The sequence below is a fragment of the Tachyglossus aculeatus genome, chromosome 11 (genome assembly GCF_015852505.1).
Source record: "Tachyglossus aculeatus isolate mTacAcu1 chromosome 11, mTacAcu1.pri, whole genome shotgun sequence".
NCBI classification, from domain to species: domain Eukaryota; kingdom Metazoa; phylum Chordata; class Mammalia; order Monotremata; family Tachyglossidae; genus Tachyglossus; species Tachyglossus aculeatus.
In genome coordinates this window covers 10,470,361-10,614,539 of record NC_052076.1, presented here as the reverse complement: position 1 = coordinate 10,614,539, position 144,179 = coordinate 10,470,361, and the positions used below count along the sequence as shown (strand labels likewise).

Sequence of the window (144,179 nt, the reverse complement as noted above, 5' to 3'; positions counted from 1 at the left end):
AGATCTCGCACCTGTTTATTCATAGACACTGGATCCCTGGGCATGGTCTATTGGGAGGGCAGCTCTCTGTGGGCAGGGAATGTATCTGTTATATTGTTGCATTGCACTCTCCCAAGTGCTTAGCTCAGTGCTCTGTTCACAGTAAGCATCTCAATAAATACAACTGTTTGAAGCCAGAGAGCTGAACAAAAAGGCTTTGTTCAAAAATGGGTTTGGATTCCACAGCTATTCACCAACCCAGCCCAATTCCTGCAAGAGTCACCATATGACAGAGGAACAGGGTTAGCAAATTGATATTCCCCTCTACCCAAACACATTTTTTAATAATATTTGCCATGGGCTTACCATGTGCCAGGCACTGTACTAGGCACCAGGGTAGATACAAGCTAATCAGCTTGGACACAGTGTAATTAGGAGGAAGTAGGATTTAATCTCCATTTTACAGTTGAGGGACCTGAGGCACAGAGAAGTGAAGCAACCTGTCCAATGAAACACAGCAAACAAGTGGCAGAGCCAGGATTAGAACTCAGGTCCTTCTGCCTCCTTCCTTGCTCCATCTACTAGGCCACACTAAATTGCTTCTATTCCAGCACCTCTGGTCCTGGACGGGGATGCTGGCTCCCACAATCCCTCAAGATTTTGGAACCTTCCAGAAGGAGGTGGGTTTGGGATAATGGTGTTCTGGAATTTGGCAAATCAGTATTCCTTCAGAGTGGGAGAAAGTATGAAGAGAACTAGTAAAGCACCAGATCCTCTGTCTGATTCTTTCCTCCCTGAGTGTATAAGTACACACAACCTGGTTTGCCCATGTTCTGTGACTCTTCTGACTTTTTTTATTGGCATTTGTTAAGTGCTTACTATGTGCCAGGCTCAGTTCTAAGTGATGGGGTAGATGCAAGCTAATTAGGTAGAACACAGTCCACGTTCCACATGAGTCTCACAGTCTTCATCTCCATTTTACAGATGTGGAAACTGAGGCACAGAGAAGTGAAGTAACCTGCCCAAGTTCCCACAGCAGGCAAATGGTGGAGCTGGGAGTAAACCCCAGATCCTCTCTATCCACTAGGCCATGTTGCTTTGGGGTTAATGATTGTTCTGGGTAAATGAGAAAGTACCCTAGCAATGTTTACATGTGATTCCCTGAAGCTGAAAGACTGTTAATGTTGAGTTAAAGACAAGAGCCTGGGGAATCATTTCCACTTTTCTATCTGTGGGATGTAAGTATAGTCCCAGTTTTCTTAATGAGGTGGATTTAGTTTCTAGTATTAAACTAAACTTTTTTTATGGGGTGACATGTGCTATTAGATTGACTAGCGAGATACTGAATTTTTCCTTGGCCTTTTTCTCATTTAATTATAGTAGTGGTAATAATAGTAATAGTAGTAGTGATAGTAGTAATAGTAGTAGTAGTAGTAGTGGCAGTAATAAGGATAAGGAAGAGCGAACACTCAAGAAGCAGCATGGCTTAGTAGAGAGAGCCCAGGCTTGGGAGTCAGAGGACATGGGTTCTAATCCCAGATCTGCCACTTGTCAGCTGTGTGACTTTGGGCAAATCACTTAACTTCTCTGTGCCTCAATTACTTCATCTGTAAAATGGGGATTAAGACTGTGAGCCCCACGTAGGACAACCTGATCACCTTGTATCTATCCCAGCACTTAAAGCAGTGCTTGGCACATAGTATACACTTAACAAATGCTATTATTATTATTATTATTATTATTATTATTATTATTATTATTATTATTTTGGTGGTAGTAGCAGTAGCCTCTCCTAAGAATCGACACCTTATTGTGGAAGGAGAGTTTGCATATGCTAATGAAGCTTAGAGCTATGTCATATAGGACTACCCATAATGGAAAGATCTAAGCCGAAGCATTAGACCAATTTGATTCACCTCTGCTGGGCAATGACAACATGGGAAAGAGTCAAAGGTGGATGATCAAGTGATCAAAACATTGACCAAAGATAGCAGCAGAGACTCAAGTTTTTTACTGTGTGAAGAAGGCAATGGTAAACCACTTTCATATCTTTACCAAGAAAATTCTATGGACAAACATGCCAGGATGACCTTATGACAGAAGATGGGACGTTCTGAAGAGGGTGTGCCCAAGGAGTCGCTATGGGTCGGAAGAAGAAGAAGTAGTAGTAGTAGTAGTAGTAGTGTTGGTATTTATTGAGTGCCTACTAAGTGTGATGCACTCTACTAAAGCTTGGAAAAGTAAAAAAGAAGCAAAACAAGCCAATTTCTGCCCATGGTCAATCAATCCATCAATCAGTGGTATTTATTGAGTGTTTACTGTGTGCAGAGCACTGTACTAAACACTTGAGAGAGTACAATAAAATAGAGTTGGTAGACACATTCCCTACCCATAGTGAGCACAAGGACCTTGCTATCTGATGGAGTCACCTTGCATTTCCAAAATGAAAAATAAATCTTAGCAATTGCACTGTGGCTTGGAGATTTGACAAAGCATCATCATCATCATCAATCATATTTATTGAGTGCTTACTATGTGCAGAGCACTGTACTAAGCGCTTGGGAAGTACAAATTGGCAACATATAGAGACAGTCCCTACCCAACAGTGGGCTCACAGTCTAAAAGGGGGAGACAGAGAACAAAACCAAACATACTAACAAAATAAAATAAATAGAATAGATATGGACAAGTAAAATAAATAGAGTAATAAATATGTACAAACATATATACATATATACAGGTTCTGTGGGGAAGGGAAGGAGGTAAGATGGGGGGATGGAGAGGGGGACAAGGGGGAGAGGAAGGAAGGGGCTCAGTCTGGGAAGGCCTCCTGGAGGAAAGCACACAGTCTACTGACCAGGGATAAATTACTGAGGGACCCATCATCAATCCATCATATTTATTGAGCACTTACTAAACTGTACTGTATTGTTCTGCTTATTGAGCACTGTATTAAGCACATCAGCAGTGGCCACATTAACTGAGCACCTTTTGTGTGTAGAGCACTGGACTAGATGTTTGGCGAGCAGAACTGAAAGCTTCTGGGGAAGACAAACATACATTGATGAATATGGGGTGGCTCGAAAAGCATGAAAATAAACCTAAATACACTCAGTTTTCCTTTAATGTGGGAGTGGCAGTTTCCCAATGAACTCCAAGTTAAGAAAAACCTGCATTAGAATATGTATTCCTTAACCAACAACAGCGTGCCCTATTGGATAGAGCAAGGACCTGGGAGTCAGAAGGTCATTCATTCATTCATTCAATCATATTTATTGAGCGCTTACTGTGTGCAGAATTAGGTCATGGTCCTAATTCCAGCTCTGCCACTTATCTGCTATGAGATGTTGGGCAAGCCACTTCACTTCTCTGTGCCTCAGTTCCCTCATCTGTAAAATGGGGGTTAAGACTGTGTGCCCTATGTGGGTCAGGGAACTGTGTCCAACCCGATTATCTTATATCTACCCCAGCACTTAGAACAGTGCCTGACACCTATTATTATTATTATTATTATTATTAACCACTCTTTCTCCCAACATTGCATCGCAATCGCTCCAAATAGGTGTGTACTGTCAGAAGAATGATACATAATTCCCTACCAGTGTTCTATCCAAAACGCAGAGTGAGAATCAATCAATCAATCAGTCATATTTATTGATCGCTTACTAAGTGGAGAGCACTGTACTAAAAGTGCTTGGGAGAGAACAACAGAATTAACAGACACGTTCCCCGCCCATGGTGTAACGACAATACGTAATAAGCACAGGTGGCTAATAAATCCTGGTGAAATGCAAAAAAAGTGTCGAAGTGAGAAAATAACAACACAAAGATTAGGACAGTGTAAGACATTGAAGAACCTAGAACCGTGTAGTTCAGGCAGCAGCAATTGTGCTTAATTAATGCTACTACTCCAAACCCTTTATTCACAGTCCACTAGACTTTTGGTGCATTATGGACAGGGAATGTGTCTGCTAATTTGGTTGTATTGGCACTCAATAAATACTACCGACTGATCATTTAGCTGAGCCAGTGCAGGAGGGAGAGGGATCCTTCCTGGATGCAAGGATCTGGATAAAACTCTCTTGCAAATCTACAATTCTAAGATCTCTCTATTAAGTGCTCTAAAGGAGGCATTATCTGAGAATGAGAAATTGAATAATTCTACTTCAGTCAGTCAATCAATCAGTGGTATCTATTGAGTGCTTACTATGTTCAGAGCACTGTGCTAAGCTCTTTCCAACCAGCCACTTTGCTTCCCTAAAGTGTCTTTTGGTGCCTCTCTAAAGTGGGGAGACAGATTCTAAAGTAAATTACAATCAACCTAGAATAATAATAACAATAATGATGGTATTTGTCAAGTGCTTACTATGTGCCAGGCACTGTACTAAATGCTAGGGTGGATGAAAGCAGATTGGGTTGGACATGGTCCCTGTCCCATGTGGGGCTCACAGTCTTAATCGCCATTTTACAGATGAGGGAACTGAGACCCAGAGCAGTGAAATGTCTTGCTCCAAGTCACACAGCAGACAAGTGGCAGAGCCCAGCTTAGAACCCATGTCCTTCTGAGTCCCAGGCCCTGGGGGTTGTGAATGACTATAGAAATGACCCCCTAGCAAAGTGGGGGGTGAGAGAGGGGGTCATGTGGTCTTAGACTTTGATTTGGGGGGCCGGCCTGCACAGACAGTCCCAGCCCTGGAATTTCTCCCCAGAGTCCCCAAGAGCTGCCAACCCACATTTGTGGGGAAAAAGTCAGTCAGTCTGTCAGTCAATCATATTTATTGAGTGCTTACTGTGTGCAAAGCACTGTACTAAGCGCTTGGGAGAGTAAAATATAACAATAGAACAGATGTATTCCCTGCCCACAGTGAGCTTACAGGCTAGAGGGGGGGATACAATATAACTCCAGTTATATTATACTCTCCAAAGTGCATAGTACAGTGAGTGCTCTGCACATGGTAAGTGCTCAATGAATACCGTTAACTAATTCTTCAGGATGCAAGCTATTGGGAGGCAGGGGAGGGCTATATTTCTGTGTAATGTCTGGACACACTTCCACTTACTGACGGATCAAGAATATAATGTTTTAATGGAAGGTAAAGAAAGGCTAAAGCACTGCCAGAAACTAATCCTAAAAGGTGCCCTCCATTTTTCACATTTTTTCATACCCAATGTCTTATTTTAGTATTTTGCAACTATTTAAGCACTCGTGTTTTATTTATGAACTGGGGATTATGAACTGTTAAGTCCTTCCCTGGGGATATTCTCCGCTGAGGTCCTTTAAACGATCGCTCCCCAAATATCTGTCTAATTTAGATTTAATAGGACCGTTTATTGTATGTTGATCAAATAATAATGAATTAATAAAGCATTTGCTGAGGTTTAGGTAACAGACACATAATCTATCGTGGTTAAAGCTCCATGCAAGTGCTTTTTAATAATCAGCATTTAATATGCAGTAACTCAAATGTAAATCCAGCTTAAAGGCACATTTGGAAACTGAGTTAAGTAGCTTTCTGACTGCACCCTTTGTCCTGGACAAATCTTCGAGGTGATTTTACCCCCTGGCTTTTGGTGTCAGTGAGTCTAAGGTGGAGAGCATCCTGGAATGTGGTGGGCAATTTGGGACCTCATCCCAGACTGAGCTGTTAGAGAGATTATACATTTAAAGAGAGGGGAGATTGGGTGTAGATAGTACAAGATAACAATCAATCAATTGCATTTATTGAACACTTACTGTGTGCAGAGCTTTGTACTAAGCACTTGGGAAAATACAATATAACAATATAGCAGACTGTTCCCTACCCACAGTGAATTTACATGTTAGAGGGGGAAACAGATATTAATGTTAATAAATAAATTACAGATATGTACATAAGTGCTGTGGGGCTGAGGGGTGGGGGGGTGAATAAAGGGAGCAAATCAGGCAATGCAGAAGGGAGTGGGAGAGAGGGAAATGAGGGCTTGGTCAGGGAAGGCCTCTTTGAGGAGATATGTCTTCATTAAGGCTTTGAAGGTGGGTAGGATAATTGTCTGTTGGAGATGAAGAGGGAGGGCATTCCAGGCCAGAAGCAGGACTTGGGGTGAGGTCAGGGACGAGGTAGTCGAGATCGAGGTACAATAACTAGGTATAAAACAAAGGAGGGAAGATAGGAGGACCATGGAGAGAGGTGGCTCAAAGTCAAAATCACCCAGAGGGATCATGGCATGGGAAACAGGCACAAAGACAGACCCACAGGGGATGACAACCTAATCCTCTGCTGCTGGTAATTCTGAAAGTGGACAATCCTCTTATGGATAATGGAGAGTTCACTCTAGCCAAGGAGCAGAGGCCCATTGAGAACTCCTCCTTCTACTCCTTGTTGATTGACAGTAGTAAGTCTGGGGTATGCTCTAGCTGGTATTATAGTGATGATAAGCAAATAATTATGGTATTTGTTAAATGCTTACTATATGCCAGGTACTGTACTAAGCACTAGGGTGGTTACAAGCAAATTGGGTTGAATACAGTCCCTGTCCCAGGTAGAGCTCAGTCTCAAATCCTATTTTACAAATGAGATAAGTGAGGCACAGAGAAGTGAAATGACTTGCCCAAGGTCGCACAGCAGACAGGTGGCAGAGTCAGGATTAGAACCCATGGCATTCTGGCTTCCAGACCTGTGCTCTATCCACTCTGTCATACAGCCCTGAAGAATTTTCCCCATTAGAGGGTCAGAGGGGAATGGCATACAGCCCTGCCTAATAATGTCTCCCACCCCAGGTCCAGGCCTACTCTTGCTAGGGGCTACCCACACTAGAAGGGGTCCTCTTAGCTGATCAGAGGAGCTAGAAACATGAATCAATCAATCAGTGGCATTTATTGAGCTCTTACTATGTGCCAAGCTCTGTATTACGCTATTGGAGAGAAGCAATGTGACGTTGTGGAAAGACCATGTGCTTGAGAGTCAGAGGACATGAGTTTTAATCCCAGTTCCACCACTTGTCTGCTTTGTGACCTTGGGCAAGCCACTTAACTTCTCCACACCTCAGTTACCTCATGCTTAAAATGGGGATTAAGACTGTGAGTTCCATGAGGGACAACCTGGTTACCTTGTATCTACCCCAGCACTCAGAACAGTGCTTGGCACATAGTAAGCACTTATCATATACCATAATAATAATAATAATTATTACAATTCAACAGAATTAGCAGACTCATTCCCTGCCCATAATGATCTTACTGTCTAGAGGAGAGGCTAATCTCACCTCACCCCCCCACACCTCCAACCATGGTCATGGCAATGTTGCTGGTCCTCCCAGTTTGAGGGATTGGTAATGCATACACTTCAGTCTCACCAAAGAGGAAGCAGGGCACCTCTTGGGCCCACAAGACAGAGGATCCAGCTGCATCTCGCAGGGGCTGCTGAGAGAGCCCCATCTCCTTCCTCTTTCTTTTGAGCTGAGGCAAGTGAGTGCAGATTCTGGCAGGCTGTAGCAACCACAACCAGAAGTCATCCGCGTTGCTAGAGAGCTCAGGACCCTCTCGGGATCAGCATCCCCCAGTATGCTTTGCGGCTTCCGGGAGCTTGGACAACTGGGCGGCAGGTGCCTAGGGGTTGTTGTTGGGGGAGGGTGGTTTGTCACGATCCAGCCTGGGCCGGTTCCTCATATTGGCCTGAGCTCCACCCCCGTAAGTGTGCCCCCTCCTCCCCTGCATTTTCCAGCTGGCCGGAGAGGCACCCATTCTCACATCCTGTCATCCTCCTTCTTCAGATCCTACAGACCACTGCTCTTCCCATCTTCAAAGCCCTTCTGAACTCCCATCTCCAGAAGACCTTCCCTGATGAAATTCTAATCTCCCCAGGTCATGTCCTTCCAAATGCCGCTTCAGCACTTCTGCACCACCTGAGCACTTGTTACAACCTACCGTAACCCTTATGCCAGTTTCTAATATAGCCTATTCCTATTCCTTAAGCACTAGCTTGTGTTTGTATCTGCTCATTGTGGGAAGTGAATGTATCTACTTATTATTGTATTGTACTCTCCCAAGCTCTTAGTACAGTGCTCTGCACACAGTAAGCTCTCAATAAATACAGTTGAAGGAATGAATGAATTTTCTCTCCTTCTCCTACCTTTACCTTAGTGTCCTGTTTCTACTGTTAGATTGTAAACCCCTTAAAGGCCTACCAATGATTGTACTTCCCACAAGCATTTAATACAGTGGGGCTCTCCATCCAGTAAGTGCTTAATAAATACCATGCCTTAAAATTCTGTTTCCCTAAGCATTAAGCAAATATTTCTCACAGTAGATTTTGAGTGTCTCCAATCAATCAATCAATCAATCGTATTTATTGAGCGCTTACTATGTGCAGAGCAGTGTACTAAGCGCTTGGGAAGTACAAATTGGCAACACATAGCGACAGTCCCTACCCAACAGTGGGCTCACAGTCTAAAAGGGGGAGACAGAGAACAGAACCAAACATACCAACAAAATAAAATAAATAGGATAGAAATGTACAAGTAAAATAAATAAATAAATAAATAAATAGAGTAATAAATATGTACAACCATATATACATATATACAGGTGCTGTGGGGAAGGGAAGGAGGTAAGACGGGGGGATGGAGAGGGGGACGAGGGGGAGAGGAAAGAAGGGGCTCAGTCTGGGAAGGCCTCCTGGAGGAGGTGAGCTCTCAGCAGGGCCTTGAAGGGAGGAAGAGAGCTAGCTTGGCGGAGGGGCAGAGGGAGGGCATTCCAGGCCCGGGGGATGACGTGGGCCGGGGGTCGATGGCGGGACAGATGAGAACGAGGTACAGTGAGGAGATTAGCTGTGGAGGAGCGGAGGTTGCGGGCTGGGCAGTAGAAGGAGAGAAGGGAGGTGAGGTAGGAGGGGGCGAGGTGATGGAGAGCCTTGAAGCCCAGGGTGAGGAGTTTCTGCCTGATGCGCAGATTGATTGGTAGCCATTGGAGGTTTTTGAGGAGGGGAGTAATATGCCCAGAGCGTTTCTGGACAAAGATAATCCGGGCAGCAGCATGAAGTATGGATTGAAGTGGAGAGAGACACGAGGATGGGAGATCAGAGAGAAGGCTGGTGCAGTAGTCCAGATGGGATAGGATGAGGGCTTGAATGAGCAGGGTAGCGGTTTGGATGGAGAGGAAAGGGCGGATCTTGGCAATGTTGCGGAGCTGAGACCGGCAGGTTTTGGTGACGGCTTGGATGTGAGGGGTGAATGAGAGAGCGGAGTCGAGGATGATACCAAGGTTGCGGGCTTGTGAGACGGGAAGGATAGTAGTGCCGTCAACAGAGATGGGAAAGTCAGGGAGAGGACAAGGTTTGGGAGGGAAGACAAGGAGCTCAGTCTTCGACATGTTGAGCTTTAGGTGGCGGGCGGACATCCAGATGGAGATGTCCTGAAGGCAGGAGGAGATGCGAGCCTGGAGGGAGGGGGAGAGAGCAGGGGCAGAGATGTAGATCTGGGTGTCATCAGCGTAGAGATGATAGTTGAAGCTGTGGGAGCGAATGAGGTCACCAAGGGAGTGAGTGTAGATTGAGAACAGAAGGGGACCAAGCACTGAACCTTGGGGAACCCCCACAGTAAGAGGATGGGAGGGGGAGGAGGAGCCTGCAAAAGAGACTGAGAAAGAATGACCGGAGAGATAAGAGGTGAACCAGGAGAGGACGGAGTCTGTGAAGCCAAGGTCAGATAGCGTGTTGAGGAGAAGGGGGTGGTCCACAGTGTCAAAGGCAGCTGAGAGGTCGAGGAGGATTAGAACAGAGTATGAGCTGTTGGATTTGGCAAGCAGGAGGTCATTGGTGACCTTTGAGAGCGCAGTTTCCGTGGAATGAAGGGGACGGAAGCCAGACTGGAGGGGGTCGAGGAGAGAGTTGTTGTCTCCACCAACTTTCCCCATCTTACATATCTGCTCTCTTCACCTGTTACTCTCCACCTTCCTCTTACCATTCCTCCCAGACTCTCCTTCTAACTTTATCTCACTGTTACCTCTCCCACCTGCATCTCCTAACTTATGCTGTCCTCCTGGCTTGGAACATCCACCTTTCCTGAATTGTGGAGGCCACAATTCTTCTCATATTCAATAAAATCCCACCATCTCCAACAAACCTTCTCCAGTGAATACCTACATAAATCCACTAGCAACTCCTAGCATGTATATATTTATCCCTACCTATCCTCAGCACTTTGGCATATATATTTATTCAACTGTACATTTAATTATTTCTGCTGATTATTCTATTTGCCTATATGTATATATTTGTCTCCCACAGTAGAATGTAAGCTCCTTAAGGACTTCTTTTGGTTATGCTTTTCCCCTCTTGACTCTAAGCTCATTGTGGGCAGGGAATGCGACTATCAACTCTGTTATATTGTTCTCTCCCAGAGACTTAGTACAGTGCTGTGCACACAGTCAATGCTCAGTAAATATGATTGATTGATGCTTACCGAGATGCTTGATACAGTACATTCCACTCAGTAAATACTATTACTACTCCATTGGGTGTTCAATAAAAATCGTTAAGGATAATGATGACTAAGAATCGGGGAAGACTTGAAATCAGATAGAGCCATGACTGATAGGAAATTAAGGGGGATTTTGAAGTACTGTAATTTTTTATTTTAATGTCTTCCCCTGTAGCCTGTAAGTTTGTTGTGGGCAGGGAATGTGTCTGTTTATCGTTATTGTATGCTCTGCACACAGTAAGAGTTCAGTAAATACAGCTGACTGATTGACTACTGTATGTTTGAGATGGAGATGCAAAGATCATAATAATAATTATAATGGCATTTATTAAGCGCTTACTTTGTGCAAAGCACTGTTCTAAGCACTGGGGAGGTTACAAGGTGATCAGGTTGTCCCACAGGGGGCTCACAGTCTTCATCCCCATTTTACAAATGAGGGAACTCAGGCCCAGAGAAGTTAAGTGACTTGCCCAAAGTCACACAGCTGACAATTAGCAGAGCCGGGATTCAAACCTATGGCCTCTGACTCCAAAGCCCGTGCTCTTTCCACTGAGCCACGCTGCTTCAATACGCACAGTACGGTAAGGCAAGCCTTTGACTTTATAAAACTACTGCTAAAGGACTTCAGGAGGGATTTGTTAGGATAATTGCAGTCAATCCAGATCCACATAGGAGAATAGGTCATAGAGAGATAGGTATAAAGGAGGAATAATTCCATAGCAGCAATGCTCTGACTCGAACCTTCTGCTTTCACACTGTGCCTGACATCAGCTGCAGCTTTTCTGGACCCAAGGCTGAGGCTCAACTTTGTAGATATTTCTGTGGTGGTCAGTCTTATATTATTATTATTATGGTATTTGTTAAGCGCTTACTATGTGCAAAGGACTGTTCTAAGAGCTGGATATCATTTGACTGTCCAGCATACATGAGCAGCTGGGCCACCAAGGTTTATCAATTGATAAACATCTCTTCCTGCCCTGGGCTCATTGACAGTCTGCAGGACTAAGTGCTTTTGTGTAAGGCCAGGAATCAAGGTGTTATGGAAACTGTATGACATCTTGGGGTCAGCACTAAGCACAACCCCCCACACTCCTCTGGTGAAGTCTCTACTTTTCTCCTCCAGTACAATGTTCCTGCATGAGGATGACATCATACACAGGGTAAACGAAGGCTTAGTCGGCAGTTATCAATGACTCTTCCCCTACACGAGACTTCCGCAGCAAGAGGTGAAAGGAGAAATTCTTCTCCGCAGAACAGCCCCATTCCCTCCCACATGGCTCCCCCCAACACCTTCAGAGAAGCAGCGTGGCTCAGTGGAAAGAGCATGGACTTTGGAGTCAGAAGTTATGGGTTCAAATCCCAGCTCCACCAATTGTCAGCTGTGTGACTCTGGGCAACTCACTTAACTTCTCTGTGCTTCAGTTACCTCACCTGTAAAAATGGGGATTAAGACTGTGAGGCCCCTGTGGGACAACCTGATCACCTTGTAACCTCCCCAGCGCTTAGAACAGTGCTTTGCACATAGTAAGCACTTAATAAATGCCTATTATTATTATTATTCTAGGAAAAGGTGTATCTCCCCTCTGCCCCCCATCCCCCCATTCCCCTCCTGCTATCCAAAGGCCCCTTCTGGGAGTGATTTGAGAAACCGAGCTCAGAACGACAGAATGGATGGAAGAGTGTCATTTCAGTGCGGCTGGTCCCTTGGGATTTGGGGATTTGGGGCCTCCATTTCTGAAGTGGGAGGGAAGGACAGTCTGGAGAGAGAAATTCTCCCATTCACTACAGTGACCAAAACGAAGACCAACCTCGGAGAAAGCCTTTCCCCAGGCACCATCCAAACTGATTTGAAATATCTTCGGGTCTAGGGAGCGAAAGACCCGCATATGTTCCGGGTGACATCTCTGTGGAGAAGGTTCCAAAAGGAAAGTCGGAATGCCAAGGAGCCATTCCGGATGCCCTTTAGGTCATTTAAAATTCCTCTCTTAGGGCATAAAAACTCCTATTTAAGCTTAATGCATTTCGTCTGTACCTTATTTACAATTGTCTAGTTAATCAACTCCATCTGTTATATAAATGTGATCATCATTATGCTAATGTCTGCCCTAGACATGCAAATCTGTAAACATTTGCATGCCTAATATAACAGTTCTTGTCCATAGCGCTATGTTCCTATTTACTATCTATATTTTATGACTTATGGATTTCTAAACCTTTAAATTTATATCAGCGCTATGACATATCTGCAGGCAGAGACAGTTTTATGAGCACTAAAAAAGCTGCAGCACACAACTACTAAATACTAATGACATAAATGGTATCCACTAATGGTCTCTATTTTTATTACAATACAAAACTACAATCCATTGTAATTACCCCCACACTCCATGAGAACCAATCCTTACTGTACGATGCCTGTTTGCATCAGGGTGGTTCATGACGGCGTTATCTGCTGAGTGTAGTAGCTCCCTAGGTTGCTAAAGTGGCTTAGATGCTGAAATCAGCAGCCAGAGCTAAAAATGCTCTTTTATTTCCCATTGGGTCCAGCGGCTAAGAACATCCTCGATAGGTAATGTTCTGGTCACTTTCCAAACCCCACCCATTGCTGAGTGAGTGGAAGTTGTGCCAACTGAGATCCCTCTCACATTCATTCATTCATTCTCACATCTTTGGCAGCGTCTTAAATATCCATAAGAAGGAATGGGAAAATTCAAACATGGAACATCTTCAAACATTTCTCCCCCCCAACTATCAATCAATGGTGTTTACTGAGCACTTACTGGGTGCAGAGCACTGTCCTAAGTGCTTGGGAGAGCACAGTATCACAAAGGTGGTAATAATAATTGCAGTATTTGTTAAGTGCTTACTACGTGCCAAGCACTGTACTAAGTGCTGGAGTGGATACAAGCAGATCAGTTAGGACAGAGTCCCTGTTCCACTTGGGGCTCACAGTCTTAATCCCCATTTTACAGATGAGAGAACTGAGGCACAGAGAAGTGAAGTGACTTGCCCAAGGTCACATGACAGACAAGTGGCAGAGCTGGATTTAGAATTCAGGTCCTTCTAACTCCCAGGCCCATGCTCTATCCACTTGGTCGCACTGCTTGTAGACACACCGTTGCCTACCCACAAGGATCTTACAATCAAGAGCCTTTGTTTGTGGACCTTTTCCTCACTCTTTGGTCCCCCACTCCCCAATCTGGTGGTTTAATGCCTTTGATTTAACAACCTTTTACTTGCCATCCAGTCCACAAAACTTCCTTCTCAACTACATCCTTCTTCTCAGGTGGTGAGACCGATCGGGAATTATTGTGCCCATTTCACAGATGGAGAAGCTGCAGCACTCCCAGTGTCCATGGTTGATAAATCCCTGAGGGGCCAGCAGATGAAAAACTTGGGGATGTCAAAAGACCTACCCCCAACGATGAGGATCAATGTATAGGAGAGCAACTATTTCACCCAGCATCCTTTGGGGCCACTGACTGATACAAAATATGGGGCTGAGTAGTCCATCGGCCTGATTAGAATATGGGTTGCTTATAATAATTACAGTATTGGTTAAACACTGCCTCCTTTTTCCCAGGATAGAGGATTCTGCCCCCTCTCATAAAGCAGCCATCTACTAACTCTTATATAGTGTACCCTCCCAAGTGCTTAGCACAGTGCTTGGCACACAGTGAGTGCTCAGTAAATATCATTGAATGATTGATTGATCCTTGCAGTGGCAGTGAATCTGTCTCTACCTAGCATGTGAGATGCCAAACCATTCATTGATCAGTACAATACAAGCAGCATAATGGATTTCAGTTCCAGCATCACTGGAGAACTCTCAAACACATGCTGGAGCTTGGACTCCATTGGGGAAAGAAGAAAATTTCACCTCCATCAGTGTGACATGACAGATCTGGAAGTCTGCAATCCTGTTGACTCTTAAGGTGGCTATCACTTGCCTCACCTTACCCTCACTGCTGGAATCCTTTGTAAGGACAAGTAACTGTCCACCCAACTTGCAGATTATACAACTGGTGAGAGAGAAGCAGGCATCAGGCCCATCCCAATCAATCAATAAATAAATCAATCATATTTATTGAGTGCTTACTGTGTGAGAGCACTGTACTGAGTGCTTGGTAGAGTGACATATAACAATATAATAGGGTTGGTAGACACATTTCGTGTCCACGGCGAGTTTACAGTCTAGAGCATTATAGGTGATAGGTGATAATCAGTGAGCTCAAGAAAAGATGTTTTCTCCTTTTTCTCATCAGCTGCACCTTCTTTGGATAATCCTGCCCAAGGCTAAAGCAAGAATTTCACAGATTCCACCCATGTTTTACTGATCCTGATATTATCTGAGTGATTAGTTAGCTTGAATTTTTCTATTACAACCTTGCATGAAAGAGCCAGAAAATGTTCTGTGGCGGTCATACAGATGGGGTATTTTTAATGAGAGACTGTGGGCTTATGCCTGACTCCTGGATGGCCCTTGACTTTCCCCAATTGATAAGCTACTTTTTTATGGTGTTTGTTAAGCGCTTACTATGTGCCAGACACTGAACTAAGCTATGGGGTAGATATGCTTATTAGATAGTACACAGTCCCTGTCTCACAAGAGGTTCACAGTCTTAATCCCCATTTTTCAGATGAGATATAACTAAGGCACAGAGAAGTGAAGTGACGTGCCTAAAGTCACACAGCACAGAAGTGGCAGAGCTGGGATTAGAACCCAAGACCTCTGACACCCAGGCCCTGGCTCTATCCTCTATGCCACATGTTACTTTCCTAGACTGTTCTCTACTTCCTGCCTTCATACTTGACATCTCTCTAAGAAGCCCCTGGGGCTGCAGGAAAGTGGATGGGAGTGACTGGGAAGGGTGTGGAGAGGGAAAGTCTGAAATGCAGGCTGTCAATCAGGTGGATGGGCTGACACCGGGACGAACAGGCTGCTCAGTGATGGGATTGGTCATGTGTGACTCCAATATTTCAACTCTAACTGTACTGCACAAGTCTCACAAATAACACCAGATTGATGCATGGTATTTGGTTTGTCCCGGGATGATTCAGGCCAAAAAATCACTTTCCTACAGGAAAATTCTCTTCAAAATCTGTGCTTGCCTTCAACAGATATAGCCACAGATTCGTTCCTAAGGAAGGACAAATTGTGTTGGTCCCTAAGCTCTCTCCAGTTGATAGCTACTTTTTATGGTATTTGTTAAGCACTTACTATGTGCCAGGCACTGTACTAAGTGTTCTTGCAAGGTAGAATGCCCAAGTCTGAAAAGACCTGGGGAGAGAAAGAGCCTGGGTGGGAATATTTCACAAATCAGAAAGCATCTCGATTTCAAGAATCCAGAACACCAATGAGAGTGAAACAAGGTAGCTTTTGTAGCATTCAGATGCTATTTGTAGCATCTGAATCATCCTGAAAATTTATAACTTACCTCTGCTTGCATTGGCAAAATGGAGTGAATATGAGGGTGATTCGCACCAAATATAATAAATGCCTGTTGAGGAGAGAAGCTTTTTGATCCTGAATTATTCATATTGCCCTCCCAGCTGAAATTCCCAGGGTAACTACCACCATCCCCATTTCATCTGGCCTGCAGATACCCAGTCTCAGCATCCTCATCAGAAACCAGAACCCAGGGAAGAGAGGCATTGAAAGAGGGAGGTAAATAGAGAGGTGTTCATCCAGTTTTGTATTGGACAGTCTTGTTTGCAGTCCAATATTAATACACCACTGAATGGCCTTATTGCCTGGGATTTTTATCTTGGATGTCCAGCCTCCTTCTGTCTCCAGTCTCTGAATCCTGTGGCTCAGAGCAGTTTACCAAGAGAAGTAGCATGGCCTACTTCCCCTCTACCTCTTGCCTGCTGTGTGACCTTGGGCAAGTCACTTCACTTCTTTAGACCTCAGTTACTTCATCTATGAAGTGGGGGTTAAGTCTGTGAGCCGCATGTGGAACATGGACTGTGTCCAACCTGATTATCTTGTATCTACCCTGCGCTTAGTACAGGGCCAGACACATAGTAAGTGTTTAACAATGTCATTAAAAATAATCCATTTACCAATGATATTTATTGAGCACTTACAGAGCAGTGTACTAAGTGCTTGGGAAAGTTCAATATAATAAAGTTAATAGACACAGTCCCTGCTGACAAAGATCCTAGTGGATCAAGCACAAACCTGGGAGTCAGAAGTACCTGGGTTCTAATTGCAGCCCTGCCACTTGTCTACTGTGTGACCTTGGGCAAGTCACTTAACATTTCTGTGCCTTAGTTCCCTCATTTGTAAAATAGGATTAAGACAGTGAGCCCTATATGGGACAGGGACTGTGTCCAACCTATTTAACTTGTATCTACCCCAGTGCTTTGAACAGTGCCTGGCACATAGTAAGCACTTAACAAATCCCACAACCTTTATTACTATTACAGTCTGCAGAAGGAAGCAGCTGTTTATGTCATATAAATGACATATTTTATATTCATATATGTTGTCCATGAATATATATGGTGGATAGAGAATAATACTAGGCCAACCATGCAGTCTTACTTTATTCCAGTGGGGATCAAGAAAGAGTCACCATCAATTCTGACTGACCAACTATATTTTGTGAACTTCCCAAAGACTCTTAGCAAACTTCTCAGGGCAGGCAACTTGCTTAGTAGTTGGATGAGCCCTCTCTAGTCCACTGAACTCTAGACAGGACACAGACTAGTAAAGCAACATTATCTTTCATGGACTAAAGAAAATCCTCCAGATTTATTAGGAAAATAATCAGTTGAGCACAGGAGATTAGCAGAAAGGGCAAAGAGAAAACATGGAGGAAAGAAGAAAAGATCTGAGGCTTGAAATTAATTAAATTCACAAGAGGAGCTGAGGGAAACTCAACTGAAGAAGGGCAGATGGGTCACCTAGGGTAGGGGTGACCTAAATTGTTAGCCTTCAGAAAGTGAGGGGGTGGACACTCTAGTACATAAATAAGATGCACAGCAGAAAAAACACCTAGGAACAGGGAGTAGTTTGACCTCAAAGGTGGAGTTGAAGATGGTTGTCCTGACTGCTGCTGGTCACAGAGATTCCTTCTCTTCAAAAAATGGCTCACCTTCATCCACATCCACATCATCTGGTGCAGCAGTTTCCAAAGATCCAAACAACAACCTGAACAAGGAAGAAAACAACCTCCCCTGGGAAGGGGAGAGGAAAATTGGAGGGTGAATCGTAAAGTTTCAAGTCAGAAGAGAACAGAAAAGAACAACAACAATGACAACAAAATCAGACGGATATCTGAAAAGAAACCAGGGGTAGACTGGAAAGTTTAAAGGGCCAAATTAAAATGATAAGAGCCAGGCAGGAACTCAGCCGAGTATGATCTGTACAAGAGTTCTGGTGCACTGCATTCATTATAGAGCAGGAACCGTGTGACAGAAACACACTGGGATGACATAGGCTTTCACTATTAAGGTAGGATCTGAAGGATGGATTCTGAAAATATATTCACCCAAGTCCTTTTAAAGGAAGGCATGTTAGCCAACATGCACTGAAGCTCTCCTTCCTCCCTCAAAGCATACTGACGTTAATTGCACTTCTCAGCTGAGATTCCAGAAATTAATTTAGAAACAATATCCCTTGTAAAATCCTATTTCATTATGGAGTAGAATGAGGAACCCTGTTCAGTGCCCACGGTCCCCTTCACTCCAGAGAAAACAGACCCCCCACGTGGCTGACCATCCCCTTTCTGTGCTCTACAGTCAACAATCTTCTGATATGCGGGCGCACTGTGGTAATTTGGAAATTGAAACTGGTTTCCCCCACACTCTCTACCCTTCGGCAAGGAAGGGATGGTCTAGGGAGGTGGCTTGATTGAACCCCAGAGGTCAGCGGCTAAGGGGAATTGGAATTATCAAAGTCATTTGTTCTACTGCTTATTTTCTTCCCTTCTGTAAAACAAGGTCAACCCCCACCTCACACCTTCCCCTAAGGGGGCTGTGCTGAAGTGAACTTACTTAGCTCTTAACCACTCCTGGTGGAGAGCTTGGATATTAGGAGTAAGTGCCTGAATTGGAAGACGTATTATTTAGGGTAGAAACCCTCTACTGCCCAGTTCGCACCCTCCTCTTTGCCCCCAACCTCTGCCTTATGTTAGAAGAATGTTCAGCCTACAGTGGTGCTCTTCAAATCCTGTGGAGAAAGTAGCATGTTCATGTTAAGAGAAGCAGCATGGCCTAGTGGCAAGAGCACGGGCTTGGGAGTGAGAGGACGTGGGTTCTAATCCCTACTCCTCCACTTGTCTGCTGTGTGACCTTGGGCAAGTCACTTTACTTTTCTGGGCCTCAGTTACCTCATCTGTAAAATGGGGATTAAGACTGTGGGACAAAGACTATGTCCAACCTGATTGTCTTTTATCTACCCCAGTGTTAAGAAGAGTACTTGGCACCTAATAAGTACCTAACAAAAATACCATTAAAAACAACAGTGCTTGGCACAAAGTAAGTCCTTCATAAATATTATTGTTATTATTAGAATGATGATGATGATGACAATGATGATGATAATAATGATCATTATGAAGACCAATCATCCTTTGGTTCTATAATGGTCTAAATAGAACCTGGTGAATCCTGCCTAGGGAATTTGATAAGTCATACTGGGACTACTCCAGTAGTTATGAAGGTAGGGAGTAGGCTGAGCGGGTGGCATGAGCCACTCTCTCCTCCAGCCCACCAAGGCACTCTGAAGCAAGCAGCAGAGAGGAAGGAAGGCTGGCAGAGAATTGCTATGCTTCAGGGTCCACCTTCCCTTTAGGCCCCCAATTCCCGATTTGTAATTTATTTTAATATCTGCCTCTCCCTCTCAGACTGCTCCTTTTATGGCATTTGTTAAGCACTTTCTATGTGCCAAGCACTATTCTAAGCACTGGGGTAGATACAAGGTAATAAAGTTGTTCCACGTGGGGTTCACAGTCTTCATCCCCATTTTCCAGATGAAGTAACCGAGGTACAGAGAAGTTAAGTGACTTGTCCAAAGTCACACAGCAGACAAGTGGCAGAGCCAGGTTTAAAACCCAGGTTCTCCAACTCCTTAGCCCGGGCTCTTTCCACTAAGCCACGCTGCTCCTCTTTGCAGGCAGGGATTGTGTCTCCCAACTCTATTGTACTGTCCTCTCCCAAGCGTGGGGTATATTGCTCTGCACACAATAAGCATTTAATAAATGCCACTGATTGCTTGATTGATTGATCAGTAGCTCTCTGCTGGGAGAGCACCATGCTCATTAAAACCTGGGCACGCAGCTCTTTTAAGAACAAAATACAGCAATCTGATTGGCCGGAATCATGATGCAAGATCTAACTTTCAATGGGGAGTAAGACTCTAAATATCAGAGGTTCATCCAATCCATTGTTCTTTCCCATGGTGGCAACCAATGGAGCTTGGAATAAAAGCATGACTACCATCCTTGACATCGAACCATCATTAGGAATAGGCCTTTTAGCATCACTTATCATTCACATAAATAACCATGATGAACTTCTAGTCCATTGATCTATCCAGATTCCTTTGGAATCTAAGGATATTTTCTGCCTATTCCATTTCCCGTGGTTTTGAGTTCAATATGTTCATTGGACCCAAAAGTGTTTCTTTGTTTTATTTGAACCTATCACCTTCAAATTTGAATCAATTAACCAATCAATCAATCAATGACATGTATTGAGTGCTTACTGTGTATGGATTATTGCATGTATACTCTTTTGCCCAGGTGTTGCGGGAGTTGGTGAGTGACAATTTTGCTCTCTTTTCCCTGACCTTCATTACTGTGAAAAATTCCATCCTGTTCCTTTTGTCTTTCCAGTATGAAGGCTTAATCTTTACAGCCTGTTCTAGTAAAGAAGCCATTCCACCCTAGATGTGATCATCTTGCTTGCCCTTCCCTGAACCCTCTCCAACTCTTCATTCATTCATTCAATCATATTTATTGAAAGCTTACTGTGCATAGAGCACTGTACTAAGCACTTGACGTAGTTCACTACAACAATTAACAGACACATTCCCTGCCCACAATGAACTTATTTCATCCTTCAATCAGTAGTATGCATGGAGTGCTTATTCTGTGCTATGCACTGAACTAAGCCCTTGAGAGCGTGCAATAACTATAAAAGAGATGACTGCTACCCTCAAGGATCTTACTAACATAGTAGGGGAAACAGACATGAAAACAAATTACAGGGAGGGGAAACAAGAGTTTTAAAGCTATGCCCAAAAGTGCTATTTGAAGGGGGTCGTAGTGAGTATCTAAGTTCTTAAGTGATGCCAAAGTGTTGAAATGGAAGTAGGGGAGGTGAATAGGCCAGAGAGATATAAGAGTAATCAGTGAAGTCTTCCTGGAGGAGATGAGGATTTCAGAAGGGCCTTGAAGATGGAGAGAACAGTGGATGGTTGTATGTGAAAAGGGAGGGAGTGCCAGGCAGAAGAGAGGGCATGAAAGATAGGTTGCTAATGAGAGAGATGAGAGCAAGGCACTTGAAGTAGGTTGCCTTGCTTGGAGTAAAGCAAGTGAGCCAAGGTGTAGTGGAAGAGGAGTGATGATAAGGAGGAGGAAGAGAGCTGACTAAGCACCTTAAAGCTGATGGTCAGGAGTTTCTGCTTGATACAGAGAGAAATGGGTAACTATGGGAGGTTATGAGGACTGAGGAGGTGTACGCAAAGTATTTTTTTAGAAAAATGATTCAGGAAACAGAGACATATGGACTAGAGAGGGGAGAGGCTGGAGTCAGGGAGGTCTGCAGGGAGGTTGATACAGTAGTTGAGTCAATCTGATTATCCAGATTGGACCAGGGTCCTGGCAGTTTGGATGGAAGCTGAATGCAACATTCCGCAGACAAATGGGCCCTAATTTTCCATAATGATAGAACGATTCTTTTTGATTTGTTTTCTCATTTACACATATGATAAATTCATTTCATCTCCTTCTATCTCCTGTTTCAGTCCTCCAGAGATTCTTCAAATCCAAGGTGAAGCCTGACCTAGAGGAGAGAGCATGGCCCTGGGAGTTAGAAGGACCTGGATTCTAATCCGAGCTCTGCCACTTGTCTGCCGTGTGACCTGGGGCAAACCACTTCACTTCTCTGTACCCCAGCTACCTTATCTGTAAAATGGAGATTAAAGACTGTGAACCCCATATAGGATATAGATTGTGTCCAATCTGATACCTCAGCACTTAGAACAGTGCCTGGTACATAGTAAGCACTTAACAAATACTATTAAAAGACAAAAAGGTGGTGCCCTATAACAGAGGAAAATATTCATTCATTCATTCAATCAATAATATTTATTGAGCGCTTACTGGGTGCAGAGCGTAATACTAAGCACTTGGGAAGTACAGTGCCTTGTTTATAGTGTCTTGTTTATGATTAATGATATTAACTATAAATTATTCATGCTGATAATGTGGTTATTTCTCATCTTCTGGACACTCACTTCCAAGCACAGAGCTTTTTTTAAATGGTTCTTGTTAAGCATTTACAATGTGCCACTCACTATTTTAAACTATCCTCTCCATCCAAACCACTACCTGACTGGTTCAATCTCTCATCCTATCCCGACTGGATTAGGGCATCAGCCTCCTCTCTGATCTCCCATCCTCCTGTCTCTCCCCACTTCAGTCTATACTTCACGCTGCTGCCCGAATCATCTTTGTGCAGAAACACTCTGGGCATATTACTCCCCTCCTCAAAAATCTCCAGTGGCTGCCAGTCAACCTACGCATCAAGCAAAAACTCCTCACTCTCAGCTTCAAGGCTCTCCATCACCTCGCCCCCTCCTACCTCACCTCCCTTCTTTCCTTCTACAGCCCAACCCGCACCCTCCGCTCCTCTGCCACTAACCTCCTCACTGTACCTCGTTCTCACCTGTCCTTCCATCGACCCCCAGCCCACGTCCTCCCCCTGGCCTGGAATGCCCTCCCTCTGCACATCAGCGCCAAGCTAGCTCTCTTCCTCCCTTCAAAGCCCTACTGAGAGCTCACCTCCTCCAGGAGGCCTTCCCAGACTGAGCCCCCTTTTTTCTCTCCTATTCCCCATCCCCCCCACCCTATCTCCTTCCCCTCCCCACAGCACCTGTATATATGTTTGTACAGATTTATTACTCTATTTATTTTACTTGTACATATTTACTATTCTATTTATTTTGTTAATGGTGCGCATCTAGCTTTATTTCTATTTATTTTGATGACTTGACACCTGTCCACATGTTTTGTTTTGTTGTCTGTCTCCCCCTTCTAGACTGTGAGCCCATTGTTGGGTAGGGACCGTCTCTGAATGTTGCCAACTTGTACTTCCCAAGCACTTATTACAGTGCTCTGCACACTGTAAGCACTCAATAAGTACAATTGAATGAATGAATGAATGAATGAATAAACACTGGAGTAGATAAAAGTTAATCAGGATAGACACGGTCCCTGTCTCACTATGGGTTCCCAGTCTAAGAGGGAGTATAATTTAATCCCTATTTTACAGAGGAGGTACTTGAGGCAACAGAGAAGTGAAGTGACTTGCCCAAAGTCACATGGCAGACAAGTGGCAGAGCCAGGATTAAAAGCCAGGTCCTCTGACTCCCACATCGGTGCTCTTTCCCTTAGGTAATGCTGCCTTTATAGAATGGATGGGCGGCCTAAGTGCTTTGAAACAAAACAGGTAGATGAGCCCTTGATGAACTGGACTTTTATAACCCTACCGCTGGATCAGCCTAAATCACGTGAGTGGTAGTGACAATCCTCACTACACCTCATAGACTCTCCCCATCTTCAGAGCCAGCGAATCATCCAGCCACCCCAAATGTATTTAAATAATAATAATAATAATAAACTAAACAGTCAGAGCATTACTGAAACCTAAATTGGCCGGATTCTATAAAGATAAATTGCTAATCTGGTAGGCTTCTCATCCGCTGCATTTTTAATACTATATATGGAGTACTTTAGCAATTATAAAATCATCCGACTGCTCAGCAAAAGGGCAGGCTGCAGCGTTTATTTTAGAGCTTCGCAGAACACAAAGAGCAGTGGGTTGTTTTTTTTTTGGATATAGAATTGAAGCTCTCAGGGCCTTTTAAATGGGAGAAAATAGACACCCGGTTCCCTGGCCTTTGTTAACAGACTGCATGAGAAATTCCCCTGTCCCTCTTTGAAACTTTATCTAGAAAAGTCTGCAATAAATTCTGATGACTTAAGAAAAAACACTGGTATATCACTGAGTAAGCATGCTAGTTCAGGTGAGCAGGGCTGATGTAGATAGCGCCTCTTAGCAGGATTTCTGAATGCTGGGGCCCGTAGAAAATTTTCCTTGGAAACGAGGGACTCTCCCCTCATGCTAGGAACCCCCTCCGCAGAAGAATACTAAAACCACCCTCCCTGCTCCGCCCCCACAACCTCAGCCCACTTAGGACAGGAAAGAGGGAAGGCTAGATCAAAGTTTTTCCACTGTGTATCCTGAGAACTCCTAGCAAATCAATCAATCAATGGTATTTGTTGAGTGCTTAATAAGTGCACAGCACTTAACTAAGTACTTGGAAGAGCATAGTACAACAGAGTTGGCAGACATATTCCCTGCCCACAACGAGTTTATTAGTCCAACAAAGGCAAGGAGTGAGTGAGAAGGTTCGTAGGCTGAACAGGGAGGGAATGGTTCAGTGCTTAGAACAGTGCTTGGCACATAGTAAGCACTAAACAAATGCCATTATTTTTTTTTTTTGAGGGAGGAAAAGAAAGTCCTGGAAAAGTTTCTCCCTTTTCAGCACTGGCTTCAAAATGCCAACAGTGGGCCCCGCAACATCCCCTCTGAACCCAGAAAAATCCTGGCAGTGCCAACATAGCCATGGTGGATTTGATATTTGTACTGAGACCACCTTCACCTCCACCTATGATCTAGGCAGAGCTCAGGAGTCAGGCGTTCTAGAGGGGAGGAACAGTTAGATATTTCAAACCTGGCCAGGGACTTGGGGACCATGCATTTTTGTTTTAGCTCCCACACAGACTACAGTTTCATCTCACCCACAATCTCTCACCCACACCCTTCCCAGCTCTGTGAGCAGCACTCTGATCTCTTCCCCACCCCTCACTGTGGGCAGGGAACGGGTCTACCAATTGTTATACTATACGATCCCAAATGCTTAGTACAGTGCTCTGCACCATTTAGCACTCATTAAATACCACTGATGGATTGACTGATTGCCTTTCACTGATGAAAGTCCTGCTATACCTGAGCAATCAAGAAGTCAGTGGTAGAATAATAATAATAGCATTTGTTAAGCACTTACTACATGCCAAGCACTGATCTAAGCCCTGGGATAGATACAAGGTTATCAGGTTGACCCACGTGAGGCTCTCAGCCTTGATCCTCATTTAACAGATGAGGTAACTGAGGCACAGAGAAGTTAAGTGACTTGCCCAAAGTCACAGAGCTGGCAAGTGGCGAAGCTAGGATTAGAACCCACAACCTCTGACTCCCAAGCCCAGCTCTTCCCACTAAGCCATGCTCCTTCTGCTTCTTAGCTGCTATTCACTGAACACTTATTTTGTGCACAGCCTAAACATTTGGGAGAGTACAATAGAATTAATAGACATGATATGTACCCTGAAGGTCTAGTGGGAGAGACAGACACTAAATTTAATTACAAGTAAAGGAAGGAACACACATACACAGGTATTACGGTCATAAGTGTACAGGTGACTCAGGAGGGAGGCAAACCAGGATGATGACAAATAAATCAGGGAAGACTTCCTGAAGGACATGTATTGTTCATAGGAATTGTGCAGAAAATGTGGCTCATTGCACTCCATACCCAAAGGGGCACAAGGCTGGCAGAGACCTGCAAGTATGAGTGGCACTGCACAAACCACCAGTGCTAGAATCAGTTTCTCTGCTTGGGTTCTGGACCCTGAGATTGTCTTCTCCTCCATCCTCCAATGTGATATCCACCTGCACACAGAAGATAGCGGTCTCCCGGAAGATGGTCCTGCTACCTGTGCCCCTCCAGGAGGGTTAATTAATGATGGCATTTATTAAGCGCTTACTATGTGCAGAGCACTGTTCTAAGCGCTGGGGAGGTTACAAGGTGATCAGGTTGTCCCACAGGGGGCTCACAATCTTTATCCCCATTTTACAGATGAGGTAACTGAGGCCCAGAGAAGTGAAGTGACTTGCTCAAAGTCACACAGCTGACAAGTGGCGGAGCCGGGATTCGAACCCATGAACTCCGACTCCAAAACCCGGGCTCTTTCCACTGAGCCACGCTGCTTCCCCGGGTTCTGGAATGGCTGGCAATGATCAGCCATGTTCCCAGTCTAGGGACACGGGTGCCCCACCTACATGGACGGGTGCCCTGGGTTGCCCTCTAGACTGTAAGCTCATTATGGGCAGGGAACGTGACTATCAATTCTGATGTATTGTACTCTCTCAAGAGCTTAGCACAGTGCTCTGCATGCGCAGTAAGGACTCAATAAATACGATTGATTGGTGGATCGATTGACTGAGGTAGGGGGTCTCCGGTTTGGAGACAGGACTCCCGTCTCCTCATCCTGACTCTCCTTCTTCTGATGGTGATACCCGGATTGGCCACTGTCATCCTAGTCCCAGAGAGAATCCCAATCATGCAACAAGAGCAATTCTAAACATGCCCAGTTTTTTCTTTTCTTTTTTTTTCCACGGTATTTGTTAAGCCCTTACTCTGTAGCAGGCACTATGCACTGGCGTAGATGCAAGTTAATCAGGTAGGACACGGCTTCTGTCCCACATGGGGCTCACAGTCTTAATTCCCATTTTACAGACGTGGTAACTGAAGCACAGAGGAAGGGAAGTGACTTGCCCAAGGTCAGCCAGCAGACAAGTGGAGGAGCTGGAATTAGAACCGAAGCCCAGGCTCTATCCACTAGGCCATGCTGCTTCTCAGTTTATCACAGTTGGCAGAGTTTAACGTGACCTCCGCCCTGCCATAGCCCGAGGCCAGACGGCAGGTAGCAGAGGCGGGTTACAGAGGTGTGGTAGGGCCTGGCTGCTCTCTGTTCCTGGAAACTGGGGTGGATCCCCAGTGGGGACATAGGAGGGGAGAACACCACCTCCCCCGACTCTGCCCCCGTCCTGGATCCCGGCGAACGGAGCTAAACACCCCATGTTTGGGTGGCCCACCCAAACTGATGATTATGATATAGGCATCGGTTAAGCGCTTACTGTGTGTCAAGTACTGTACTGAGCACTGGGGTGGATACAAGCTAATCAGGTTGGACACAGTCCCCGTCCCATATAGGGCTCACAGTCTTAACACCCATTTTACAGTTGAGGTAACTGAGGTACTGAGAAGTTAAGGGACTTGCCCAAGGTCCCAAAGCAGACATCTGGTGGAATCGGGATTAGAACGCATGTCCTTCTGATTCCCAGGTCCGTGTTCTATCCAATAGGCCATGCTGCTGGGGAAGAAAATAATAATAATGATGATAGTATTGGTTAAGTGCTTACTATGTGCCGAGCACTGTTCTAAACGCTGGGATAGATAGAAGGTAATCAGATTGTACCACGTGGGGCTCACAGTCTTAATCCCCATTTTACAGATGAGGTAACTGAGGCACAGAGAAGTCAAGTGACTTGCCCAAAGTCACACAGCTGACAGGGACAGAGGAGAGCAAGGCAGGAGAGGGAGATGTCGTGTTTTCTGTTAGATTGAAAACTCCGCTAGATTGGAAGTTCCTTGTGGGCAGGGAACGCGTCTACCGACTGTGTTGTCTTGTACTCTTCCCGAGGGCTTAATACAGTGCTCTGCACATGGGTAGCGCTCGATAAATACCATCGATTGAAAGCTTGAAAGCCCCTGGGGTCGCAGGGGCTGAGGCTGGACAAGAACTAAGGAATGGCTCATGTTATTCCAATCCAACCCCTTTCCAAGACCGTACCACCTCACTCTTCCCCTTCCATCCTTCCCAGCCCCCTCCCCTCCTTCCCAGCCCCCTCCCCTTCCCCTTCCCAGCCCTCCCCCAACTCCCCAGCCCCCTTTCAGTCTCTGGTCAGCTCCTTTCCAGGCTCCCATCTTGTGCGGGTGTTGCCAGACCCCGGTGGACTGGATATCGTTGTGTGCTCCCCCCACTTCACCCCGCCCCCAAAGTAAAGCGACACTTAACGGCTGGGAAATGTTTGAATTCCCCTCCATCTGCGTAATTATATTCGCATTAGGAATCCATCAGCCCTGGCCGTTACCATTAGCGCTATGGCTCATAAAGCGGCCGGGGCGGCTAATGATCCCAGAGCGGACTGGACGGCCAACGGACTCGCTTCTCGCCCACGGAGACCAGGGGCTGACCCCGGACCACCCAGCCCACCCCGGGCCGAGCCTGGGAATGGCAGCAGGACGGCTCCAGCAGGGACGGGCCCCCGGGGCTGGGCTGGACCTCCAGACCGGGAGCTCGTTGTGGGAAGGGAATGCGTCTGTTTATTGCGGTAGTGTGCTTTCCCAAGCGCTTAGAACAGTGCTCTGCCTACAGAAAGCGCTCCATAAATACGATGAAATGAATGAATGCCCAGTCCCGGGCTGGGGCAGGGCCGGGTGGGACTCGCCAGTTTTCCGGGGGACGAGCCCCGAGCCCCTGTCCCGTCCCCGTTGACCCTCCAGGAGTCCGGCTGAGCCCCCGGACCACTTCTGCACCCCGGCTTCAGAGAGGGCCCGTCCCTGGTGTGAGCAGGGAGAGATTGCGAGGGAACATGCTAGCTACCCAGGAGAGTTCCCCGGAGAATCTCCCAGCTGGAATTATGGGGATTGGATCAAACGGCCTGGTGAATAATAATAACAATGATAATACTAATAATACATTTTGATATTTTTATTATTAATTATTATTATTATTATTATAATGGTATTTGTTTAGCGCTTACTATGTGCCAAGCGCTGTACTAAACGCTGCGGTGGATACAATCAAATCAGCTTACACACAGTCCCTGTCCAACATGGGACTCCCAGTCTCACTCCGCATTTTACAGATGAGGTAACCGAGGCCCAGAGAAGTGAAGTGACTTGCCCAAGGTCACAGCAGACAAGTGACGGAGCCGGGATTAGAACCCATGACCTTCTGACTCCCAGGCCGTAGCTCTATCTACTGCGCCATACTGCTTTGCAAGAGCTTACTATGTGAGGCTACAGGAGGGTGAGTACCCGCCCTCCCCAACTTGCCCCCCGCCTCCCCCCCCCCCGACATTCACTGCTGTGTGACCTTGGGCAAGTCACTTAACTTCTCTGTGCCTCAGTTCCCTCATCTGTAAAACGGGGATTAAAAGTGTGAGCCCCACGTGGGGCAACCTGATCATCCTGTATCTACCCCGGTGTTTAGAACGGTGCTTGGCACATAGTAAGCGCTTAACAGCCGCCCTTAGCGGCTCAAAACCGGGGCTCTGGACACCTCGCCCTCCCGAAGGCGGAGGAGGGTCGGGGGTCTGGGAAGGCCATCTCGGCCGACAGGCTGAGGAAGGGCCAGGGAAGTCGAGACGAGAGGCTCCCAATACCCCAGACACCGGAACTCTACAGGGAAAATTAAAAGAAGTTTATTTTCCTTGGCCCTCTCCCTCCCTCTTCTTTCGTAGCTAGGTGATGTCCTTTGTTTCTCCCCGCCGGGCTTTCCCCCTGCTCCGTACGCTACCAAGGCACGGTGTCTTTTGGAAAGGGAAAAAAAAAAACATTCCCTGACCCCACACGGCAGACCCCAAGTTCCAATCCTTTCTGACTCCCCGAGGCGCACGCCCGCCCCCCCTGCCTCAAGGGTTTCCCCTACGAGGTTTCGGGAGGGAGCTTGGTGCGGCGGGGTGGGGGGGGGGTGGGGGGGCTTCTCTTGTGAAAAGAGAAATTCCAAGGAGACCCTGGCAGCACGGCCGGTGGGGAGGGAAAAAGAACACGGCTATCACCGCTCCCCCCCCGCCCCCCCGCAAAAAAGAGCGGTGGGTAAATAAGGAAGGGTTGCTTATTATGCTAGTATTAAACGCCCCCCGAGGAGCTAATTAAATTCCTCCCTGAAACCCGGGGGCTGGAAAAAAACCACAAGACTTTTAACCGTGTGCGCTCCGAGCCGAGTTTGGCGACCGGGAATTTTCGAGGACCGCTGCCTTCGAAGCAAGTATTTCCTCACCCCACCCCCGGCCCAGCCCCCGCGCCCTGCAACTCCAAGTTTGGGAATTGACTCCGGCTGTCTTCCAGTCTTAAAATGAACTTGTTTATTACACTTTTGCTTTCACATATTTGGATACAATCGAAATCCTTTGCGGACCTTTTAATAAAAGTAGTAATCTCCGAGTACTGCAAAAATTATAGAATTTACATCTCTTAAAGACCGTAAACAAAATAATGCCTAGCTAAACCAATAAGTGTACAGGATAAGGATTTCAGAGACGCTTGTATAAAATGTCATCGGATTCGAATTCTATAATACAGACAATGGTAAAAACAAGCTGGGATTAAGTGAAGGCGATTCCGTACTGAACCGGGCAGATTTCCCCTTCTGTAAATTTTAAATTTAGCATAATTTAGAGTATTTAGGACGATTTGTCCTAGCGCGGGAAGATCCCCTTTTGGACCGCGCTCCGGTTGGCTGCGAACGGGAATGCTTTTCTCTCCCGATGAAAAGAAAGAATTGCAGAAAAGCGACGAGAAGGCGGGCTCCGACCTGGAGGATAGTGATGCTGAGACCCATCGACCTCTAAAATTGCGCGACCGTGCGAGAGATTGGACACTCACAGGCCCGGATGCGGCCTCCCCGTCGGCCGCCTCGTCTTCGACCCGGCAGGGCGACTCTTACCACCGAAATCCCCTTCCTTTTGGGGCCAAGACCCTAAAGATTACGGCATCAAAACCTCTTTCACCACTTCACATCCGTTCTTTCCTCCCACCTTGGACCCGTGGAGGGTGCAAGGGCGGCATTCAGAAACCTTATTTCTGTTTAAGGAAAATAAAAGTCCCCTTGAAACTTTATTGAATCGAAGCCAAATTAAATTTCCGATATTCACACATATATTACAGAGTAAGAGAGTAAAAGTTCGATATACTTCTTGGCGTTTAGTCGGGCCACATTTTACGAGAGCAAAACAAGCATCAAAACATTTAGCAGCCTTATAGTTCACAATCACTTTGAATATTACATAGAAATACTGAAATATTCTATTCCATCAGTTGCCACCGGGAATAGATCTTCGTGTATAAATTTTCTTTTTGGAACTGTCAGCCAGTCAACGGCGAAGCGAGTCTTTTTTTTTTTCCTTCGCCATGGCATCCGTGTATTCAAAAATACCTTCTGAAAGTTAACTCTTATCCAAGTTTAAGAGCAACGCTTTCGAAACGCAGAAGACCCCCCGGAAGGGGCTACGGAGAAGAACACTGTAAAGTATCAGCAGAACGACGGAGTCAGTGGAAAGTCAACCAAGGGAGAAATATTTGAAGACTTACACCATCGAAATACAAAGGCTTTGGGGTTGTTGTCTGTTTGATTTTTAAGCTACTTTGGGATGGGGGGGAGCATTTGGTTATTGGAGGTCAAAGCCAATTACAATGCGGCCTCTCTTGGCTACAAGAACCGAAGAAGGGGGAAAGGAAATCATATTATTCGAAACGTGTACACAGACCTACGCGGAATTGAGCTTCTTTTACTAAATTAACAGAAAGAGTATGCTGTCCAGAGCTCATTATACCCAGGTACGATTTGGGAATTTGTAAGAAATTCTCAAGACTTGCTGCTTTCTCTCTCTCTCTCTCTCTCTCTCTCTCTCTCTCTCTCTCTCTCTCACTCACTCACTCACTCTCTCTCTCTGTCTCCCTCCGTTCTAGCGAGGAGTCCTTTAGAGAGGGAACACGAGAAATCCAGAGAACGTAGAATATTTCCAGCCTCCCATCAAGTTTCCCCGCTCCAGTTTGAGGTACGCCCGGTCTCCCTTCTCCATCTGGATCAGGACGCCGTTGCTGGCCGCTTCCCGGGTCACATCCTGGTCCCCGGCAAAGGCCGAGATCACCGGCCAGCCGTTGAGCATCAAGCTTACCTGGAGGGCGCCGGAACACAGAAAACGGCGTCACAGGAGCCCAACCAAGCCCGAATCCCAAAACGTCGCGGGAAGCCTCCAAAAATTCCGCCTGAAGGGAAGGACGGTCGAAAAGAGGGGAGAGTGTGTGTGTGTGTGTGTGTGTGTGTGTGTGTGTGTGTGTGTGTTTGGGGGGTCCTGGGACAAGGAGGAGGAAACGGATTTCCTTAGCAATTGGTCAAATGAAGTTTTCGGTGGGCGGAAAGAAATGGGGAGGGAGCGAGCTGCATGCAACTTGGAGAAGCAGCATCTGTGCCCGGTGCTTTGCCCAGAGAGAAGTAAAGGACAGATCCCGAAACCTCTCCCGTTTCTTACGGCGTTTCCCAGCTGGCTCGCTATGGGCAGGGAAGGTGTCTGCTCATTCTGTCGTACCACACTCTCCCAAGCGCTTAGTACAGCGCTCTGCACCTAGTAAGCGTTCAAGCGATACCGCCGATGGATGGATGGGTGGTCGGGGCGTCCAGCGCACCTCTACCCAATGATCTGGGCGGGGGGCATTCAGCAAGAAGAATGGGAGGCTGGGAAAGAGCGGTGGGACGGGGAACGGGTGTCTGGTGGGGGGGGGGGGGTCTCGAGGAGCGCGGCGGGGGCAGTAGGACCAAGCAGAAGGGGAATCCCGGCCGGAGCGATCCACCTTCAATCCCCCCTCCTCAGTCCGTGCTGCTGGGCAAATCTCCTTCTCTCCCCTCCTTGTACGCCCTGCCCGATCGCGGGCGGCGAAGACAACGGACAGAGACTTCCTAGAGCCGCCTGCCCACCTCACGACCCTCCCCGGAGGCCCCCCTACCCCCTCCCTGCCTCTCTTTCCCACCCTCGCCGCCCGCCCGCCCCGGCCAGGTTTGGGCAGAGCCGAGCTCAGAAGGTTTCTCCGCCCCGGGAGCTGTCCAGGCTGAAATGCCGTCCAGGGTGCTGAACGCGCTCTTCGCCTCCAACTTTCCCCCTCGGGGTGTCGGGGGCGGAGGGCAGGGCGCCTGGCATCCCTCCTTCCCTCCGCTCGCAGAAAGAGGGGGAGGGGGAGGGTAATATATGTCTCCCCCTTCTAGACTGTGAGCCCGTTGTTCGGTAGGGACCGTCCCTATCTGTTGCCGATTTGTCCTTCCCAAGCGCTCAGTACGGTGCTTAAGCGCTCACTAAATACGATTGAAGGAATGAATATTTGGAAGGAGAGCCCTGGGGACCCCTCGCAGACCACCAGATCCCGCTCTCAGCCGGCAACCCCCTCCCCCTCCCCCAGCCCCGTCCTCCGCGCCCCGCGAGCGCACTCTCGCCATCACCGATTGATGGATCGCTGGATTGATCCCCGTCCCGCGTCCTCCCAGCCCTTCCCGGTCCATCCCTGGCCCGTTCCCGGGGCGCACTGAGGCTGACCTGGATGGTCTGTCTGTTGTAGACTTTCACCACGTGGAAGTTGAAGCTGTAAATCCCTTTCCGTGGGGAGATGAAAGTGCTGCGCTCCGAGTCGAAGTTGCTTCCGATGTTCACTAGTACCTGCAAGGAGCCGGAGCGGGCGTGGGGCTGAGCGGCGTTAGCATGGGGCGCGGGATGCTGGGGGGCGGCGGGGGCGCGGGGCTCACGTCCCCCTCCCCTCTTTCCTTCCTCCTCCCTTCGGGGGCTCCCCCTCGGGCTCCCTCTGCCCTGCTCGCTCCCCGGGGGGGAGGAACCACGGCTTTTTAGCCGGCCTCCCTCCGCCCCGGACCCCTCCGGACGGGGGTTTGGGGGCCGTCCAGGCCCCCCACCGGCTTGGCCTCTCACCTGGTCGAAGTAGATGATCATAGTGCGGTTGCTCATCTCGCTGGGTTCGTGGTTGGTGCTCCGGATGGCGGAGAAAGCCACCTTGGCGCTCCCCGAGCGCACGGAGATGCCCAGTGCCGTGCCCGTGGGGTCGGACGTGGGGTTGGAGTCGCAGACCACCAGGCACTTCCCCTCCAGGACGATGGGCTCCGTCTCGTTCTGCCCGCGGGCCGGACCGGCCAGCCAGGCCGCCCCCAGCAGCAGCAGCTCCAGGGCGCCCAGCATCGCGGCCGGACCCCGGCAGGCTCGGCTGTCCCGCCCCCCGCCCCCGGCGGGGCTCGGTTCCTCCTCCGCCCGCCCGCCCGCCCGTCCGCCGCGCCGCTGCGGCTCCGCTCCGCCGCGCCGGTGCTCGCGAGTCCGCCGCTGGCTCCTCCTCGGCGCCGGCCGCCCCGGTGCCCCCCGCGGGTGGCCGCCGGCCCTTCCCCGCGCCCCCCCAGCCTCAGGGGCGCCCCGCCAGCGAACGCCGCTGCCCGGGGCCTCCGGGACGCATAGCCGCCGCCGCTCCTCCTTCCAGCCCGCCGCCGCCGCCGCTCTGAATTATTGATGCGGCCGCCGCGGCAGCCGGAGCCCGGGCGGACACAGCGCGCGTCGAACGAGCACAAAGGCGCCGACCGCCCGCCTGCCCGCCCGCTCGCCGCCCCGCCTCCTCCCGGGGCCCGCCGGCCGCGCCCCTCGGCCAATCGGATCGCGCGGCGCTCCCCGCTCCACCAATGGCGGCGCCGTCCGCGCCCCTCGGCCAATCGGAACGCGCGGCGCTCCCCGCCCCACCAATGGCAGCGCCGTCCGCGCGCGGCCACCTGACACGGGGCCCGTTATTATTAGATGCGGGCTGGCAGGTGGCGGGCGGCCCCGGAGCCGGCCGAGGGGGGAACGGAGGGACAAAGCGCCCGGCCCGGGGTCCCGCCGCCGCCGCCGCCGCCATCGGTCGGTCGGTCTGAGCGATTTCTCCCCCACCCTCCGCCCGCCTTCTCCGCGACGGCGGCCACCACCCCCCTCGCCCCCCGCACAGGTAGGGGGGCGGCGCCAACCCCCCTTCCCGGGGACGGCTTCGCGGGGTGGCGGGGGAGGACGGAAATATGTTTTGTTTTGTTGTCTGTCTCCCCCTTCAAGACTGTGAGCCCGCTGTTGGGTAGGGACCGTCTCTAGATGTTGCCGACTTGGACTTCCCAAGCGCTTAGTACAGTGCTCTGCACACAGTAAGCGCTCAAATAAATATGATTGAATGAATGAATGAATGAATGAATGAATAAGGGACGCGGAAAACGGGAGCTGGGACGGGAAGAGAAGGGATCCGCCCGGGCGTTCGGGAAGCCGGGGGACAGGAGGATGCTCAGCGCGCTCCAAGGGGCGGAGAGTACTGCGTCTGCGTAGCGGGCTGCGCGGGCCGGTTGGTCGGAGGGGCGGGGCTTCGTCCGGGAGAGGCGGGGCTTCGGCGGAGGCCTTCCCGAGGGAGGGCGCTGGGCGGAACATGGGTTCTAAACCCGCCTTGGCCGCTTGCCTGCTGTGTGACCCTGGCCAAGTCACTTCACTTCTCTGGGCCTCAGTGACCTCGTCTGGAAAATGACGATTGAGACTGTGAGCCCCACATGGGACAGGGACTGTGTCCAATCCGATTTGCTTGTGACAACCCAGCGCTTAGTACAGTGTCTGGCACATAGGCGCTTAAAGAGCTCGGGCTTTGGAGTCAGAGGTCACGGGTTCAAATCCCCGCTCTGCCAATTGTCGACTGTGTGACTTTAGGTAAGTCACTTCACTTCTCTGTGCCTCAGTTCCCTCATCTGTAAAATGGGGATGAAGACTGTGAGCCCCCTGTGGGACAACCTGATCACCTTGCCTCCCCAGCGCTTAGAACAGTGCTTTGCACATAGTAAGCGCTTAATAAATGCCATTATAATTATTAAATACCATCATTATTATTATTATCGTCTCCCTCGGGGAGGGGGCGGGGCGAGGAGGCTCAGCCCTCTTTCCCAGAACGGGGCGGGACCGCACCCTCTCCATCCTTCGGAGTGGTCCATGATCTCCCGGCGTCTCCCTGGAGACGTGCTGCTAGGAGACGTGCGGAGATGCCTAGGGCAGCCGGGAGTTGGGACCCCCTGGGTTCCGTGGCGAAGCCCTTTGCCCCGTACTTCGGATCCCGGGCTCCACAAGACCCCTCCCACAAACCTCCAACCCCTCGGCTCACCGAGACCCTCCGGAGACCGGCGCCCACCACCCTGCAGCGAGCCGCTTATTTTATTTTTAGAAAGCCTGAAGTTTTTGGTACCGGTACCAGCAGCCGTCTGTTTTCTCCCACCACCCTGTTTCCGTCACTTGAAGGCAACTTTCAATAGACCCTGCGCCGAACTCGGTCATCACACTTAATATGAAGCCTTGCTCCCGGTGTGTGTTTGCTGTGCGCGTTTATTCTTGGGGCTACTAGGGCTTTATTATAAAGAGAAAGACATCAGCAAGCGTAGTAAAGGTAAAACGAGCAGCTCGCCCAGTGAATTCTGTCAACCTTATATATATATATATATATATATTTAGCTATATATATATATGTGTGTGTGTGTATATATATATATATATATATATATATATATATATATATATATATATATATATCGTTTGGAAGGTTAATTCAGGAATCCGCTGAAGCCAATTCGGGTGTCACAGGCAGAAGGGAATTGTATCGTGGGAGTAAGTGCCCCTGAGCCTTGTTTATGCTTTTCAAGAAGGCTGAAACCGGATCTAGCTTGTGAGATGTATTCCCACTAGGCAGGGCCAGAAATTTAAGGTGGGGAGCGAGAGGAGGAGTAAGTGACCAGACTGTTAATACTGAGCTGATGGTGTGTGGGAGAGAGCAATTTGGCTAAACTTACTTGTGAAATTCAAGAACCATTGTTTAAAACACCATTCTTTCATTCAATCGTATTTATTGAGCACTTACTGTGTGCAGAGCACTGTACTAAGCGCTTGGAAACCAGGAATAAATACTCATCGTCAGAAATGCCTCTAAGATATCCCCAGAAAGAGACCTTCTCACTTCCTAAAGAAGAGTTGTTGAAAACAAATCATTTTCTCATTTACTAATTTTGGAGTCCCAGACTTTGCTTAACCATGATTTGACACCATGATTTGGCTCTACAGTAAGTACAGCCAGGGTGACTCCTTCTCTAGAGTGTTACAATCTGGCGGGCAGGGATTGTGTCTATTAGATCTACTGTATTATACTCCCCCAAGCACTCGGTGCAGTGCTCTGTACCCAGTAAGTGCTCAGTAAATACCACTGATTGAGTGACTTATTGACTGATTGATTCTGCCACCACAGTGGATGGAATAAAATCGCGGCCTTCTGGCACGGCAACTGGGAGGAGGGATTCCCTTTCCATAGTCTGTTCCATTTGGGGACGGCTCTTCGAGCTAGCTGACGAGGCAGCTATTTGGTTGGGGTGGGTGTGTCAGTGCTAGACAAGAACACAATTATCTCCTATGCTTGAAAAATTTACCAATACTTTAGTTGTCAAATGGTCGTTTGAAAACATCCCATTTTACTTTCTTCAAACTGAGGATTGTAATAAAGGAGGGAAATGTGCATAAAATGCAGTTTATTGCTTCGTTAAACTGCCAAAGTGCTTCCTTTGTGGATACTTATAACCTATCATTATACATGAGTTAAGAAAAATAATTTCACATATAAGGAACTTCTAAGACTTTTCCTAAGTGTGGAGATATTGGAAACCGAGGGCAAAAGTATTATAAGAACATCTGGCTGAAACTTTCAGAATAGCGTTTTACAGAAATGTAGCTATCCTGGGAAACACTTTTAGATTGTAAATGAAGGAATCTACTCGGTTGTTTTTGTGTCCTTTCCCAGTTAATTGGCCCCGGAAGAAATTAACGTCTTTAAACATAGCTTTTGTTCTCGGTGGAGTCAAAGCTTTGTTTCCAACCAAAAAGATCCCTCCCTTTGTGAGGAAATAATGCAGCAGCTATTCTGTTGTAATGATGAGGAAGACGATGAAGTGCATTTATTCCGTGGATATTTCCAGACATTTTTTTCACTCCCACCCATCCTCTCATGAAACTTGTTAAGATCTCTAATATTCAAAAGCCCTCACGGTCCAATTCCTCAGCATTCAATTCTTCTCCCTCAGAGAGTCGCACATTAGCGAGACTATTCTATTCTGTCAGGTGTAGAATTTAGGATTTCATGGAATCAAGTTACAGCATCATATTTTAAGTATGCTAGAAAACGTGGGATAATGGTTTTGCAAACTGCTGAAATTTCAACCTAATCCTGGTTCCTTTGAAGAGAGTATGCAATAATAGTTTTTGTTTTGTGTCTACACTACAGGCATTCCAATAGACCACGCTGCAGCTATCTTTAAAAGTGTCATGTTTTTCACGATTTTGTTTAGCTGTAAATTCAAATTCTTATCCATATGGATAGTTTGAAAGTGTGCCATTTTGGTCTGTAATTCTAATGCCGGTGTGGTTGCCTCTTTTTTTAAAATGTCCCAAAACAAAGTCTGTGATAATAATAATAATAGTAATGGCATTTATTAAACACTTACTATGTGCAAAGCACTGTTCTAAGTGCTGGGGAGGTTACAAGGTGATCAGGTTGTCCCGGGGGGGGGGGGCTCACAATCTTAATCCCCATTTTACACATAAGGTAACTGAGGCCCAGAGAAGTGAAGTGACTTGCCCAAAGTCACACAGCTGACGATTGGTGGAGTCGGGATTTGAACCCTTGACCTCTGACTCTAAAGCCCGTGCTCTTTCCACGGAGCCATGCGGCAAATTCTGATACTTTGAAACTTTTTTTTTTAATCTATATTGAATGGTGACCCAAATCTAAGGTCTTTGGACTTAGGCCTCCATTTCTGAATGGCAAATCAGTCCAGGTTTAGGGTCGATGTGTAAAATAGGATCTAGTGGTGATATGCATGTTTACAATGCCTTTTCTCAGTGCAAGTCTATAGAGCTGAATTTGCCTCTCTCATTTTTTGAAATAATATATCACAATGATTATTTTTAAGGTGCTCCAGCTCTTATGGAAATAACAAAATATGCAGTTTCTTCTTTAAGTTTGTAAGGAGACTCTATCAGTCTAAACTAGGCAATTCCATCTTGATTTGGAAAAGAATGATTAACTCTCCTGAAACATGTTAGAATTTAGGATAAAGCTCCATCATTATTTAAATAGGTGTTCTTAAGAGGGGAAAAAAAACCACAGGTAATATGAAACTCTAGGAATTTTCCAAGGTGCAATTTTCCTGTTATTTCAAATTGTTTATTTGGGGAGATACAGAAGAGTTATTTACTATATTTTTTATTAGACTTGTTCTTGTTTGGCTAGGCTTGTCCTCTATCAGAAGATGTAGGTTTATTAATGGACTTCTTTTATTCATATTGATATTGGATTGCTCACTGGAATCAAGGATTTCAGAAAAATTCACAGTTTTCTGAATTAGTGGCAAGAGAACTTAGTAAAATGGCAAGTGAAATGGAAGTGATTCCTGGCTAGAGGAACATGGGGGAAAAGGGATCATTAGAATCAGGACTTCTACCCCTCTTCCTTCCTGGGGAAGCTAGCATTATTGTCGTTATTTGGTTCATGCTGTAAATAATGGGCCATGGTGTCTCAAGCAGCTTTATCAATGAATCCTATGATAACTCTTAAAGTCAAATTACAGTACAAAATGCCCAAATTTAAAATATTCCTCCAGGGAGACTCTATCATAGTGTTGTGACTACAAAAATAGAAATTTATTGTACCTTATTTAAAATTAGAATATTTATGGGACAAGACCCACTTTAAAAATCACACACCCCAAACCTTAGTCTTTCATGTTATAACAGAGCATAACAGAAAATCCTAAAAAGGAACAAAATTTACATTTCAATCAGGTTAACCCAAGCAGGTGGATCTCAAGAAGATATTGTGACTTGTAATCATCTTCGTTTTGCATTCTAAAATGAGACTTTCAAGTGATGAAAATCAGAAATATTTTTACTCTGGTCTGTTGGCAAGTTTTTCTTTAGCTGGTATTTTCTATTTTAGCAAGATCTCAACAAATGATGTAGAACCATTTACAAGCTTTTATTCTGTTCAAAGTAGTTCATATGCCAAAGTTAAAAATAAACTTAGGATATGCAATTTAAAGTGTAGCTGTTTTTAGTGTGGGGAAGCAGGATATTTGTGCACGAAGCAGATTGTTTTAAGACAAACCATTTACCAGAAGACCCTTATAGTAGTGTCCCAGAAATGACACTCAATCATCTTGCCCCCTCCTACCTCATCTCACTGCTCTTACTACAACCTGGCCCACACACTTCGCTCCTCTGTTGACTGTCTACTCTGTACCCAAATCTCGTCTATCTCGCCACTGACCTCTTGCCCTCATCCTACCTCTGGCCCGGAATGCCCTTCCTCTTCATATCCGACAGACAGTAGCCAATGCCCAAATGAAGGCACCTCTCCTCCAAGAGGCCTTTTCTGACAAAGCCCTCATTTCCTCTTTCCTGCTCCCTTCTGTGCCACCCTGATTTGCTCCCTTTATTCTCCAACCCCTTTCTGCCCCACAGCACTTATGTACATATCTGTAAATTATTTATTTATATTAATTGCTGTCTCCCTTTCTAAACTATAAACTTGCTGCGGGCAAGGAACATATCTACCTACTCCATTACATTGTAGTCTACCAATCGCTTAGTATGGTGCTCTGCACACAGTAAGCACTTAAAAATATGATTACTTGATTAATTGACATTAGGAATTTGAACTGTTGTGCTCAGCTTTGGGATAAAAACTGTGGTCAGATCCCTAAGGCAACCAAAAATTATCCTGTTGTAAATTTCTGGTGTGGGACAAGCATATTTTTTGAGGAGAAAAATCTGAATGATGTACTGACTGCCTACCTACAATTAACAAGAAACATTCTGGAGGGAAGGGCAATGTTTTGGAAGCCATATTTCTGTAGATATCTCAACCATACTCATTTTCTAGCACTTAGCGCAGTGCTTTATCCATTGTAAGCACTTAATAAATAATATAGTAATACCACTACTACTACTGCTGCTACAACTTTCCACCTCCTGATTGGCCTAAACCACATCAGTCCTTTTGTCTCCACTGACACCCTGTGAGGCCTCAGGTAAGGCAAGGCAAACCAGAAGCAAGGTTGAGGGGGGCGGGGAGTGAGGTTGGGGACTACAGGCTTTCCAGCCTCTAATCCTACAACTTTCAATCAGGTAGACTCCCTGACCAGGGAGGAAAGCATATAAAGTCCTTGAACCCAAAGATATACATCCAGGAGGACAGAAGGATTTGCTAACAAGCCTAATGCTTGTTAACAATCAATCGACCAGTTGAACGTACTGAATGTTCAATGTTGCTAAAAAAAAACCTGGTGTATTTGGTGATACTTTTTAACCTGGCATTGGAGTGCCACTTACAGACAAATCTTATGTGAACACGGAATTTGACCACCTTCATGGGATTGTGGCTTGTGGTAAATACCTTTCAGCATGCAGGAGATAGACAAATTTGTAGTTGGCAATATGTTGGGCATGCTTCACATTTCTTGACCTTGTTTCTTTTCTCCTCAATGTAAATAGATGTAGTCAAGAATGCTGAGATGTCAAATGTATTGAATCCCAGCTAGAGAAGTTTGGGTTACCCCAGCTCTATACAGAGCTGATTGACTGTGCCAGTTTTAGCATTTTTCGTTAACCATGATTAACATATATATTTTTGTTGGAATACTTTCCTTAAGTAGATCCTAAAGTTGTATCAACTGTCACTCATCTAAATCTGTTTGCATAGCTTAAAAATAATATGTGTATGTCTGGCATAACTTTTCACAAATATGGAATTCATTGCTATTCTGTAGTCAAATCTTATTGAAAGATTTGGCTCACATAGAGATTGCCCTGAGTGCCCTGATTTACTGACGGGGTCTAGGAAAAGCCTCATGGCTTAGTGGTTGGGGAGAATGGGTCTGGGAGTCAGAAGGACCTGGGTTCTAATCCCAGCTCTGCCACTTGTCTGCTGTGTGACCTTGGGCATCAGTTACCTCATCTGTAAAATGGAGATTAAGATAGTGAGACCTTTGTGGGACAGGGATTTTTAACCTGATTAACTTGTATCTACCTTAGAACAGTGCTTGAAACCTAGTGAACACTTAACAAATACCATTGTTATTATTATTATTGTTCTCTGACCTTGTCTGGCAATTGAGTTCCCAGATGGAGCTGGAGATGGGAGCCAGGTAGTTTCAGTATTGTTAGAGTCAGAGTTAGGGTCATAGTCTTGTCCTTTGAGGCAGTAGAATTAGTCATATACATAACAGTGTCATCTCTCAGGATACTCTCTCAAGACTTGTGACTTTGCTGGATTTCGTTTGGGTCTTGTGATTGCTCAAGGCATAGATTTTTAAATTATTATTATTATTATTCTTGTTTTGGGCTTTTAGTCAGACCTGATTGAGTTTTTTGGTAAATTGCATTTCTACATTGAAGTAACTTTACCCTTTGGGCAGTTGTTATATTTTACTCTCTCAAGTGCTTGGTACAGTGCTCTGCACACAGTGAGCACTCAATAAATATGATTGAATGAATGCAGGAATGAATTTGGTATTCAACCCACCCTCAGCCCTTTTGTACATATCTGTAAATTATTTATATTAATGGCTGTCTCTCTCTCTAGACTGTAAGCTTGTTGTAGGCAGGGAATGGGTCTACCGACTCTATTGTGTTGTATTCTCCCAAGCTCTTATTACAGTGCTCTGCACATGGAAAGTGCCATTAATTGATTGATTCAAGACTCTTAGACCCAGGTAATTTAAAAACCAAAGGTGGAGATCATTGTTAATGCAATGCATTACTATGCTATCCCTGACCAGGAACATATTATTTATGTGAGAGTAAGCTTAAGGATTTTAGTAATTGTCTCTTGCTCAATTATTCTTTTTAGTTGCAATTTTAAAAGCATAATGTGTGGCACACAATTGGATGAACATGTTTGAAAGTCAAAATTTGGGAATTCAAAGCAAATTTCTTCATTTTGTAGGTTTCCTCCTTTTGTTTAGACCTATTCATGGAGAAGTGGCATGGCCTAGCAATAATAATAATAATTATAATAATTATGGAATTTGTTAAGCACTAACTATGTGCAAAGCACTGTTCTAAGCACTGGGGTTGATACAAGGTAATCTGGTTGTCCTACATGGGGCTCACAGTTTTAATCCCCATTTTACAGATGAGGTAACTGAGGCACAGAGAAGTTAAGTGACTTGCCCAAAGTCACACAGCTGATATGTGGCGGAGTCAGGATTAGAACCCATGACTTCTGACTCCCAAGCCTGTGCTCTTTCCACTAAGCTGTGCTGCTTCTCTGTAGTGTGTGGCCTTGGAGTCAGAAGGACCTGGGTTCTAATCCTAGCTCTGCCACTTGTCTGCTTTATGACCTTGGGCAAGTCACTTCACTTCTCTGTGCCTCAGTCACCTCATCTATAAAATGAGTCTATAAAATAAGACTCCGAGCCCTGTGTGAGACAGGGACTATGTTCAACCCAGTTAGTTTATATCTACCCCAGTGCTTAGTACAGTGCCTGGCACATAGTAAGTGCTTAACGAATACCACAATTATCATTATAAGTAGTAGTAGTAGTGCTTTAAACAGTGTCTGGCACATAGTAAATGCTTAAGAAATACCATAAAAAAATAGATGGCTCAATTGTGGGGGTTTTTCCTAGCATATTCCTGAAGTCCTCTTCTTTAAGTAGAGAACTAATATTTTTCCATACTTTTGTTTTTCTTTGTTGTCTTTGACATTGGTTTGTGTAACAATAACTGGGCGAGTTCCATTTCTCATGATTCCTAGTAAGTGTCATTTTATATTAAGCTGGGACTGAGTTTCCTTAAATAGAAATCTCACACAATGCTGAAAGCACACCTTGGTGAGTTTGGTATAAGAGGTGCCTTCTCAGCAATGTATAGTAACTGAAAGAGAGCCCTTTGGACTATCTAAACAGATTTATGGAGACTCATTATACAAAACTACAAGCCAAGCTTCCCCCTTATCACATGGAGTTAACAAAGAAATGAAGTACAAACTGAGATAGTAGATGGTGAAGAACATTTAGGAGGGCTGCCATTTATCTACAGAAATCAACTTTTTGACCCCATTCCCTGGTAGCATGCCTCTCTACACAGTGAAACAAAGGGAATGTGTGAATCTGCTTCCCTTGGCAAGTTCAGGGATAATGTTGGCTTGTAGAAGATGCGTTTTGGGGGCCAAATGAGATCAATGCTTTGCAGCATCCCTGGAGATGGTATACTAATGCCTTTTTGTTGCCAGAAGGAACGATCCAGGCACACAAGTATAAAAGAGAAAGAATCATCTGCCTCATTGAATAGGGTTATTGGGTGGAATTTAATTTGTCTTTAACTGAAAACAAATGTAGGGGTACAGGCTGGATGGCAATTTCCATTTATACTCCACTCATAGACTTGGCATATTAAACATTCGTATCAGTTATCATCAAGATGCACTTCTTTATGACTCTTAATTATGATCAAGTGCCATCTAATGTTGGCTTAGTGTGTCTGTACTCAAGCAGATTTTATTATTAAGCATTTGAGATAATGACCAAATAAATATATTTCAAAAAATGGACTTAACTCCAGTTTACTTGGATACCTGCAGAAAGGTTACCCTTTTATAGGAAGATATCAACATCTGATTTTAGTTTAAAAGTTGAGTCTTTGTAGATTAAACATACTTAAGTGGCATGTCTTTCTAGAATGGCAGGCATTTTTTTTTCTTTTTTGGTATTTATTGAGTGCTTACTATGTGCAGGGCACTGTAAGCTTTGGGGAAAATACAAGCTAATCAGGTTGGAGCTCACAGTGTTAATCACCATTTTACAGATGAGGTAACTGAAGGACAGAGAAGGGAAGCCACTTGTCTGCTGTGTGACCTTGGGCAAATCACTTCACTTCTCTGGGCCTCAAGTTACATCATCTATAAAATGGAGATTAAGACTGTGAGCCCCACTTGGGACAACCTGACTACCTTGTATCTATCCCATAGCTTAGAACAGTACCTGACACATAGCAAGCGCTTAACAAATACCAAAATAATAATAATAACAATAATGATAATAAGTGACTCGCTTAAGGTTACACAGTGGAGAAGTGACGGAGCCAGGACTAGATTCCAGGACTTCTGATTCCCAGTCCCATACTGTATCCACTAGGCTATGCCACTTCTTTATTTCCAAGTAAGCAATGAATAACTATAACTAAAAGTGGGTTTTTTTAAATTTAACAAATTCCCTTTTCCTTCCCAAATTTGCTTTCTTTGGGAAGACTGTGTGAATCATTTTTCCACCTAGCTTTGGGCTTCTGCAAAACTGGCATAGCTTTTTTGTGGGTTGTCTTTCACTGGAAGTAGTGTTGCTATTTAGCCACATGAGGAAATCCAACTAGGCCTTAAAATATTTAGATATTGATAGTCCCCTACTGTGAGTAGGTGCTTTTAAAAAAAATGGTATTTGTTAAGTACTTACTTTATCAGGCACTGTACTAAGTACTGGGGTAGATATAAGGTAATCAGGTTGGATACAGTCCATGCCCCACCTGTGTCTCACAGTCTTAATCTCCATTTTACAGATGAGGTAATTGAGGCACAAATAAATTAAATGACTCAGACAAGTGGTGGAATCAAGATTAGAACTCAGGTCCTCTGACTTGCTCATTTATTATGACAATTTTGGTAGCCTCCAAAGCAGTCTTCCAGAGAGCTAAGAGCGACACTCCATTTTATTGGCAAATTTTTCACAAGCACAGGATTAGAGAAAGTTAATTCTGTAGTAAGTTCTAAATTAGCCCTACAGCCTCAGAAGCTGCCTCTCAGGCTTCAGGGGTGAAATGCAAAACAGACAAATTCCTCTCCTTTCATCCTCTTTTCCTTTTAAGCACTCATCTTTTTAGTTTGATTGACCTATATTTTCTTCAAATTTCATGAACTATGAGCATGCATTAGGTAGGATGGCATCACAGCTGATAGAAAATATACTAGTTTCAAATTCAAACTACTCAGTTATCCTGAAACAAAGTTACAGATTGAAACAGGAGAAGTAGCATGGCCTAAGTGGAAAGTGGAAAGAGCACGGGCCTTGGAATCAGAGGACCTGGGTTCTTATCAGAGAAGCAGCGTGGCTCAGTGGAAAGAGCATGGGCTTTGGAGTCAGAGGTCGTGGGTTCGAATCCCAGCTCCGCCACATGTCTGCTGTGTGACCTTGGGCAAGTCACTTTGCTTCTCTGAGCCTCAGTTACCTCATCTGTAAAATGGGGATTAAGACTGTGAGCCCCATGTGGGACAACCTGATCACTTTGTATCCCCCCAAGCGCTTAGAACAGTGCTTTGCACATAGTAAGCGCTTAACAAATGCTAACATTATTGTTATTATTATTATCTCCGCTCTGTCGAGTCCTTGCTGTGTGACCTTAGGCAAGTCACTTAGCTTCTCCGTGCCTCAGTTTCATCAACTGTAAACTGGGGATTCAATGCCTGTTCTCCCTCCTACTTAGTCTATGATCTTCATGTGGGCAAGGACTGTGTCTGACCTAAGTGACCTGTGCCTGCCCAGTGTTTAGAACAGTGTTTAACACATAGTAATTGCTCAACAAATACCATATAGAAAGCCTTTTGTAATCTTATAGCAAACATGTGGCTCCGTTGTAACATGTTCCCCCTCTTGTCATATGGTTTTTCTTTTATAATCAATGAGACAGTCACAGAGGCAAGGCAAGAGATATTATGTAGGAGAAGTCCTAAATCTACTGTCATATATTGCATATCATTAGCAGGTTGTGTCATTTGGAATTTTTATCCAGTGGGTTCTTTTGGTGGGTAATTTTGAGCAGACGTCACAGGTATAATTTAGAGACACCAATCAAGGCTTTGAAGCTTTTTCAAATTGATGCAAACCATGGAGGGAGAAAGTAAAGAATTAATAATATCATCATCTTTCTGTTCAAGCAGTTTCACAAGTGATGATTTCATGATCTTGGATGCTTTGGGAGCAAGGGTTGGGTGCTACTGCACAAACAATTTTTTTCTTCAACTCCAGTGGGAATCTTCCACTGCATGAAGATGAAGCTCACATGTGTGCTTAAACTAAATGCAAAGTAATGGTCGGGAATGGAATTCTCTAGTTCATGTACTTTCTTTGGACGGTACCATTTCAGCCTCCAAAAAGAGTACTGTCCACCAGTGAACCCACTGTACATGTTCTTTTTACTAAGAAATAGCAGTGTAAATTTTGTTAATATTATTGTGACGGAGTAAGTAAACTGAAGTTTGCCTACACTGCTAAATAGGTGCCCTGAGTGAAACTAGTGGATTATACTAATTTAGCTTTTAATGATTAGAGATTTAAGCATAATTGGTTAAGGAGTTTATCTACACAATGTGAGTCACTCCCATAATGTGCCATTTTAAAGCCTGTAATTTTCAGGTGTTAAATACATTTTCCAAGTTATCAGGAGAAGTGCTGTAAAAATGATCTCTCATTTTAAGCATACAAATGTGTTATGCTTTATTTGTTTCCTCTACACCTACTCACTATTATTATGACTTTCTGTTATGACATTCCTAGCTCCAGGACATATTTATATGTCCCTAAGATATCAGTGCTATCATTGCTTCATGAAGGCTGATCTTGTCTCAAGAGAAGTAATCACTTTTTTTGTGTTTTGGATGGTATTTGTTAAGGGCTTACTATGTGCTAGGCACTGTATTAACCACTGGGGTAGATACAGGATTATCAGGTTGGACATAGTCCCTGTCCCACACGGGGCTCTCAGTCTTAACCCCCATTTTAGAGATTGAGGGAACCGAGGCACGGAGAAGTGAAGCAACTTGCCCAAGGTCACACAGCATTCAAGCAGCCGACTGGGATTAAAACCCAGGTCCTTCTGACTCCCCGGCTGCTTCTCATTTCTTTCTAGCTGGTGATGGCCAGTTGAATGAGGGGCAGCAAACTAAGCGTACGTAAGCACTGAGACTGAAAGTGCAGCCCAATTACAAGGAGAAGGCAAGTCAGAGGTGGGACAAGATAGTGCAGTGGGACACTGGATCAGGAAGGCTTGGATTTTGTACAGTGTAACTCCTTGTGTAGAAGTATTGTAGCTGAGAATATAATCCATGTCTTTATTTAGGCAATTCACTGTTATGGTGCTTTGTCAATACATCCCCAAAGTCTTTCTGTAATGGTCATTTTGCTCAATGTCTCCTATGGGGACAACTCACTCTGCTTTCTCCAGCCCAGCAAAGAAGATCAATAGATTGAAAATTCCTATCCTCACTTTTCTTTATAATGTGACATTTTCCCCCTGTATGAGGTTTAAAAGGTGAGATATTACATTCTAGCTGAAATCTCTGAAGAATTTGTGGGGGATCCTAAGATCTACTGTTCCTTTTCTCCTGCCCTTTGGGGTTTACATCTTGCCTTCCATAGTATTTCCTGGTGTATCAGGATCTGTTAGACTCTCCCTCTCTTTGACTCCCTCTTTCTTCTCTCTCCTCCTTTCTTCCTCCTTCTCTTCCAATCTCTCTCCCACTCTTTCTCTCTCCCTCTCCCCCCTGGTCTCTCCCCCTTGCTCTCTCTTCCTCTCTCTCTCCCCTTTTAACTCTCCCTCTCTCCCCCTTTACCTCTCCATCTCTGTTTTTCTCTCTCTCCCTCTGTCCCCCCTCTGCCTTTAATAATAATAATAATAATGGTATTTGTTAAGCGCTTACTGTGTGCAAAGCACTGTTCTAAGCACTGGGGAGGTTACAAGGTGACCAGGTTGTCCCGTGGGGGCTCACAGTTTTAATCCCCATTTTACAGAAGAGGTAACTGAGGCACAGAGAAGTTAAGTGACTTGCCCAAAGTCACACAGCTGACAGTTGGTGGAGCCAGGATTTGAACCCATGACCTCTGACTCCAAAGCCTGTGCTCTTTCCACTGAGCCACACTGCTTCTCCTGTCTCTTCCATTTGTCCCTCTCTCTTTCTTTGTCCCTCTCACTTTCCAGCTTACTTTTATCATATCCTTCTCTTACTGGGTTTTTGAATCTGCCTCTGAACCCACAGGGTGCTGAGGGATAGATGTCAAAGATTTTCTTTTCTTATGATGCTCCATCATCTCAAGTCATTCAAGAGGAGTGAAAAGCACACCATTCATCCCACCTATCTGGGAAAAACAATGATGCAACACCTTTCTCACTTTCTTTTCCTAATCTTCTATTCCTAAAATGTTAGATGAGTCCTGAAGGATGAGGTCAGAGCAAACACTAAAAGGTTCTTCACCAACTAGGACTCACACTGAACCCCATCCTCTCCATCCTGTAACCTTGGCATTATCTTTGAGCCAGGTCGCTCATTCAACCCACATATTCAATCTGTCACTAAATCCTGTTGGTTCAACCTTCACAATATTGCTAAAATCCACACTTTCCTTTTCCCCAAAAACTACTACCAGTGAAGATTAGTGGAAAGAACATGGGTTTGGGAGTCAGAGGTCATGGGTTCTACTCCTGGCTCTGTCCCTTATCAGCTGTGTGACTTGGGGCAAGTAACTTAACTTCTCTGTGCCTCAATTACCTCTTCTGTAAAATGGAGATTAAGACAGTGAGCCCCACGTAGGACAAACTGATTACCTTGTATCTACTACGGTGTTTGGCACATAGTAAACACTTAACAGTGTGGCTCAGTGGAAAAGAGAACAGGCTTTGGAGTCAGAGGTCATGGGTTCAAATCCCAGCTCTGCCAATTGTCAGCTGTGTGACTTTGGGCAAGTCACTTAACTTTTCTGTGCCTCAGTTACCTCATCTGTAAAATGGGGATTAAGACTGTGAGCCCCCCGTGGGACAACCTGATCACCTTGTAATCTCTCCAGTGCTTAGAACAGTGCTTTGCACATAGAAAACATGTAATAAATGTCATTATTATTATTATTATTATTATTATTATTATTATTAACAAATACCATCTTGAAGATTATTATTATTACCACGTGAATCTAAGCACTTATCCTAGCCCTCCTTGATTACTGTATTAGCCTCCCAGACAATCACTCTCCCCATCTTTAAAGTCTTATTGACGGCACATCTCTTCCAAGAAATCTTCCCTGACTGAGCCCTCATTTCCTCTTCTCCTACTCCCTTCTGCGCTCTCCTGATTTGCCCCTTTTATTCACTTCTCCCTCAGCCGCTCTGCACTTATGCACATACCTGTAATTTGTTTATTTACATTAATCAATCAATCATATGCATTAATGTCTGTCTTCCTCTCTAAATTGTAAGCTCATTGTGGACAGGGAATATGTATACTAACTCTGTTATAATGTATTCTCCCAAGCACTTAGTACAGTGCAATGCACACAATAAGTACTCAATTAATAAAATTGATTGAATGAGCAAATCCCCTTACTACTGTAGGGCAGGGGCACAAAGCTGGCCACAAATACAGTAGGTCACCCCCTTTGCCCCTGGACTTGGGGTTTCAGCGGACCTGGGGGTTATGGACCGAAGCGACTGGATCAGACCTGGCCCCTATTCTGGCCTTTGGACCCATCTGGCCCCTCCCGGCCTTGAGAATTTCTTGGAACCCATTCTAGACCAAGCAGTATCTGATGCACCAATGCCAGAACAGTTCATCCAGCCAAAGACCAATCACAGAGCTTCAAACCTGGAGATTTGCTGAAGTTAATGAAATACTGCCTTGTTCTTCATAAAAAGCAGTGATTGTGCATTCAGCATCTTTCTCCCAAGAATCTCCTGGGATGATTAACAAATGTTAACAATTGTGGGAACGATGATCTGTTGCCAATAAACATTCAAAACAGCAAATGTTCTTCTACATAGATCTTCTACATAGACTTTAAAATTCTTTCCCACATGTAATGGAAAAGATTTGTTCCCCTAATTGTGAGAGCAAAACCTCCCACTCCCCCTACCCCCACCTCCGCCCCGCTACATTTTTTGAAAGGAAAACAGATTGGTTTGGATTTTACCCCTGTTGCCAAAAGTTCTGAAGGCCCCAAGAGTTTCTTCCTGAGATAGATTCTATAATGCAGTTAAGCGCTCCAGAGGAATACTTTTAGCTAAGAGTTTCAAGAATCAAGGAAAACAAAAATGTCCAATATCTTCTACATGTGAAGAGGAAGTAGGCAGTGGAAGATGCCTACATGGCCCCATCTCAGATATCTTCCCAAAGTCCAGTCATCTATATAGATGAATATTCATCTTTGAGTCAGACGTTTTGAAAAACCCGGTTCTAAATATTTTCAAGGGACACCCACCCCCCTGCCCCCAACTTCAGTCGTTTTCCTTAGGGGAATCCCAAACAGCAGTGAGTGGCTGAAGATCAAGGGACAACTTGAGCCAGGGATGTACTCCCAAAGCATTTCCTCCAAGAGGCCTTCCCTGACTAAGCCTTACCTCCTCTTCTCCCACTCCCTTCTGCATTGTCCTTGCACTTGACATTGCTCCCTTTTTCCACCCCTCCCTCAGCCCCACAGCATTTATGTACATAACCATAATTTAGTTACTTATATTAATATCCATTTCCCTCACTAGACCATAATCCCATTGTGGACAGGGAACGTGTCTACTGACTCTCGTATGTTGTACTATCCCAAGTGCTTAGTACAGTGCTCTGCACACTGTGAGTGCTCAATAAATACGATTGATGATTGATTGGCACAAAACCTCCCCTAGTTTGAGAGCAGAGCAAAAACTCTGCTTCCCCCTCCTCTACCATCAGGCCTTGGAACTCCCCTGGAGCACCAATCCAGTTCAACGAAACCATCAGAACCATTTTTTGATGATCCTGTCTGACCATTACAGTGTGTGTCCGGGGGAGGGGGTGGTTGCATCTTTTCTATTTATATAAATGTTTCAGACTGGCTGTGTGGCATTTCTTCTTTCTCAGAGTATGTCAGCTGCTTCATCAAAGCAAGAGCAAATCAATAAATACTTATTCGAAAGTCCTAATTCCCAAGAGCTATTTGGAAAGGTTTAATAGTGTGAAAGGATGTTTTGAGATCTCATGATTATAAGTCCCCTGGTTCTACTCATCTGGTAGCAGCTCATCACAATGTGTTAAGCAGTGAGTCATGAAAAAGACCATCCAAACCCTGAATTAGTTAGCAGCTCAGTGAATCTTTCCTTTATGAATTTCTAACTAGGGCAACATTTTTTTGGCATGTCCACTGACTTACATTGGTATGAAACAACTGGAATTTTAGGATTCCTTTTGCATAGATAGTAAGATTATAATTATATAATTATAATCATTATTATCATTATAATCATTATTATCATTATAATCATTATTATAATTATTTTATTTTTTAAACACTTACTATGTACCAAACACGGTTCTACACATTGGGTCAGATACAGTTCTTATCTGACACGGGGTTCTCAGATTATGGTTTGTCATCAGCACAGTAGAAGCAGTGTGGCTCAGTGCATAGCTTGGGAGTCAGAAGGACCTGAGTTCTAATCCTGACTCCACCTCCTGTCAGCTATGTGATCTTGGGCAAATTACTTAATTTCTCTGTGCCTGTTACCTCATCTGTAAAATGGGGATTAACACTGTGAACCACATGTGGGACAAAGATTGTGTCCAACCTGATTGTCTTGAATCTACCCCATTGCTTAGTACAGTACCTGGCACAAAGTGATTGCTTAACTAATACCATGAATAAGAATACCAATAATCGTTTTATTTGTTAAGTACTTACTCTGTCCCAAACATGGTGCTAAACATGGGGGCAGTTACAAAATAATCAGGTCAGACACAGTCCCTATCCAACACGGGGCTTTCAGACAAAGATCTCTCACCATTTGGAGCTTACTGATGGTGTAGAATCTCCATTTGGTTTCAGTCCTGTTGTCTCTGGTCCTCTATGGAACTGAGCAATAGGTGTTCTAGTAATCCAGGAGATCCTCTTAGAGGCACTCTTCAATAAATAATAGAGTGAAAGAGGAACAGACTTATCCTGGCTGGGTCTCCCACACTGCTAGTGACATGAGATGATGGAGTGGAAACGGAGAATGAAATGATTCCTACAGAAGGGATGGGGGCAGGGGCAGAATTGAGAACAAATTGGAAGAGCAAAAACAAAATAAAACGAGAAGCAGCATGGTCTAAAGGAAAGAGCATGGACTTAGGATTCAGAGAAACCTGGGTTCTCATCCTCGCTCTACCATTTGTCTGCTATGTGACCTGGGCTGAGCCGTTTCACTTCTCTGTGCCTCAGTTACCTCATCTGTAAAATGACTGGGAGCCCCATGCAGGACTGGGACTGTGTCCAACCTGATTATCTTGTATCTACCCTGGTGCTTAGTACAGTGCCTAGCATTTAGTAAGTGCTTAACAAGTACCATTTAAAAAAAAAAGAGAGAGAGAAGGAAGCAGTAGCAGGCTAATCTTTAAAATGTCTAATGGCCAAAGTCCTTCTTGTTTGCAAATGGGTATGGGTGTCTCTGGCTCTGGAGGGGTTAAAGAATTGACTTGACAGGTACATAATAAGAATTTCTAATACTGCATCTAGGCTTCTACAACATCTTTGACCCTATCTATCTTTCAGTAGCTCCAGCTTTTTGTTGGCATGCGTGAATGTCCTGGACAAAAATGACACTTGGACGCTGGCGGAAGGAGTTGCATTTTCAGTTGAAAGCATAACTCCCACTTTTTTCTTCATTTAATCCTCAGTAGTGTTTAAACTTCAACATCTTTAAAATAACTAGAAACGTGACACTCCAGTCACTCTTTTGACAAACTGAGAACAACAAATTGTTATCTGCTAGTCAGAAAATGTAGAATTTCATCCAGATGACAACGAGCAGAAATGTTGAGGAGGAAGCACAAAATACAATCTTTAAGGGCTGCAGAATTTTTTTAAAAATCCATACTTATTTTAGAATCTACCCCAAGGATTCCACCTCTACTTGACAACATTTTATTATCAAATATCCAAAAATCATTACTACAATATCACAAATACACAACAACATTAAAAAAATGGACGTTGTTCTCCCAGGAAAAGGATATAAATATCCACAAGAAGGGCTCTTTTTTTTTCCTGAGGAAATGATTATTAGTCAATTAAAACACTCAGTGACAATCCATGTAAAGTAGTTTTCACTTTTTAGTTTCAGAGCTTGAAACATAAAGATTTGAGAAGAGTTCACTAGGGATAGGAGGGAAGGCAGTCTGATGCCAATGAGATTCAAAAACATGCAATCCACGTTTGCTAGCTGAATATTCACTGTCTCACAAAGCTGGTTTTTTTTTTATCAACTCTCCTGTCATTATGCCTAAGGACTCATGCAAAAAATATTTTCCAAATAAGTAATATTGGAATGAAAACTATTTTTTGATCCCGCACAACAAAGCAATTTGGGTCATTTGATGGAATATTGGCTTAGGTGTTCAATAAGAACATTTTGATAAGAGAGCTGGAGAATTGATCAAAGGATGAAACCCTTATATGCCCTCTAACCATGGTTATAATAGCCATTTCATGGAAATCCAAACAGATTCTAAATATTTAAGGTTTAGAATTTTGTTGATTTGCTTCTTAGTTTCTGGAAAGCAGTCAAAGAGAAGGTGATTAGTTCAGTGGTTTTTAGTTTGGAGCCATTCATGAGCAGCATGACCTAATGGAAAGAGTACGGGAAAGAGTACAAGTAAAGAGTCAGGGGACCTGAGTTCTGATCCCGGCACCACCACTTGCCTGCTGTATGAATTTGGGCAAGTCACTTAACTTCTCTGTCCCTCAGTATACTCAACTGTACAATGGGGATGCAGTACCTGCTCTCCCTCCTTCTTAGACTGCGAGCACCGCATAGAAAAACAACCTTGTTTGACCTGACTGATGTGTATATATGCCGGTGTTACAGTGCTCGACAAATAGTAAACACTTAACAAATATCATTTAAAAGAAAAAAAAAGCAACCAGCCTATGAATTTGTTGTGACCACCAACAAAAGAGTCAAACCGATATGTGTTCTAGAAAATTTCATTTTTTCGAGGATTTTCTTCAATGTTTCTTTTCCGAGATAATCGTTGTGTTAAAACTATGGGCACAAAAGTGTTGTATTATCTGTCGCAATGACTACAATATGGATAAGAATTATTTCTTCACCCATCATTGTGCATCCTACAAGTAATTCTTCCTCATTATTAGCCTCTTTAATAATAATGATAATAATGATGATGGTATTTGTTAAGCACTTTCTATGTGCTGAGCACTGTTCTAAGCACTGGGTTAGATACTAGGTAATTAGGTTATCCCTCACAGGGCTCACAGTTGTAATCCCCATCTTACAGATGAGGTAACAGACAGAGAGAAGTTAAGTTACTTGCCCAAAGTCACACAGCTGACAAGTGGCAGAGCCGGGATTAGAACCCATGACTTCTGACTCCCAAGCCCCGGGTCTTTCTGCTAAGCCATGCTGTTTCTCTTTAGAACACGGTCTCTAAAATTTTTTACCCCTTCCCTGAGCTGGTCATTTTGAAGCAAGTTTTTCCTGTCTTAAACCCCCACTATCCAAGTTCCATGTTTACAATAGTCTTTCCAAAGTGAATTTTCAGGCATGCTTCATAAAGAATTATTCACATTATGAATAAGTGCATTGGTTTGGTTCCTGTAATTGTGGAATAGCCAGTGGGCTTGGCTTGATGTCAGCCCACTGTAAGACTGCCTGGTTGTTTTTAGTGACTATTTCTTTTATTAACACTAGGCTTCTTGTTAAATGGAGTGCACTGTCCTGCATTCAGCTCAGGAATTCCAAATAAATAAGGTAAGAATAGTATTTTCCCAAAGCCATAAATGTAATAGAAGGAAGCCGTGCTTGGGCCTTAGAAAGATCTCTCCTGCTGAGAATCTCACATCTATATTGGAGTTTGCTTTGTTAATCAGGTGCAAAATAAGGCAGCTTTTTGTTGTGCAGAAGACTATTATTAATTTTTCATAAGAGCAGCAAAGTTCTGAATAGTCCAGAGCATTTGGAATCAAGCTCTTAGAGATTCCAAAGAGGGAAGAATAAGAAAGCCAAAAGAAGGGTGTGTATTCTTTCACTGGATATTTATTTCCCTCATTTAAGATGGGAAAAAGAATGTGAACTAACAGTTCTTCAATCTGAACCTTGATTTTTTTAAAAAAAATCCCTATTAATGTTTTTTATGAATTATGCCCCGACCTTCAGCTTTGCCCTACATTGTGTGAAGATGATTCCTAAACACTACTTTAGTTTCGTCAATTAAGGCAGAAGGTATATGTATTCTACTTGATTCTAGCATTAGTATTATCCCAAGTGTGGCATTTATGTCCATTTGGTTCTTGGGTATAAATAAATACCTAAGTAGAAAGACCAATGTGTACCCTACCAGGACTAATAAACTAAAATAATATGGCATTGATTTTGTTCAGGGTGTCTAAATGTGTTTTTATAACTACATGTTTTTATAGCTTCTTCACAAAACTGACATGAATTTCAGGCAATTAAGAAGACATGAATTTCAACGCATTTAGGAGAAGGTTTTGTCTTCCCAATGTGTCTGTAGTCTTACAAAATTGCAATACCTTTAGATTGGCAAAGTGACCACAAATTCCTAGACTTGAACTTCATCAAAACGATATAATAGATTGCCATAATGTATCACTCAGTCAATCAGTGGTATTTGTTGAGTGCTTGCTGTGTGTAGGGTACTGTACTAAGCACTAACACAATGCAACAGAGTTCGTAGACATGATCCCTACCTACAAGGAGCTTTCAATCTAGGAGGGGAAACTGACATTAAAATACATTATGGATAGGGGAAATAATGTGTTTTAAGATGAGCTCATATTAGAGGTGAGTGTGCTAAATCTGTTGAAGTGTTTTTTATAGTTTTCATCAATCAATATAGATAGTAAGGAAAGAATCCTTCAGATTGCATTTGTGTATTGTGTTTGAAATTCCTCCCAATTAGAAGGGAGGAATTAGAGAATTAATGACCCAAAACTGTAAGTTGCCTGTGTTTGACTCTCTGAAATCCTGGCAGACTTGAGCCCATTCATTCATTCAATTGTATTTATTGAGCGCTTATTTTGTGCAAAACACTGTACTAAGTGCTTGGAAAGTACAATTCGGCAACAAATAGAGACAGTCCTTACCCAGTGGGTTCACAGTCTCGAAGAGGGGAGACAGACAACAAAACAAAACAAAGCAAGTGGACAGGCATCAATTGCATCATTGTAGATAAGTAGAATTATAGATATATTCACATCATTAATAAAATAAATAGAATAATAAACATGTACATATATAGACCAGTGCTGTGGGGAGGGAGAGGGGTAGAGCAGAGGGAGGGAGTAGGGGTGATGGGGAGGGGAGGAGGAGCAGCAGAGGAAAAGGGGGGCTCAGTCTGGGAAAGCCTCCTGGAGAAGGTGAGCTTTCAGTAGGACTTTGAAGGAGGGAAGTGTGCTAGTTTGGCGGAAGTGAGGAGGGAAGGCATTCCAGGCCAGAGGTAGGATGTGGGACAGGGATTGACGGCGGGACAGGTGAGAACAGAGGCACAGTGAGGAGCTTATCAGCTGAGAAACGGAGTGTGTGGGCTGGGCTGTAGAAGGAGAAAAGGGAGGTGAGGTAGGAGGGGGCGAGGTGATGGAGAGCTTTGAAGCCAATAATGAGGAGTTTTTGCTTTATATGGAGGTTGATAGGCAACCACCGGAGATGTTTTAGGTTGGGGGTGATGTGCCCAGAGCATTTCTGTAGAAAGATAATCCAGGCAGCAGAGTGAAATATAGACTGAAGTGGATGTTGACTTCAACTCTTTTCTTTTCTGGTAGAGCAAATTTCCCATAGTCTGTTGACCTCAGTTAAACCAGGATCAGGTTTCCTCTGCAAAGGCCAGGTTTTCTCTGGAGAGAGTTTAAACTTTTGCTGGTGACTGTAGGGTAGGATATGCTTTTGTTCCATCCAGAGCAGTAGCCTTTTTAGCATGCTCTAAACCTATGTCTATCCCAATTCCCAGAATTGCTCCGTTCTAGGTTCCATCTGTGGGCCTAATGTCTGTTGTCCTAAACAGAAGTAGTCCATCTCTCTCCAGACCCTTTACAAAGGAGAGGCAGCGAGGTCTAGTGGATAGAGTACAGACCTGAGAATAGAAAGGACTTGGGTTCTAAACCTGACTCTGCCACTTGTCTGCTGCATGACCTTGGGCAAGTCACTTAACTTCTTTGGGCCTCAATTACCTCATCTGTAAAATGGGGATTAAGACTATGCCCCTATGTGGGCTAGAGACTGTGTCCCATCTGATTAACTTGTATCTACCCCAGCACTTAGTACGATGTCTAGCTCATAGTAAGTGCTTAACAAATACTATTGAAACAAAAAGGAGATGATTTGCCCAATTATCTACGTCCCACTCTTTTGATTGACAGCCGACTTTCAAATACATTTAAAATGAAATAGCAGCACCTTCAGAGTAGAAGTGATGATGATGATGATGGCATTTGTTAAGCACTTACTATGTGCCAAGCACTGTTCTAAGCGCTAGATACCAGGTAATCAGGTTATACCACATGAGGCTCACAGTCTTAATCTCCATTTTACAGATAAGGTAACTGAGGCACAGAGAAGTTAAGTGACTTGCCCAAAGTCACACAACTGACAAGTGGCGGAGCCGGGATTAGAACCCACGACCTCTGACCCCCAAGCCCCTGCTCTTTCCACTAAGCCACGCTGTGCACTCTACCAAGTGCTTTGAGAAGTAGTGTGGCCTAGAGGAAAGAGCATGGCCCTCAGAGTCAGAAGCCCTGGGTTCTAATTCCAGCTCCACCACGTATCCACTGTGAGACCTTGGAGAACTCACTTCACTTCTCTGTGTCTCAGTTCCCTCATCTGCAAAATGGGCACTCAATACCTACCTGTTCTCCTGCCTACTTAGACTGCCAGCCCCATGTGGGATCTGATTATCTTGTATCTACCCCAGCACTTAGTACAGTTCTTGACACATAGTAAGTGCTTAACCAATAGTAATATTGTTATTATTGTTATTATCATTAACAATAACAGAACCAAGAAGTGATACATTCCTTTGCCACAAGGAGCTAACACTCTAACCAGGGAGACAGACATACAAATAATTGAATGCACATTGAAATAAACATACACAAGCAGAGGATTCATTCATTCATTCAATCGTATTTATTGATGGGCCTGAATGAGTTAAAAATGCCGGATAGAAATGGCTAATGGATTTGTGTGGCTTAGAGTGTTGGGAACTAATCAGGGAAGGCTTGTTGGTAGATTTCGAATTTTGTTGGAGCAAGTGGAGGACTTTAAATGTGGGAGAGTTGTGTTCTGTCATATTTGGGGAGGGAGGCAGCATGATTGAGGGGTCTTAGGTACAAGAATTGAGAGCCAGACGTGGTAAGAAGGTTAACTTGAGAGGGATAAAGAAGGTGAGTTGGATAATGAGTGAAGAGGGCAGATAGGTAAGGAGAAGTGAGGGTGGAGAGAGCAGGTAATTAAGGAGGAGCGAGTTGATGGAGATCCTTAAAGGGCATCGTGAGGAGTTTTGGTGTTATGAGGAGAGGAGAGATATGTGCTGAGGGAAGGTTCAAGAAGCAGCTTGGCCTAGCAGAAAGAGCATGGGACTGGGAGACAGAGGACTTGAGTTCTAATGCCGACTCTGCCAGCTGCTTGCTGTGTGACCATCTTCTCTGCGCCTCAGTTCCCTAAATTGTAAAATGGCATTTCAATGCTTTTTCTCTCTCCTACTTAGACCGGGAGCCCCATGTGGGACAGGGACTGTGTCTGATGTGATTAACTTGACTCTACCCCAGCACTTAGAATAGTGCATGACACATAATAAGCACTTAAGAAATACTTAAAAAAATATTCCTGGAGCCACTCAGCCCACTGAGGCATCCCTTACATTTTCAGAGGCAGATTCCCTTTATTATAAAACTGAAGTAGCAATATTTTTAAAAAGTTGACTGTTCTGTCTCCCATCCAGGTTTACTTGAGGTTGCGACAGAAGCTCTTGTTCCGACAAGGAGTTGTCACCACCAGAACTGATTTCCATGAAGGTGGAATGAGGGTGCGAAATGCAACTGGGTCAGCTGGGTAAGGATGAGTTGCTTTTGGTGTGTTTGAGGACATGGGAGGAGAAGGGATTTTAAATTCAGTGAAAATATTCAAAAATACCCATTTGCTATTTCCTTGTCAGGATATTAAGACCCTGGCACCTGCTTCATTCATGAAATTCCCAGAATTGAATTGATAATCCAGAATTTGTAAATGTGGGATATCCCCTATTGCTTGGGAAATGCTGCTGGTACTTTGTGGGGGAGAGGGTCAGCTGACCCCTTCTCTTACCAAGTATTGCTGTTAGCAAGTTGATGGGGGCCTGGGTAGCTTCTAGTTAGGGAAGCGTCCTTCCCTTCTACACCCAACTGATCTTGGTAAGACAATTCCTCTCTCCATTTTTCCTCACCAACACTATTTTTTTCAATGAAAAAAAATACTTAACAATGCTTACTATGTGGCAGGCACTGTACCAGGCTCTGGAGTAGATATAAGCTCATCAAGTTGGACACAGTCCAAGTCCCACATAGGGCTCACTATCTTAACCCCCAGGAAACCAGGCCCAGAAAAGTTAAATGACTTGCCCAAGGTCACACACAAGCCTCTGACTCACAGCTGATTTAATGTCGACATCTGTAATGCTATCTGAGCACCAACATGCCTCTGTAGACTTGTCCTAACTGCTATTGTCCTAGAGTTTTTTTACTGTTGTTAGGTAGCCAGTGAAGCCTTACTGGAAAGGAGTGGGAAAGCAGGAAAAAATAGAATTGGGGGTGCAGAATTCTGGATGCAGGGATGAGGATCTCAACCTAATGGACTTCACCATTGCTGTTTGATGTCTTCGGCTGGGGATTTGTCGGGAGCTACACACTTTAGCACCTTTCTACACTCCTTCTGCTGAAAGGGACCATTTCTCCTTGAGAACCTGTCTTCTCCCATATTGTCCCGGGGATACTCTTACTTCATTCTGTCCTTGGCCATTTCCACCTTTCATCTAATCTGACCATTGTGTGAAAAAGATTAGTATTGAAGGAAATCAAAATCCATCTGGTACACACAGTTTGGGGGAAGAAAAATAGAAAAATGCTATTTTTCAATTTGCCTGCTCTTAACTTATTTTATTTCAATAAGACTGGTGGGATCTATTTGAGGTCCTCTTAGAAATACTCAAGGTATAATTACAGTACACAGATTAAAGGCCAAGTTCCTTCAAAGCTGTCCCACTCCCAAAGATGTAACACTACATCACATCTTCACTTATTCCTTTAAAGCTTCAGAATCAGAGAAATTGGTTTTGACTCTTCTTTTAAGCCATTTGTCCATTCCCTTGGCTGATCAAGAGTTGCTCTCTTTGTAGTACTTCCATTGTTTTCTTCAGGTTACCTTTATCTGTCCCGAGAGAGGGACCTTTTTTATCATTTTCTTAGTGAAACTACTTTCCAAACTGCATCTCAATTTCTGCTTCGACTTTTATGTTTAACTTTAGCCTAATCAATTATTCTCCTCTCTTCAAATATTTCCTAGTCTACAGATTATCTTCTTTCTTTTTGTCAAAAACTGCATTTCTGCTAATGTGTGTGTGTGTGTGTGTACACATAAACTCCTCTCTCTAACATTCCAATTTGACTACATCTTATGATGAAAGTTGTTAACCCCAGTTCTCCAATGGCAATAATAATAAAAATAATAATTGTGCTATTTGTTAAGCACTTACTATGTGCCAGGCACTACAGTGCTGGGGTGGAAACAGGCAAATCGGGTTGGACACAATCCCTGTCCCACATAGGACTCATGTCTTAATCCCCATTATACAGATGAGGGAACTGAGGCACAGAGAAATGAAATGACTTGCTCAAGGTCATACAGCAGACAAGGAGTGGAGCTGGGATTAGATCCCAAATCGTTCCGACTCCTAGGCCCATGCTCTATCCACTAGACCGCCACAGTGCTTAATTTCATGATAATAATAATAATGGCATTTATTAAGTGCTTACTGTGTGCCAAGCACTGTTCTAAGCATTGGGATAGATCAAAAAGATTATCATGTTGTCCCACGTGGGGCTCACAGTCTTAATCCCCATTTTACAAATGAGGTAACTGAGGCACAGAGAAGTGAAATGACTTGCCCAAAGTCACACAGCTGACAAGTGGCAGAGCTGGGATTAGAACCCATGACCTCTGACTCCCAAGCCCGGGCTCTTCCCACTAAGCCATGCTGCTTCTCACTGCTTCATCAATGTGGTCTAGCTGTTTTGATGACATTTTTCTTCAGAAGCAGCAGTGCCCGGGACTCAGAGGACTTGGGTTCTAACACCAGCTCAGCTGCTTGCCTCCTGGGTGACCTTGGGCAAGTCACTTAACTTTTCTGACCTGGGTTTCCTCACCTGTAAAAAGGGGATTAAATGCCTGTTTTCCCTGTGAGCCCCATTTACGTCATGGCCTGTGTCTGACTTGATTATCTTGTATCTATCCCACTGCTTATAAGAGTGCTTGGCACATAGTAAGTGCTTAACAAATGCTACGTTATTATAATTCTTACCTATTTCTGTCCTTTGGCTATTGGATTGAGTAGAGAGGGTGCTTCCACCCTCAGTCAGCTCCTAACAATTCAGTTTTTCAGAATTTTCTCATGCCATGGATATCTGTATTTGCACTCTATAGTCCTAGTGTTCAGGTTGCATTTTTTGGTTTGCAATTTCTGTTTCAACTAATACAATTTCTGACAAATGTGAATTTGTCACATTCCCAATGTAGTATGTTCCACCCCTTTTATTACTGGGTTAATTACTCATCTTCTAAATTATCAGTGAAGCTGTTAGGAAAGATAAACCCTGCAATGCCTACTCACCAGGACTTTCCAAATGGAGGAGGGGGGTGGAGGTGGTGTATGTGTATGTGTGCATGTGTGTGTGTGTGTGTGTGTGCATATTCACATACAGTCACTCACCAGGCTTCTTCTTTGAAAGGATTGTGCAATAGGTGAAAATCATTTTATGAAATTGTTGAAATTGGTTCTTGTAAATATAGAAGGTCCCTGGAGTCACTGGCAGCTCATTGTGGGCAGGGAATGTGTCTGTTTATTGTCACAGTGTACTCTTCCAAGTGCCTAGTACACTGCTGTGCACAGTGTAAGTGCTCAATAAATAATAATAATAACAATAATAATAATAATCATAATAATAAAATAATACTTGTTAAGAGCTTACTGTGTGCCAGGAACTGTATTGAGCACTGGGGTGGACACAAGCAAATCAGGTTGGACACAGTCCTGTCCCATGTGGGGCTCACAGATTCAAACGCCGTTTTACAGATGAGGTAATGGAGGCACAGAGAAGTAAAGTGACTTGCCCAAGGTCACACAGAAGACAAGTGGAAGAGCTGGGATTAGAACCCATGACCTGTGACTGCCAGGCCAGAGCTCTATCCACTATGTCAAGCTGCCTCTCTAATGAATGCTGACATATGTCTGGACAGAACCAGGCCCTCAATCAGAACCGCAGGTGGAACCCAGGAGCACCCCAACCCTGTAAGGGGAACCATCACAACCTGAACTCTCCAAGTGTGCCCGTCCTCATGCCCAGCTCGACCCATCCTCCTTTTTCAGTGGGAAAGCAGGGCTCTCCAGCTGACGTAAGCTGCACAAGCATTAATATCTCTGGGGGTTGCTGGGATGTGCATTCACTGCAAATTCAGAGGGTCTTGGGGCAGGTGTAATTCTTTCACAGGTCTTCCAGATCTGAAGAGGCTGTAAATAGGAGCGGAGGTATGGCCTCTCAGCCCCCAACATGGCCCCTGCCTAGCTCACTGCTCTGCATTCTGGCCTTGGGCCACTACTGGACCCATGCAAATTTCTACACAGTGGTTCTGAGGTACCTTCCAGCTACCATAGGGCTGGAGAGTCCACTATTTCCAGCTGAAAAGCAGTGTGGCCTAGGGGATAGAGCAAAGGCCTGGGAGTCAGAAAGACCTGGGTTCTAATTCCGGCTCTGCCACTTGTCTGCTATGTGACCTTGGGCAAGTCACTCCACTTACCTGGGACTCAATTACCGCATCTATAAAATGGGGATGAATACTGTGAGACTCATGTGGGACAGAGACTGTATCCAACCTGATTAACTTATACCTATCCCAGCGTTTAGTACAGAGCTTGGCACATAGTAAGTGCTTAACTGCTACTTAGATGCCATCGAGTCATTTCTGATTCATAACCACTCTAGGGTTCTTTTTCCATAGAGCTTTCTTAGAAAAAAAATAAAGTGGTTTATTGTTGCCTTCTTCTGCACAGTAAAAACTTAAGTCTCTGCTGTTGTCTTTGATCAGCATTTTGATCCCTTGATCATCTGCGTTTGATTTTTTTCCTGTGCCACTGCTGCCCAGCACAAGTGAATCAACTTTATCTGTTGCTTTGGCTTAGACCTTTCCATTATGGGTAACCATGATGAGAGAGTTTCTCTCAGTGGTATAGCTCTAAGCTTTATTAGCATACACAAACTCTCCTGCCACAGTCAGGCGTTGCTTCATAGGAGAGCACTTAACAAGTACCATTAAAAAAATACATCTCTGAAGATTTATTATTTATTTAGTGGGTCTGTGACTCATGACACTGTGACCTCTGACCCCCGGGACCTCCTGCCTGCCATTACTATTTCTATATAAGCCAACCCAGCCCATCATACTGCTGGCCGACTCCATGGAATCCTTGCCATCGATGTGCCCGTAGCCTTGTTATAGGGGAAGTAGGGGATGCCAGGAAAGGGGGTGGTGGTATATAGTTCACAGATTACAGAGCAAATGTTTCATCAACCTATCCTACGTCATGCATCGCTGCCCACTCAAAGTATTATTCACCTTTACAGATGAAAGAAACTGTAGATCAAATACAGACACCTCCTGCTGAATAAAGAAGCCTTGGATCCAATAAAGGCATCGCCTGCTCAGTTCAATTTTCTAAACAGCATTATATGTGATTTGAGCAAGGTTCTTCTACAGTTCCCATTCTGAGTACCCCAAAAGACATCAACAGCGGCAATGATTTCTCATGACAGATACTTTTTCTTAGAGCACTCTTTTCAAAGAAATTATCCCCCAAATCGTGGTCTTTTCTCTGCTGAAATGTCTTCATTTATCCATGGGTCCCCAGCTCCCACATCCCCAAATGTGTGCACAAAGGAGGGGAGGTTTTGCGTGGGCACAGTAGGGTCTGTTGGCGATGCAACCTTTAGGGCCACACCCACCCACCTGAGTAAAATCTATCTTCAGTGGCATCCTTTTCGACTATGAAGGGCAAATACACGCACGCATGCGCACACACACACACGGCCTCTATAAAACATAACCACTAACCTCCCCAGCGCTTAGAGCAGTGCTTTGCACATAGTAAGTGCTTAACAAATACCATTATTATTATTATAAAGGTAATTTGCTAAATTTAAATTTGTGAATTCCTTGTGTGTTCAATGTGAGAAAAATCATCTTTCTTTTAAATTTAGCTAACTACATTTATATGTGAGTGCGTTCTACCAGGTATGTGTGTGTGTTTTCTTCTTAATCAAAAAGGATGGCACTGGTAACAAATTTTCCCTGGGTGGATGAGCCTGCCCTTACAAGCTGCATAGCCAACTGCCCCTATTGTGCCCACACAAAAAGTTGAGAAGCAGCATGGCCTATTTGATAGGAAAGACCTGGGTCCTAATCCTGCCTCTGCCACTTGTCTGCTGTGTGACCTTGGGCAAGTCACTTCACTTCTCTGGACCTTGGTTACCCCATCTGGAAAATAGGGATTAAGATTGTAAACCCCCTATGGGACATGGACTGTCAAACCTGATTAGCTTGTATTTATCCTAGGGCTTAGTACAGTGCCTGGCACAGAGTAAGCACTTAACAAATGCCATTAAAAAAAATTGAACAATGGCAACAGAGAGGGAAATCTCCCCTGTAATCTTTGGGCTTTCCCCTTCCAGCTTCTTGAAAGATTCCCCTGGAATCTAGGATGGAGAGGCATACCTCAACCCCGTGGACATCCAGACTCCTATAGAGGGTACACTCTGCCCCCAACAGCATACTGCTTCATCTCCCTTGTCCAAGTGGCCAGCCCTAAAGGACGGCTGATCCACTCTCAGGTGGACCAACTAATAGTAACAATAATAATGGTATCTGTTAAGTGCTTTCTATGTGCTAAGCACTATTCTAAATGCTGGAGTAGATACAAGGTAATCAGGTTGGACACAGTCCCTGTCCTACCTGGGGCTCACAGAATCTTAATCCCCATTTTACAGATGAGGTAACGGAGGCCAAAAGAAGTGAAGTGTCATGCCCAAGGTCACATACAGACATGTGGCAGAGCCGGGATTAGAACCCACATCATTTTGACTCTCAGGGCCATTCGCTTTCCACTAGGCCATGCTGCTGCCAAGTGAGTGGTTGCCAAAGGGCCTCTGAGAAAGGAAAACTGCCCCATCAGTAGAGGATCTGAAGGGAAAGGTAGCCTCACACTTCTTAGCCCTGCAGTGGAGAAACAATAAACCAAGTCCTAGCCCCAGTAAGACAAATTTGTAAGACCGATTTGTACTTCCCAAGTGCTTAGTACAGTGCTCTGCACACCTTAAGTGCTCAATATGATTGAATGAATGACCAATAATCTGGTCAGGGTCTCCCTGCCCACCAAAGTAGCATCTCCAAATTCCTGTCTCAGGCTAAAGGGAAAACAGGTTCTTTCCCAGCTTGATCTTGTTTGCTGTTCCCCTTTAGCAGGAATTGGGAGAGAAGTGAAGTTTAGGAGACAGCATCTAGACTTCTGTATCATTTTCATATATCTTAAAATGCATCTGATAGCATTTAGTAGACTGGGCTTTCGCAATCTTGAGAAGTAAGATCCTGTGCAATGTACCTTTTTCTTTTGACTTATTGGGTTGTCATGTCTTTGTATATATCGATTTTCCTATAATTTGGCTTTTTTTCTTTCAGAACAAGTATAACAGTGGAGGATGCAGGACAGGGGTATTTCCTAAATTGGTTATAAGTCCATCTTAAATCACTGCAGAATAGATAACCCAGCAATGGGAGCCCTCCCATTTCATCCTATGCTCAAATCCCATGCAAGGTTCTGCTGGTGATACATAATATTTGCCCAGAGTTCACAACACAGAAAATGTGATCCTTAACACATTTCTCTAGTGTATCTAGGAACTGGGGTGTTGTCATTCCCCAGACAAAGTCATACAAAGTTCAAATCAATCAATGATATTTATTGAGCAAGTGCAGATCACTGTACTAAATGCTTGATATGGACCTTTCTAGTTGTTGAGGCCTATAACTGCACCATGGGCCCTGTCACCAGCCCATCTGACCCCACATTTCTGGAGCTCCTTCCCCCTATGGCACATCATCAGAACTGAGACTTCATTGTCGGAGAAGCAACCCAAGTAAATTCCCTCCCACTCATCCATTCTCACTTGCCAACTATAGAGGAAGAAGAAATGGATTCATTAGTGGTTGAAACTTGTGGCAGATTGTGGGCGCTAAATAAATATTAAGTGGCGATGCTCTCAACAAAAGCAACCTAATCCTTCAGTGCCTTGCAGGCAAATCAGTCAATGATCCGTAATGATCATTGATCAGCAGATGAACCAATCACCCATATATATCAACACATCAAAGAAGATGGCACGGTTGCTCTCCAGGAATTGTTTGAAATGATTGAAAAGCAACAATGATGGAAAAAGGCACCTAACCTCTTACCAAGGAATGAAGAACCCATCAGTATTTATCATGTCCAACCAAGATCACTCGTCACACCAAGATGGGTGAAAGAGAAGACCTGGTGTGCCTGCGGTCTCTATTTCAGATTAGCCTCCCCTTTCCTTTTCTATTTTTTTTTTTCATTTTTATATTGAGTGCAGAGCACTTCCTCAGCACTTCGCACTCCCTAGAAAGTGAGAATGTGAGAATTGTATAAAAATTCTTTAAATATGTAAGCATCCCCAAAATGCATAGAAGTACTAAGTAAAAAATAAATTTAATGTGGCATAAATGGTGTCCTTGTTTCAGTTTCAGTTCAAACAATAAGTACATCCTTTTGATGTACAATATAAAATAGTTGGTTCAAGTACCTATCGGTACCTTATTGGATTTCCATTCTAGCTAAAAGGCCTTGGACACAGCAGCCAGGCGGATGTTCTTATTTACAATTGCTGCCGAAAGGGAAATTAATGTCTGCTGTGGCACAGTAATTAGGAAAATTTAAGACTCCTTTTGCCACTGCATCTTCTACCTAGGGTTGTATGTCATGGGTGTTTTCATGAGAATTCTCTGGATTTGTGTCATTAATAACAGGCAAATAGCCAGATAGTGTTGGAATGTGTGTTACATTTAATCAATTTGCTATTTGTATTCATTATGCATGTCCTCCATTTTGAGTCATGAAAAATTGAAAGGCCATTACAAGTGGAAAGAGCATTCCAGATTACAAATGATGCAACAAGAACATAAGCACTATTAATTGGTCAATTGTGCTTGTCAGGACATTTAAAGTGATTAAGGCAGAAAGATTAGATAAGACAATAATGTGCTCTGAAGTTAAAGTACCAGTAAAGCCAGGGCAAATCACAGGCCCCAGATAAGCAGAGCAAAATGTAAGGACACTTAGAAGCTTGCCCAAGAGTTGAAAAAAACAAACAAAAAAACTGTGAAGTTTCTGTTATTAAATAATTCAGGGGGGGTTTATTCAAGGAAATGTCTCCCTCCCCTTATCACTCACCTTCTCAGACCTGGACCCTCACAGAGCTAGAAATGATTTCCTAGCAATGTTGACCTTATTGTCCTCTATCTTCAAGGACTTGAGAAGCAGCTTGGCCTTGTGGATAGAGCAGGGGCCTGGAAAACTGAAGGTCCTGGGTTCTATTCCAGGATCCTCTACTTGTCTGCTGTGTGACCTTGGGCAAGTCACCTAACTTCTCTGTGCCTGAGACACTTCATCTGTAAACTGGGGATTAAGACTGTGAGCCACATGAGGGTTATGGACTGTGTCCAACCTGAGTAGCTAGTATCTACCCCAGTGCTTAGTACAATGCCTGGTAAATAGTAAGTGCTTAACAAATACCATTTAAAATAATAATAATAATCATCATCATCAATCGTATTTATTGAGTGCTTACTGTGTGCAGAGCACTGTACTAAGCATTTGGGAAGTACAAATTGGCAACATATAGAGACAGTCCCTACCCAACAGTGGGCTCACAGTCTAAAAGGGGGATAATATGAAGAAGAAGATAGAACTGTCAGAATCTTTGGTAACAGATAGGATATGTGGGTTGAATGAGAGAGTTTAATCGAGAATAATGCCAAGGTTATGGGCTTGTGAATCAGAGAGGATGGGGGTGTTGCCTACAGTGATGGGAAAGTCAAGAGAAGGACAAGGTTTGGGTGGGAAGATGAGTTCTGTTTTGGGCATGTTAAATTTGAGGCTGCATTAAGTTGCATCATCTTAAAAGCTAATAAACAATTTGACCACCAAAGCAACTGCTTTGGTTTCACAAAAAAACCCTTCATTTTAAAAACTGACATGAAATCAACTTAAATATGTTAGGTGGGATGCTGTTTTTAGGAATCTTTTTGCCTAAAACTTATGTGGAAATGTGTTCAATAGAAATGGTAGAAAATAATAAAGGCATAATGCTTCTAACATCTGTTTTGTGATGCTATAGGGCTGGGGTATTTTAATTTAGGGTCACAGATTGTCTTGTGTGTTTTTTCCCCAGTGCTTAGAACAGTGTTTTACACATGGTAGGTGTTTGAAAAACCTCTTTACCATTACTTTTTGTTACTTTTTGCCAGCTACTGTTTGTAAATGCTTCTTTGGATCATTGTGTTGTTTATTTGATAGTACACTCAGTTTTGCCAGAGTGGCCATTTTCTCTATGCATTCTGACCAGAACACATGGCAGAATTAAGGAATGTTCTTCCCTGCAACGTGAGTGTATCTGAATACAGCAAAACATTTTTTGAAGGAACAGTCATGTGAATGTGCATGGTTTTGAACCCAGTGAAAACTACAACATAAATTTTCCTTAACACAGAGTTGTGCAAGAATATGACCCCTACTGTAATCAATTGATCAATCAATCATATTTATTGAGTGCTTACTAAACACTTAGGAGAGTACAACACAAGAATATAACAGACATGTCCTGACCCACAGTGAGCTTACAGTCTAGAGGGGGAGAGAGATATTAACATAAGTAAATACATTACAGATAAGTACATATATCTGTAATGAGAAAACTGTTTAACAATCCTTTAGAGAACTGGGAAAGAGGGGTACTACATGAAGCCAAGGTGGTAGTGATGAAATGTTCCCTCAGGAATGAGGGATTAGACTCCATCTTGGGACTAGGACTGAGATCCTGTGCTCAGCAATTGATTGTAGTGCCAGTGGTTTGCCACTCCCACTAATCAAGTCAATCAATCAGTCATATTTATTGAGCATCTACTGTGTGCAGAGCACTCTAATAACAATAGTAATTGTAGTATTTGTTAAGCACTTACTATGTGCCAGGCACTGTACCCAGCTCTGGGGTGGATACGGGCAAATCAGGTTACTGTACTTAATGCTTGGGAGAGTACACTTTAACAAAAATAATAGACACATTCCCTGCTCACATCAAGTTTACAGCCTAGAGGAGGAGGTAGCCATTAATATAAATAAATTCCAGATACTTACATAAGTGCACTGGGGCTGAGGGAGGTGTGAAGAAAGGGGGCAAATCCAAGTGCAAGGATGATTCAGAAAGGAGTGGGAGAAGATAAAATGAGAGCTTAGTCAGGGAAGGCCTCTTGAAGGAGATGTGGTTTTAATAAGGTTTTGAAGATGGGGAGAGTGGTCATCTGTTGGATATATAGAGGGAAGGCATTCCAGGCCAGAGGCAGGATGAGGGTGAGAGACTGGCAGTGAGATAGATGAGACTGAGGTACAGTGAGTAGGTTTGCATTAGAGGATCCAAGTGAGAGGGCTGGGTTGTGGTAAAATAAAAAATCAGGGAGATAAGGTAGGAGGGAATGAGATGATTAAGTGCTTTAAAGCCCCCAGTAAGAAGTGGCTTAAAATCGCTGGGGATTCTTGAGGAGTGGGAAAACATGGCCTGAATTAGGTGGGCCGGGTGCAAACATGTGCAGTTTTTTGTCTGGGTTAAGCCAACTACAGGATGAACTGCGACTAGACCACAAGTCTTCTGCTTCCCAAACCATTGATCTTTCCACTGAATCAACCATAGAGCTCCAAAGCCAAGGTCGTACTTCAGAACAATAGCACTGAACCTCAGGACTTCTTAGAGGTTGGCTCCAAGAGTAGAAAGTGAAGAGGTGAGACTGTAAGCTTCCATAGCAATTCTCCTTCAGTATATTTCTATACTTCTAAAGTAAGTCCCCGCAGGAACTGCAAAGCTCAATAATCTGCTTTTGGCTAATTTGTCTAATCGGCACGTAGTACAGTGCTCTGCACACAGTAAGCATCTAATAGATGTTATTAATACTACTTATTTCAAGTGAAGTTTCCAACAGGAACAATGGGACTTTCTCTATTAGCAGACAAAGAAGAAGAAAAGCTCCAGGATTATGTAGAAAGAGGGAGGAGCCACATACTGGGAGATGATTTGGAAAGGTCAGAATGTTCCTGCAGTGTGATTAAGAAAGGGATTCACAACTGTCTACCCATACCGCCCCAGACTTAATATTAGAAATGAAAAGTAGATAGTAGAAAAATAATTCAATAAAAATCAGCTATTTGTGGGTCAAGCTTTAAGGTTGAGAAGCAGTCTTTGCCAATTGTCATATTGTGCAGGGCAAATTAGGATGATGTTATAGATGCTAAAATGTTTTTCTCAATTGCTATTTCCTTGGGATTTAAGATACATTCTCCCTGGGGTGGACTCTCTGGAAACTTAAGATGGTAAACATCAGGGAAGTGAGGTGGCCTAATGGAAAAAGATGGGCCAGAAAGTCAGAGGCCCTGGGTTTTAATCCCAGCTCTGCCATTTGCCTGCTGTTTGACCTTGGGCAAGTCACTTCACGTCTCTGGCCTCAGTTACCTCATCAGTAAAATTTGGGTTAAGATTGTGAGTTCCATGCAGGACATCTTGTATCTACCCCAGTGACTTAGCACAGTGCCTGGCATATTGTAAGTGCTTAACAAATACCATAAAAAATGGCCTAGTGGAAAAAGCACAGGCTTGAAGTCAGAGGACCAAGGTTCTAACCCTGGCTCTGCCACTTGTCTGCTGTGTGATCTTGGGCAATTCACTTAATTTCTCCGCGATTCAGTTCCCTCATCTGCAAAATGAGGATTCAATATCTGTTTCCCCTACTAAGAAGACTGCGAGTCCCATGTGAGACAGGGATTGTGTCCAACCTGATTGATTTGTTTCTACCCCAGTACTTAGAACAGTGCTTGACACAATAAAGGGATTAACAAACACCATAATAGAAATAAATAAATAAAAATGCTTTAAACTCCTTCTGCTTGAGAAGTGCCCATCAACTCATTATCAAAGGTGGAGAGGATCCAGTGATATTTTCACCCACAATTCAAATGCAGAAACATTGTTTGACACTAGCAACAGCAACTGCCCTTCACAAATCAGGATGTGTCTCTTTGTCTCTGTCCCCAGGATTTTACAATTTGCTACCAGTTGATGGAGATCTTCAGAAATTTTCACAACTGCCACCAAAGCTATTTTGATGATGTCGCCACATGTTTAGAGAATGAGTTGTTCAGAAAGAGAGTGGATAACTTGCCAAAAAAAAAAAAAGAAAAGCATAATGGAGTCAGAAACACCTCCTTGTCTAGAGATGAAAGAAAATAGAACAGTCTGGTAAAAGCAACATCCGTGGGATGCTTTCATTTCTTTAGGGCAAGAATGATTAGTGTAACAGAAAGAAAAAATAGATGGATTAAGGACTGAGACTAGTTCAGTAATAACTGAGGAATTATTTGACAACCAAAGTTACGCAAACGCCTCACTAGTCGGAAGGAAGGATTTCTTATCAATCAATAAATCAATCATGTTTATTGAACACTGTGACAACATCTTATACTAGTAAGTCCAGCCCTAAGGATAGTGCTGCTCAGCAGTTATGTACATTCTGTAATTTATTTATTTATGTTAATGTCTGTATCACTTCTAGACTGAAAGCTCCTTGTGGGCAGGAAATGTGTTTACTAATTTTTTTATATTGTACTCTTCCAAATGCTTAGTGCAGAGGTCTGCATACAGTAAGTGCTTAATAAATACTGTTGATTATTGTAAGCTTCCTGTGGGCAAGGAACATGTCTACCAACTCTTTTATATTGTACTCTTCCAAGTGCTTAGTACAGTGATGTGCACACAGTAAGTATTCAATAAATGCTGTTGACTGTAAGCTTCTTGTGGGCAAAGAGCATGTCTTCTAACTCTGTTACATTGTACTCTCCTGAGCACCTAGTACAGTGCTCTGCACACAGTAAGTACTCAGTAAATACTATTGATTGATCGAATGATTGATTGTAGCCACAACTCTAGGAACTACCCTGCTTAGAGAAGCAGTGTGGCTCAGTGGACAGAGCACGTGCTTGGGAGTCAGAGGGCGTGGGTTCTAATCCCGGCTCTGCCACTTGTCAGCTATGTGACTTTGGGCAAGTCACTTAACTTCCCTGAGCCTCAGTTACCTCATCTGTAAAATGGGGATTAAGACTGTGAGCCCCACGTGGGACAGCCTGATCACCTTGTATTCGTCCCCAGCACTTAGAACAGTGTTTTGCACATAGTAAGAGCTTTGCACATGCCATCATTTATTTATTTTTATTACCCTTGTTTTGTGATAGTGTTGGTTGGATCTTGGTCCCACAATCACAAAATGTCAAGGAATTGTGATCTGACAAAGGAAAATATTTTTTATTGCTCTTAGACCCTGCCTCTTTTATTAATCTTTCCTGGCAGTTCAGCTAATGACAGGAGTTTAACTCTCCTTAAGGGAAGGGAACACTTGTCTGGTTTCTGTGCATTCTGCCATATGCCTAGTATCAATCAATAGATCATTGGTGGTATTTAATGAGTGCTTAGTGTTTTCAGATTGGATTGGCACACAGTTGCCAAGGATTTGGTCCCATTCATCTTCCCAAGCTTTGAGGAAAATTTCCCAACCAGGCAGCTCTCATCTCAACTCAGTGTTCCTTCACTCAGATCTCTTCAGTGGGAAATGCCTTGGGATTTGTTGGTTGGCACCAGGCCCACAGAGTCCCACTCCTAAAATGAGACAGTTGCTGAATGACAGCAAACATCACCCGTAAACGAATCTGGTGGAAGCTTTATTACAGTCATTAGCAGAGCCTTTTGAAGTGTTCCAACAAGATATTACTCTCCTGTTTTCTTGTTATCCCGACTTTATCTAAAAGAGTCATCTCAGAAATTATATAGGAATTGCGTTACTGGAAATGTCGTAAATTGGTCCATATTCTTGGTAAATGTGATTATTGACTATTGAGGTGCTGTGAGATATGTGACACGTAATTAGCAGCTCTCAAGGGAAATAGGGTACGGAGAGAAGACAGCACTCAGGGTCTGTCTGTCTCTCTATTTTTGTTTCCCCCCCACCCTATTTCTGATCCTATCTCCTTTTCTGCCTTTGTTCCCCCACCTCCAAGTAAAGACCACATAGGAGATGATAAATGCCCAAAACCATTTCAAGAAGATTTTTTAAAAATGGTATTTGTTTAGTGTTTATTATGAGCCAGGCACTGTACTAATCACTGGGGTAGCTACAAGTTCATCAGATTGGACACAGTCCCTGTCCCACACAGGGTCCTCTAGACCGTGAGGTCATTGTGTGCAGGGAATGTCTGCTTATTGTTATATTGTATTCTCCCAAATGCTTAGTACAGTGCTATGCACACAATAAGCGCTCAATAAATATGATTGAATAAATGAATGAATAGGGCTCACTGTCTTAATCTCCATGTTACAGATGAGGAACCTGAGACCCAGGGAAGTGAAGACAGCAGACAAGTGACAGAGCTGGGATTAGAACCCAGGTCCCGCTAACTCCTAGGTCTGTGCTCTATTCACTAGGCAACACTGCTTCTTGTTGGTTGGATGTCAATTAATTGTCTAAAAGGTGCATTTGACTCAGGAGCTGTTTCTGAGCAGCCACCTGCCTCACAGCTGAGAGTGCTAAGTGTCCCTTCAAACAGAGATTAAGCATATTGGGAAGGTGGATCCATTTCCCTGACTTCTTAGTCCTGCCAGGGGAAATCCCGAGACCTCCGTCCACCAGAATCCTCGCTGATCGCTTCCTTTTCCTGCTCCTCCCGACCCTCCCTTCTTTTTCCCTCCCTTCCTGTGCCCCCCACCCCCAAGCTCAGAGCCCCAATTTCTCTGTAGGCATGGGCGGGCTGGGTCACTGATGGGTGAGAAGAAATCTTTCAGGTTTGCAATTTTCAGGTGTCAGGAGGATCCTGTACAGACATCCTGACACCTGCAATCTCAGGCCCACAGAACCCTATTTCCCATCAACACATTGAGGCACTGATTGTGGCCTCTGGACCAGGAAGCGCCAGATCCACTAGCAGAGAGTGACACCTCAGGCTGCAGCCCTGCCGTCCGGAGGCTCTTCGGAAGGGATCGGAAGCTCTCTGGTAAACAGCAGCTCTTCTGGTCCTCAATGGGATTTACACTAAAAATCACAACCCGATTTAAAACCCATTTGCACCTGATGCTCTATGAGGGGCTCGTCGAGTGATTTGCTTTTCAGTAAAAACTTTCAGGTAGCCCATAAAGGTAGCTAGTTTGGGCTTTCTTTCACTAGCATCTCCAGGGCTGTCCCTCTTAGAGGAGTGCCGTGTCTCCTCAGAGTGGCCTGCATTTCTTCGCATCCTACTAGGAGATGGCCAGAAGAAGCACTCTGACTGCTAGGCCAGTGCCCTTTCCACTAGGCCATGTTGGCAGAACAACCGTTGGAGACTTAGCCTAAGAAAAGGCTGACGGCTCAACCTTGTTCAGAGAGGGAGGAGGAATAATCCAGAAAATTATGGCATCTTTAAGAGAGGAAAAGGGTGAAGGCTGTGGCATGGAAACTGTCTGGGAAAATACCCATTTTCTTTCTTTTTATGGTATTTGTTAGGCACTTACCATGTGCCAGTCACCATACTACACTGTACTGTTGTAGAAAGAAAATAGTCAGGTTGGACACAATCCCTCGAGGAGTTTAAACTCTATAGGAGTCCAAGAGGCAGGTGAGAGATGCAAGCCAGTGGGATCATTTCCACTGCGGAAAGGGGCAAACCAGTGCTTAGTCCTTGAGACTACATCAATTTACATAAGACTGTAAGCTCCTTGTGGGTGGGGATTGTACACTCTTTGGTGCTCAGGTTTTCGATTATGAGCACCACAAGGGACAGAGTCTATGTCTAATTCCCACAGGAGCATTTTCTTATTCAATCAATCGTATTTACTGAGTGCTTACTCTGTAGAGAGCACTCCATTTAGCACAAGCTCTTCCAAGGCATACAGTAAGCACTTAATAAATGATGCTATTAATTCCGTGCTCTGCGCACAGTAGGTGATCAGACTGTAAACTCGTTGTGGGCAGGGAACGTGTCTACCAACTCTGTACTCTCCCAAGCGCTTAGTACATTGCTCTGCACACAGTAAGCACTTAATAAATACTATTTCTACTTCCATGCTTTGCACACAGTAGGTGCTTAGACTATGAGCTTGTTGTTGGTTTTTTTCTTATGGTATTTGTTAAGTGCTTACTATGTGCCAGGAACTGTACTAAGCGCTAGGGTAGATACAAGTTAATCAGGTGGGGCACAGTCCCTGTCCCATGTGAGGAGCACAAGAGGAGCCAGAGTTTGAAGGTATAGGGACATAAGGTGAGAGAACTGGCAGATGACAAGGACCCCAGAGCGCTGGGCCTTCCTTTGGTTTCCTGTTACCATCCCAGGACTTCTTGCAGAGTTAATCAGGTCCTCTAACTCCCAGGCCTGTGCCCTTTCCAGAAAGTCATGCTGCTTCTCATAAATGTCACCCACAAATCCCGACCTCTCCCAGGGAGAGGCAGGGAGCGAGGCCTGCCGTGGAGCAGGGGGACTCAGTCCCTACCTGCCCTTCTTGAGTCTTGCCCACCTTTCCAGTCTCCTAGAGGAGCCAGCTGTTCAGAGGATGGTGGCTGAAAGCAGCAGTGTCTCTGAACTGTCCATGTTGCCCACTGGTGCGGGTGGGAGGGGGGAAGCATTCGATTCAGTCCCCTGGGCCAGCTAGAAACAAGATCCACCCACCTCTGAGTTCTGGGGTGTGGCAAGGGAGGTATGTTCCAGCTGGAAGCCCCCACGCCCTGAGTTATTTTTCCAACAGGGGCAAATGATTCCTCTGCTCCCTTCCACCCCCATCCTAAGACGGATGCCCTTCTGAGGACCATTTTTTTTTAAATGGTATTTGTTAAGCTCTTTTTCTGTGTCAAACAATGTTCTAAGCACTGGGGTAGGTACAAGTTAGACACATGGGCTCACAGTCTAAGTAAGAGGGAGAACAACCAACTCGACGGCCCTCTCTCCTGGATTTTTAAAAATCAGGGTGGTGACCTTGGAGTTGGACTGACCAGACCCTTATCTAAATCTTCCTCTCTGTGCTCACTTTCCTCACGGGTCGGCTTGGACTAACAAGCAGTATTTAAATGTATGCAAATACCCCCGTTTCTGCTGATATCTAAAGCACGCTTTTAAGGTCACCCTTTCTGATCTATCGTACGGACCCAACAAATTCATACATTCTATATTCTATCACAACTTGTTTTTATCTACATCTGTCTTCTCTGATTGCATTTGAATGGGTCTATTTTCTATTTTAAATAAAAGATTTATGCCTGAGCTGTCAGTGCCTGCCTTGATTTGAAAATTTAATCTCGTTTCTAGAAGTCTAGATTAAGTTATTAGATTTAACTGTCCCTCGTGTGCCTCCAAGATGGTAGGAGTTTATTTTCCTCTCTGCATACAGAACATAAACCGAAGGCGTTCTACCTAAAGGCGAAACAAAGAACTTTATTAGTCTGTACGAGACAGCAGGCTCCAGTCTGCGGAAGGAAATAAACCCTGGCATTTTCAATTTGGGACTGAGTGTTCGGGGACATTCCTTCCCCAGCAAAGGTGGCAGGTGACAGAAGAGACAGACCCTTGAGGGGAAACCACCCAGTGAGCAAGGCCCTTTTAACAGAGCAGGCTGTGATCACCAGCTTTAATGGCTCGACTGGCAGCTGCCGGAGAAGTCACTGGCCTCTCTGGGATCTTCTCCCTCTTGGGTGCTGGAGTCTTGGGTAAAGGTCGCTAAAATGGCAGTAACTTTCCACCACTGTAATTGTACTTTGGAATTGTACTTTCCAAGCGCTCAGTATAGTGCTCTGCACACAGTAAGCACTCAATAAATACGATCGAATGAACAAACCGTGCCTGTGGCAAAACTAAGTTTCCATTTAATAATCATAACAACGGTGATATTTATTAAGCACTTTGTACCAAGTGCTGTTCAGTTTTGTTGTTTTTTATGGTATTTGTTAAGTGCTTATTATGTGCCAAGCACTGTACTCAACACTGGGGTAGGTACCAGATAATCAGTATGGACATAGTGCCTGTCCCATTTAGGGCTCACAATCTTAATCCCCATTTTACAGATGAAGGAACTGATGCACGGAGACGTTAAGTGACATACCTAAGGTCACACAGCAAATAAGTGGTGGAACCAGTATTAGAACCCAGGTCCTTGGACTCACATGCCCGCGCTCTTTCCACCAAGCTATGTTGCTTCTCATGGTGTTCTAAGCACTGAGATATATAGAGGATCATCAGATGCACTGAGATAGATAGAGGATCATCAGATCCAGTCCCCATCCCATACAGGGGCTCACAATCTAACCGGGAGGGAGAGCAGGTATTTTATTCCAGTTTTGCAAATGAAGGAACTGAGGCCCAGAGAGGCTATTGATTCTCCCAGAGTCACCCGGTTGGCCAGGGGCAGGGGAAGGATTAGAATTTGAGGGTCCTAACTCTCATCCCATGTTCTTTCCTCTAGGCCAAAGCTGCCTTGTTTCTCACACTTCCCCTCCCTGTATGGACTGTGTTTGGTTACTCTCTCACTCTCCACAGCACCTACTGCAGGGCTCTGAAGGGCTGGCATACTGATTGACTGGCTGGCTGGCTCACAGGCTAAATGACTGGCAGAATGAATGAATGAATGATTGCCTGATGCACTGATGGATTGACTTAAGGACTGTTAGACTGACTGGCTCACTGGGAAACGGAAGCTTGACTGAGTGACTGGCTGACTGAATGAATGGATGGGAGGATGGATGGATGATTGACATACTGACTGGAGACTTGATTGGCTGGCTGGCTGGCGCTGAGTGAATGAATGGTTGGGTGAATGCATGCATGCATGCATGAATGAATGACTAGTTAGCTAGCTACTTGGCTATCTGGCTGAATGGCCACCTGGCCAAATGTCTGACTGGCTGTCTGTTTAGCAGACTAGCTGACTGAATGAGTGAGTGAACAAGTGAATGAATGAGTGAGTGAGTGGCTAGCTTGCTGGCTGGCTGGCTAGCAAGTTAGATGATTAAATGGCCACCTGACTGGCTATGTGGATGGATGACTGACTGAATGACTGACTAACTAAGAATGAATGAATGAACGAGGCAATGAATGGCTACCTATCTGTCTGACTGAATGAATGAATAAATGTATACACAGAAATACAACTCCATGAATGACTGACCAGCTGGTTGACAAGCGGTCTGATTGACCGATTGGCGAAGATCTCCTAGGCCCATCTACTTGAAGACAAGAACGAGGATTTTCTCCTCCTCTCAAACCCACCTGCTGCACTCGGCCCTTCCTCTGAGCCCCTCACCTCACCCCAGTTCCCAAGACCTTCCCCTTCTCCAGGTCTCAAGGTTAATATCATTGGGAAAATTAGGGAAAACTTAGACTTTGCCAGCAAAGGAAAAGTGGGACTTGGGTCTCTGCCTCATTATCTGAGTTCCCTGGCACAGGTGGGTTGAACAATTATGTGCTAATTTCCTTTTCCTCTGATCGTGAACATTATTTTTATAGCCCTCTAATTGTAAAAGGAAAAAAATAGAAGAGGGGAGATGTGTCTGTATGCACTGTTGGGGAAGGAGATAAAGAATTGTGTCTGCTTTATTATTATATTGCGATCTCTTAAGTGCTTAGTACAGTGGTCTGCGCACAGTAAGTGCTCAGTAAATACTATAGAATGACTGTTGAACAGGAAACAGAGAGGGAAGCCAGCCCCCAGACCCAGCCCTGCAACTCCAGCCTCCAACTCAGCCCCATTCCCCAACACCAGCCCTTGGTCCTAGCCCACCTGCTCAGATACAGCAAACCAGCATCCCCATCCAGGATTAAGCCAGTGGGACAGGGCCATGCCTCTCTCCCCACTCTGACCTTTAATTAGCAAGTCATCCACGCCCAACCTGCCAGTTCTTTCAGTCAATCATTCAGTCAAATTTATTGAGTACTTACTGTGTGCAGGGCACTGTACTAAGCGCTTAGAAGGTACATTATAACAATTAACAGACACATTCCCTGTCCACAGAGAGTTCTGTAGAACTCTTCTAGACTGTAAGCCCGTTGTTGGGTAGGGACCATCTCTGTATGTTGCCAACTTGTACTTCCCAAGCACTTAATACAGTGCTCTGCACACAGTAAACGCTCAATAAATACAATTGAATGAATGAATGAATGAATGACTAGAGAGACAGACACTTATGTAAATTACAGATATGTACTAGACTCGCCCAGTTTTAGACCCAAATTGGCCTCAGGGGTATCCTTCTTTTCTCTAACTTGCCCAAGGCAGAAACACAAAAACAAAAGCCCAGTTCCCTACCTCTCTCCTTTCCCCTCCCTCCCATGTCTTCAGACATTCTGTGGGCTCATGGAATCCAGGAGCAATCAGTTACTCAGAAAGTTAATGTTCAGTACTTAATTCCAGCTTATAGCTTCTTAATGTGCCTACTGTTCTGTCTCCCAAGGGAAGCCCTGGGCCTGTGGTAAGCTTTCTGACTAATGGTGGGGAGGAGAGAAAGATTGTTTCATTTGGATTCAGAGGCATGGGGTTTTCCCATAGTGTAACAAGGAGTTGGAGATGCTTTTTCTGGAAAATGGAAGACTCAGTCAATCAATCAATGAAGTTTATTGAGTGCTTACTGTGTGCAGAGCACTGTACTAAGTGCTTGGGAAAGTAGAATACAATAATAATAATAATAGTGATAATGATTATGGTATTTGCTATGCACATACTGTGTGCCAGACACTGTTCTAAGCGCTCAGGTGGATACAAGCAAATCAGGCTGGGCACAATCCCTGTTCCACCTCGGGCTCACAGTCTCAATCCCCATTTTACAGATTAGGTAACTGAGGCACAGAGAACTGAAGTGACTTGCCCAGGGTCACACAGCAGACAAGTGGCAGAGTCTGGTAGAAACATTCCCTGCCAACAAGATGCTTACAGTCAATCAATGATATTTATTGAGCACTTACTGTGTGTAGAGCATTGTACTGTTTGGGAGATTGTAGTATAAAAAAGTGGGTAGATCCGTTTCCTGCCCTAGGTGAGTAGAAGGAAAAAGGAGGAAGAGGGTGAAGCTTGGTTACTTCCTTTCAGGTGTTTAAATAAAGAGGAGGAAGGAGGAGGGAGGAGGAGGAGGATAATGATAGTGGCTAGGTGTTCTCAACTACAGTGTTGATCAAGACCTATTAGGCTTAATCTGCAGTAAGAGAGATTGAGGTGGGGCATAAGAATGCACTTTGGGACTGTTGGGTCCGGACTTCCACAGATTGTCATGTAATCAATCAATCAATCAATCAATCAATCAATCAAATGTATTGATTTAGAGCTTGCTATGTGCGGAGCACTGTACTAAGTGCTTGAGACAGTACAACAGTGTTGACAGGCATATTCCCTGCCCACAACCACCTTACAGAGTAGAGGGGGAAATGGACATTAATATAAATAAATAGTTTAGAATATATAATTGGAAGATTATGTAGCATATATAATACACAATACATATATACATTATGCATGTGTGCATATACATACATATATATGTGTGTATATATATATGGAGAGAGTGATTAATATATATATATATATATGTGTGTGTGTGTGTAGATATATATATATCTTGTTGCAGTTTAAGCCTAATAGGTCTTGATCAGCTCTGTGGCTGAGAATAACTGGTCATCATTCTCCTCCTCCTTCCTCAGCCAATCAATACATAAATCATATTTATTGAGTGCTTACTATGTGCAAAGCACTGTACTAAGAGCTTGGGGGAGTACAATATAACAACAAAAAGACACATTCCTACTCACAACAAGCTCACAGTCTAGAGGGGAAGACAGACTTCCTCTTCCCTATTTGGACACCTGAAAGGAAATAACCAAGCTTCATCCTTCTCCCTCATCCTTCGTTCCACCATGGGCGGGGAATGTATCTACCAACTCTGTTATAATGTCCTCTCCCAAATGTTCTGCATACAGTAAGAACTCAATTAATATAACTTGTACTTCCCAAGCTCTTAGTACAGTGCTCTGCACACAGTAAGCACTCAATATATAGGATCAAATGAATGAATGAATTGACTGTAAGCATCTTATGGGAAGGAAATGTGTTTGCCAACTCTGTTATATTGTATTCTCCCAAGCATTTAGTACAGGGTTTGGTACAGTGGGGTTGAGGGAAGGGCAAATAACAAATGCCCAAAAGAGCCTTCATATTCTGAGATCTCTAAGAAAAGGACACACCTTTTTTTCGGGAGAAATTCCAGATTCAGAGCGAAGCTGGGCTCCTAAGGCAGAGAAGGCTGAGTCCAAGAGGCCAGTGGATTTTGGGTCTCGACAGTTCAGCTTCCGAGAAGGCAGGGGCAGATGGGGCAGGCTCAGGCCAGAGTTATGCAGCTTGTGATGATGTGAGGGCTGGACCCAGCTTCCAAGCAAGCTGGCTGCAAAAGAGCATGGGTAAGGAGGATTTTCCTTCCTCAGCTGTGGCCTAATTATGTTGTAACAACCCCAGACCCTAGAATAGTCCCAGGGTCTTGGTCCATGGAGTCAATGAGGGATATTGCCCTGGGTCCTTGGGACCCTCTCCCTTCCACCCATTGAAGTGGGGAGAAGCATCTGAAAGCAGTGATAGTGGTGGAAAGACTGATACTATGGCAACAGGGAGCAGGAGGAGCTTTCTGTTTCCTCCTGGTCCTCCAAGTCAACAGTACTGGGCTCTGTACTAAGTGCTGGGGTTAATCATGTTGGACACAATCACTGCCTCACAGGGGGCTCACAGTCTTAATCCCCATTTTACAGATGAGATAACTGAGGCCCAGGGAAGTTGAGTGTTTCACCCACGGTGGCAGACAAGTGGCAGAGCTGGGATTAGAATCCAGGTCTTCCTTAACTATTATATATCTGTTACTTCTGGGTCAGAAGAAGGATGTTCTGGGATTCTCGAGTGCCATTGGTGGCTACTGTAAGAGGGGATGTCTCACTGATGGTGGTGTGGGGGATGGGGTGGGGGCAACATCCCGAGGAGGTGAGGGAACCTGCCCAAGGATCCGGTCACCACAGTGCCCTGCCTGGTTTTCCCAGCAGCTAGCACACTCACGGGAGGAGAGAAGGAAACTCCTCCATAACATTCCTCAGCCTCTCTCCTCCAATCCCTTGGATTTTCCCTGCAAACTACTACCCCTGCCCCCAATTCCCAGGGGCAGCTGACCAGAACTGTGTCCTGACCAGGGAAATGCAACTAAGTACCTTGTCCTGACCTCATGTGTCCTGACCCCATATGACCTGCCCTCAATTGTCAGCTGTGTGACTTTGGGCAAGTCACTTAACTTCTCTGTGCCTCAGTTACCTCATCTGTAAAATGGGGATGAAGACTGAGCCCCACGAAGGAGAACCTGATCACTTTGTAACCTCCCCAGCCCTTAGAACAGTGCTTTGCACATAGTAAGTGCTTAATAAATGCCATCATCATTATTATTATTATTATTCTAAGCACTGGGGTTGATACAAGCTAATCAGGTTGGACACAGTCCTCTCTCATGTGGGGCTCACAATATCAACCCCCATTTTCCAGATGAGGTAACTGAGATACAGAGAAGTGAAGTGACCTGCCCAAGATCACAAAACAGATAAGTGGCAGAGCCAGGATTACAACCCATGACCTTCTGACTCCCAAGCCCCTGCTCTATCCACTACACCATGCTGCTTCCACACTGTTCTAAGCACTGGGGTAGATATAAGGTAATCAGCTTGTCCCACGTGGGGCTCCCAGTCTTAATCCCCATTTTACAAATGAGGTAACTGAGGCCCAGAGAAGTGAAGTGGCTTGCCCAAGGTCACATAACAGACAAGTGGCAGAGCTGGGATTAGCTTGTACTTCCCAAGCGCTTAGTACAGTGCACTGCACACAGTAAGCGCTCAATAAATACGATTGAATGAATTAGAACCCACGTCCTCTGACTCCCAAGCCAGTCCCCTTGCCACTAAGCCACGCTGGAACTGCCAGATTTATGGCTGTTGACACACACTGCACATTGCGTTCTCAGCAATATTTACAGCCTGTTTTCTGGAAGCTGCTAATGAACTGTACCGGAGCCATAAAGCTGGCTTCCTCATTAGTGCCGTCGCTTTGAGCATTTAAGCAAGATGACTCTTTTCTGATTTTCCCTGGTTTTTCGGTGGGCGGAGGGCCAGGGCAGGATCCCTTTATTAATCGATATGATTTTCACCTTCAAAGTCATTAACGGGCTGGCGCCTTCGGGTGTTTCTGTGGAATAGGAAGGGGGGAAAATCTCTCCCACCTCGAGCCTAATTGTCCCGCCTGCGGCCTAGGGAAGCCCGGCGCTTCCCACCGTGGTTCTTGTAGCGCTATCGCCATCTGCTGGCGCAGCCTGGGATAGCAGCAGCCGCCGACCCTCCAATTCTAAAAATAATAATCACAATCAATCAATCAATCAATCGTATTTATTGAGCGCTTACTTTGTGCAGAGCACTGCACTAGGCGCTTGGGAAGTACAAGTTGGCAACATATAGAGACAGTCCCTACCCAACAGTGGGCTCACAGTCTAAAATCATAATTATGCTGATGATAACAATAATATTGATCATTAGAGCATTTGCTAAGTGCTTTCTATGTTCCCAGAAATGTACTAAGCGCTGGGGTAGATTACTGTACCTCGATCTCTTCTAGACTGTGAGCCCGTTGTTGGGTAGGGACTGTCTCTATATGTTGCCGACGTGTACTTCCCAAGCTCTTAGTACAGTGCTCTGCACACAGTAAGCGCTCAATAAATGCGATTGAATGAATGAGTGAATGAATCTCGTCTATCTGCCAACATCCTGCTTCTGTCCTGGAATGTCCTCCCTCTGCATAACTGACAATTATTCTCCTCATTCTCAAAGCCTTATTGATGGCACATCTCCTCCTAGAGGCCTTCCATGACTAAGCCCCCCTTTCCTCATTTTCCGCTCCCTTCTGTGTAGCCCGGGCTTGCTCCCTTTATTCATTCCCCAGCCCAGCCCCACAGCACTTATGTACATATTTGTAATTTTATTTGTTTATTTTAATGGCTGTCACCCTCTCTAGATTGTAAGATTGTTGTGGTCAGGGAATGTGTCTGTTGTGTTATACTGAACTCTCCCAAGAGCTTAGTAGAGTGCTCTGCACACAGTAAGTGCTTAATAAATACAATTGACTGACTGACTGACTAATCAGATCTCACATGGGGTTTACAGTCTAAGTAAAAGGGAGAAAGGGTATTGAATCCCCATTTTGCAGATGTGGGAACTGAGGCACAGAGAAAGTATCTTGCCCAAGACCCTATGGCAGGTAAGTGGCAGAGCTGGGATTAGAACCTGGGTCCTATAACTCCGAGGCTTGTGCTATTTCCCCAGGCCATGCTGCTTTTCTAATAATAATAACAATAATAATGATAATAACGGTAGTTTTTGTTAAGCACTTACTATGGGCCAAGTAAGAGAACCAGGTTCCAAATGGGGCTCACAATTTAAGTAGGAAGGAGAACAGTATCGAATCCTCCTGTTGCATATGAGGGAATTAAGACACAGAGAAGTTAAGTGACTCACCCTAGGTCACGCAGCAGACAAGTGGAGAAAGCAAGATTAGAAACCAGGTCAGATGGACATGGAACCATTCTGTGTCTCCTTTCCGTGCCATCCACACTAGCTGTTCAAGGGTCATCGGATCTGGTGAAAATGTTTTTTAAATGGTATTTGTTAAGCGCTAACTCTGTGCCAGGCATTGTACTAAGCACTGGGGTAGATACGAGACAGTCAGGTTAGGCACAGTCCATGTCCCTCATGGGGCTTATAGTCTTAATCTCCATTTCACAGATGAGGGAAGTGAAGCACAGAGAAGTGAAATGACTTGTCCAAGGTCACACAACAGACAAGTGGTGGAGCCAGGATTAGGACGCAGGTCCTTCTGATTCCCAGACCCATGCTCTATCCATTAGGTCACACTGCTTTTTTGGGGTTTTGGGGAATGCTTAGTGGGACAAGGACTGTGTCTGGCCTGATTAACTTGAATCTACCCTAGTGTTTAGTGCTTGGCATGTAGTAAGTGTTTAACAATAACTCAACTATTATTATTATCATTATTATTTCCTTAAAAACTGCAGAAGTAAATACATAATGTGCCTACCATTTCTTTTTCTTACACTGAAAAACTATAGTCAAAGTTCCATTGTCTTAATTGGATGATCCATTTTGTGGATTTTCTGCAGTATGGATCTATAATTATTATTTGCAGTATATATTATTAGATATATACACATATCCACGGAGTAGATCATCTATCTGAGGATAATGGAGCACTGAGTCAAGAGTAATTTTGGTGACAGAGACAAACTCTTTCTTACCTTCTTTGGAAACACTGAGGTGTTTGCATATTTAGAAAACAACAACAAAAAAAGGTGTGATCCTCTCCTCTTCCCCCCCTTACCTCTCCCCCTCCCAACCCTGTCTGTAGAGGACTTTAGCATGTGGATCCTTTCTGTTCCATAACCTTTAATAAACCTCTTAAAGCTGAAACTGACCAAATTCTAGCCTTTCATCATTACGCCATGCCATTTTTCCTCTGCCTTGACTACTGCATCAGCTTCCTTGCTGATCTCCCTGCTTCCTATCTCTCTCCATTCCAGTCCATACGTCATTCTGCAGCCCAGATCATTTTTTTAACATAACCATTCAGTCCACATCTCCCCATTCTTGAAGAACCTCCAGAGGTTGCCGGTTCACCTCGGCATCAAAGTGAAACTCCTTATCATTGACATTAAAGCACTCAATCAGCTCTTCCCCTCCTACATCACCTCTCTAATTTCCTACTATAGCCCAGCCCACACACTCTGCTCCTCTAATGTCAGCCTACTCACTTTATTCCGATCTCACCTATTTCTCCACCGACCTATTGCCTAAGTCCTTCCTCTGGCTTAGAACTCCCTCTTCTTGAAAATCCGACACCCCATCACTCTCCCCACCTTCAAAGTCTTATTAAAAGCACATCTCATCCAAGGGCCTTTCCCAGACTAAGCTCTCATTTCCCCTACCCTCTCTCCTTTCTGTGTCACCTCTGCACTTGAATATGCATCCATCAATCCATCAATCATTTGTATTACTGAGTGCTTACTAAGTGCAAAGCACTGTAATGACTGCTTCAGAGAGTACAACAGAGTTGGTAGACAAATTCTCTGCCCAAATAAATTTACAGTCAGTCTAGAGTCCCTACCCTTTAAGTACTTGACATTCACTCCATCAACCAATCAGTGGTATTTATTGAGCACTTACTATATGTAGAGCACTCTACTAAGCGCCTCAGCCCTATGACGCTGATGTACATATCAGTAATTTTTTTTTCATTTATTTTTATGTCTGTCCCCGTCAGACTGCAAACTCCTCATGGGCAGGAAATGTGTTCACCAACTCTGTTGTATTACCCTCTCCCAAGAATACAGTGTAATGCTCTGCACACAGTAAGAGCTCAATAAATACCACTGATTGATAGATTGATTGATTCTCCAATGTCCCTCCCATCCCCAGGCATGTTTGCCATAGATGGAAGCCACGCTGCCAATTGGAAATAGGCTGGAAACACACTACAGATGATGTACCTAGAATCGGCAGGCTCCGTGTTGGGAGCCAAGGAATTATTACCTCATGTGAGGAATAGAACAAATACTTGCTGACTCTGGGGAGCCCATCACCTCCTTTCTAGGCTAAGATGAACTGACAAGGCCAAGGAAATGAATTCGAGATTGTCATAGTCAGCACTCCTGGCCCAGGTCAAATCAGCCACCCCAAATGTGCAAATGTGAAGCTAGAGACAGAGGGATCATGAAAGGGAAGAAGTGAGGTAGTAGGGAGAGCCTGGAGTATACAGCTGATCCATCTAGGTACAAATGTTCACCTTGAGCTTCTTTAATGTTTTTTTTAAGGGTTAACTATGTTCCAGGCACTGTACTAAGTGCTGGGGTAGATAGAAGCTAATCAGGTTTGACACAGTCTATGTCCCACAGGGGGATCACAATCTTAATCCTCATTTTACAGATGAGGCAACTGAGGCACAGAGAAGTGTGAAGTGTCTTGCCCAAGGTCACCCAGCAGACAAGTAGCAGAACCAGGATTAGATCCCAGGTTCTCTGATGGACCCAGGCCCATGTTCTTTTCCTGAGGCCATACAACTTTGAAAACAGAACTCCTGCTTCCCACCCCCTGGAGATGGTAGACAACCCCTCCCTACAATCTGTCTCCTTTTGCGGCCTTCTGGGTCCCCTCCGCTCAGGGGGTAAAGGAAGGGTGGAATACCTAGAAGACTGTGGTACTAGCTAACTAGCTCTCTCTCTCTCTCTCTCTCTCTCTCTCTCTCTCTCTTCCTCCCCCGCCCCAACTCACTCTCTGGAAGCAGGGAATTAAGAAATCCTGGTGTGGATTTTTCTTTGGAGTCTGTCCCTTGCCAAGAACCTATGGTCTGGAATGGGTGGGGGCTGGGGAATATTCCTGCCTTTTGATCCTAGGATGCAAGCCAAGATTTCCATACCTGCCCCTCAACGAAGGTGAAAAATGAGAGCCAGTTTTCCCTCCTCCACAGCCTGGACTCTGAAGTGGAGGGGGCCTGTTCCCATCCCACCTTCTGCTCAGGGACAGGCTCCCAACAAGGAGGCAACATGACGCATCCAGGCTGTCTCTTAGGGATTGTCTGAACCCCATCCCAGGCAGCAAATCGCAACCCTGGACCACTGCCCAACTCTTTTCTGTCTCCCCAGAAGCCCTGACCTCCACACTACCCATGCCAGGATAGCATCCAGCCAACTTAGAACCCCACATCTCTATCCATCTGCACCCCAGGATCCAAGCACTCAACCTCTGGATCACTCACTCACTCACTCATTCAACCAATCAATGATACTGACTGAGTTCTTACTCTGGGCAAAGTGCTAAGCTAAATTATTGGGAGACTACAAGAGAGAAGTAGTAAATAAATTTTCCTAGAATCATTATATTGCACTCCCCCAAGTGCTTAGTACAGTGCTCTGCACACAGTAAGCGCTCAATAAATTCATCTGAATCAGGGTCTGAACAGCAGGTACACATGAAAACTTTATGTTCACCAGTTTCTCCCTCTTACTCTCACTACCCCTGGTCCCATGAATGTCTACTGTGAGAAGAACTTGGGAGAGTTCAATTAAAAAAAAATCAATGGCATTTTTTGAGTGCTTACTCTGTGCAGAGCACTGTCCTAAGCACTTGGGGGAGTACAATGCAACAGGGTTGGTGGACACATTTCCTGCCCACAAGGAGCTTCTGGTCTAAACAAGGAGATCAACCACAAAGGCCTAGAGGTAGAGATTTTTTTTTCTAATTTTAGATTCTCTTCCTGATTTCCATTAGCCCTCAGCCCAGTGTCTTTTAGGTTCTGGGCTTTTAGACCCATGACTATTTTCAAGACCACATTAAGACCGCTGGAAAGAATTGCTGAATTTTGTACCAAAACAGAGGTCTTGTTTATCTGGGGTCCAGGTAGAGGTAGTTGAACCAAAGGACCAGGACCAGACTGAATCCCATCAGGAAATGCATCCAACACATAAAGTGAGGCAGAAGGCATGGAGAACTGAGGTTAGACAGGCCATCTTTGGAGATGTGGGGAGGTGGTTGCGGGGATAAAGTTTATCAGAGGAGCATGGCCTAGTGGATAGAGCACCACCTGAGAGTCAGAAGGACCTGAGTTCTAATCCCTCCTCCACCACTTGTCTGCTGTGTCATCTTGGTGAAATCACTTCACTTTTCTATGCCTCAGTTACTTTATCTGTAAAATGAGGATTGAGAGTGTGAACCCCACATGGGACAGGGACAAGGAAGATGGTGCGGAGAAAGGGGAAGGATGTCATGTACTTAAGCGCCATGGAATTGAGGATGAGGAGAATAGCAAATCCCCCTTCTAGACTGTGAGACCGTTGTTGGGTAGGGAGCGTCTCTATATGTTGCCGACAGTACAGTGCTCTGCACACAGTAAGCACTCAATAAATATGATTGAATGAATGAATGAATGAATGAAATCAAACAATGATATTTATTGAGTGCTTGCTGTGTGCAGAGCATTGACCTAAGCACTTGGGAGAGTATTATGTGACAGAGTTGATAAGATGTGTTTCCCTAGCCACAAGAGGTTTCAGTTGGCTAAACTGAGTGACCAAATGGAAGCGCTGGGTCCACTTCAGTGAGGACTCCCAAACCTACTGGGGCATAGGGAAGAGCAATGAAGCCTGTACCCACCATCAGAGTTTCACCAAGAAAGGACAGAGAAACCAGTGTTCGGAGGTTTAAGCTCTAATCCTGACAAGCTGGGTGATCTTGGGCAAGTTGCTTAACTTCTCTGGGCTTCAATCCCCCTACCTGGAAAGTGAGAATTATTCTTGTCTGGTACTCCCTTGCCCCAAACTCTTGACTTTCAGGGGGACTTTCAGTCCCTGGAAGAAAGGGAGTGGGAAGCCCCAGGGTTTTCTTGAACTCTTGTCTGATGCTGCGGCTTTATGAAGATGAGACTGGCAACTCTGATCAGCCCTCCTCTCGCTACTACTGCCAGCCTGGGCCCGACTGTGCTCACAGTCTCCCAGCTCGACTTCCTCTGTGCAGAGCTGGCAGGCAGGAAGTTCCAGACCCTGGCAGGGAGAAAGGAGTGGGAAAGAGGTCAGGAAGAGGGAACCTTCCTGCTGTGAAAGAGCAGCCCAGATCCAGCCAGCAGGGACCACTTTCCCAAGCCACTGTCCCTCACACAGAGAGCTGCTTGCACTGTTGTCTAAACTGTCTGCCAGGCAGCTGCAGCATGGGCATGGCAGGGGGCACCAAAGAAAGTGGAGGGTTGGGAGGGTGATGCAGGAATCTTCCCAGATCGGGATGATGAGAAAAAAAAACAGAGCAGGGAAACAAGGAGGATAGCAGTTGGGAGGTGAAAGAGCTAATCTCAGACTCCGCTCCCCTCCATCAGGCACCTGGAAAAGAGGGGGTGAGAAAGAGAGGAAGAGGGAGAGGGTGAGAGAGCAGAAAAGGGAGAGGAAGAGACAGACAGAGGGAGAGGAGAGAGCAAGAGAGAGAGAGAGAGAGAAAGGAGGAAGGAGAGGGAAAGAGAAGGAAGGGTGCTAAGAAGAGGGAGAGGGCAGTGAGAAAGGGAGAGGAGAGAGGGTGAGAAAGAGGTGGAGAGAAGAAAGGTTGAGGCAGAGAGGGAAAGGAGGAGAAGGGGAAAGGGAAAGAAAAGGAGAAAGAGGAGAAGGAAGAGAGAGAGAGAGAGGAAGGGAGATGAAAGGCAGAAGAGAGAGAGAAGAAGAGAGAGGGGAAGGAGAGGGAGAGGCTCCTCACTTCTAGGGCTCAACCAGCCAGCTGGACAGGGCCTCCAAGCCAGCAAGAGGGTAGGGGGAGGGAGGCTGGAGGATCCCCATTCGGTGCCACCATTTCTATGCCAGGTTCAGGACCGCCCTGGTGCTTACTCTTCACAAACACCTACTCCTCCCTCCAATGGGACCAAGTGACTGCCCTCCTAACACAAAAAAAACAGCTGAGTGCTGGACTCACATATGACTGGCACAGCCACACACAGCATACAAATTTGCTCGGCAACTGTGTAGGTCCTGCCAACCTCCACAACAAACCTTTGGCGAGTGCCCTCATGCCACATTATGCAATATAAGTTAGGCTATATGGTGGGCATGGCATTCTAGAAACCCTTAGATGCTACCCCACTACCCTAGAAGCAGTGAAGCAGGAAATGAAAACTGCCCCTGAGGATCAACACTTCTAGAATAACCTTGGCTTCTCCTCAAAGCAGGCCCCAGCCCCTTTGGCACAATGAACTTCCAGGAATAATGATAATGATAATAATGATGACATACACTTAGTGTCATACACTGTCCTATGTTCTGGGGTAAATATAAGATGATTAGATAATAATGATAACGGAATTTCTAAGCACTTACTTTGTGACAGGCACTGTACTAAGTGCAGGGGCCTGGGGGAATACAAGCAAATTGGGTTGGACACAGTCCCTGTCTCTCATGGGGCTCACAGTATTAATCCCCTTTTTGCAGATGAGGGAACTGAGGCACGGAGAAGTGAAGTGACTTGCCCAAGGTCACCCAGCAGACAAATGGCAGAGTCAGGATTAGAACCCAGATCCTTTTGCCTCTCAGGCCCCTGCTTTGTCCACTGGGCTATGCTACTTCTCTTAGATGGGTCACCTTCCTGGAACCTACCCAGCTTAAGAGGGAGGAAGAGCAGGGATCTTAGACCCATTTTAGAGATAAGGAAACTGAGGCTCCAGAAGGTTAGTAGCTATGCCAAAGCCACACAGCAGGACAGTGGCAGTGCTCTGACTAGAGTCTGGATGGACTGATTTCCCAGCCTGTGCTCTTCCCACTGGACCTCACTGCTTCAAACCTGCACAGTTTTTCCTTGCTGACTCTCTGTTCCAGCAGCTTCTGGTCACGGGCCAGGGCCGGGCTCTGGAATCTTCCAACTCACCTGCAGAAGACCCCCAAAGCCAAACTTGAGCTGACAACAATCAATCAATCAATGGTATTTATTGGCCACTTATGATTTGCAGAGCACTGTAGTAAGCGTTTTGAGTGCAGTATAACAGAAGCAGCATGGTGTTTTGGGTAGAGCACGGGTCTGGGAGTCAGAAGGTCATGGGTTCTAATCCTAGCTCTGCCATGTGTCAGCTGTGTGACTTTGGGCAAATCCTGCACTTCTCTGTGCCTCAGTTACCTCATCTGTAAAATGGGGATTGAGACTGTGAGCCCTATGTGGGACAGGGACTGTGTCCAACCTAATTACCTTGTATCTACACCAGTACTTAGAACAGTACCTGGCACATAGTAAGTGCTAAACAAATTTCTAGACGGTGAGCCTGTTGTTGGGTAGGGATTGTCTCTATCTGTTGCCGAATTGTACTTTCCAAGAGCTTATTACAGTGCTTTGCAAACAGTAAGCGCTCAATAAATGTGATTGAATGAAATGCCACAATTATTATTATTATTATTATTATTATTATTATTATTATCAGAACAGAATCTGAGAACCATCCATGATGTCAGTCCCAGTTCTGCTGCTGCCCCAGAATACAAAGAGCATGGCATCAGAAGCAGCATGCCCTTGTGGAAAGAGCAAAGGCTTGGCATTAAGAGCATCTGGGTTCTAATCCTGTCTCTATTGTGTGATCTTGAGCAAGTCACTTAAATTATCTGGGCCTCAGTTTCCTCCTCTGTAAAATGGGGATTCAATACCCATTGTCCCTCCCTTTTATATTGTGAAACCTAGAACTGTGCTTTTTTATGGTATTTGTTAAGCACTTAATATGTGTCAAACACTTTTCTAAGTGCTGGAGTAAGTTCAAGTTCATCAGGTTGGACACGGTCCGCCTCCCGCATGGTGCTCGCAATCAAAGTAGGAGGGAGACCAGTATTTAAACCTTGTTTTACAGTTGAGAAAACTGAGGTCCAGAGAAGTGAAGTGACTTGCCCATGGCCACTCAGTAAGCAATTGGAGGAACTGCAATCAGAACTCTGGTCCACTGACTCCCAGGCTCATGTTCTTTCCACTAGGCCACTCTACTTCTCATGATTCTACCTGATGATCTTGTATCTATCCCAAAGCTAATACAATGTTTGGCACATAGTGAGTGTCTAACAAATACCGCAATTCCTACTGTGGTTCTCTACAGAGTCTTGGGCTCACAAATCCCCTCTTTTCCAAAGTTTGAATGCCATGAGTGCAGTCTGAAATCCACCGGCCAAACTGCTTGTTTTGTCTCATCTGGTTCCACAAAAGCAAACTGCTGTAGCTACCCCGAAGGCAGACATTAGTCCTTCCTCTGTTGAATCCAGCAGAGAAGTTTTTTGCATCACTGTTGAATGCCATCATGCTGTGATTAGTTAATCATTAAGTACACGGGGCTTTTAATTAACCGCCAGCCCTGCTCGGGCATCTGTTCTCCGCATCACGTTTGATCACGCTTTTCCCAGTCTGTGGTCGTGGAGCTCTTCAATAATACAACTGTTGCCTGTTTCCTGCTCACTTTGGTGCAGCACGGATCCATGTCCCTTGCCCATTGAGAAGGATGAAATTGTAAATGGTTATAGGTAGCCTGGGAGTCTCCGAGGAGAAAGTCAGCAGAAATTGTGTGTGTGTGTGTGTGTTTGTGTGTTTACTGGATGGATGTGAGTATGTATGAATACTAGAAAGGGGAATGCGTTTATGTGTAAGTACCAAAAGGGTGTGTACACTGGAATGGTGTGAAGAGTGGGTGTATGTGTGGGTGTGCCAATTGGAAGGGCTTGAAGGGTGTGCATATGTGTGTGAATACTGGAAGGGTGTGTGGGAGTGGGGTGGGTGTGTATACTGGAAAGGTGTGAAGTGTGTGGGTGTGAATACTGGAAAAGCGTGAAGAGTATGAAGGGTGTGTGTGGATTTGTGTATGCAGCAGGGATGTGAACTCCAATCAATCAATCAATCAATATTTATTGAGCACTTACTGTGTGCAGAGCCCTGTAGTAAGCACTTGGGAGAGTACACATTCCCTGTCCACAGCGAGTTTACAGTCTAGAGGGGAGCTAGTATAATCCAGAGCTAAGTCAGCAGGTTTGCGAAAGAAAGGGAGTCTATAAAGATGGTCACTGGGAAACCAAGACACCAAGAAGTGAAGTAACTGGCCCAAGCCTACCCAGCAGTCAAGCGGCAGGGCTGGGTTTAGAAGCCAGGGACTCCCAGGCCTGTGTTACTTTCACTAGGCCATGCTGCTTCCCTAGGCTTCCCTAGGCTCCCTCACAAGCTTCCTAGGATTTTTGATTAAGAAAATAATTCCAGCCACCAAGCAGTGCACCATAAGGCCATTGAGCCTATATTCATGACCACACACATCAGTATTTATTGTTCATTTACTCTGGAAAGAGGGCATTCCAGGGAGTCAGGGAATAGCTCAGAGTAGCCAGAGACCCAGTTCCAGCCCTTAAAAATAATTGTCCACAAACTGATTGATTGCTGATGAGCCATTTCTAACTTGTAGAAAAAGCATTTAACATCTGGCCTCTTTTCCCCACCAAGGTCATAACCTACCAAAAACCCAATATCCAACGACACAACCTTTTCCTAGATTGAACAGTTTGTTTGGTTCTCCATTTTTAAGAATGAGGATATAGTTAGGACAGTTTCCTCCTGGACAGAAGGAAATTAAATCGTCTCTAATTATCGTTCTCTGAATGTGGTGTGTCCTCTTTATGATGGAGCCACAATCACCCTCCCGGACTCCCTTGAGAGCTAGGATTTTATTCCTATTTAAATTACCATTATAATAATTAGGCTGAAAAGGAAGTGGGAGTTGGAGGGGGATGGAGTGTGCAAGACAGAGCCTTGGAGGCATAGTTTAGTGCTAGCTCATTATGACCAATTCTAAACTTCTCCATTTAATCGAGTCTTTCAACTCTGGGGTCAGGAAATCCAGGTCCCTGGAGTCTGAATCCTTGGGGCCTCTAACTTTCTGAAGGCTCCAATTCGAGGTAAATAATTCCTCAGCCACCTTTTTTTCCAACAGCCTGGACCCCCAACAAAAAAGGTAAGTCATTTTTGTCACTCTCACCCTGTCTTCCCATCCCTCCTTGGTCACTATCTTCCCAAATGGTTAATGGTCTCGATCCCCATTCATTGTGCCCTTAATTCATTGTGCCCTTAATTCATTGTGCTATTTGTCAAGCGCTTGCTATGTGCCAATCACTGTACTAAGCAGTGGGGTAGATTCAAGATAATCAGTCTGGACACTGTCCCTGTCCCACACGGGGCTCACAGTCATACAGGGAGGGAGAGTCCTTGATTGATACTTCTAGGTAAACATCCTAACACCACAGTGTTGACCCACAGATGTTTTGCAAAAATCCAGCTGAGAAGGAGTGTGGCCTAGTGGAAAGTGCACAGGACTTGCCTATGGAGTGACCTTGGGCAAGTCACTTGACTTTATCAATCAAAGATGAGCCCACTGTTGGGTAGGGACCGTCTCTATATGTTGCCAACTTGTACTTCCCAAGCGCTTAGTACAGTGCTCTGCACACAGTAAGTGCTCAATAAATACGATTGATTGATTGATTGATTGATTGATTGATTTTTTTCTCCCCCTTTAGACTTTGAGCTCCTTGTGGGTTAGGAATGTGCCTACCAACTTTGTTGTATTTTACTCTCCCAAGAATTTAGTGCAGTGCTCTGCACACAGTAAGCCCTCAATAAGTACCATTATGGATTGATTGATTGATCGAGTGCTTATGTGTGCAGATCACTGTACTAACCACTTGGGAAAATACAATATAGCAGTGTTGGTATACGTGGTCCCTCCCTACAGTGAGTTTACAATCTAAAGGGGCGAGATGTTAAACTAAATTGTGGATAGGGAAAATAGTAGAATACAAGGATATTTCCACACGATCTCTCCGAGCCTCCATTCCCTCTTCTGTAAAGTGGGAATTCTCACCTGCAAATCGACGCCTTATCGTGGCAGGAGAGTTTGTGTACCCTGATGAAGCTTAGAGCTATGCCATATAGGGTCACCCATAATGGAAAGGTCTAAGCCAAAGCATTGGACAAAGTCAAGTCACCTGTGCTGGGCAGCAGGGGTATGGGAAAATGTCAAAAGTTGATGATCAAGTGATCAAAATGTTTATCAAAGGCAATGGCAGAGACTCAAGTTTTTACTGCGCAGAAGAAGGCATTGGTAGACCACTTCCTTATCTTTACCAAGAAAACTTTACTGATACACATACCACAATGACTTTATTGAAGAAGATGGGACATTCTGAAACCAGTGTGTCCATGGAATCGCTATGGGTCAGAAATGACTCAACAGCATTTGAAAAAGAAGAAAGTGGGAATTAAATCTCTATTCTCCCTCCTCCTCAGACTGTGAGCCCTATCTAGAATTGGTGTGTGTGCCCCTTCTAGACTGTAAGCCCAGTGTAGGCAGGGATTGTCTCTCTCTTCACAAACAGTGTTCACAAGATGTCATCTGCCTAAAATCAATGCCCTTTGTGTCATCAATTGCCACGTCCTGCTACCATGGTCTACAAGAAAGAGCTTCTGCTGTGAACATTTCCTGTCCTTCAATCAATCAATCAATGGTATTTACCGAGCCCTTATTGTAAGCAGAGCACCATACAAAGCACTTGGGAAAGTACAGCAGAGTTGCTCCCTGACCACATCATCAATACAGTAAGCACTGACTAACATTGATCATCATCATCATCAATCGTATTTATTGAGCGCTTACTGTGTGCAGAGCACTGTACTAAGCGTTTGGGAAGTACAAGTTGGCAACATATAGAGACAGTCCCTACCCAACAGTGGGCTCACATTCTAAAAGGGGGAGACAGAGAACAAAACCAAATATACTAACAAAATAAAATAAATAGAATAGATATGTACAAGTAAAATAAATAAATAAATAGAGTAATAAATATGTACAAACATATATACATAACTGATGATGATGGAATGGGAGTAGTTCATTAAGATGGCTTTGAACTCCTCCTCTTTAAGTCTCATTGAGTGAAGGGGATACCCCCTTTAAGCACCAGTTTAATCCTTTCCCTGAGCTTCATAGACCAGAAATGTCCTCCCAACCAACCTTGCCATAATCTGTCACTTCAGCCTCCCTCTGAACAAAGGGCCAGGAGGTGGTCATGACCTAGGACCACGGGTTTTCCCATAAGCAAATTATGGAGCGTTCTTCTCCCACCCATTCAGCCACTTAATTGCGATATTTGCCAATGCCTTTAAAATCTAGGGCAAGTCTGGTGCTTGGAGTGTCAGCAGCACCAGGCTCCTTCTGGGACTTAACAGGTTTTCATCGAAATTCGGACCAGCAACGGAGAAGCAGGTTCATTCTAATATGATAAGATATATATTTTAAATGACTCCCGTGAATAGTAATAATATCGAGTGTTAAAGTATGCCAAAGTAGGACAAAATAGAGACTACAAACCACAGTCCCTCCTGGAGAGCTGAGTAGAAAATCCCTGTAGGTTGTTTCCAAATTCATTTTCCTGTTCTGAGCCTAGGAGGTGGCTGACATAGATGGTGCTGGGCAGAGATCTTCACCGACTGTGTTAGCCACTGGCAAGTGCCTAGTACTGTCCTCTGCACCAGATAAGGCTTAATAAATACCACTGATTGATTGACCTGTGTTTCTGCCCATATGCCACCTTGCTGGATTTTGTGTGCTTTGATTCGCTTGTGTCTGTTGCATTTCCTCCTCTAGACTATTAGCTTGTTGTGGGCAGGAAACGTGTTTACCATCTCTGTTATATTGTACTCTCCCAAGCGCTTCTACCACTGACATGCTGTGGGATCAGGAAAAAGTCACTTAACTTTTCTGAACCCATTATTCCCCCACGTGGAAACTGGGGGCTGTTGCAGTGGAGAATCCTAGTGCAAAAGTGTGGTAATCTCACCAACTCCATAGTCCTTGAGGTTCCAGCAGGGCAGATTGTGGTCTAGGAGCTGAACCCTGGGAGGACAGAAGACATGAGTCTGGTTAGACACCACCCCTCTCCCCCAGGCCCATTTTCTAAATTGAGAAAGCCAGTTCTGATTGATCAACATAACAATAGCAACGAATGGGTGTCCAGGGGTGGAGCAGGCCCATTCAGCTGGGATTCTATTGTCCTGTCTTGCTGAGCTCAGTGGCAGACCCTGCATGAAGGCACCCCAGTGATACCTGGAAGGAAGAAACCACTGAGAGAAAGTTCTCCTCAGAGACCAGACCAGGAGCTGGAGGGGGATGGCTTCATCAGGACTCAGAGTCCAGCCAGGGCCAGATGCTCCCCAGCCCCTCTTTCCCTCCTTGACAGTCCTGGGGGTGGGGCCTGGGGCAGGTGAAGACACACCCTCTGTCCCTCTCCTCAGACTGCGGTGACCTCATAATTCCTTGCCAGGCAGCAGCCTGACTCCTTTCCCATGAGGCCTCTGGGGTCTTGGAGAACAGGGAGCTGGCTGCCTCACTCCAGGAATTGCTCGGGTCATCCAACTCCTCCCCCCTTTCCCCCCCTCTCCCTCCCTCCCCTCCCCCACCCCTTTCCCTTTCCACCTGGGGGCCACTCATCAGGCCTGGACAATCTTGAGGAAACAGAAACCCACCACCCTACTGCTGAGTGAGACAGGGGAGAAAGTGAGCAGGGGAGGGTCTCCAAGGGATCAAAATGACCGAACGGAGCCGGCGGACCTCAGAGGAGCGGAGGCTCTCAGATGCGACACGGGTCCTGGAATGGCTCGAGAGGAGACGTAACAAGGCCATGCTCACCTCCAACAAGAAGGAATCAGTGAATGTATGTTCATTAAGGGGCGTTGCTTTGGGAATCTCCTGGGCTGGGTAGGGAGTTCTGAACAAGCTACTTGGGGTAGGGGGTGGGGTCCTCCCCTCTACTTCAGACTGAGAAGCAGCGTGGCTCAGTGGAAAGAGCACAGGCTTTGGAGTCAGAGATCATGGGTTCAAACCCTGGCTCTGCCAATTGTCAGCTGTGTGACTTTGGGCAAGTCACTTAACTTCTCTGTGCCTTAATTACCTCACTGTAAAATGGGGATTAAGACTGTGAGCCCCCCATGGGACAACCTGATCACCTTGTAACCTCCCCAGGGCTTAGAACAGTGCTTTGCACCTAGTAAGCGCTTAATAAATGCCATCATTTTTACTTCAGAATTTTCTCTGTCCCCGGGGATTCTGTCAGATTCTGTCTGAGGGAAGAATCAGCATAACAAACCCATTGCCCCTTGGTATCCATGAGGAGAATTACCTTGTTGGATGAGAGGTTGCAACAGGATGGGAACTGCCAGGAAGTTCCCACTGGAACCCAGTTTACTCACCTGGAGAAATGGCCAGAGAAAACACAGGCACGATCTCTTTAGTACACTCCCATGTGCTTAATACATTGCTTGGAGCATACTAAGTGGTGAACAAATACCACAGTGATTCTTACTCAGAATAATGATCTGCATGCAATAAGTGCTCAATCACTACCACTGATTGCTGGAACCCAGCACTACTGCTGGCCTGCCGTGTGACCATAGGCAAGTCACTTCACTTCCCTGGACTTTGATTTCCTCACCTATGAAATGAGTAGAATAATACCTTCCTTTCTGACTATCTCAAAGGGATGTTGTGAGGTCAAAATGAGATCTCTAATGTCGAAACATTTGAGAAAAATAAAGGTGCTATAATAATTCATGGTACCATTATGATTACAATTAGGGTTAAATAATAATGATAATTGTGAATTTTTTAAGCACTTACCAAATGCCAGGCACTGTTCTAAGCACTGGGGTGGATACAAGCAAATCGGGTTAAACACAGTCCCTGTTCCACATGGAGTTCATAGTTTCCATCCACATTTCACAGATGAGATATCTGAGGCACTGAGAAGTGAACAGGGAATGTGTCCATTATATTGTTATACAGTACTCTCCCAAACTCTTAGTACAGTAAGCACACAGTAAGCACTCAATAAATGATTGATTGATTGATTAATTGATTAATTCCATCATAGTTGCTCAGGGAGAGGGGGAAGAATGGGCTGGAGATAGCTTCAGAGGAAATAGCCAAATCTCTGCCTCCCATCTCTGCCTTCTATGGGCAAAGAATGTGAATGAATTCTTCCCACAGAATGGGACTGTCATGACTTTTCTCCATCCCACCGGCCCAAGATATCTGTGGCCCAAGATAGCCTCAGCAAAGCCACAGCCCTGCTGATTTAATCAATCATCATCACTGAGGTGTTTGCTAAGTGCCTACTATATGCCACACACTGTTCTGAGTAGAAATTAATTCAGTCATTCAATCGTATTTATTGAGCACTTACTGTGTGCATAGCACTGTATTAAGCACTTGGAAAGTACAATTTGGCAACAGATAGAGACAATCCCTACATAACAACGGGCTCACAGTCTAAAAAGATTATATATTATATATAATACAATATATAGACATATAAGCAAATCAGACTCAGTCCCTCTCTCACATGGGGCTCGAAGTCTAAGGGGGAGGGAGAACAGGTATTTTATCTCCGTGTTCAGATGAGGAAACTGAGACACAGAGAAGCTAAGCGACTTGTCCAAGGTCACATAGCAGGCAAGTGGAGGAGCCAGAATTAGAACCCATTTCTCCCGACAATCAGGCCTGTGCTCCTACCACCAGACTACACTGCCCCTGTCTGCCCAAAAGACTTGTTTGTTCAGGTTAGACACTTTGGAGCCAGGGGCCTTAATCAGCCAATCAAGAAAGCAAGCAATAGTATTTTTTGAGCAACTATGTGCAGACCACTGTACTAAATCCTAGAAAGAATACAGTAGACATGGCATTTGTTAAGCACTTACTATATAATAAGCACTGTTCTAGGTGCTAAAAACACATTGTTTTTGTGTTTTTATTTCATCCATCCTTATGTGCCCACAGACTGTCCCTTCTCCCATCCTTTATCTTACCAATCAATCAATTATCAATCGGTACTAAGTGCTTGGGAGAGTACAGTATAACAGAGTTGGTAGGCACATTTCCTGCCCACATAGAGTTTACAGTCTAGGATATGAACCCCATGAAGACCAGGAACCATGTTTGATTTTCACGAGTATATTTTTTCCCAGTGCTTAGTACAGTGTTCTACACAAAGTGAGTGCTTAGTAAATACCATTCATGCTACTACTAGATGACACCCCTGCCTTCAAGAGCCTATCTTGCTGTTCTTTTGATTCTGCCAACTGGGTTAAGAGATCAACCCAACCCCTCCAGTACACTACACATACACACACACCCTAAACCATTTCTTCTATGCCTTGTCTCCCCTCTAGCTTAAGAAAACCCAGGATTCACTAGATAACCTGAAATCCATGAATGATAACCTGCTGAAGCAAGAAGAAAGCAAACTGAGAAAGCAATTGTTTATTCGGCAAGACGATGGTCCATCAGTTTCCAATACCACCTCATCGGTAAGGAGTTTCTTGGGCCAATCAGTGCCAATAACCAGACCACCCAAAGGGAAGAAGCTGTTTCCATTCAGGGATTTTGGCCAACCCAGGGAAGCAAGGAACTGCTTCAGGGCCTCCCCAAGTTGTTAATCATAGATTTGTTTTGACTCTTCAAAATCTCAGACCCCCCCACCCACAAAATTCCCCCCCCCATCCCCATCCTGCCTCTTCAGGACCATATTCCTCAAAACTGACCCCTTATCACCAACACCTTTTTCTTTTTCTATATTTGTTAAGCGTTATGTGCCAGATACAGTACTGAACACTGAAGCAGATACAAGATCATCAGGCTGGACACAGTCCCTGTCCCAAATGGGGCTCACAGTCTTAATCCCCATTTTACAGATGAGGAAACTGAGGCATAGAGAAGTGAAGTGCTCTGCACACATTAAGCACTCAATAAATAAGACTGAATGAATGAATGAAGTGACTTGCCCAAGTTCATACAGCAGATTAGTAGCAGAGCTGGAATTTGAATCTAGGTTCTTTTCATTCATTCATTCAGTCATATTTATTGAAGCACTTACTCTGTGTAGAGCACTGTACTAGGCATTTGGGAAAGTAAAATACGACAGTAAACAGGGAAAATCCCTGCCCAAAATGAGCTCAGTCTAGAAGGGGAAGACAGACATCAATACTGACTCTCAGGCCCACGCTCTATCCACTAAGCCATGTTGCTTCTCCCCAGCACTTCTAAAAAAGACCCCAGGGACCTATAAGCAGGAACCCCCAGTTCTGTCAAAACCAGAAGAGGAATGGTCATTTGCCTTTGTTGTATCCACTCTCTCAAGCACTTTGTACAGTGCTCTGCACCAATTAAGTGCTCAATAAATACCATTGATTGTTACTTCCAGGAAATACCATTAATTAGTTGGCATGGGTTATTATTATTATCATTATTATTATTATCATTATTATTGTTGTTCTTGTTAAGCTCTTACTATGTGTCAAGCATTGTTCTAAGCACTGGGGTAGGTACAGGTTAATAATAATAATAATAATAATGATGGCATTTATTAGGTGCTTACTATGTGCAATGCACTGTTCTAAGCACTGGGGAGGTTACAAGGTGATCAGGTTGTCCCATGGGGAGCTCACAGTCTTAATCCCCATTTTGCAGATGAGGTAACTGGGGCACAGAGAAGTTAAGTAACCTGCCCAAAGTCACATAGCTGACAACTGGCAGAGCAGGATTTGAACCCATAACCTCTACTCCAGAGCCTGTGCTTTTTTCCACTGAGTCATGCTGCTTCTCTAATCAGGTTGAATCAGGTTAATCAGGTTGAACACTGTCTGTGACCCTCATGGTGCTCACAATATAAGTATGAGGGAGTAGGATTTAATCCCCATCTTACAGCTAGAGTAACTGAGGCACAGAGAAGTTAAATTACTTGCCCAGGGTCACACAGTAAATATGTGGTAGAGCTGCGATTAGAACCCAGGTCCTCTGACTCCCAGGCCCATGCTCTTTCCACTAGACCATGCTGATTCTCTAGGCCATGCTGGCTCTGGAATATCAGCCTGACCAACGCGAGTCAATTACCTCACTAGTAAAAATCTAAAATTCGTTGGCTTGAGATGTCCAACCATTTCAGGTTAAAAAAAAATCCAGTGAAAATCTGGATAATTGGGAGCCCAGTATTTTTAGGAACTGGGGCTATAAATAATTTGCCAATGTAGACTCAGCCAGCGAATGCATGGCTTTGAACTAGAGATGGAAAGGGTGGAGGCAGGGAGATGCCATAGAGTGGGAAGACATGATTCTTACCTTTGAGCTACTTCGAGTCTAAAGAATAACCAGGGTACGGTGTAGAAGTGGTCAAGTATCTAAGGTCAGAGTCACCTCTGTGGATGTTGGTCAGCTCTAAGGAAAGATTGATTCTTGAGTCCCAAACCCACAATCCCATTTTCTCTTCCACCAAGTCAAACAGGAAGGGCTCTCTGAAATGGTCACTTCAGGACAACCATCAGGGAGGCCGGGACCGGAACCGCACAGATTTGTCCGGAAGCTACACCCGTGAAGCCCGGGGCAGCAATGGACGGGCCTCCAAGAGAGCAAGCGTTGGTAAGAGAGCCTGCCCAGATCTTCCCTTGCTCCAACAATCCCCTCCATCTGCCTCAAAGTTAATGCTTTTCCAGCTCTCTGGAAGGGGGGCAGATCTGGCTTCTAATCCAGACTCTGCCTCTTGACTGCTCTGTGACTTTGGGCAAGTCATTTCACTTCACTGGCATCAATTTCTTTATCTGTAAAATGGGGGTACAATTCCCGTTATCCCTCCCTATTAGAGTGTGAGCCCCATGTGAGGCAGGGACTGTGTCTGAATGATTATCTTGTATCTACCCCAGTGCTCAGTATGGGGCTTGGCACTTTGTGAGCACTGAGCAAATATAATAACAACAATAATAATGATGATGATGCTAGTGAATAGAGTATGGGCCTGGGAGTCAGAAGGACCTGGGTTCTAATCCTGACTCCACCCCTTGCCAGCGGTGTGATCTTGGGCAAGTCACTTCACTTTTCTGTGCTATAGTTTCCTCATCTATAAAATGGGGATTGATACGGGGAGTCCTGTGAAAGGCAGGGACTCTGCCCAACCTGATTATTTTGTATCTATCCAAGTGCTTAGTACAGTGCCTGGCAAAGAGTAAGCGCTTAACAAATACCACAATTATTGTTATTATTATTACTGAGGAACTACGTGTGCAGGGCACTGTGTGCAGAGCACTGCACTGCATGCCTGTAGGAGTACAGTGGATTTAGAAGGTGCCAAGAAATCAGGGTAAGAAAGCATTGCATAGCTTCAAGTCCCATCCCAGTCAGAAAGAGTGAAGGACAGGGAGACAGAGGACCTGGGCTCTAATCCTGACTCAACCAGTCGACTGCTGTGTGACCTTGTCTGTTGTGTGACCTCAGGCAAGTCACTTCATTTCTCTGGGCCTCAGTTCCCTCATCTGAAAAATTGGGATTCAATTTCAATACCTGTCTCTCTCCTACTGTGAGCTCCATGTGGGACAGGGACTGGGACTGAGTCCAACGTGATTAACTTTTATCCACCCCAGCACGTAGAACAGTGCATGACATACAGTAAGTGCTTAACAAATATCATCAGGATTAAATGAGAGGCAGCGATCGAGAGATCAAGGGCAGCTGAGAAGCACAGGGGTAGGGACAGAGATGGAGGATTATAACAATAATAATAATGACAATAATAACTCCTGAGATATTTGTTTAGAACTTTTCTGGGCCAGCCTCTGAGCTAAGAGCTGGGGGAGATACAAGATAATCAGGTCAGAACAGTCCTTGGCTCACACAAGACTCAGTCTAAAATGGGCTGGGACTGAAACAGGTTGGAAGAGACAGTAGTAGAGAGAGGAAGCAGCTGGTTCAGAGACAGAGGCCGGAAGAGGCAGAAGTGGTGAGAGTCTATGCCAGAGGCCAAGAGAGACCGAACTGAGAAAGCCGGAGACGGAGCCAAGAAACAGAGTTCTAGATTCCCAAGTGGGGAAAGACTGCACTGCTCCTGTCTTCAAAGGAGGAGCCTCCCGGGGGAAGGGAGGGGGCATTGTGGTACTCTATAAATACCTGCAAGGTAACAGTATAAATGAAGGAAGGGAATTCTCCCATCTCAGCGGACAGGATGCAGGACTGAAGTGTGCTGCCTGCAGCTAAGGAAGACAGCATGTAGGCTGGTTACCAGGGGATGGACTGGAAGCCGCCAAGGGCCATTGGACTGAAGGCTTGAGTTTCCTGTGGGGAGCGGGGGGGGCGGGGAGAGGGTCCTGCTGGCATGGCTGGGAGCCCAGAAGCTCCCTGGGGTGGGGGTGGGGGTGGGGGAATGGGGAAGGCTGGGCAGAGAAGCAGTATGGCTTTGTGGATAGAGCACGGTCTTGGGAGTCAGAAGGTACTGGGTTCTAATCCCAGCTCCACCATTCATTCATTCATTCTTTTAATCATATTTATTGAGCACTTAGTGTGTGCAAAGTACTGTCCTAAGCGCTTGGGAGAGTACAATGTAACAACAGACACATTCCTGCCGACAAGCTCGCAGTCTAGAGGGGGAGACAGACATTAACATAAATAAATAAATGAATAAATAAAGAAATAAAAAAACAGATATATATATATATATATATGTGCTGTGGGAATGAGAGAGGATGAATGAATGAAGGAGCAACACATAATAATAATAATGATGGCATTTATTAAGTGCTTACTATGTGCAAAGCACTGTTCTAAGCACTGGGGAGGTTACAAGGTGATCAGGTTGTCCCATGGGGGGCTCACAATTTTAATTCCCATTTTACAGATGAGGTAACTGAGGCACAGAGACGTTAAGTGACTTGCCTAAAGTCACAGAGCTGACAGTTGGCAGAGTGGGATTTGAACCCATGACCTCTTACTCCAAAGCCCGTGCTCTTTCCACTGACCCACGCTGCTTCTTTTAGCATGTCTACTGTGTGACCTTGGGCTAGTCACTTCACTTCTCTAGGTTTCATTTACCTCATCTGTAAAATAGGGATTAAGAGTGTGAGTCCCATGTGGGACAGGGACTGTGTCCAACCTGATTAACTTGCATCGACCCCAGTGCTTACAGCAGTGCTTGACACATAGTAAGTGCTTAACAAGTACCATAATAAAAATTATTATTATTATTAGGGAGAGGTAGAGCCCTGTCAGCCTGACCTAGGTAGGGGCTCCTGGTCCACTCTCAGGACAAGGAAGGGGAAGCACTCCCTCTTCACTGAGCTGGTTCCCGGGCCCTTCCCCGGGCTCTTTAGACCCCTGCAGCCCACAATCCCTCAGTGCAAGCAAGAGCCTCAAAGGGAGTTGGGGGTGGGGGGCGTTGCTTTCATTCATTCATTCATTTAATTGTATTTATTGAGTGCTTACTGTGTGCAGAGCACTGTACTAAGCACTTGGGAGAGTTCAAAATAACAATAAACAGACACATTCCCTGACCATAAAGAATTTACAGTTTAGCAGTGCAGACAGACACTAATATAAATAAGTACATTACAGCGATGTACAAAAGAGCTGTGAGGCTGGATCAGGGAGATGATGAATGAAGGGACTAAGTCAGGGTGTCACAGAAGGGAGAGAGAGAAGAGGAAAGGAGGGCTTAATCAGGAAAGGCCTCTTGGAGAAGATATGTCTTCAATAAGGCTTTGAAAGCCGGGAGGGTAAGGAGGGTAAATTGTCAGAATTGAGGAGGGAGGGCGTTCCGGCCAGAAGTAGGATGGGGGCAGGAGGTCAGCGGTGAGATAGATGAGTTTGAGGTAAGGTGAGAAGATTAGCTTTAGAGGAGTGAAGTATGTGGACTGGGTTGTAGTAGAAGAGTAGTGAGTAGAAAGTAGTTTCCGAAGTGGATGGAGAAAATCTATAGTCAGTAAGGTGAGGGGAGAGGGTGGGATTTTTAGGGGATCATTTACATTGATTTATCTTAGATCTGAGGCCCAGGAAATTCTGGGTCAGTGATTAAGTTGGGGCAGGGAGCTGGAAAAAGTGTGGCCTAGTGGAAAAAGTACAGTTCTGGGGGTCAGAGGGCCTTGTATTTGTGGTATTTGTTAATATATAAGTCAATAAATCAATGGTACTTATTGAGTGCTTACTACATGCAGATCATTTTAGTAAGTGCCTGGGAGAGTACAGTACAATAGAATTAGTGGGCATGTTCCCTGTCATAATGAGCTAAGTATATTAGATGTTTGCTATGTGTCAATCACCATTCTAAGTGCTAGGTTCTAATCTCAGTTCTGTCACTTGTCTGCTATGTGATCTTGGGGAAGTCACTTTACTTCTCAGTTCTGGCATCTGTGAAATGTGGGTCAAATACCTTCTCCTTAGATTTTTAGTCCAATTTGGGACAGGGACTGTACCCTGCCTGGTCATTCATTCAATTGTATTTATTGAATGCTTACTGTGTGCAGAGCACTGTACCAAGCACTTGGGAAGCTCTCTACCAACAATGGGCTCACAGTCTAGAAGGTGGAGACAGACAACAAAACAAAACATGCAGACAGGTGTCAAAATCGTCAGAACAAATAGAATTAAAGCTAGATGCACATCATTAACAAAATAAATAGAATAGTAAATATGTACAAGTAAAATAAATAGAGTAATAAATCTGTACAAATATATACAAGTGCTGTGGGGAGGGGAAGGAGGTAGGGTGGGGGGGATGGGGAGGAGAAGAGGAAAAAGGGGGCTCTGTCTTGGAAGGCCCCCTGGAGGAGGTGAGCTCTCAGTAGGGCTTTGTAGGGTGGAAGAGAGTTAGCTTGGTGGATGTGCGGAGGGAGGGCATTCCAGGCCAGGGGAAGGACGTTTGCTGGGGTCAACGGCAGGACAGGCAAGAATGAGGTACAGTGAGGAGGTTAACTGCAGAGGAGCGGAGGGCATGGGCTGGGCTGAAGAAGGAGAGATGGGAGATGAGGTAGGAGGGGGCGAGGTGATGGACAGCCTTGTAATTATAGTAATAATAGTAATAATAACTATGGTATTTGTTAAGCTCTTACTATGTGCCAGGCTCTGTATTAAGCGCTAGGGTAGATACAAGCAAATTGGGTTGGACATAGTCCCTATCCCACAGAGGGCTCACAGTCTTAATCCCCATTTTACAGATAAGGTAACTGAGGTACAGAGATGTCAAGTGTCTTGCCCAAGACCACACAACAGACAAGTGGCAGAGCCGGGATTAGAACCCATGACCTTCTGACTCCCAGACCCACGCTCTAGACCCTACACCATGACCAAGGCCCCCTAACACTATCTACCCTCATGCTTAGAAAAGTGCTTGGGACATAGTAAGTGCTTAAGAAGCACCACAATTATTATTCTGGAGGGTCTCATGGTTGGGATCTCCTGGGGGCTGGGATTCCAACAAGAGCACTGTACTAAGTGCTAGGGAGAGTACCAAATACCAGAGTTGGTAGACACATTCCCTGCTGAAAGAGCCTCAGTCTGACCCCAGGGGGAGGTGACCCCAATTTTAGGCATCTTCTCAGCTCATCCAGCAGCCACAGGAGGCGGGGTCCTCAGCCCCCAGTGAATCCAGGGTGCAACCAAATGGGAAAGGGAACTAGGCTCAGGTTAAGCCATTCCAGGGGCTGCTGGGGGTGGGGAGAAATAATGATAATAGTAATAATTGTATTTGTTAAGCACTTACTATGTGCCAGTCACTGTAGTAAGCACTGGGGTGGGTACAGGCAGATCAGGTTGGACACAGTCCCTGTCCCACATGGGGCTCGCAGTCTAGAAGGGAGGGAGGACAGATATTTATTTAATCCCCATTTTATAGATGAGGAAACTGGGGCCCAGAGAAATGAAGTGGCTTGCCCAAGGTCACATTTTTTAATGACATTTATTATGCGCTTACTATGTGCAAAGCACTGTCCTAAGCACTGGGGAGGTTGCAAGGTGATCAGGTTGTCCCACAGGGGGCTCACAGTCTTAATCCCCATTTTACAGATGAGGTAACTGAGGCCCAGAGAAGTTAAGTGACTTGCCCAAAGTCACACAGCTGACAATTGGCAGAGCCAGGACTTGAACCCATGACCTCTGACTCCAAAGCCCGTGCTCTTTCCACTGAGCCACGCTGCTTCTCTATTTCAGGCAAGTAGTGGTGGAGCTGAAATTAGAACCCAGGGCTCACTCAGTCATTGTAATTTATTGACTGCCGATGGTGTGCAGAGTACTGTACTAAGAGCTTGAGAGGGAATTTTTTATTTTTTTTATTTTGTGATATTTCTTAAGTGCTTACTATGTATCAAACACAGTACTAAGCGCCGAGGTACATACAAATTAATTATGTTGGACCCAGTCCCTGTCCCACGTATGGCTCACAGTCTAAGTACAATACAATAGGGTTAGTAGGCATGGTCTCTTCCCTCAAGGCGTATATAATCTAGTGGTCTTGTTACTCCCAGGCCTGGGCTCTTTCCACTAGGCAACACTGCTCTTCTAACTCCAATCTTAGTCCTGATCTGAACCCCAAATTTTAATTCTATCCCCATAGTAAATTTTAAACCTAAATCAAACCCTAACCTTTAGGTCCCTGAGGGCCTTAATCCATCAATGGCATTTACTGAGCACTTATTATGTGCAGAGCACTGTACTAAGAATTCGGGAGAGTACAATAAAACAGAATTAGTGGACACATTCCCCGCCCACAACGAGCTTACAACACAGCTTTATTTACACTAGCTCAGGCCCTGGACCCAATCTGTCATAACCCTAATTCTCATTCCAGCCCTAAAACCAATTAACTCTAACCTTACTTCAATCATAAGCCCAAGACTAAAGCTTTAACCTTACTGTACTGTCATCCTTGCCCCTAATTTAGCCTTAATCCTAGCTCTTAACCTAACCCCTTTTCCAACCAGCTTCCAAAGTATTGTTCTTTTCAACTCCCTAAGAAACATGCTCGGGAAAAAAATTTTGGAACAAAAATGTCCTTACCAACGCTTGTTTTTTCCTGGCCATACAATGATGTAAAGATGAAAAAAAAAATACTACAGCACAGTGATTTTATGTCAAGTGAAAAAAGACTTGAAAATGTCTAGCACAGTAAAGACAAGTGTCCGAACATCTGTCAGCTAAATTGATTGGCAAGCCAAACCATGACTAACTTGGACAAAAAGAAAAATACCTTGTAACATCAAAATTGGCCAAGTGCCCATCTGAAAGAGCCTAACTCATTTCTGAACAATTACCTCAGCAGCAAGGCTTGGTCCAGATTGGCTTTCTATGGTATTTATGAAGCACTGTGGCCTAATGGGTAGAACCTGGACCTAGAGTCAGAAGGACCTGAGTTCTAATCCCTGCTCCGCCCTTCATCTGCTGTGTGACTTTGGGCAAGTCACTTCACACCTCTATACCTCAAGAACCTGATCTGTATAATGGGGATGAAGACTTTGAGCCCAATGTGGGACATGGATTGTGTCCAACCTGACTAGCTTGTATCTATCCCAGAGCTTAGAACAGGACCTGGCATATAGTAAAAGTGCTTAACAAATACCAAAAAAAGAAAAAAAAATGAAGGCTGACAAGGTCAATCGATCAATAATAATAATAATTATGGTATTTATAAAATGCTTAACTATGTGCCAGGAACAGTACTAAGCACTGGGTTGGACTCAAGCAGATCGGGTTGGACATGGTCCCTGTGGGCTCACAATCTCAATCCCCATTTTACAGATGAGGTAACTGAGGCTCAGAGAAGTGAAGTGACTTGCCCAAGGTCACACAGCAGACAAATGGCGGAGCTGGGATTAGAACCCATGACCTTCTGACTCTCCCTTTGCTAACACCTACTGTGAGCAGAGCACTGAACTGAGTGCTAGGGAGAGCAGTATAGAAAAAGAGCCAGCAAGGCACGCTGAAAATTAGGTGGATTTTGGAATTCTGTGGAAAGACCAGTGAAGCCCCTTGACCTAATGGATGCCACACAAAGACCGGGAGACAGAAGACCTGAGCTCTAATCCCACCTCAACAATTTTCTTGCTCAGCAATGTTGGACAAATCCTCTCACATCTTCGACCCTCAATTTCCTCATTTTTAAAATGGGGATTCAATTAGGGGAAACAGCATGATTTAGTGGATAGAGCACAGGTCTGGGAGTCAGAAGGACCTGGGTCCTAATTCCAGCTCCACCACTTGTCTGCTGTGGGACCTAGGGTGAGTGACTTAACTTCTCTGGGCCTCCGTTACCATAACTGTAAAATTGAGCCCCATGTGGGACTGGGTCCAACCTAATTAGCTTGTATCTATCCCAGCACTTCGAACAGTGCCTGGTATGTAGTAAGCGCTTAACAAGTACCATTAAAAAAAAATAACCTTTCTCCCTCCCACTTAGTTCAGGACCTCCACATGGGACAGGGTCTGCGGGCAGAGCGGGGAGGGGGGACTGTGACCAATCTGATTGTATTGTATTTACCCCAGTGCTTAGCACAGTGCTTGACAACCACAGCAAGCACTTAAAAAAGACCAAGACCTCACCCTCACATAGCCTTATCGCTCACCCCACGCGTCCACCAATGGCCTATAATCCCAATCCTTCCCGCTAGCCTGTGGGTGAAGCTGGAGACGGCGTCCTAGCTTGGTGTCTCTGCTCAGCTTCAGATCAGCGATCCATCAAAGAAAGCTCAGACGAGGCAGGCTCCTCCAGGCAGTCTTCCACCCGCCCTCAGAGCAGCGGAAGATGCAGCTTCTCCAAAGGCCTAGACCCCAACATCCTGCTCATGCAAGATGCCGCTATGGGATTCCCTTCTTTCCGCAAAGCCGCCCAGAAAGAGAGGAACACGAGGGGCTTCGTGCTGCCTGACTCCTCGAGTGGCTTCCCGGCGCTCGAGCGGAGGCTGAAGGACATCCTGGAAAAAAGAGAAGCCCAGAAGCGTCAGGATTCCACGACCCAGGTGTCAATGAAGCCGGAAGAGATTCTGAGCTGCCGGTGAGGATGGAGGAGGCCGTTGTACATGGGTGGGAGACGGGGGCTCCAATTGCAGGTCCTGAAAGTCCCCAGGGTCCCCCCTGGGATGAGGGAAGGGCTGGTCTCCTGTGGCCTCATTTCAGTTGATGACTCCTTCAGTCAGTCGAACAGTCAGATAATGATTGTAGCATTTTTTAGGCACACACCGAGTGCATGCCAACCACTGTATGAAGCATGAGGTAGATATAAGATCTCCAGATTGGACACAGTCCTTGGATCACATGGGGCACCACAGGTAGGAGGGAAGGAGAACAGGTGTTTATTTAGTCCCCATTTTTCCAATGAGGAAACCCACATTTCACAAGTTGAAGGAGAAAATGCACTACTATTTGATTCATTTGCTCCAGCCCCTTGTCACAGATAATTTTGTGATAGTATTGTTATTAATTGAGGACCTACAAGCAATGCACTGTTCAAAGTGCTTGGGGAAGTGTAACAGAAACTTGACACGTGTTCCCTGCCCTCAGGGACCTTACACTCTAATGGGGGAGACAGACACAAGAATATTTACAAAAAGAATAATCAGAATGAATAACTGATTGTAGCGCTTTGAACAGTGCTCTGCACATAGTAAGCGCTTAACAAATGCCATCATTATTATTATTGTACAATCAATTGACTGTGCAGTTGATTATACATATAATATAAATGAGAAACAGTGTGGACTAATGGAAAGAGCACGAACCTGGGAGTCAGAGGCCCTGGGTTCTAATTCTGGCTCACTCAGTTATCTGCTGTGTGACTTTGGACAAGTCACTTAACTGTCCGCAAGTCACTTAACTCTCTGGGCCTCAGTTTCCTCATCTGCAAAATGGGGATTAAATACCGGTTCTCCTTTCTATTTAAACTGTGAGCCCCACATGGGAGAGGGACTAGGTCTTGCCTGATTAACTTTTACCTACCCAGTGCTTAGAACAGAGCTTGACATAGAGTAAACACCTAGTAATACTATTATTATTATCATCATCATTATATATACACCTGAGTGCTGAGGAGAGTAAAAAGAACTATGTTCGTGCAGCAGGTGGCTGTTAATGGGAGAGTTAAGGTCTGCTACTCTTTCCACCTTCAAAGCCTTATTGAAGGCACATCTACTCCAAGAGGCCTTCCATGACTAAGCCCCCCATTCTTTTTCTCCAACTCCCTTCTGCGCCTCCTTGACTTGCTCCCTTTATTCATCCCCCATTTCAGCCCCACAACACTCGTGTACCTATCTGCAATTTTATTGATTTGTATTAATGGCTGTTATCTAGACTCTCAGCTCATTGTGGGCAGAGACTGTGTCTGTTATATTGTTGTATTGTACTCTCCCCAGGGTTTGGTACAATGTTCTGCTCATAGTAAGCACTCAACAAAAATGACTGACAGACTGTTGGACTAATAATGATAAGGGGTGGAGGGAGTTCCACGCAGGGAGAAGAGGCTGAACCTGGCTATAGAAGCGGGAAAGTGAAGAGGGAGGTACAGTGAGAAGGTTGACCTGGGAGGAGTGAAGAGAACGAGTTGGGGAATAGCAGGAGTGTACAGAGTAGATCTGAAGAAGATGACCCAATAATGAGAATAATTATGGTATTTTGTTAAGGGTTTAGTAGGTGCCAAGCACTGCGCTAAGCCACAGGTAGATGCAATTCAATCCGATCAGATAGAGCCCTGGTCCCATGTGGTTCCCAGTCTTAATCCATGCAGCAGCGTAGAGTATGAAGGAGAGGGAGGCTGGCAGCTGGGAGTTCAATGAGGACACTGGAAAAATAGTTTTGGACTCTAATAGGAGCAGCTTGGGTGGAGAGTTACACTGCTTGGTGTTTCTGGGAAGCATCATGACAGGATTTAGCAGTAGTTTGAATGTGAGAGTTGAAAAGCAGTGAGGAGTCAAAGATGATACCAAGGTTGTGGGCTCTTGGGACAGGGAGGATAGTGGTGTTACTGACACTGTCAACTCGACCATCTCCACTTCATGTTGCATGTTGAGGTAAATGGCCACTGAACGTTCACAAAATCCAAGATCCCTGCCTGAGGGGCTCGGGATTCATTATAGGCAAGAGAACCAGCCACTGCCCTGATAGGCTCAAGATGGAAGGTTAATGCTAAATTCCCTGTTGATTCTGTTTTATATGGTGTGGCTTCTGGTATCTCCCAATTATCCAGCTCAATCAATGGCCCCTGAGTCATTCCACCTTGTGCCTCTCCTCTTTGAAGCCAGTGAGGAATGAGATGGACATTCTCTAGACTGCAACCTCATTATGGGCAGGGGATGTACCTGCTCATTCTGTTGTGTTGTACTCTCCCAAGTGCTTAGTACAATGCTCTGCATATAGTAAGTGCTCAATAAATACCCGTGATTAATTCCTTGATTTCATTTCATCATTGTTCCTAGGTCCAGAAGCCAAGGGACAGAGGTGGTCTGTGCCCTTAATAGTAATACAAAGAATAATAATTGTGGTATTCAAATGCTTACTATGTGCCAAGTACTGTACTAAGTGCTGGAGTTACAGCAGTCTAGGCAGATCAAACATGGTCCCTGTCCCACAGGGGGCTCTCAGCTTAAGACAGAGGGAGGACAAATCCCCATTTTACAGACGGAGAAAACTGAGGCACTGAGAAGTTAAGTGACTCTCCCAAGGTCACACAACAGGCAAGTGACAGAGCCGGGATTAAAACCCAGGTCCTGTGACTCCCAGATCTGTGCTCTATCTGCTAGACCATGCTGCTTCCCTAGGCACTAGAGCCAAGACTGCTGACCACCCTCCCCACTGTCTTCCCATCCTGATTCCCACTGGGACCCAAGCAGCATGATGGTCTAATGGATAGAATACGGGACTGGGAGTCTGAAGGACCTGGGTTCTAATCCTGACTCTGCCACATATAGTAATAATAATAATAATAACAATAATAATAATAATGGCATTTATTAAGCGCTTACTACGTGCAAAGCACTGTTCTAAGCGCTGGGGAGGTTACAAGGTGATCAGGTTGTCCCATGGGGGGCTCACAGTCTTCATCCCCATTTTACAGATGAGGGAACTGAGGCACAGAGAAGTTAAGTGACTTGCCCAAAGTCACACAGCTGACAATTGACGGAGCCGGGATTTGAACCCTTGACCTCTGACTCCAAAGTCCATGCTCTTTCCACTGAGCCACGCTGCTCTAGAAGCCACACTGCTCTAGATATGCTGTGCATATATGCTGTGAGACCCTGGGCAAATCACTTAACTTCTCTGGTCCTCAGTTACCTCATCTGTAAAATAGGGATGAAGACTTGTGAGCCCCATGTGGGACAGGGACTGTGTCCAACCTAATTAGATTGCGTCTAGCCAGTGCTTAGAACAGTATTTGACACATAGTAGGCACCTAACAAATACCATCATTACTATTATTATTAATAAGCCACTGGATGCTGGTCTTCAAGATGCTAGTGACAGAGATTTCCACACATCTCCCTCTACTCCCCTCGAAGGTGGAGGGGGCGGTCACAGCCATCCCCACTTTCCTCTTTCTTGGTGCTAAATATTGCTCTTTACTTTAACTTGGGTCCACTCAGTCTCCATAAAGCAAATCCAAGAAGGCAGATAAGCCTCCTGCACTCTAATTAGCTATGTGGCCTGTCAGGCTCTGGACAGGCGCCGGAGACCATGAAAAGGCCACGGTTCCATTCTAGCCTCCAGAGAAATCAGTGTTGGCTGAGACATCTGGAGCCGAAGTTGTTGGGGTTACTCTGATATAGCAAACCCCATGAAATGGTCCCTCTAATAAGCTTCCTTTTAACCCAAGGGGTTGGTTTTCAGACCCTGAGCTTGGGGGCATAGCAGATCGGTGTCCCAGTTTGGCCTGGAATTCAATTCTAATCCCAGCTCTGCCACTTGTCTTCTGTGAGACCTTGGACAAGTCACTTCACTGTGTTTCAGTTCCCTCATCAGTAAAATGGGGATTGAGAGTGTGAACCACATGTGGGACATGGGCTGTGTCCAACTTGACTAGTTTGTATCCACCCCAGCGCTTAGTACATAGGAAATATTTAACAAATATCACAATTATCACATGCTGCACCCTGCCCACCTACATGTTTTTTTGTACTCCAACCCCAGGGACATGTGCCTGACAGCAATGAGGGAACTATAGAAACCACCAGCACCAGACTTAATTATTATTAATAATAATAATTATTATTATTATTATCATATGCATTAAGTGCTTACTATGTACCAAGCACTGTTCTAAGCACTGGGGTAGATACAAGTTAATCAGGTTGAACACAGTCCCTGACCCACATGGGGCTCACACTCTTAATCCCCATTTTCCAGATCAGGTAACTGAGGTCCAGTTGTTAAGTGATTTGTCCAAGGTCACACAGCAGACCTGTGGCAGAGCCAGGATTGGAACCCGGATCCTTCTGACTCCCTGGCCCATGTTCTATCCACTAAATCTCGCTGCTGTTCTGAATAGGGAACCCACCCTTACCTGCCACCAGCCCCTGTTTGAAGAACCGAATGGGGATTGAGGATCCTGATTCTCGGTCCTGAAGTCTCTCTAGACTGTAAGCCCGTTGCGGGCAGGTAAGGTGTCTGCCAACATTGCACTCTCCCAAGTACTCAGAACAGTGCTCTGCACATTGTAAGCACTCAATAAATATCACTGATAATGATGAAGTCTCAAGACCGAGGTGCCCCTGGATAGGAGACTCCCATATACCTGAGTGAAATTCAAGGAAGAAATTACAGATCCCAGTCTCCACACCATCAGATCCTAACCTCTCCATCCGTCTATCTCCTCTCTTCCCTGCAGATACCTACGTCTCTCCAAAAACAACATCAAGACTTTGCTCAAGCTGTGTAAGGATGCAGGGATGAATGTAGAGATCCACCCGCACATGACGGAATCCGAACTTAATGCCAAGACCATATTTAACCGAAATCCCAGCATATCCTTGTGAATTTCCCAGGCTCTGCCCGCTTCACCAGGCAAGCGGACCCATCTGCCCCCTACAACATTCTGACAACACCACACTGCACTCCTGCCACTTTCCTGTGCCTGTCCAGCAGAACCTCTGCTTCACACTGATAAACAGCATTAACGAATTGAACGGAGTATTTTATTGTAACCTTTCACATCATTTCTTGTCTTAAGGACAGAGTTAGTGAAATTTTTTTTTCCCCTCTAACACAAAGGAAGCTGCCCTGTTGGGAAGAAAGTGAAAGTGCTGGAGTTATAGGGATGCAAACACCTAGTCGAAAGGACCTGTCAAATTTGGAAAAGTGGCCTGGCCTCTTGGAAAGAGCACAGGATTGGGAGTCAGAGGACCTGGGTTCTAATTCCGGCTACATCATTTGCCCACTGTGTGACCTAGTGCAAGTCACTTAGTTTCTCTGGGCCTCTGTTTCCTTATATGCAAACTGGGATTGAAATGCCTTTTTTCCCCTCCACTTTAAACTGCGAGCTCTATGTGGGACAGAGAGTGTGTTCAATCTGATTATCCTGTGTTTACCCCTCATCTTGGAACATAGTAAGTGCTTAAATATTATTGTTATTATTATAAATCCAATCTAGGTTCAATTCTCTGGCATCATATTGACAGCACATTCCTTATCACGCCCACCTTGCCTTCTCATCCAACACTCAACGTGTGGCATGAATGCTAATTCTCCAACATGCCCTCTGAAATCCTGCCTGCTTTAGAGCTTTGTGGGGAAAATAGAGATTAGGCTTATGTTTTTGATCTTTGTGGTGGGGAGGAAACTAACAGTACATGAAAATTTATTCATTCAATCGTATTTATTGAGTGCTTACTGTGTGCAGAGCACTACACAAAGCACTTGGAAAGTAAATCTGATTGGACAGACTTTTGCAGGATAAGTCGTCTCTTCCACACTGGTTGAACATAATCCCGGCTCTACCACATGTCTGCTGTGTGACCTTGGGGCAAGACTCTTAACTTCTCTATGCCTCAGTTACCTCATCTGTAAAATGGGGATTAAGACTATGAGCTTCATGTGGGACAGGGACTGTGTTCGATCTGACTAGCTTGTATTTACCCCAGCGCTTAGAACAGTGCCTGGCACATAGTAGATTATAGACAGTAAACTAGACTGTAAGCTCCTCGTGGGCAGGGAATATCACTGTTTATAATAATAATAATAATAATGGTATTTGTTAAGCATTTACTATGTGCTAGGCACTGTATTAGGCACTGGGATGGATATAAGCAAACTGGATTGGATCCAATCCCTGTCCTACACTGGGCTCACATGCTCAATCACCATTTTACAGATGAGGTCACTGAGGCACAGAGAAGTGAAGTGACTTGCTCAAGGTCACACAGCAGACAAATGGCAGAGCTGAGTTTAGAACCCACGACCTTCTGACTCCCAGACCTGTGCTCTTTCCAATACGCCATGCGGCTCCTCATCGTGTATTGTACTTCTCCAAGCACTTAGGACAGTGCTGTGCTTACAGTATACGCTCAGTATAAATATGATTAAATAGTAAGCGCTTAACAAGCACCATGTTTTAAAACAAGACTATTGTCCTTTACTGAGCTGTAACATACGCTATTTTCAGTGTCTGTCATTACCTTGAGACAGCTGCTTAGGTGGCCTTTTCTTCCCACAGTCTCTGCTTGTAGAGCAACACCCATCAGATTGCTATAGCCAGACTGGTCTTTCCGCTGATGTGGTCTCCCAGCAGTCTCTGCTTCACTCCATTGTTTGAGGCTCCGTCTGCTGGATCTTTGAAGCATTATTCTGCCCTTCCCACCTGCAGTTAGGGATTGTAATGTCTTGCACTTCAGTTCTTCCTCCATGTTTGCCAAGCACTTTCCAATCAATTCAGTGTGCTATTTGTCCTAGCCCGCTTCAATCAACCAACCAATCAATCAAATGTATTTATTGAGTGCTTGCTGTGTGCAGAGCACTATACTAAGTGCTTGGGAGAATACAATATACTAAAGTTGGTGGACTTGTTCCCTTCTCACAACAAGTTTACAGTCTAGCTTCCTGAGACAGGTTTGTCTGCCCAACCCCAGTTTGCAGAGAAATAAACTGAGGCAGGAAAATATGAGTGATCTGCTCGGAGTTCCCACAGTGGAGGTGGGATTAGGCCACAATCAATCAGCACCAACACCAACATCCCAAAGGGAAGCTGAGGGGTGTATAATAATGGTTGTAGCATTTATTAACCACTGTGTGCCAAGCACTAGGGTAGAAACAATGCAATTAGATCAGATATGATTGCTGTCCCACCAGGGGCTCATGGTCTAAGGGAGAGAGAGTACAGGCATTCAATCCCCATTTTACAGATAGGGAAACTGAGGAACCAGAGAGTTAAGTGACTTGCTTAAGGACACACAGCCGGTAAGTGGCAGAGACACAATTGAAACTGAGGGCTCTGGACTTCCAGTCCTATGAGCTTTCCATAAGGCCAAGACCCTCTTCTTGTTTTGACTCTGAGGGGAGGAAATGAGAAGTTTTAGCTTGAGGGGTTAGTGGGGAGGAAGGGAAAGGAGCATAGAAATAGTGTGAATCTTCATCATTCCAGGGGGAGAGTTGGGGAAGAGGGATTTCTTCTCTGTCAGAAACCCTCCCAGGCCCCCATCTTCCCTCTGCCCCCAACCAAACTGAGTCACCACCCCAGCAACTTGGATGGGGGAGAATAATAATAATTATGATACGTGCCAAGCATTGGGGTAGATATAAGGTAATCAGGTTCTCCCACATGGGGCTCACAGTCCTAATCCCCATTTTACATATGAGGCAACTGAGGCACAGAGAAGTTAAGTGGCTTACCCCAGGTCACACAGCAGATAAGTGGCAGAATCTGGATTAGAACCCATGTCCTCTGACTCCCAAGCCCGTGCTTTTTCCACTAAGCCAAGCTGCTAGCCACAGCCAGCGGCCAACTTAAAAGGGAGTAAATTCGTAAGTGATTCAGGATCATGATAAAATATGTTTCAGAGGATTCATACAGTTCTCCATAGAGTCTATCTCCTGGGAAAGGACTTAGCCTCTAAAGAGCAATGAATAGAGCTTTTGCATTTCCCCAAGACTTCAGTAAAGCTGTGTTTGCTACTAGAATAGCAGTTTTAGCCACTCTGAGAGCTCAGGGCAGGTGGTCTGAGGAATCGGCTTCTCCCTGAAATTGGAGGAAACCGCACCTTCCATTCTGCTAATAATGCCTTTCCACACGGAAGTTGAAGAGGTGAGGAGGCTCAAGTCCACAGTTACAATGGACCGGAACCAGACTAGGCTTTCCATCTCCTCAGCCCTCATCAAAGTTTGAGCGGACTGGGAGAGCAGACTTTCCCATCAGTCCTTTTCCTGGCCTCCAGCTGCATTCCCCCCAATCACTGGATTTGTCTGCCTTACACTGCTCTGTTTTTGCTTCCGATCGACTTGCCCTTCTGACCCCATACTGTATTTTTGAGCCTGCCCCTGCCTGGCCCAAAAGGAGGCGGCAACCTTAAAAATCAGCTCTATGCTGTCACGGAATCCCTTTATATGATTCCAAAAATGATAGCCAAGGTCCCAAAGCTTTGGCATACTGGAAGAAGTTCAGTCAGCTTATGAATTTAAACCATCATGCTTCTGCCGACAAAATGAATTGCAATACGAGCAGACTGTTACTGAGAAAACACTTCGCACGGAACTGAGCAGTGCATTATCGCTGACTGTGGGAAGCTCTGTTCAGTGGAAATGCTTCACCCAATCAAATCCACCCCCTTTCTTCCACCCACCAAAAATGATTCCCCTAATTAATATGCTAGAACTCAACAATCCACAGATCAGGAAGTTCCAAAGCCTGTGACCCCAACAATGGCGTAAACTACTACCTCCACTCTCTTCATAGGAGAGACACATTTTTGAGGCACCAAGTGGTGGTAAAAGCAAGAGCTATTTGCTGTGATGAACTCACAGGAAACTTTATATCTGATTTCCCGAGCCCAGCCCAGATTCCAGGACTGTTGAGAGATGAAGGACAGTCCAGAGTCTTGGAATCCCAGGCTTGGAAGTAACCTTGAGAAGTCATACAGTCCAGCCTCCTGCCTCAAGCAGAACCACTTCTAAATGACTTGAAACAGATGGTGTGGCTCTCCTATTTTTAAAGATCTACAGGGATGGAGAATCTACAACCTTCCTCAGTATCTTGTTCCAGGGTTTAATCACCTGCTGGTCAGGAAGCTCTTCCTTACAACTAATCAAACTTTTCAGTTTCTGCAATTTAGGCTCCTTGGTCATACCTCTGTGGAAATGGAGGGCGGCATCCTCATAGCAACCCTGAAAATACTAGAAGGAAGTTACATTTATTGGTCAGCCCTCTCTTTCTTCTTCCGTCAATGCAACCCTGATTCCTTTAGCCTTTAACCTTTTCTCAGGGGACCCATTCTCCACCTTGATAGTCATTTTAATTCATCTTCCTGTAACCCTCTCCAGTTCCTTCACATCTCTTTTAATAATAATAATGATTGTGGTATTTTTTAAGCGCTTACTTTGTTCCAGGAACTGTACTAAGCTCTGGGGTGGGTACAAACAAATCGGGTTGCCCCATGTGGGGCTAACAGTCTCAATCCCCATTTTAAAGATGAGGTAACTGAGGCCCAGAGAAATGAAGTGACTTGTCCAAGGTCACACAGCAGACAAGTAGTAGAGTCAAGATTATAACCCATGACCTTCTGACTCCCAGGCCCGAGCTCTATCCACTACGAAAATCCAAAGGCCAAAACTGGGACAATCCCGTCCCCGCATCAATAATAGCAATAGCCTGTGAGCCCCCTGAGGAGCAGGAAGTTTCTACCTGGGTATATTTTCCTAGCACAAAGTGCAGTGCTCTGCATGCAGTAAGCACTAAATAAATACCATTACTACTACAACATTGAGGACTGCAGAAGGATCATTCCTGGTTAATAATACATCCAAGTACCATGCTAGTTTTTCCAATTCCAACAGTGTGTTACTAAATCACACTCCCTCTACATCAAACAAAAAACTCCTAGTGGGCTTCAAGGCTCTCCGGTAATCCTTCCCATCTTACATATAGGCTCTATTTGTCTGTTATGACCAGCTCAAATGCTTCATTTCTCCTAAGCTCACCTTCTAACTAGCCAAACTTCACTTCTGACTCCCCAGCTTTGGTCCCCTTGCTCACACTGTTACCTAAGTCTGGAACTCCTCCCCCCACCCAAATCTCCTAGATCGCAGCTCTTCCCATTTTCAAAGCCTCCCCAAAGTTCTGTCTGCTTCAGGGAGCCTTTCATTAAGAATTTGCTACACACAAGTCATGTCAATTCAACAGCCATCCCGTTGACTCGTGTATTTCACTTTATTCATATCGTCAGCACTTTGTGTATATTTTTTAATTTCCATTTTCATTTGAATACTCAATAACAATCTGCTATTTTGTTCTTATATCTATGGCCTGCTTCTTGATCTATCCTCCTACATCCACTATTGGTAAATAATCTGTCTCCCTGCTTTAGACTGAGAGCTTCTTGAGGGCAAGAATTATATGAGTCTTGTTTCTCATATACTCTTTCAAACATGAAGCAAAATATGTTGCCCTTAGTGGGTGTTCAATGGATGCCACTGCTTGAGTGCATTCATCTTGTGGTCCACTATGACACCCAGATCTTTTTCTTCCCTACTTACAGGTTTCCAATCTGCAAGAACTCATAGTCAGTCAATCAATCAATCGTATTTATTGAGCGCTTACTGTGTGCAGAGCACTGTACTAAGCACTTGGGAAGTACAAGTTGGCAACATATAGAGACAGTCCCTACCCAACAGCGGGCTCACAGTCTAAAAAGGGGGAGACAGAGAACAAAACCAAACATACTAACAAAATAAAATAAATAGAATAGATATGTATAAGTAAAATAAATAGAGTAATAAATATGTACAAACATATACATATATACAGGTGCTGTGAAGAAGGGAAGGAGGTAAGACGGGGGGATGGAGAGGGGGACGAGGGGGAGAGGAAAGAAGGGGCTCAGTCTGGGAAGGCCTCCTGGAGGAGGTGAGCTCTCAGTAGGGCCTTGAAGGGAGGAAGAGAGCTAGCTTGGCCGAATGGCAGAGGGAGGGCATTCCAGGCCCGGGGGATGACGTGGGCCAGGGGTCGATGGTGGGACAGGCGAGAACGAGGTACGGTGAGGAGATTAGCGACAGAGGAGCGGAGGGTGCGGGGTGGGCTGTAGAAGGAGAGAAGGGAGGTGAGGTAGGAGGGGGCGAGGTGATGGAGAGCCTTGAAGCCCAGGGTGAGGAGTTTCTGCCTGATGCACAGATTGATTGGTAGCCACTGGAGATAGTCCAGGGGCAGGTTGTGTTAGGGACCAAAACAGACTTACTTTGGACCTCCAGAAAGATACTTCAAAATGGTAATGGGAGGCAGAGCCTTACTCTGCCCCCTGCCATTAGATAACACTTCTGTCCAGGAGAGGCTGCTGGGGTGGGGAGTCATGGGATTCCAGTGTGGCGATATGAGTAGCTTTGGTAGCCCCACCCTGAGAAGGAGTTTTGCCTGGTGGGTAGAGCATGGGCCTGGAAATCAGAAGGACCCATGTTCATATCCCAGCTCTGCCACTTGTCTGCTGTGTGACCTTGAGCAAGTCACTTCACTTCTCTGTGCCTCAGTTACCTCATCTGCAAAATGAGGATTAGGACTGTGAGCCCCTGTGGGAGAAGGACAGTGTCCTAATGATTAGCTTGCATCTACCCCACTGCTTAGTACAGAGCCTGGCACATAGTAAGTGCTTTACAAATACTATTAAAAAGACAAACAAACAAAAACTTTATATTTTTGAGGACAAACTAGCCAAGAAAGACAGAAGGCCCGCAAATCACAGCCTTCCTCACTATGTAGGTTTGGCTCTCTGCCACAGCGATCAATGGAACCTCACAAACCAAACTGAAGGAGATAATAATGATGATATTTGTTAAGCACTTACTATGTGCAAAGCACTGTTCTAAGTACTGGGGTAGGTACAAGATAATCTGGGGGTCACAGACTTAATCCCCATTTTACAGATGAGGGAACTGAGGCCCAGAGAAGTGATGTGACTTGCCCAAAGTCACACAGCAGACAAGTTGCAGAGCTGGGATTAGAACCCATGACCTCTGACTCCCAAACCCGTGCTCTTTCCACTAATCCATGCTGCTTCTCTGAAGGAGATGTAACCTTCACCCTTCTCCCCTTTTTGCCAAAAAAGGGAGCTGATGGACTAGGGCTGTAAGAGCATAAGGAGGATTTCAGCAGCCATTTGCACAGACCAGTGGGAGAGACTGGTCACAGAACTCAAGCATCCTACTCTCTGACTGCTGGATTTTATGGGGGAAATCTCTGAAGGGCTGTAATCACCCCAGTCAGGGTTGCCTTATTGAAGAAGAGTGGCCTATTGGTATAAACCCAGACCTTGAAGTCTCAGGTCATTGATTCTAATCCTGGCTTTGCCTTCTGTGTGACCTTGTACAAATCACTTAACTTCTCAGGGCCTCAGGTTCCTCACCTGTAAAATGGAGATTCGATATCTGTTCCCCCTCTTAGGCTTTGAGCCCTATGTGAGTCATAGCCTAGTGTCTAGAGCCCCTGCCTGGGAGTCAGAAGGACCTGGGTTCTAATACCGACTCAGCCACTTGTCTGCTATGTGATCCTGGGCAAGTCACTTCACTTCTCTTTGCCTCAGTCACCTTGGCTATAAAATGGGGGTTAAGACTGTGAGCCCCACGCGGGACATGGACTGTGTCCAACCTGATTAGCTGTATCTACCCCAGGGCTTAGTAAAGTGTCTGGCACATAATAAGCACTTAGCAAATACCATTACATACCCAATACCTACCTCAGTGCTGAGTACTATGCTTGGCACATAATGAGGACTTAACAAATACCATACATTATGCAATGATGATGATGGTGATGCATGAAAGACTCTGATTGAACTAAGAGAAAATCACCCACTATGTGGTTCCTTTTCTAAATTCTGTCCTGGCGAGGTCAGGAAAGGCAAAGGCTGAACCAGGAGGCTGGATGGCTTTTTCCTAGCACCCGCTCTAACAGAGCTGTCTTTGATACGAGGGGAGGCTGTGGTGGGAGGAGAGGCAAGCAGTGGAATAGGTATGACTCGGAAACTTAAGAAGCAGAATGGTCTAGTGGAAAGATCCCATGCCTTGGAGTCTGAGGATCTGGGTTCTACTCCAAACTCCACCACTTATCTGCTGCCTGACCTTGGGTGAGTCACTTTACTTCTCTATGTCCTCAGTTACCTCATCTCTAAAATTGGGACTAAGACTGTGAGACCCCATGTGAGATGGGGACTATTTGTTCAACCTATTTATCCTGTATCTACCCTGGCACTTAGTACAGTGCCTGGCACGTAGTAAGTGTTTAACAAAAGTCATTTTTTTAAAAAGCAAACCTGAGAAATCAGTGCTCTTTCCTTTGCCCCCATCGCTGTGACTTTGGAATCACTTGTCCAGAGCCCCATGGAGGAGTCCATCCTACGAGATTTGTCGTACTTCCAGAGAAGCATTCCTCAAATTGACTACTCTCTCCCTCCCATCCCAAGCCCTGAAAAAAAAAAAAAAATCAGTTCATTAATCCAACCACCAGATGGGGCTCAATTATCATCCTTTCTGGATCCTGAAAATAAACCTTAGCATCTCACCCAACCGGCAGCTGCTTCCCCACTCCTTTGCTGGAGCGGAAAAGCAACTTGCTTTCCAACTATCACCGGAGAAGCCTATAGGGTCCCCTCCTAAGCCGCCCCTCCACGGGTTCCTCTCCTGAGGCCTTCAACTCCAGACTAAATTTAGTAGGGTGACTGACTGGAGGCTGGTAGGCAAAACTGAGGTTTAGTTGCCCAGTGGAAATAATAAATAATGATGGTATTTGTTAAGTGCTTACTATGTGCCAAGCACTGCTCTAAGCCCTGGGATAGATGCAAGGTTATCAGGTTGTCCCACGTGGGGCTCACAGTCTTAATCCCCCATTTTGCAGCTGAGCTAACTGAGGCACAGAGAAGTTAAGTGACTTGCCCAAAATCACACAGCTGACAAGTAGCGGAGCCGGGCTTAGAACTCATGACCTCCAACTCCCAAACCCAGACTCTTTCCACTAAGTCATGCTGCTTCCCCAAAGGCCTGGGACTCAGCATCTTGATTCTAATCCCCATTCTGTCACTTGCCTGCTGTGTGACATTGCAAGTCACTTAACTTTTCTGAGCCTCAGTTTCCTAATCTGTAAAATGAGAAGTCAATACCTGTTTTCCCTCCCAACAATCAATCAATCAAAGGTATTTATTGAGATCTTACTGTGTGCAGAGCAATGTACTAAGCACTTGTGAGTCCAACAGACTGTGAGCCCTGTGTGGGAAAGGACTTGGATCTGCTCTGATGATATTGTATCTGCCCCAGTACTTAGTATAGTGCATGTAGTAAGTGCTTAATAAATGCCACAGTTATTATTTATTATTCATTCATTCATTCATTCAATCACATTTTTTGAGTTTTTACTGTGTGCAAAGCACTTGGGAGAGTACAATATAACAATAAATGGATACATTCCCTGTCCACAACGAGCTAGGCTGAGGTTCTCCAAAGTACCAAGCCCCTCTGTTGTGTGGGGGCTAAATCTCTTTTTCTCAGCCCCCCTCCACCTCCAGTTCCCCTGGGGAATTTGCATGTTACCTAGCCAAGAGGCCCTGTGGTGGAGGAGATACCAATCTGCCTGCCCCAGTCCTGGGCCACCCAATAATAATAGTAATATCCTCTGCTCATGTTCCACAGGACCTCCTCCCTGCCCCTCAGGTACCAGCTCCTGATGCTGGCTGGGTTCCTGGTTTCCTGGCATCAGCTCTGTAGAGGGGTGAGGGCACAGGGCGAGCATATCTCATCCACCTTGGGGTAGAAACAACCCAGGGGCCTGGAATGGGACCTGGATCCCAGCAACACCAAAGATCCCACATATCTCACTTACGTATGCATCCATAAATTATTTTTTATAATAAGAATAATAATTATGGTATTTGTTAAGTGCTTATTGCATTCCAGGCACTGTACTAAGCACTAGGGTGGAGACAAGCAAATTTGGTTGGACACAGTCCCTGTCCCACATGGGGCTCACAGTCTTAATCCCCAATTTACAGATGAAGAAACTGAGGCACAGAGAAGTGACGTGCCCAGGTCCATGGTATGGTAACGTCTGCCTGACCCTCTTAGCCCTAAGCTCATCGTGGGCAGGGATTGTGTCTGCCAACTCTGTCGTGGTGTAGTCTTCCAAGTGCTTACACATAATGACTGCTCAATAAATACCATTGAAGATGATGATAATAATAATAATAATAATAATGCCATTTATTAAGCGCTTACTATGTGCAAAGCACTGTTCTAAGCGCTAGAGAGGTTACATGATGATCAGGTTGTCCCACGGGGGGCTCACAGTCTTTATCCCCATTTTACAGATGAGGTAACTGAGGCACAGAGAAGTGAAGTGACTTGCCCAAAGTCACATAGCTGATAAGTGGCAGAGCCGGGATTTGAGCTCACGACTCCAGAGCCATCCAGAGCAACACCTTCAGAAGAGAGCTTCCTTCCCTCCAGGGCCCCATCCTCCCAGCTTCCCTGACACCCTGAGATCCGGTTCTGGGAAGACGGAAAAATGCTGGCAGTGCAGCCAGGAAGCTTCGGGAGCACCAGGCATGGTTGAGTCAGCTCCTTCGTCCGCATTAAAGACATCGCTGCAATCTTTTCTGCCCAAATGCAGCAGCTTCAGAGCCAGGCCTGCATCAGTCTGCAAACCCCCATGGTGGGGTGGGGGCTGTCCAGTTCCTCCACCCAACCCCCGAGGCCCCACCAGCCAGTTCTTTCTGCTCCAGCCTGGTCCTGCCCAAAGTCGAGTCAACTGGGGTCCCAGGAAATCAAGAGTCCAGGGAGGGAGTGACATTGTATTGTGGGGAGGGGGCCGGGGGTGAAAGAGAGGGAGACTTAGCTGCTGGCTGTGACGTGAGTGGGGGGTGGGGGCTTGGTCATGCTGAAGCCAAAAACAATGAAGAAAATACCAGCTCTAGCTTGTCCCGCTGAGAACCCTAGGGGGGGTGGATGAGGAGGAAGCAGAAATGAAGATATACCCTCATAAGGCCGCTGCATTATTAACAGCCAAGACCTCTATCTGGGTCCAAATATCATCTCTGGGATTCTCCCTCCAGACCTCGCAGTGGGCGGGTTTGCTGCTCTGCTTCCACCACAAGGGTCTGGCCCCCTCTCTCCACCCCCCCCCGTCTGTGCCCCCTGGAGAACTCTGCTTTGCCCTGAGCCAGCCAGGAACTGATTTCACCCTCCCTTCCCCCCACCCCCTCAAGGGGTTAGCTTCTGTGCTGGTGTCGGAAGGAGCAGCCATTTCACATCAAAGAGAGAGAGAGAATTTAAAAAAAAGGCGATAAATCCTGAAATCCAAACCACTCATCAGGGAAAGTCGACTCCGGCTTTACAGAAACCCAAGGGAGAAATGAGATGGCAACAGGAAACTTTATAGATCTAGCAGCATTTTGGGGAGGAACAAAGATTCTGGGGTGATAAATGGCCCCAATTCACCCCTCTGCAAGCAAATAACCCCCACCAGTCTGCCTTCTTCTAATACAGCCTTGCCTGTGGCTCTTCAGCCTGGGCAGGAACTAATTTAGACCAGGTGAGTGGTCGAGCGGCCCATTTCCTTCCTGTTATTCCCAGGCAGGGCGGGAAGCCTTGTCGGCAGCTGGTGAATCTCGTGTGGTTCTCTTCAGGCAGTCTTGTGCGGCTCTCAGGGAGCAGACGGAAGGAAATCAGTATTCTCGTCACCTCCCCCAGTTTGTCCCTCTGTCCTTGGCCCAAATTTCCAGGCCCTGGCTGAAATCCTTCTGGACCCTGAATGCCTGACATCTCTCTTCTAGCCTCTCTACCGAAGGATCCCTCCAGTCCTCTTGAGTCAATGGGGTCCCTGCCCTGGCAGAACATTTCAGAGCCTCCAGCCTCAGTCTGCAGTGCTTTTGGCCGCCCAGCTGGTTGCCTCCTCAGTCAAGAAGTGGGGGAGCCTGAGACATAGGCCACCTCCCTTTTTTTGGAAGTGGTATTTGTTAATGCTACTTGTTAAGACTCGCTATGTGCCAAGCACTGTTCTTAGCACTGGGGAAGACACAAGCTAATCCAGCTGGACACAGCCAATGTCCCTTGTGGGGCTCACGGTCTTACAGTCCTTCTAGACTGTCAGCTCACTGTGGGAAGGGAATGTGTCTGTTTACTGTTGTACTGTACTTCCCCAAGCACTTAGTACAGTGACCTGCACACAGTAAGAGCTCAATAAATATGCTTGACTTATTGACTAACTGACTCGGTTCCCATTTTACAGATGAGGTAACTGATCACAGAGAAGGGAAGTGGCTTACCCAAGGCCACTCAGCGGACAAGTGGCAGAGTCAGAATTAGAACCCAGGTCTTCTGACTCTCAGGCCCATGCTCTTTCCAGTAGGCCACACTGTTTCCCTACTTAAACTTCCCTCTCCCGGTCTTTGATCCACCTCACTTCCTCCTGTTGCGGGGGGGATTGGGAGAGAGTTGATGCTATAGTAGGAGTGCTGGGCTATGGGAAGAAAGATGATTTGGGGGAGCTGCTAATTCAGGGAGAGAAGAATGATGGTTGCCCATGGGGGAGAGGTGAAGGAGCTCAGAGATGAGTGGGATGACTAGAGAGGCAGAAGGGTGAGGAGGGGGAGTAAAAATAATTGCAGTATTTGATATTATTATTGCGATAAATTATATTAGTACAATAATAATAATAACAATAGTACTTGTTAAGTGCTTACTATGTTCCATGCACTGCACTAAGCACTGGGGTAAATCCAAGATAATCAGGTCATAACCCAGATGGGGTTCACATAGCTAAGGGAAAGGGAGAACAGCTATTAAACCCTCCCTTTTACAGGTGGGGAAACTGAGGCCCAGTGAACTGGCTTGCCTGAGGTCACCCAACAGGGAAGTGGCAGATCCAGGATTAGACCCCAGGACTTAATAATTATAACAATAATAATTATGGTATTTGTTAAGCATTTGCTGTGTGCCAAGCACTGTGCCAAACACTGGGGTAGAGACAAGGTAATCAGGTTGTCCCAGTTGGGGCTTACAGTCTTAATCCCCATTTCACAGATGAGGTAACTGAAGCACAGAGAAGTTAAGTGGCTTGCCCACAGCCACACAGCAGACAAATGGTGGAGCCGGGATTAGAACCCATGTCCTCTGACTCCCAAGCCATCATCATCATCATCACCAATCTCTTTCCACTAAGTCTGGTCTGGTTTCTCTTTCCACTAAGCCTCGCTGCTTCTCCTCAGAGTCAGGACCTCTGACTCCCAGGCCTGTGCACTTCCCTGGAGCTGATTTCTCACACGGGTAAACAGAGACAGAGGTGAACAGGATGGTAAGTTATGAGAGAAAAAAGCAAGGAGGAGAATAGGTAAATGCAGGAATGGAAAGGAGTGGTGAGTGTGTGGTAAATTCTGTACAGGGAGAGGCTGTCAGGGTGGGAGCAACATAGAATTAGTGCTTTATATAGACAACTCTACCAGCACTTGAGTGATCAGTTAATCGAGGTATCTACTGGTACAAAGCACTGCACTGAGTGCTTGGGAGAGTAGAGAAGCAGCATTGCCTAGTGAATAGAGCATGTGCCTGGGAATCAGAAGGACGTAGGTTCAAGTCCCAGCTCTGCCATCTGTCCGTTGTGTCACCTTGGACAAGCCATTTAACTTCTTTGTGCCTCAGTTACCTCATCTGTAAAATGGGGATGAAGATTATGAGCCTTTATGGGACAGGGACTGTGTCCAAACCAATTCCCTACATCTACCATAGTACTTAGTACAGTGCTTAGAACAGTGCACTGTTCCTGGCACAGAGTAAGTGCTTAACAAATACCACTATTATTATTATTATTACAATAGATGCAAACTCACAATTTCTATCCACAAGGAGTTTATAGTCTATGTAATCTCTCCTTTTCAACAACATATCCATAGCCTGACAGGAGCTGGTAGCAAAATCTTCTTCTCTCAGCAATGACAGTCAGGGATCTGGGTAGTAGGGTAAGCAACTTGGGCCCCCTCAGAGCAGAGGAGGTGATTTAATGCCCAGAATTTTTCCCCAAAATTTGTAACTCACCCAGGTAGCAGGGTAGGTCACTTAACCCCCTCCAGGCAGAGGAGGTGACTTAATGCCCAGAATATTGTCCCAGAATTTGTAACTCACCCAGAACCAGGCAGCAGGGCAGGGGCACCAAACCATGTACAGAAACAAAGGTGTGAAAGATGCAAGTGATCGACTCTTGAGCCCGCCCTTCATCAACCCCAGTATCCCACCCGGAACAAACTTTCCCACTTTTAGATGGAACAGATGCTTAATGAGCCACCCCATAAAGCAAGTAATGTTCCTGAGACGACCATAAACAAAACGTGAGCTAATGAATTGAAAAGGTGGGGGAATGGGGAACCGAAGCTGCTAGCTTGTACCCCCGTCGTGACCAGACCAACATGCCCGAGGGCCGATCTCTCCCGTGGGAAAGAAGCAGCTTGGCCTAGTGGAAAGAGCTCGGATCTGGGAGTCAGAGGACCTGAGTTCTAATCCCAGCTCTGCCAATCGCTTGCTGTGTGACTTTGGGTAAGTCATTTCAATTCTCTGTGCCTCAGTTCCCTCAAGTGTGAACTGGGGATTCAATACCTGTTCTCCCTCTAACTTAGACTGTGAGCCACATGTGGGATAGGGACTGTGTCCAGCCTAATTAACTTGTACCTACCCCAGCACTTAGACCAGTGTTGGACACTAAGCGCTTAATAAATAGCATAAAAAAGGCCCAGGGAGAGACCGAAGCAGCTGACAACAAGGCAAAAGTGAAGGCAGGGCGAGAGGAAAAGACCAGGGGAATCAGAGATCAAAGGCGTCAAGAAAAGATGGAAACAAGGAAGGAGGAAATAGGGAAGTGCAGTAGGTCTAAGCCACTTGAGTGGCTGGAAGATTGTAGCCACTTTGACCTCTAGAGCAAGACTCCCTCCTCCTTCAAGTGCTAGACTGCAAACTCCTTCAAGGCAGGGATCATGCTGTGCTCTGCTCTGCTCCACTGCTCCTCCTCCCCTCCCCATCACCCTTACTCCCTCCCTCTGCTTTACCCCCTTCTCCTCCCCACAGCACTTGTGTATATTTGTACATATTTATTACTCTATTTATTTTATTAATGATGTGTATACATCTATAATTCTATTTATCTATTTTGATCTTATTGATGCCTGTCTACTTGTTTTCTTTTGTTGTCTGTCTCCCCCTTCTAGACTATGAACCAGTTGTTGGGTAGGGATTGTCTCTGTCTGTTGCCAAATTGTACTTTCCAAGCACTTAGTACAGTGCTCTGCACACAGTAAGTGCTCAATAAATACAGTTGATTGATTGATTGAATGAATGAATGAATCATGTCTATCACGTCTTCCGACTCTATTGTATTGTGCTATCCCAACTGCTTAGTTCAGTGCACCACACACGGTAAGCGCTCAAAAATACAACTGGTTGGGGTGACATGTAATGCCATGGGGTTATCTCCCCAGCTTCCAAACTGAGCTGGGAAGGAAAGAGAAAGGGAGGGAAGGCCAGAAAGAAAGGAAGTCAGACATTCAGTAATGAGAAAGACCAAGCAAAAGCAGGCTCTCGGCCTGCTGTTTTTTTTAAGCAGTATTTTTTTAAGCTTGTTATGTGCCAGGCCCAGTTCTAAGCACTGATGAAGATACAGAGTAATCAGATTGGACACAGTCCGTGTCCCACAAGGGGCTCACAGTCTTAATCCCCATTTTATAGATGAGGTAACTGAGGCCCAGAGAAGTGAAGTGACTTGCCCAAGGTCACCCAGCAGACAAGTGGCATAGCCATGATTAGAACCTGGGTCTTTCTGACTCCCAGGCCCTTGCTGTATTCACTAGGTCATACCTCTTCAAGTCTTGTAGAGCCAGGAGAGATGTTTCGTTCAGGTCGACGCAAGAGAAGGCAGGAAGGGCGTCCGGCCTTTCTGATGCGGGGGAAGCTAGTGGAGGAGGCCCCTGAAGATGAAGTGGTGGAAGAGGGGTGTCTCCCCCAGTGCCTCGGATGTCAGCACCGAGAGACCTTTGGTTCCCAGACGGAGGGTGGCGGGAAGAGCGGCGCACCATTGGCCAGGCAGAAGGGAGCCGAGCTGCAGGAGCGAAGCCGGTTGGCCACAGTGGCTCCGAGCAGGTGAGAGGTGGGATCGGCTTTGTAATCTGAAAGTTCAGCGGGCCCAGCATCCCTCCCTCCCTTCCCCCTTCCCCCACCCCGGCGTGTCATTAATATGGAGGAGGCTGGAGTCGGGTCGGTGCCAGCTAACAGCTGCACTATGGCAGAATGTGGCCCTAAGCAAAAGCTGTTCACAGGCATGTGGGACTAGACAGCAAGACACCGACGCTTAACCCCTTGGCTGCCAGGGCCCCCGGCTAGGCCCATGATCCGCTTGGCCTCAACGCATTGAAGTCGTTTCTGAGCAGACAGGTGGCTCTAGGTGCAGTTTGGAGGCAAGTTTCCTGAGCCTCAGCTCCGGCTCCCGGTTCTCAGAGTCTTCCCTGTGGCCCAGGACGTCGGAGTTGGGACTTGTCAATTCGCTCTGTTTCAATTTTTCACATCCTCCCTTATGTAAACCTAGTTGTGATATTTGCTAAGAAGGGGGAAACAGGTGTTTAATTCGCATTTTGTAGATAAGGAAACTGAGGCACAGAGAAGTTAAGTGGGTTGCCCAAGTTGGCAAGTGACAGCACCAGGATTAGGAGCCAAGTCTCCTGTCTCCCAGGCCAGTGCTCTTTCCACTAGGCCATGAGACTTCTCCTCTCCGCCACACTTGGAACTCACCCCACTCTCAGCCGCACAGCACTTAGGTACATATCCATAATTTATTTTATTTATGTCTGTCTTCTCCTCTAGACTCATTGTGGACAAGGAACTTGTCTACCAACTCTGTCGTGTTGTCCTCTCCCAAGTGCTTAGTACAATGTTCTGCACACAGTAAGCACTCAATAAATACCATTGATTGATTGATTGATTGAAGACATTTTCCTCCCTCTACCCCACATGGATGGAGTATAGGGCTTAAGGTGGGAGGGAGGGGTCAGGGGACGGAAGATGGGAAACTCAAATCCATTTCTGACTCACTCTGTGTGATTCTGGGCCAGTCTCTTGCCTTCTTTAGGCCTCAGTTTCTACATCTGTAAACTGAAAAGAATAATCCCTCATCCCTGCCTCCTTCCCAGGGACGTTCTGAGTGGAAAGTTGTATTGTACTCTCCCAAGCACTTATAGTAGAGTTCTCTGCTTACAGTAAGCACTCAATAAATACCAATGATGATGATGAAAGGGCAAACCCTTTGTGTTGCATGGTTGACTGACATAGTATAAACTTCAGGAATCTACTATATTCATGCCGTGAGGATCCTGGTTGGTTATTGGACATCCTTGAGGATTCGGGGAGGCTCCAAGATGATTGTTGTGTGACTGTTTCCCATGCATACCTTCCCAGTGGCTTGTAGGATGACACAAAGAGGCAGGTGGGCCCAAGTTCACCTTGAGGCCCGTTTCTAGGGTGGCCTAGCATCCAACATCTTACCAGACCTTTATTGGTTTTCAGTTCATCTGACTCCTGTCTGGCAAAGATATGGTACAGGTACCTCTGTGTCCTCAAAGTGCCAGGATCTTTCCTCCTTTGCTTCTGAGACCGAATTCTGCATCTCAGAAGTGATGCCAATGGTTACAGAGAGCTAAGGGGGAGACTACAAAATGATTCTGGAGCAAGGGAGCAGTGTGACCTAGTGGATAAAGCTATAAAGATATGTCAGGACTTATCAATCAATCAATCGTATTTATTGAACGCTTACTATGTGCAGAGCACTGTACTAAGCGCTTGGGAAGTACAAATTGGCAACACATAGAGACAGTCCCTACCCAACAGTGGGCTCACAGTCTAAAAGGGGGAGACAGAGAACAGAACCAAACATACCAACAAAATAAAATAAATAGGATAGAAATGTACAAATAAGATAAATAAGTAAATAAATAAATAGAGTAATAAATATGTACAACCATATATACATATATACAGGTGCTGTGGGGAAGGGAAGGAGGTAAGATGGGGGGATGGAGAGAGGGACGAGGGGGAGAGGAAGGAAGGGGCTCAGTCTGGGAAGGCCTCCTGGAGGAGGTGAGCTCTCAGCAGGGCGTTGAAGGGAGGAAGAGAGCTAGCTTGGCGGAGGGGCAGAGGGAGGGCATTCCAGGCCCGGGGGATGACGTGGGCCGGGGGTCGACGGCGGGAGAGGCGAGAACGAGGTACAGTGAGGAGATTAGCGGTGGAGGAGCAGAGGTTGCGGGCTGGGCAGTAGAAGGAGAGAAGGGAGGTGAGGTAGGAGGGGGCGAGGTGATGGAGAGCCTTGAAGCCCAGGGTGAGGAGTTTCTGCCTGATGTGCAGATTGATCGGTAGCCACTGGAGATTTTTGAGGAGGGGAGTAATATGCCCAGAGCGTTTCTGGACAAAGATAATCCGGGCAGCAGCATGAAGTATGGATTGAAGTGGAGAGAGACACGAGGATGGGAGATCAGAGAGAAGGCTGGTGCAGTAGTCCAGACGGGATAGGATGAGAGCTTGAATGAGCAGGGTAGCAGTTTGAATGGAGAGGAAAGGGCGGATCTTGGCAATGTTGCGGAGCTGAGACCGGCAGGTTTTGGTGACGGCTTGGATGTGATGACGGCTTGGATGTGACTTATATCTGCCTCAGTGCTTAGTACAGTGCTTGGCACATAGTAAGTGCTTAACAAATACCATTAAAAAAAAGAAGGGGGGAGGGAGTCAGGGACCACCCGATGGCACATTCAGTGATGATCTAGGTCTTGCCAACTTTCACCATGAACCTTTCCATGTAGGTCCTGATGATTTTTTTTTAAATGGTACTCGTTCAGTGCTTACTATGATCCAGGCACTGCCTAAAGCATTGTGGTAGATATAAGATAATCAGGTTGGATACAGTTCCTGTCCCACATGGGGCTCAAAGTCTAAGTAGGAGGGAAAATAATTTAATCCCCATTTTACAGATGAGGTAACTGAGGCACCAGAAACTTAAGTGACTTGCCTAAAGTCATACAGCAGACAAGTGGAAGAGCCCAGATTAAAACCCAGGTCCTCTGACTATCAGGCTCTTGGTCTTTCCACTAAGCCACACTGCCGACTTGTTACTCGCATCCCGAAACGTACGTTCAAAGACAGAGGTCAGCAGCAGGGTGTCCAGAATTCTTTAGTGCTGTCCATGACCTATGAGCTAGTTGAACTGAAAATGAGGGAAAAGCCAAAAAGAGGATCCTTCCAGGTTGAGACCAGTTGTTCAGATTCATGAAAGAACTGAAGAGAGATTTGACCTCGCTCCTCAGAACTGAGGACCAGAAATCCAGAAGGCACAGAGACTAAAGCCTTCGATGATGTAAAATGGCAGCCAAATGGCAGCCCCACCACTAGATATGCTCTGTGGAGGCAGTGTGGAATCCCAGAGGGGATCCACTGCAAGCTACCCTGTTCCCCTAGAAGCCCATTTCTATTCATTTCATTTAGCATGCCTGAAACACAATGGCAAGAAAAGTACTTTGGGTATCTTGATTCTCCTTTCCCCTCCTCTGCCCTATCCTCCAGCCCCTCTTTTCCACCAAAATGACAAGATTACAGAATCATTGACATGCAGCTTCCTGGCTTTCCTATCTCGGTGGCCAAGGACAACTCCCTAGCTAATCCTGCCCCTAACCCCCTTCCTTCAAATTGACCAATCTGAGCATCTTCTGAAATCTTTCATCCCATCAATGTGGTAAGGATTCAAAGTACAGAGGCACATGTTGTCAAAGTGCCCTTGATCTGAATGTATTTCTTTTTTTTTCTTTCTTCCTCTCCTTTCTCCTTAAATTAGTTGTTCACAGGAATCGGAGGGTCTGTTTAACCTAAAATACTTATAAAAAAAATTTAAAGGGAACTTAGGGCGCACACTTTAAGAAACGGTTACTCAGCATGTTTCCCGATTGCCGGCTCCTTGATGCTGTTGCCCGTCCGTAGGAGGGATCCAATCAGACAGGTCGCCGCTGAGGACTGGGGAGAAGGGCTGCCGGGTTTTATTTTAGATTCTAGCTAAGAACAGGAAATTTGAGGCAGGAAAAGTGTATATGGCTCGAATAATGAGTGGCACTAATTCACAGATTTCATTTTGGCCATCACACAGTGCTCTTTTTTCTATAGACAGCCTCTTTGAAAAATCCCATTTTTATATGTCATTTACTTTCCCTAGGGAGTCAGGCCTTCTAAAAATATACCCCATTTGTTACATTTTCGAAGCAAATTATTTATGTTAAAGCAGATTCATTATCCTGCGCACACCGGGCCAATCTGAAAATGAAGGCGGTTTCAAAACGGCCCGTTATCACCAGCAACACACCAAAAAGACACTGGCAGAAGCCTAAGGCAGGATGATATTGAAACTAGAACATTAGTGCTGGGACCAGATGGATCATTTCCTGGGAAAGCACTGGGAAAGCCTTGATCAGTTTCCCAAAGCATTTTTTTTTATTAATAACAATAATAGTACTTGTTAAGCCCTTAGCACATGTCTGTCCCACCCAGGACTCATAATTTCATAGGTAGAGAGAACAGGTACCTTTCCCCCATTTTACAGGAGAGGAAACTGAGGCCCTAAGAGGTTAAGTGACTTATCCAATGTCACACAGCAGGACAGCGGAAGATCTGGCATTAGAACTTGGGTTTCCTGACTCCCAGCCCTGGGCTGTTTCCATAAATGGTTTCCTGTCATTCATCGAGAACACCTCATGCTCCAGAGGAGTTGGACCAGAAAAGAGGCCTGAAGCAGAAGAGGAGAGTGGGCTAGGCAAAAAGGTAATCCCTTTCTCCCCCTCCCTCCCCAGGATGCCAAACGATTGTGGACCCAGAGAATATGCAATTTCTCAGAAAAGTTATCGAGCCCCAAGAACAGCCCAATTAATAACAAACGGGTCCTGGAAAGTCTGGGGGCGGGGGGGAATCCTGTTAGCCGGCAACAAAAGGTTAACGCGGCTTCTCATTTTAATCAGACGCTGACTGTCAGCTCTCGGTTCAGCAGGGGAATAGAGAAGGAGCTCTCCCGAGAGTTGTGCCTCCATTCTCTGAATGTCCATAAGGCAATTAAGTTTTACATTTCTGAAACTGGAGGATTTTATAGGATGAGCCAATTTCTATGTTTCCATAATAGGAAAGGACTCAGGGCTACTGAAGAAGGCTTCAAGTAGCTTAGGGGATGGTACATCCATGAATCGCACGGAGTCAATAGGTTCCATGTTCCTGAATCTTAAACCATCACTGAGTGGGAACTTCTCTGGTGAAATCAATCAACTTACTGGGTTAGCTCCTCCTCTAGACTGGAAGCTCTCTGTGGGCAGGTATCGTGTCAACCAACTCTATCACACGTTACTTTCCCAAGCACGGAGTACAGTGCCCTATACACAGTGAGGGCTCAGTAAATACCACTGATTGATTGACAGTGCACACAGGACTGTACTAAGCCCTTGGAAAAATACAATACAGCAGAATTGGTAGACATGATCCCTGACTACAAGGAACTTAATGGTTTCCAGGATAGCCACATTTGGGGGCAACTGGAACAGGAACAGGAGCATTTTGGGGCTTAGCCTGGGCTGGTGAGGGGCGGGGAAGGAAGCCCAAACACTCTGGAAATCCTAGAGGAATCCAGAGGAATCGGCTGGGAGAGGGCTGCAGTGGCAGCAGTGGGGCTTCTGACTTTTCCAACCTTTCCCACTGCCTGAATCTTCCCTGGCCTGGCTTCATCCTGCAGTCAGTCAGGGTTGTGGCTGGGAGCAGAAATGGGTGACCTTGTTGTGGCTTAGATTGGGGGGCTCACAATTAAAGGCTCTCTGTGAACAAGCCTCATTACTAACCAGCTAGGTAATTGAGTCTTTATTATTGGTCTAATTGGTAGGTTAATTATTAGGCTGTTACAGGGCTCAGCAGCAAACCAGTATTATAGGCAGCTGCTTAACATTTCCCTCTTGTATAGCACCTTCCATCAGGAGAATTCAAAGTGGCCTTGGAGATTCTCCTCTATTGTGCTCTCTCAAGTGCTTAGCACAGAGCAAGTATTCTATAAATGCAATTGATCGATTGATTGATTATTGTCTACATCTCCTCAATCACTGAGCAGCCCCGACTCCCAAGCAGGCAGGAAAGAATCATTAATGCTCCAAGTTACAGAGGGACTATGAGGCCAAACTCTAAGAATGACAGCCAAGAATAGAATCCAGGAGTCCCGTCTTTCTGTCTTGGCTGCTACAGCATAGACGTCTCACTTCATCTGAGCTGAAGTCACCATTCGAAGGGAAGTTTCAGCCCAGGTACCCCTTGAAGGCCCATGCGACTTGGGTTTGGGATTTGGGCTTTTGAGATGGCCAGAGCCTCATCTGTTCTCCAACCCACCAGCAAAATATTTTGATTTTACTCCTCCCTCATCACTCCTTCCTGAAGTGATTGCATCTCTTGAAGTGGTTAATGTTGTGTGGATGTGAGCCTGTCATTTCTCTTCTTAACTGCCAACACTGTGGAAATGAGGTAATAATAATAATGGAGTAGTAATAATAATTATAGCGGCATTTATGTGCTTACTATAAACCAAGCCCTATAATAAGCCCTACAGTAGATACAAGACAAGCAGTTAGGACATAGTCCTGAAACCACTTGAAACTCATAGTCTAAGAGATAAGGAAGTACTGAGTCTTCATTTCACCATTTTCTTCCCCAGTGTGAGCCCCAAGTTTAGAGTTATGTCCACTTAGAGTATCCAAAAAAGACCCAATAGTAGTAGCAATAGCATTTCCTAATCGACTCCTGGGTGTAAAGCAATGGACTAAAGATTGGGAAAAACACATGGAAGCCCTCCAAGGGGGCACAGCCTACAGATAAGAGAGGAGAGGTTTGCCAGTAGGCACAATAAGAAAAATGGAAATAATATTAATGCAAAAAAAGCTTCAAAGACCAAGTTCAGAGTCACACAAGTCCAGAGGTAAAGGGCATCTGCAGGGGCCACCCTGGTCATACAGATTCCAGTCAAAACCAAAGCTGCCCAATGTTCTAGAACCATTAAAGTCCTCAGAGAATAGGCCTCTACAGGAAACCCATTCTTGTACCTGGATGCTTCCACCAACAAAGCACACACCCCTATTTTAACAAATTTTACAAATTCTCCATACCAAAACCTCCCTCTGCCATGGATTCTGCCACAAAGTTTCGAAACTTGGATGCAACATCAGAATTCCAGAGGATGCGGTAAACAAATTCAATGACTCTGGAGCAACTCAGTAGTCTCTCCATGAGAAACACTCTAGGGTCATGCAAATCAAATCAACCAGTGATATATTTTGAGCACTTACTCTGTGCAAAGCATTGTTATAAACATCCAGGTCATTCCCCACTCCAAAACAAATAAAACAAATGAAGGTAAGGTGACCAGTCATCAAGCTCTACGAAAGGACAATCCCACTTTTGCTTTTGCTTTATGGTATTTGTTATATGCTTACTATGTGCCAGGCACTCTGCTATGTACTAGGGTAGATACAAGCTAATCAAGTTGGATACAGTCCATGTACCATATGGAGCTCACTGTCTTAATCCCAATATTACAGATGAGGTAACTGAGGCTCAGAGAAGGCATAGACCATTTTCAGCTGGTCTCCCCCTATGTGTTTCAGACACTAGTCTGTATCTACAAATTTTCCACACCAAAGCCTTCCTCTGCCATGGCTACTGCCACCAAGTTCCAAAACTTGGTTGTAACACTGGAGTTCCAGAGGATGTGCTAGGCAAATCCAATGGTTCTGCAGCAAATCAAGAGTCCCTCCTTGAGAAATGCTCCAGGGTCACGCAAAGTCAATGTACTCCCACCAGATGATGTGTGTGCTCATGTGACTCTCCTTGTCCAATATTCATGAGGGCCTCTTGTGGCCACCCTATCCAGAGGCCTTGAATCTAGGACTCAGCTTTCAGTTCTTAATACTGATCTCCCTGATGCCACGGTAGTGATGTTGCTGGTTCAGAGTGTGTTTTCTGAAAGTTTCTACATATAAACTTCTCAACCTTTGCATGGGAGTAGGGTCAAGTTATTTCGATCAGTGGACAGGGAAAATTCCTGGAATAGTAGGCCTTATAGCCTCTGGAGGTGAGGCTTCTGGGGATTGGTAATGCCCTGTGTGATGTCTTTGAGAGGGCAGGGGCAGGTCAGAGATGCCTCTGATAACCACCCTCACCACTGAAGAAAACTCAGAAAGGGCAGTCTATCTTCCAGGCAATTGTCCAGATAACTCTGAAGTAATGCAACCTTGGATCAGGGAGGTTATTGTACATGTTTTTGATGTGACATGCTTAGAAACCATGAAGTAGTATTTCAGAGAGCTGGATTTAACAGACACTTGCAAATTTGCAATGACTACTTGGATTTGCCCAACACCTCTTCTCTTTAAAGTAGTTCTCTCCTCTCTCTCCTTCATTCATTCATTCATTCATTCATTCAATCGTATTTATTGAGCACTTACTGTGTGCAGAGCACTGTACTAAGCGCTTGGGAAGTACAAGTTGGCAACTTATAAAAACAGTCCCTACTCAACGGACTCACAGTCTAGAAGGGGGAGACAGACAACAAAACAAAACATGTAGACAGGTGTCAAAATCATCAGAACAAATAGAATTATGCACATCATTAACAAAATAAATAGAATACTAAACATGTACAAGTAAAATAAATAGAGTAATAAATCTGTACAAATATATACAAGTGCTGTGGGGAGGGGGAAGGAGGTAGGGTGGAGGGGTTGGGGATGAGGAGAGGAAAAAGGCTCAGTCTGGGAAGGCCTCCTGGAGAAGGTGAGCTCTCAGTAGGGCTTTGAAGGGAGGAAGAGAACTAGCTTGGCAGTTGTGTGGAGGGAGGGCATTCCAGGCCAGGGGAAGGACGTGGGCCGGGGGTCGATGGCGGGACAGGAGAGAACAAGGCACAGTGAGGAGGTTAGCGGCAGAGGAACAGAGTGTGTGGGCTAGGCTGTAGAAGGAGAGAAGGGAGGTGAAGTAGGAGGGGGCGAGGTGATGGAGAGCCTTGAAGCCAAGTGTGAGGAGTTTTTGCTTGATTCGTAGGTTGACAGGCAGCCACTGGAGATTTTTGAGGAGGGGAATAACATGCCCAGAGTGTTTCTGTACAAAGATAATCCGGGCAGCAGAGTGAAGTATAGAGTGAAGTGGGGAAAGACAGGAGGATGTCTCTCCCTCTCCCGCTCCATTTTCCTCTCCTTCTCCCTCTCCCTCCCCTCCTGAATATTGGAATCTGAATCACAATGATCCAAACAAGTGAAGATTGACAACCACTGACAATCATAATGATAGTGATATTTCCTAAACCCTCGCCAGGTGCCAAAGCACCATGCTAAGTGGTGGGGTAGATGCAGTACAATTAGATGAGACACAATCTGGTCCCACATTGGGCTCACTGTCTAAGGGGGAGGGAGAATGGGGTATTTAATCTCCATTTTACAGATGAGGAAACAGCTTAATGACTTGCTTGGGATCATACAACAGACAAGTAGGGCCCCAGAATTAGAACCCAGGTCTCTCACCTTCCAATCCTGTGCTCTTTTCTCCAGCCCATGCTGCTTCCCTGAAGAGACCAGGGAGAGGCAAGTCAGAGCAGTCTCAGGTTAATTAATCAATCAGTGGTATCAGCATGGCTCAGTGGAAAAAGCATGGGCTTTGGAGTCAGAGGTCATGGGTTCGAATCCAGGCTCTGCCAATTGTCAGTTGTGTGACTTGCCCAAAGTCAAAGTGGGCAAGTCACTTAACTACTCTGTGCCTCAGTTCCCTCATCTGTAAAATGAGGATTAAGATTGTGAGCCCCCTGTGGTATAACCTGATCACTTTGTAACCTCCCCAGTGCTTAGAACAGTTCTTTGCACATAGTAAGCGCTTAATAAATGCCATTATTATTATTATTATTCTGGGATGAAGAGCACTGGACTAAGTGAACACTTTGGAGAAGTACAGTGCAATACCATTCGTAGACAAGATCTCTGCCCACAGGAAGCTTCCACTCTTCAGGAGGAACTTACAGCCTACGGGTTACACCTTCCCCAGAGATTTCAGCAGTAGTAGCAGCAGAAAGAAAAGTACCAGGTCCAGACTGAGCCCCCAACCAGAATCCTTGCAGTCAGTGAAGATACAGCCAGGCTCTAACCCCAAAGTATTAGGTGTGATTGATGACACTATTCTATTGCTCATCCAAAAAGACAGCTTTTGACAGGAGTCCTTCACAGGCTACTCACACCTAGGGGGCAGAGCCTGTTCCTCCACACCAAAGGACCAAACAGAATTTTCCAGGGGAATTGTCTGTTGAAGGACCAGGCCAAACCCCCGAGGACTGCCAAGTCAACATCTTCCTCACCTGACTTGACACAAAAGTAATTTCACTCTGATTTGGCCCACGGCTCAGCTGCCTCAAATCCTAGA

The 144,179-nt window shown here is 45.2% G+C and overlaps 2 protein-coding genes and 1 long non-coding RNA gene across 6 annotated transcripts; 1 reads left to right on the top strand and 2 right to left on the bottom strand.

Moving 5' to 3' along the window:
- Positions 1-29,641: 29,641 nt before the first annotated feature.
- On the bottom strand, positions 29,642-33,548 carry CBLN1 (cerebellin 1 precursor). The gene is made up of 3 exons (XM_038753845.1): positions 33,268-33,548; positions 32,884-33,003; positions 29,642-31,476 (listed from the first exon to the last, which is right to left on the bottom strand). Exons 1-3 carry the CDS (start codon positions 33,529-33,531, stop codon positions 31,279-31,281), a joined length of 582 nt encoding a protein of 193 aa, XP_038609773.1. The 5' UTR covers positions 33,532-33,548; the 3' UTR covers positions 29,642-31,278.
- A 664-nt stretch (positions 33,549-34,212) lies between these two features.
- Positions 34,213-117,653, top strand: C11H16orf78 (chromosome 11 C16orf78 homolog). 4 transcript variants are annotated; one of them, XM_038754011.1, is made up of 6 exons: positions 34,213-34,315; positions 59,372-59,481; positions 101,921-102,058; positions 104,021-104,162; positions 112,209-112,542; positions 117,361-117,653. In XM_038754011.1, exons 3-6 carry the CDS (start codon positions 101,960-101,962, stop codon positions 117,506-117,508), a joined length of 723 nt encoding a protein of 240 aa, XP_038609939.1. In that variant the 5' UTR covers positions 34,213-34,315; positions 59,372-59,481; positions 101,921-101,959; the 3' UTR covers positions 117,509-117,653. The 4 variants fall into 4 exon arrangements, with proteins under 4 accessions (XP_038609939.1, XP_038609938.1, XP_038609937.1 ...); XM_038754009.1 differs by lacking the exons at positions 34,213-34,315; positions 59,372-59,481 and adding an exon at positions 99,129-99,408; XM_038754010.1 differs by lacking the exons at positions 34,213-34,315; positions 59,372-59,481; positions 101,921-102,058 and adding an exon at positions 99,127-99,408.
- Positions 94,007-98,941, bottom strand: LOC119934500. Its single transcript, XR_005452949.1, has 3 exons — positions 98,802-98,941; positions 98,536-98,591; positions 94,007-94,149 (listed from the first exon to the last, which is right to left on the bottom strand). It is a non-coding gene; the product is annotated as an uncharacterized LOC119934500 (long non-coding RNA).
- Positions 117,654-144,179: the final 26,526 nt, after the last annotated feature.

Coding starts and splice junctions, on each gene's coding strand:
- CBLN1 (XM_038753845.1), bottom strand. CDS start 33,531: ATGCTGGGCGCCCTGGAGCTGCTGCTGCTGGGGGCGGCCTGGCTGGCC. Junction 33,004..33,267: donor TGATCATCTACTTCGACCAG/GTGAGAGGCCAA, acceptor GGCTCCTTGCAG/GTACTAGTGAACATCGGAAG. Junction 31,477..32,883: donor ACAACAGACAGACCATCCAG/GTCAGCCTCAGT, acceptor GGCGCCCTCCAG/GTAAGCTTGATGCTCAACGG.
- C11H16orf78 (XM_038754009.1), top strand. CDS start 99,283: ATGACCGAACGGAGCCGGCGGACCTCAGAGGAGCGGAGGCTCTCAGAT. Junction 99,409..101,920: donor ACAAGAAGGAATCAGTGAAT/GTATGTTCATTA, acceptor TCTCCCCTCTAG/CTTAAGAAAACCCAGGATTC. Junction 104,163..112,208: donor CTCCAAGAGAGCAAGCGTTG/GTAAGAGAGCCT, acceptor GTCTCTGCTCAG/CTTCAGATCAGCGATCCATC.